At 29.4% G+C, this 112,813-nt stretch overlaps 34 protein-coding genes across 39 annotated transcripts; 17 read left to right on the forward strand and 17 right to left on the reverse strand.

Annotated features, from left to right (window-relative positions):
• Positions 1–975: 975 nt before the first annotated feature.
• Positions 976–3,414, reverse strand: OCT59_022484 (Glycylpeptide N-tetradecanoyltransferase 2). The gene is made up of 8 exons (XM_025321222.2): positions 3,000–3,414; positions 2,808–2,932; positions 2,634–2,725; positions 2,442–2,558; positions 2,192–2,362; positions 1,837–2,119; positions 1,564–1,755; positions 976–1,480 (listed from the first exon to the last, which is right to left on the reverse strand). The coding sequence occupies exons 1-8, from the start codon at positions 3,316–3,318 to the stop codon at positions 1,322–1,324; spliced, it is 1,458 nt and encodes a 485-aa protein (XP_025169463.1). The 5' UTR covers positions 3,319–3,414; the 3' UTR covers positions 976–1,321.
• Positions 3,415–5,721: 2,307 nt separating this feature from the next.
• OCT59_022485 (uncharacterized protein) lies at positions 5,722–7,109 on the forward strand (the record flags this gene model as incomplete). Its single annotated transcript, XM_025309543.2, has 7 exons — positions 5,722–5,846; positions 5,917–5,969; positions 6,031–6,195; positions 6,270–6,394; positions 6,466–6,567; positions 6,641–6,805; positions 6,885–7,109. The coding sequence occupies 7 exons, from the start codon at positions 5,722–5,724 to the stop codon at positions 7,017–7,019; spliced, it is 870 nt and encodes a 289-aa protein (XP_025169464.1). The 3' UTR covers positions 7,020–7,109.
• Positions 7,058–8,127, reverse strand: OCT59_022486 (uncharacterized protein). Its single transcript, XM_066144812.1, has 3 exons — positions 7,891–8,127; positions 7,665–7,819; positions 7,058–7,595 (listed from the first exon to the last, which is right to left on the reverse strand). Exons 1-3 carry the CDS (start codon positions 8,090–8,092, stop codon positions 7,452–7,454), a joined length of 501 nt encoding a protein of 166 aa, XP_066006237.1. The 5' UTR covers positions 8,093–8,127; the 3' UTR covers positions 7,058–7,451.
• Positions 8,128–8,316: 189 nt separating this feature from the next.
• On the forward strand, positions 8,317–9,257 carry OCT59_022487 (uncharacterized protein; the record flags this gene model as incomplete). The annotated part of the gene is made up of 8 exons (XM_066144813.1): positions 8,317–8,332; positions 8,417–8,426; positions 8,498–8,566; positions 8,642–8,664; positions 8,754–8,835; positions 8,906–8,967; positions 9,043–9,132; positions 9,211–9,257. 8 exons carry the CDS (start codon positions 8,317–8,319, stop codon positions 9,255–9,257), a joined length of 399 nt encoding a protein of 132 aa, XP_066006238.1.
• A 337-nt stretch (positions 9,258–9,594) lies between these two features.
• On the forward strand, positions 9,595–10,912 carry OCT59_022488 (uncharacterized protein; the record flags this gene model as incomplete). Its single annotated transcript, XM_025321224.2, has 4 exons — positions 9,595–9,723; positions 9,798–9,929; positions 10,025–10,387; positions 10,472–10,912. The coding sequence occupies 4 exons, from the start codon at positions 9,595–9,597 to the stop codon at positions 10,910–10,912; spliced, it is 1,065 nt and encodes a 354-aa protein (XP_025169467.2).
• Positions 10,913–11,227: 315 nt separating this feature from the next.
• On the forward strand, positions 11,228–12,342 carry OCT59_022489 (uncharacterized protein; the record flags this gene model as incomplete). The annotated part of the gene is made up of 2 exons (XM_025321225.2): positions 11,228–12,193; positions 12,259–12,342. The coding sequence occupies 2 exons, from the start codon at positions 11,228–11,230 to the stop codon at positions 12,340–12,342; spliced, it is 1,050 nt and encodes a 349-aa protein (XP_025169468.1).
• A 116-nt stretch (positions 12,343–12,458) lies between these two features.
• Positions 12,459–13,841, reverse strand: OCT59_022490. Of its 2 annotated transcripts, XM_025321226.2 has the most exons (5): positions 13,812–13,841; positions 13,625–13,693; positions 13,049–13,530; positions 12,881–12,967; positions 12,459–12,804 (listed from the first exon to the last, which is right to left on the reverse strand). In XM_025321226.2, coding segments are annotated over exons 2-5 (726 nt in total). In that variant the 5' UTR covers positions 13,626–13,693; positions 13,812–13,841; the 3' UTR covers positions 12,459–12,648. The 2 variants fall into 2 exon arrangements, with proteins under 2 accessions (XP_025169469.2, XP_066006239.1); XM_066144815.1 differs by lacking the exon at positions 13,625–13,693 and having other exon boundaries at positions 12,881–12,937.
• A 103-nt stretch (positions 13,842–13,944) lies between these two features.
• On the forward strand, positions 13,945–16,051 carry OCT59_022491 (uncharacterized protein; the record flags this gene model as incomplete). 2 transcript variants are annotated; one of them, XM_025321227.2, is made up of 8 exons in its annotated part: positions 13,984–14,076; positions 14,145–14,262; positions 14,352–14,506; positions 14,577–14,681; positions 14,753–14,875; positions 14,943–15,394; positions 15,464–15,566; positions 15,642–16,051. In XM_025321227.2, 8 exons carry the CDS (start codon positions 13,984–13,986, stop codon positions 15,792–15,794), a joined length of 1,302 nt encoding a protein of 433 aa, XP_025169470.1. In that variant the 3' UTR covers positions 15,795–16,051. The 2 variants fall into 2 exon arrangements, with proteins under 2 accessions (XP_066006240.1, XP_025169470.1); XM_066144816.1 differs by having other exon boundaries at positions 13,945–14,262; positions 14,647–14,681; positions 14,943–15,566.
• Positions 15,812–17,749, reverse strand: OCT59_022492 (uncharacterized protein). Its single transcript, XM_025323322.2, has 7 exons — positions 17,581–17,749; positions 17,227–17,432; positions 17,013–17,158; positions 16,728–16,947; positions 16,538–16,646; positions 16,289–16,460; positions 15,812–16,217 (listed from the first exon to the last, which is right to left on the reverse strand). Exons 1-7 carry the CDS (start codon positions 17,711–17,713, stop codon positions 16,043–16,045), a joined length of 1,161 nt encoding a protein of 386 aa, XP_025169471.2. The 5' UTR covers positions 17,714–17,749; the 3' UTR covers positions 15,812–16,042.
• A 142-nt stretch (positions 17,750–17,891) lies between these two features.
• Positions 17,892–20,041, forward strand: OCT59_022493 (uncharacterized protein; the record flags this gene model as incomplete). Its single annotated transcript, XM_025321228.2, has 11 exons — positions 17,892–18,050; positions 18,130–18,394; positions 18,468–18,529; positions 18,687–18,926; positions 18,992–19,063; positions 19,128–19,158; positions 19,225–19,340; positions 19,405–19,439; positions 19,518–19,570; positions 19,654–19,799; positions 19,871–20,041. The coding sequence occupies 11 exons, from the start codon at positions 17,892–17,894 to the stop codon at positions 20,039–20,041; spliced, it is 1,350 nt and encodes a 449-aa protein (XP_025169472.2).
• A 168-nt stretch (positions 20,042–20,209) lies between these two features.
• OCT59_022494 (uncharacterized protein) lies at positions 20,210–20,956 on the reverse strand. The gene has a single exon (XM_025321229.2). It carries the CDS (start codon positions 20,914–20,916, stop codon positions 20,320–20,322), a length of 597 nt encoding a protein of 198 aa, XP_025169473.1. The 5' UTR covers positions 20,917–20,956; the 3' UTR covers positions 20,210–20,319.
• A 1,599-nt stretch (positions 20,957–22,555) lies between these two features.
• On the reverse strand, positions 22,556–24,083 carry OCT59_022495 (uncharacterized protein). Of its 3 annotated transcripts, none has more exons than XM_066144818.1 (6): positions 23,973–24,083; positions 23,723–23,803; positions 23,580–23,646; positions 23,362–23,516; positions 23,153–23,296; positions 22,556–23,044 (listed from the first exon to the last, which is right to left on the reverse strand). In XM_066144818.1, the coding sequence occupies exons 1-6, from the start codon at positions 24,039–24,041 to the stop codon at positions 22,997–22,999; spliced, it is 564 nt and encodes a 187-aa protein (XP_066006242.1). In that variant the 5' UTR covers positions 24,042–24,083; the 3' UTR covers positions 22,556–22,996. The 3 variants fall into 3 exon arrangements, with proteins under 3 accessions (XP_066006242.1, XP_025169474.1, XP_066006241.1); XM_025321230.2 differs by having other exon boundaries at positions 22,556–23,056; XM_066144817.1 differs by having other exon boundaries at positions 22,621–23,060.
• A 188-nt stretch (positions 24,084–24,271) lies between these two features.
• On the forward strand, positions 24,272–25,594 carry OCT59_022496 (uncharacterized protein; the record flags this gene model as incomplete). The annotated part of the gene is made up of 2 exons (XM_025321231.2): positions 24,272–24,368; positions 24,450–25,594. 2 exons carry the CDS (start codon positions 24,272–24,274, stop codon positions 25,232–25,234), a joined length of 882 nt encoding a protein of 293 aa, XP_025169475.1. The 3' UTR covers positions 25,235–25,594.
• On the reverse strand, positions 25,460–28,495 carry OCT59_022497 (uncharacterized protein; the record flags this gene model as incomplete). Its single annotated transcript, XM_025321232.2, has 12 exons — positions 25,460–25,852; positions 25,924–26,026; positions 26,101–26,126; positions 26,223–26,410; positions 26,491–26,701; positions 26,789–26,904; positions 26,979–27,126; positions 27,193–27,283; positions 27,354–27,477; positions 27,547–27,628; positions 27,702–28,151; positions 28,352–28,495. The coding sequence occupies 12 exons, from the start codon at positions 28,493–28,495 to the stop codon at positions 25,847–25,849; spliced, it is 1,689 nt and encodes a 562-aa protein (XP_025169476.1). The 3' UTR covers positions 25,460–25,846.
• A 125-nt stretch (positions 28,496–28,620) lies between these two features.
• Positions 28,621–29,509, reverse strand: OCT59_022498 (uncharacterized protein). Its single transcript, XM_066144819.1, has one exon. It carries the CDS (start codon positions 29,240–29,242, stop codon positions 28,955–28,957), a length of 288 nt encoding a protein of 95 aa, XP_066006243.1. The 5' UTR covers positions 29,243–29,509; the 3' UTR covers positions 28,621–28,954.
• A 326-nt stretch (positions 29,510–29,835) lies between these two features.
• Positions 29,836–30,929, forward strand: OCT59_022499 (uncharacterized protein). Its single transcript, XM_066144820.1, has 4 exons — positions 29,836–29,889; positions 29,974–30,069; positions 30,151–30,374; positions 30,518–30,929. Exons 1-4 carry the CDS (start codon positions 29,861–29,863, stop codon positions 30,595–30,597), a joined length of 429 nt encoding a protein of 142 aa, XP_066006244.1. The 5' UTR covers positions 29,836–29,860; the 3' UTR covers positions 30,598–30,929.
• Positions 30,930–37,680: 6,751 nt separating this feature from the next.
• OCT59_022500 (uncharacterized protein) lies at positions 37,681–37,917 on the reverse strand (the record flags this gene model as incomplete). Its single annotated transcript, XM_025327791.2, has 1 exon — positions 37,681–37,917. One exon carries the CDS (start codon positions 37,915–37,917, stop codon positions 37,681–37,683), a length of 237 nt encoding a protein of 78 aa, XP_025169478.2.
• A 2,062-nt stretch (positions 37,918–39,979) lies between these two features.
• Positions 39,980–40,411, reverse strand: OCT59_022501 (uncharacterized protein; the record flags this gene model as incomplete). The annotated part of the gene is made up of 1 exon (XM_066144821.1): positions 39,980–40,411. The coding sequence occupies one exon, from the start codon at positions 40,409–40,411 to the stop codon at positions 39,980–39,982; it is 432 nt and encodes a 143-aa protein (XP_066006245.1).
• A 5,262-nt stretch (positions 40,412–45,673) lies between these two features.
• On the forward strand, positions 45,674–46,537 carry OCT59_022502 (uncharacterized protein; the record flags this gene model as incomplete). Its single annotated transcript, XM_066144822.1, has 5 exons — positions 45,674–45,787; positions 46,125–46,159; positions 46,235–46,269; positions 46,344–46,378; positions 46,460–46,537. The coding sequence occupies 5 exons, from the start codon at positions 45,674–45,676 to the stop codon at positions 46,535–46,537; spliced, it is 297 nt and encodes a 98-aa protein (XP_066006246.1).
• A 2,140-nt stretch (positions 46,538–48,677) lies between these two features.
• On the reverse strand, positions 48,678–49,445 carry OCT59_022503 (uncharacterized protein; the record flags this gene model as incomplete). The annotated part of the gene is made up of 1 exon (XM_025333764.2): positions 48,678–49,445. One exon carries the CDS (start codon positions 49,443–49,445, stop codon positions 48,678–48,680), a length of 768 nt encoding a protein of 255 aa, XP_025169480.1.
• Positions 49,446–50,863: 1,418 nt separating this feature from the next.
• Positions 50,864–54,347, reverse strand: OCT59_022504 (uncharacterized protein; the record flags this gene model as incomplete). The annotated part of the gene is made up of 13 exons (XM_025321234.2): positions 54,058–54,347; positions 53,850–53,955; positions 53,710–53,778; positions 53,564–53,622; positions 53,252–53,489; positions 52,646–53,166; positions 52,445–52,560; positions 52,211–52,364; positions 51,942–52,129; positions 51,464–51,771; positions 51,218–51,373; positions 51,041–51,132; positions 50,864–50,969 (listed from the first exon to the last, which is right to left on the reverse strand). The coding sequence occupies exons 1-13, from the start codon at positions 54,342–54,344 to the stop codon at positions 50,864–50,866; spliced, it is 2,400 nt and encodes a 799-aa protein (XP_025169481.2). The 5' UTR covers positions 54,345–54,347.
• Positions 54,348–55,830: 1,483 nt separating this feature from the next.
• Positions 55,831–57,651, forward strand: OCT59_022505 (uncharacterized protein; the record flags this gene model as incomplete). Its single annotated transcript, XM_025321235.2, has 6 exons — positions 55,831–56,119; positions 56,207–56,272; positions 56,352–56,365; positions 56,459–56,480; positions 56,550–57,108; positions 57,177–57,651. The coding sequence occupies 6 exons, from the start codon at positions 55,831–55,833 to the stop codon at positions 57,649–57,651; spliced, it is 1,425 nt and encodes a 474-aa protein (XP_025169482.2).
• Positions 57,652–57,655: 4 nt separating this feature from the next.
• OCT59_022506 (uncharacterized protein) lies at positions 57,656–60,229 on the reverse strand (the record flags this gene model as incomplete). 2 transcript variants are annotated; one of them, XM_025321236.2, is made up of 7 exons in its annotated part: positions 57,656–58,168; positions 58,589–58,639; positions 58,733–58,865; positions 59,022–59,194; positions 59,303–59,658; positions 59,737–59,889; positions 60,022–60,173. In XM_025321236.2, 6 exons carry the CDS (start codon positions 60,171–60,173, stop codon positions 58,617–58,619), a joined length of 990 nt encoding a protein of 329 aa, XP_025169483.1. In that variant the 3' UTR covers positions 57,656–58,168; positions 58,589–58,616. The 2 variants fall into 2 exon arrangements, with proteins under 2 accessions (XP_025169483.1, XP_066006247.1); XM_066144823.1 differs by having other exon boundaries at positions 57,656–57,925; positions 58,043–59,194; positions 60,022–60,229.
• Positions 60,230–63,426: 3,197 nt separating this feature from the next.
• OCT59_022507 (uncharacterized protein) lies at positions 63,427–64,106 on the forward strand (the record flags this gene model as incomplete). The annotated part of the gene is made up of 2 exons (XM_066144824.1): positions 63,427–63,430; positions 63,493–64,106. 2 exons carry the CDS (start codon positions 63,427–63,429, stop codon positions 64,104–64,106), a joined length of 618 nt encoding a protein of 205 aa, XP_066006248.1.
• Positions 64,107–65,919: 1,813 nt separating this feature from the next.
• OCT59_022508 (uncharacterized protein) lies at positions 65,920–66,264 on the forward strand (the record flags this gene model as incomplete). The annotated part of the gene is made up of 1 exon (XM_025327793.1): positions 65,920–66,264. One exon carries the CDS (start codon positions 65,920–65,922, stop codon positions 66,262–66,264), a length of 345 nt encoding a protein of 114 aa, XP_025169484.1.
• Positions 66,265–68,357: 2,093 nt separating this feature from the next.
• On the forward strand, positions 68,358–70,592 carry OCT59_022509 (uncharacterized protein; the record flags this gene model as incomplete). Its single annotated transcript, XM_025330758.2, has 7 exons — positions 68,358–68,525; positions 68,635–68,825; positions 69,280–69,285; positions 69,356–69,439; positions 69,511–69,536; positions 69,614–69,768; positions 70,084–70,592. The coding sequence occupies 7 exons, from the start codon at positions 68,358–68,360 to the stop codon at positions 70,318–70,320; spliced, it is 867 nt and encodes a 288-aa protein (XP_025169485.2). The 3' UTR covers positions 70,321–70,592.
• A 199-nt stretch (positions 70,593–70,791) lies between these two features.
• Positions 70,792–71,277, reverse strand: OCT59_022510 (uncharacterized protein; the record flags this gene model as incomplete). Its single annotated transcript, XM_025327794.1, has 1 exon — positions 70,792–71,277. One exon carries the CDS (start codon positions 71,275–71,277, stop codon positions 70,792–70,794), a length of 486 nt encoding a protein of 161 aa, XP_025169487.1.
• A 3,220-nt stretch (positions 71,278–74,497) lies between these two features.
• On the forward strand, positions 74,498–75,427 carry OCT59_022511 (uncharacterized protein; the record flags this gene model as incomplete). The annotated part of the gene is made up of 1 exon (XM_066144825.1): positions 74,498–75,427. The coding sequence occupies one exon, from the start codon at positions 74,498–74,500 to the stop codon at positions 75,425–75,427; it is 930 nt and encodes a 309-aa protein (XP_066006249.1).
• An 8,756-nt stretch (positions 75,428–84,183) lies between these two features.
• OCT59_022512 (uncharacterized protein) lies at positions 84,184–85,324 on the forward strand (the record flags this gene model as incomplete). The annotated part of the gene is made up of 2 exons (XM_066144826.1): positions 84,184–84,386; positions 84,928–85,324. 2 exons carry the CDS (start codon positions 84,184–84,186, stop codon positions 85,322–85,324), a joined length of 600 nt encoding a protein of 199 aa, XP_066006250.1.
• An 864-nt stretch (positions 85,325–86,188) lies between these two features.
• Positions 86,189–88,056, forward strand: OCT59_022513 (uncharacterized protein; the record flags this gene model as incomplete). Its single annotated transcript, XM_066144827.1, has 6 exons — positions 86,189–86,420; positions 86,652–87,069; positions 87,150–87,208; positions 87,315–87,461; positions 87,621–87,960; positions 88,032–88,056. The coding sequence occupies 6 exons, from the start codon at positions 86,189–86,191 to the stop codon at positions 88,054–88,056; spliced, it is 1,221 nt and encodes a 406-aa protein (XP_066006251.1).
• A 1,892-nt stretch (positions 88,057–89,948) lies between these two features.
• On the forward strand, positions 89,949–91,878 carry OCT59_022514 (uncharacterized protein; the record flags this gene model as incomplete). The annotated part of the gene is made up of 5 exons (XM_066144828.1): positions 89,949–89,974; positions 90,368–90,657; positions 90,720–90,803; positions 91,404–91,538; positions 91,697–91,878. The coding sequence occupies 5 exons, from the start codon at positions 89,949–89,951 to the stop codon at positions 91,876–91,878; spliced, it is 717 nt and encodes a 238-aa protein (XP_066006252.1).
• Positions 91,879–92,290: 412 nt separating this feature from the next.
• OCT59_022515 (uncharacterized protein) lies at positions 92,291–93,040 on the reverse strand (the record flags this gene model as incomplete). The annotated part of the gene is made up of 1 exon (XM_025330258.2): positions 92,291–93,040. The coding sequence occupies one exon, from the start codon at positions 93,038–93,040 to the stop codon at positions 92,291–92,293; it is 750 nt and encodes a 249-aa protein (XP_025181297.1).
• A 14,036-nt stretch (positions 93,041–107,076) lies between these two features.
• OCT59_022516 (uncharacterized protein) lies at positions 107,077–107,304 on the reverse strand (the record flags this gene model as incomplete). Its single annotated transcript, XM_066144830.1, has 1 exon — positions 107,077–107,304. The coding sequence occupies one exon, from the start codon at positions 107,302–107,304 to the stop codon at positions 107,077–107,079; it is 228 nt and encodes a 75-aa protein (XP_066006253.1).
• Positions 107,305–109,067: 1,763 nt separating this feature from the next.
• On the reverse strand, positions 109,068–109,702 carry OCT59_022517 (uncharacterized protein; the record flags this gene model as incomplete). Its single annotated transcript, XM_025310556.1, has 2 exons — positions 109,068–109,602; positions 109,677–109,702. 2 exons carry the CDS (start codon positions 109,700–109,702, stop codon positions 109,068–109,070), a joined length of 561 nt encoding a protein of 186 aa, XP_025181296.1.
• Between the last annotated feature and the right edge of the window lie 3,111 nt (positions 109,703–112,813).

Genomic DNA, 112,813 nt, shown 5'->3' on the forward strand with positions numbered 1-112,813 from the left:
TTAAAAAATCTGGCTAAAATTATTATTGAATTCTAATTCTAATTTAATTTATTATGACCAAATTTTTTAACTTTAATATAAAATATATATTAAATTAGATAATTTAAAAAAAAATAGATTTTATAATTGAATTGTCTAATTAGAATAAACTTTCTATACCTTATTAAATAACAGGCTTAAAATTTTTATAATAATAAAAAATTTTTTTTTTTATTCATTTTTATCTGGTTTTAAATTGTATACATTATAAATAAAATAATTAAAGTTTAATAAAAATTTAAATTTAATTAACTTTTATTTTTTAATATAAATTAATATAATTAATAACTATTTTATATATATTTATTGTTTAAAATGAAGTGAAGAATAAAGGATACATATAGAATATTAATCACTTATTAGATCATGTAATGAAATTGTAATAAAGTTTATTTATTTGCATATATTATATTACTGAAATTTGTGCTCACTATATTGATAAGTAAAAAAATATAAATAAATTAAAAATAGATGTTGTAATACAAAATTTTATCACTTTAGATCTATAATAATTTCCATTTTAGTATAAAAATAAGTAATGTTATAGTATAATTAAAATAATTAAATTAATTGACTAATTAGTATTTTAGTAAGTAATTAATTTTATAAATCCATATAAACCAAGTCATAACTTGATTTTACTAATAAAAAAGAGTAAATTTAACCAAATTTGAAAATTACAAAATCAGGTTCTTAATTTTATGTAATTATTTTTTTTTTATTTTGTAAAACTCATTATTAAAAAAAATGATTTGCTAATTGAACCACTAAATAATAAAATAATTGCAAAATAAATCAGATATAAATTGTATATTAAATATATTAAATATTTAGAGTTTTATATTACATATTATGTTATATAAATAAAATTAATATTACTATAAAGTTTTATATAGTTTACATAATTTATAATTTAAATCAATTATTAAGAATTTTAGCAATACATTTTTTTTAATATTACAATATTTTACTGTTAATATAATATAAGTTTTTTTGATAATTATATAATACCACATGAAAACTATTAATAGCTATTATAATTGAATAAGTAGAGAACTTATTTTGCATTCTAGCTAATGTATTTTAAATAATTAAAATTTGTATACTGTACATAATTAAGATCAATATTTATATATTTAATAATATGTATGTTGATATGAAAAGTATAAGATTTATCTGGTTTTTATTAAACAACTTTATCACAATTAACTCATTAGTTCAATAAATAGATTTCATACACACAAACCTTGCAATCATTTCAATAATTATGGATTGTCAGAAATCACAACATAACTACGCCTACTTTATCACTTCCCATATCCTTACAGCGCCAATTATACATATAGTAATTCAAATATCCATCTCCAGCCCCAAATTTAAGATCCTCAATGAATAATTTATTTTCCAAAAGATCAAGACAATTGAAAACATCAACATTTTTCTGAGAAATAATAAGAAAATTATTTTAATTCAAAATAGCTCAAATATAAAAAATAAATAACAATAAAATCACATAATACAAACCAATTTCGCTAATATCAATGCATCCTTTATCAAACCTTGTAGCCTTCCTTTTATCGCTTTTTCGTCAGCTTCTTTTACGGCGTAATAGAATAAATAAACCGCATTTATAGTTTTATGTACTTGGTGGCCAATAACCGAGGAAGGTAAATAATAAAACGAAAAGAAATCGGTCAGTTTCTTTGTTTCAAGGTCCTAATAAATTAAAAAAAAAATTGTTAAAGCAATCATATATTTACAAAAACGAACTTACAACGAGATCATGATAATATTTACTTCGACTACAAATGACCAAATGACTTTGTCTCTCGTTAAAATCCAATGTTTGACTTCATCATCAGTCTTAAACACAGGTACAAAATTAAATTTACTCATATATTCATTTAATAATGTTTTAACTTCGGGAACATCTTCCTCTACCATTGGTCTGAGACCAGGTGTAGATGTTTCAGCCGGTAACTTAAATTTTTTAATGAAACGTGATAATGGCATATTTTGAGGCAAACGTGAAAAATTTGTTTCGACCAGTTTTTTGGGATTGAGTGATCTGTGATAATACCTAAAATAAATAAATAAATAAATAAAGTATTTTTGTAAAAATGGGTAAATAATATATTGAATTATTGCTTACCGAGCCTTGGAAATGGGTTTTGGAAGGACAACTCCAGCTGTATATACCGCCTGAAATATCCCTTGTAAATGAGAGCGTCGTGTGATTTCTTTAATTAACACGGGTGCTAATCGTTTACTTCGAAGTTTTTTATGGACACACAAAAAATTGATTTCAACAAGATGCTGATGACTTTCGAGATTAGTGAAGCAAAATAAAGGGTATCAGTATGTTGGTTTTTATGATATAATAGTTAATTTAAATTACTTACGAATCGTAAATTCGAATATCTGCTGGAATACCACTAACGAATGCAACAAGTTTTTTATTAGAAGAGACACGAACACCTACGTGCCAAGTTTTTAAGTAACCTGGTGGTTGAAGAGCCCTTTACCACAAATAAAAAGAGTTGATCAAAAAATGGTTCACACAAGGAAGTGAATTAATGAGCGAGAAATCTTACCATTTTAGAAAATCACCAGAATAGTCAAAGCGAAACATCGCATCGTCATCTTCGACATAATTATTTGTCAAGAGAGTATAGAGTTCGTTTAGCTAAGATAATCCGACCAACAACACATCTTTAAATAATTAAAAATAAGTTGGGACATAAACAAAAGCAAAAAGAAATGATTACCTCGTTTTCATTATTCAACTCCAGAGTTACCCACTCAAATTCTTTGGGCAAAGCATACGGCTCTTTACGAATTTGATCATATGGAGTATTAGACTCTATCGGTCCATCTTCCTCAATTGTTTCACCTATTCAATTGATCAAAATTAATAATGAACTATGAGTGCAACCATTCACGAATATTTCAAAATTTACCGTGCTTTGGAACAGGCTGGGTACTCCAGAACTTATGCGAACTCATATCTTTTTGTTTCTGTGAATTACTAGCGCTAGGAGGTGGCTGTATTGCCTCACGAATTGCTAGTTGATTGACCAACATTCTCACTTTTTCTTGTAATTCTAATTGTTTTGCTGCGGTATCTTCTAAACCCGCTGTTGATCCACTAGCAGAATTTTTGGCAGCTTTCTTTTTAGCTTTTTTCATGTTCTTCTTTTCTTGCTTAGCCCGCATTTTATCAATAGCACTGCCTTCACCCTCGACGTCCAAAACATTATTATGCTCTTGCTCGTCCATTTTTGAACTTATAAATTTCTGGGCTGGACAGGTTTTGTCAAGGCAAGGACATCAGAACCTTGAAAAAAAAGCGTCAACGAGAAACTCCGCTATCATATTCTTTTTCTAGAATCACCCATCTTTTTGACCAATGATTGATCATTAATTACAGCTTTGATCGGCTTGCATAAATGATTTGTTTCACAAATTAACTCGCAAATTAACGACACGACTAGATTCGTAAACTGTAACGCTGCCGGACCATGACACGTGAACAAACGAGTACGCTTTCTTTATCTCAAGCGTATTTCATACTTTTTTACTATACGAATATTAGTAAGGTCGAATCGTTTATAAAAAAGTTAATTTTATTATTTTTCTTCTAAACTTTTCTACAACTTGGTATGATTTCACATTAAGATTACATATCATTATATTTAAGATATATCTCAAAGCAATTATAATTAGCGTAAATAAAATAAGAATTAGATGTATAGTATCTTATATAAATACAAAATCACCTTTACAAATTCACTAATTGTATTTAGAAAAGCCGAACGATTAATCTGAAATTAATGTATGAAACACTTTGTTAGATGTGAAAATAAATCGAATAAATTTTCTATAAATTAAAAAATACAAATTATAAAAAAACTCGTTTCGATGTAAGTAATAAATTAGAGATAATGACTGACTATACACAAGTCAAAATGATAATGAAATTATTCATAAAAAAAATATTTATTTTGGATGGTAACATAGTCCAAGAAAAGAAAGCAAAAAAAAAGAAATAACATAAATAGAATTCTTTTTTTTTTTGAATCATGCATAATGTCCTACTTATTGAACTTAGAATGCAAATCAATCCTTCTACTAATCTCTCAAAATTGCTCGTTTCCATGATGCTATTGACCATAAATCAACGTGAAAATCATATTGTAAAAAATACAATAATCGAAAAAATTCTCAAAAAAAAACTTCTCTCTTTTTTACCTAAACGGTTTACATTGCAAGTTTCTAATTCCCTTATCTTAAATAACCCTTTACCTCTAAATGGTTTCTGTTCTGTTACAAACATATCTCTTGTAAAGTAACGGTTAAAATTTATATAGTCAAGCTCATTGCTGTGCATTCTGAGAATTCGTTCTCGTACGTTCTTCTTTCTCTTTTATATAACTTTTTAAGAGCTCTTCCAAAGTATTATCTTGTTGATCAACTGCAATTTGGGTTGCTTTTCTAGCTAATTCCCAAATCCAAAGTTTTGCTGCGTCATTATCTAATTGCTTTATATCTGTGTCACCTTTAAACTTTTGAACTGCAGTAGCAATATCACGTGCAGGAAGTTGGTGATTTGGATATTTCGCCTTCAATAATTGTCGCTGGGTCGTGACACCAAGATTTCCGTGAAGGGTGTAAAATTCAATGTCTTCAAGCACGGCTTTTGGCAAATTACGATTCTTAGGTGCTGCTGCCTCCAGTACACTACGATACCTTGGTGAAACCGTGTGGGCAGTTGATGCATGTGTTGATGGACGAGTTTCTCGCGTTTGTTGATTAAGTACATGATTATGCTCGTTTACAAAGGTGGTAACAGTTATATGTGTACTAGTTTTGGGAAAAGAAAGATTGATATGCCACCCACATTCAATACGTTTTGATGTCCTATTACGTTGTTCAGATAAGGCCGCCTTTTTCTTTGGCGTGTATCGACCTCCATGTTCACAATCATATGTCCTTTTCCTAACCATTCCCATTTCGTCTCTCTCAACACGTTTTTTTCTAACAACAAAACCTTGCTCACGTCCATATATTTCAAGATATTCGTCAACATGTTCCCAAGTTTCAAAGGTTGTACCAACAGTCAAAACTACACCTGAACTAGTGGCTCCAACGTCAGTTGAAACAAAGGAACCGTCTCTAAATGCGTTAGGACTTACAGTGAAGCTGGAATCGTGAGAAGGTACCGGAGACACTGGAACTTCTTGGTGGCTAGATCCGTCTGGCTGAGCAACAATCGCAATTGTTGCTGAACTAAAATCTTTATCGGTTGGCCGCGGAAGAGCCAACATATTTACATCTTGTTCTCGACTTTCTTCGTAATTCATATTTAATATTTCAAGAGAGAAATTAGATAACCTTTAAAAATAACTTTCAATGGTAGGTTATAAACAATGCAGCTAGTTGTTGAACCAATGTGATTGGGTATCATTTGCTATTTATACAGGAGGATGACGAATTGAGGGCATATAATGGGGATTCCGGGAACAAAAGTCCGAGCCCCAATATCTAAATTTATTATCGCATCACATGGTTGTCTATTTTTATAAAACTCACTGTGATACGTAACACGCCAGTGATATATTAAGGTCATCTGACTTTGTTGAAATCAATTGATAGTGGCTTGTTATCTCAACTTTTTTTCTTATGGCTACGATATTTAAATTAGCCAAAGCAGTTGCTGATAACAAAGAGGAGGTTTCTGCTGAAAAGAAATCTACTAAAAATAAGCAAAGAGTCCTAGCTTTGTCTTCGAGAGGAATTAATTACCGGTATAGCTTAAAAAAGTTATCATTATCTATTAAACATACATTAATAATTAACTTACTTTGCATAAATTAGTCAGAGACATCTTTTGAATGACTTAGAGGCTCTTTTACCTCATTTTAAAAAAGGTTTGAGTTAAATTCTCTAAGTTTTACAAGTAGATTCTTTTTAATATTCTTTTTTGGCTAGATTCGAAGCTTGACACAAAATTCAAGCTTGGAGTACTTAATGAACTTGCCGAGTTAAATAATTGTAATAACTGTGTTTTTTTTGAGGTACGTAAACGTCAGGATCTTTATATGTGGACAAGTAAGACTCCAAATGGCCCAAGTATTAAATTTCACGTTCAAAATAGTGAGTTGTTATATTCGACTTTGTAAGATCGAAATGTTTAATAACTTTCATAGAGTAACGTGTTTTCTTTTAAGTTCACACAATGGATGAACTCAAAATGACAGGGAATTGCCTTAAGGGTTCACGTCATATTTTGTCTTTTGATAAAAATTTCGAGTCAGAACCTCATTTAATCTTGATTAAAGAAGTTTTCACTCATGTATGTATATTATTATTATATATTATATTAATTTAATTTTTATTAAGCATATTGACATAAATTATTCTTAGATTTTTGGAGTTCCAAAGGGCGCCCGTCGTTCAAAACCATTCATTGATCATGTCATATCATTTACTATAGCAGATAATCGAATATGGTTTCGAAACTTTCAGGTTTCTTGTTTTTTTTTTTGATCAAAGTTCAATTCACAGTAAATTTTGTCAATAATTATCTTTACATTATTAGATTGTTGAGAAAGATCCAACAGATCCCAATAAAAAGTTCAATGACAAGGACGTTTCTCTCGTAGAGATTGGGCCGAGGTTTGTCCTTAATGTCATTAGAATATTTGAAGGCAGTTTTTGTGGTGCGACTGTTTATGCAAATCCCGAATTTATAACTCCAAATCAGGTAATTGAGTATTTTCTTAATTACATATTTTGTGTTGAGAAATGGAATTAATACATTACTTTTTCTTAATTGTTATTAGATTCGACACAGTATTAATATACAGAAAGCTGCTCGATATAACAAGAGGAAGATGGCACAAAGTAAAAGACAATTAAAGATTGCAAATATAGATATGTCAGAAGATTCAGCGAATGAAAGTAATAAAGAGGATTAAAATGTCTCGTCATTTTTTTTTACTAGTTCGATTTCTTTTATTATGTTGTTTTTGTTTGTAATGAATAGAATTAATTAAATGTTATCTCGAGTACGTAAAGCTCAATAAGAACAATTCATTATTACTTTTAATATTAAATGTTAAGGGAATGACATCATTAAAGCGTGTCACTTAAAGGGGCTCTATTTGAAGAGAAGGTTCATTCAGTTCATTTAAAGGAACATTGCTTTTGAAGTAGTACTTCACTCTATATATAGATATCAATAATAAATAGTGGGATAATACATTGAAGACACCAGTCAAACCTGTTAGTCAAAGAAGCAATTCCAGTTCAATAATATGATAATTAGTCGATCACTTGACTGCTTTTGGCTTCAAATTCACAAGAACATACATGAATTCATAAAAAAATGTTTATTATATGTATCTCATTTAATATGTATCTGCATCATTTTCTGTTGTAGTGGATTCTTCCTCTTTGTCGGGATCCACATTTGCCAATAAAAATTCTATTACTTTTTCATGATTATTCTGTTGAGCTTCAAACATTGGGGTTCTTCCCGCCCTATTTTTAATCTTTAAAATAAATAATCCGAACAAATTTAGTATAAATTAAATCAGGATTAAATAAATTATTCATTATACCTTTGCGTCTGCTCCATTTTTGACTAATAGTTCGACTACTTTTTCGTGACCATTTAAAGCACTCCAATGCAACGGTGTATTCCCTGAATCATTTTGTATGTTTATAATTTTTTCTAGATATGATCCCAATGTTTGTATTATGAATTCTACGATCTCTATTTAATTGGATTTAAATTAATTAAAAGGTTTCTATGAATATCGATAGAACATCAATGATTGTATCTACCTAAATGTCCATTAGCACTTGCCATATGTAAAGCAGTATTTCCTAGGTTGTCCTTTAATTCAAGATGTGTGACAGGAAATGAGTTTATGATAGTCTTCAACTCTTCTAATTCGCCATAACGTGCACATGCTATAACTTCTTCGATGACCTCTTCTGATAATGTGGAATGTGTCGTTTGGGTGCTTGTATCAACTACCAGCATATTAAGTAATTAGTAATTCTAAATGTATTTTTAAATGAGCTACAATAAAAAAGCGATTATCGAAAAATTTATATGGCGCAGATTGCAAGATCGGAAATGATCAACTAGCCAAAATGTAATACAGTATATATCACACGAACTCACGAGGACGTACTCTAATATTTTCTAGCAAGCTTCTTGTCACTAACGATTACCATTTTGTAGTTATTATTATTTTATATAAAATGGCGGGCGTAAAAAGTATGTTTCTTTATATTGTTTATTTAGCTTATTTTTTTTTTACAATAAAGCTAACGAACTGTATTTCTCTTCGAATATTATTAGCGTACGTATTGTCGAGTTAAAAAGCTATATTTTATAATTAACGTTATTTAAACACTTGAATAAATTATTGTTCTTATAAAGCATTATAGCTTTAGCTTTTGTTCTAGCTTGCGGATTCCTACTCGTCATTTTATCTGGAGCATTATATCAGTATGTCAACTTTGTGTAAGTTTTTTCATACTTAAGAATTCGATAATAAATTATTTTTTTTCAAAATTTATTTAGAAATTGGTGGCCATTGTTTGTCGGCAAGTAAAATTTTTTCTGTTATGTAAATTCTTTCTACTTAGTATTTTATTACACTTATTAATTATATTTTTTTCTTTTTATTTGATAGTTGCAACATATGTATTAGCACCTTTACCAAATTTTATATTTTCAAGATGTGGTAGTAATGATGATTACTTAGATTATAATAAGTAAATGTTAAAATATTCTGTTTTTTGTTTCATGTATGGTATTTTTTACTAATTTATATTTTTTATAAAGTAGTAATGGATATAAAGATTTTGGACGATTCCTAACAGCAATATTAATTGTTACTGGAGTTTGTGAGTGATAATTATATAACTATCCTGGTGAAATCTATTTGATTGATATTTATAAATTCTTATATTTAATAATAGGCTTACCGATCGTTCTTGCACATTCTCATGTAATAACAATTCCGGCAATGATTATGAGTACTGGAGGCGGTGCTTTGGTTTATTCAACGAGTAAGTTACATATTAGATGTAGCTATTTGAAAACTTTTTACTAATATACGTTTGTCTTTTAAAAAAAATTTATTGCAGTTATTGCTTACGCTCACTTCTTTTCCAATGAAGGAGATGATTTCTAAAAATCTTTATATTCTTTAGGAATAGTGTTTATTTATATATATACATTTTTTCTCTTTGTATTTAATAACGGCTAATTGTATTATTATTATATACACAGAATTATTAATGAAACATATGAAAGAAAGCTTTTTTCTTTGGAATTTTGTATCCTGTATTTTTTTTATATTTCTTTATGATTGATGTGATTGGTGTCATAGAAGCTTAATAACAGATAATATAATCGAATTAATCTCGCATTTTCATGTTGCAAATTTGATTGGCTGATAATTTAATGTTCCACGTGAACGTAAAACTTTAACTGATTATCGCTGATCGAGAAATTTTATTCTTTAATAAATGACAGTACAAGACCTTTCAGAGAAAAAGCAAAACGCAAAAAATGCGGCTTCTGTTGCAGCACCAGCGGCATTTGCGAGGTCGCTTATACTACAAGGTCTTGCACTATTTTATAGAACCCCAATAAAAGTAAACATTGAAAACTTCCATTAAATACATTTCTCAATACATGAATTATTAATTTATTTTAAATTGTCTCTTAGTTGTTTAGGCCACTTAGAGTTGATTATCTAATAATGGCTCGAGCAATTATGCCACCAACTCATAATGACAGGAAATTCTCGTTTCATTCAACAAGCCTTGGCATGTTAACTAATGCAGTCAAACAACATGGTGTATGCATACTAGTCAGTCAAACTCGGCAAATAAATTTCTGAAGTACAATTAAAAAAAAAAAATAATCCGACGTTAATTATTTATTTTTTTCTAGTTTATATTTATACCACGCCATGTCTTACCTCCACTGGTAGCGAATTCAATGATAGGCGCAGTCCTATTTACAACATATATTACAGTTCTTTCACAATTTAGTGGAACTTCTTCTTTTTTTGAATCGGATTATAATCATAGTTTACATTCACCACCACCATTTTCAATTGTATTTACCTCTGGAGCTATTGCAGGAGCTGCACAATCTCTAGTTGCCGCACCATTAGACTCTTTAAAAGTTAGATTTGAAGTAAATGATTTATTAGAGGGAAAGCACAAAAGCATGTTCGATTTTGCTAAAACTACTTGGAAAGAATTGGGAGTTGCAAGTATTTATCGTGGAATTGGCTTAACGTTGGTAAAGGTTTGTGTTAATCAAATTAATTTTATTATTTATGTTTTTATACTTTTTTTGATAATCTTAATTTTTAATTTATTGATTATATAGGATTCTTTATCTTGCGGATTGTTTTTTGGAGTTTTTGAATTTGTCAAACAACAATGTTATAATGCATTCATTGAGGGAATGGGCGACTATCGCGAAACTTCAAAGAAATCTCAGTTGATAGAACCAACTTTTGTATTAGCGGCTGGTGGAATGGCAGCAATATCATATCATTTCGTTGATTATCCTTTAGACAAAATTAGAAATATATTTCTTATAGAAGAAGCTCAATCTGAATATCAACATGAACAGAAACCACGTTTATATAAAGACACGTGGGAACAATGTAAATTAAGAATTAAGAGAAAGGGATTGATTAAATTTTTTTATAGTGATTTTGGTGCTACGGTTATAAGAGCTGTCCCTGCTACTAGTGTTGGTTTCTTGGTTTTTGAACTAATGAAAAGGAAATTTGATCGAGAATTATATGATGAAAATACATAATCTTAGATTAAAACCATATTAGTTACTAATGAGTGTAATTTAGGTTAATGTTTTTTATGACAATTTAAAAGAATCCAAGTCTAGGTACACCAAACTTGGGATCAAGCTCCTTTTCGATACTAACAACAAATTTTTCCAAGGCATGCCGCCCTCTATATAAATAATGGCTCACAGTCTCATAATTAAGAAAATTTCAATTTCACGTGGTTATATTGTTTATATTGTCATTTTTGTATATCATGATAAAAGATTATCCTTTATTTGATTTTATTGTTCGAATTCAGCTTTACAATATTGTTTCGAGTAGGAGAAATTATGTGTTTTCCGCGTTTTCCGTTAAGTTATCGCAGACTTTCAGGCTTTAACGGCCAGTACTGTTCAACATTCTCTTCAATAAGGAATTATGCGCTAGACACCCGACATTATAATAATAAATTTGTATCTTATAATAATTCTTTACTTCAAAAAACGTATCGAAAACGCGTAACTCCCTCAATTTGGAAACCCGTTTTGTTTACATTAATCGCTTCTGGTTCGTCATTCGCTATAGCAACAAACATTTCTGCGGAAAAAATAAAGGCTCGTCGTAAAAATATGTATCATTTTTATAATGATAATGATCAAAACGCTGGAGATATAGTGACTTATAGAGAACCCTGGGTCAAAGGAATATTTCATCGATTAATTCAAAAGATTGAAGATTCCAAATTTTATAAAAGCTTGCACGGAGATTGGACATATATGACCAAACGATGGAACTCATTGAGCGATAGTACGAAAACTACTGCAATTTTGATTGGAATTAACACGATTATCTTTGGAATGTGGCAAATTCATCCTTTACGAGCAGTTATGAATAATTATTTTGTTCATAATCCACTTTCTGGGCGGTCATTTACATTGCTAACTTCAATGTTTAGCCATGAGGCTTTCTGGCATTATAGTTTTAATATGCTGGCTTTGTATTCTTTTGGGGATTTAGTTTATCGCATTTTTGGGAAAGAGCAATTTCTTGCGTTTTATCTTTCCTCCGGAATGGTTGCATCTTGTATTAGTCATATTGTTTCCTTAAGTTTCAAACGGTACAATATATTGCCATCTTTAGGAGCTTCTGGGGCTATTTTCGCATGCGTTGCTGCTTGCGCAATTCAATATCCTGATTCTTCTGTATATTTGATATTTTTGCCATTTTTTCCGATTAAGATCAGTTACGCACTTCCTGCTATAATGGCATTTGACTTGTGGGGAATTGTATCTGGGATGACAATGTTCGACCATTTTGTAAGTATTTAAATATGAGGCTCGGCAAATATTTATCATTACTTATACATTTTAATTCATAATAGGCACACTTGGCTGGTACTATGTTTGGTCTAATTTACACAAAATTTGGACAGGAATCATATTGGAAGGCGGTAAAACAAATATAGTTAATTCATCTTGGACATTAATATCCTATATTAATTTGATGATAGAATTGTTTACAAAACTTATGTATATATCTTATATTAACCAGAAGAGAAACCAATTTAATTACAACATTCAATTCTGTATAATAATTCATGATGTTTTCCATATTTAGAATTTATTTCCGAAATCTCTTTTAATTAATAAAAGAAAAATAATTATATAAACTTAAAATATTATAACATCATATAACTCTAGCAATAAAATAATTTTTTTTTTTTTGAAATAAATGTTATAAATGGCTACCACTCAACACGATATATGTAGAACTAAAAGCTCAAATTGTGAGGAAATTGGCCTTTACTGAGTGAAAATCTGGCTCGTAAATAATCATAAAGATCTGGGACTTTTTTCAAGCTGGCCACGAGTTGTTTATCAATTTCTTTTTGATCAGCAATTTTATGCTCCGAAACTACTTTCTTTTGCTAAACATAAAGAAAATCTCTATTTATAAATAATTTGTAGAAAACCTCAAATAATGAATGTTAAAATTATTCTTACACTTTGGTCTTTAAAGAGTTCTTCTATATCATCGTTTTTCTTAGGTTTCTTTTCTCTCTTGAAATATAAATCGTCAAATTTATCAATCTTAATTGAAAATAAACGTAAATTAAAAAATCTTTAAAATAGAGACAATCCTTTAGGTTTAAATCTATGAATTATCCTTACCGTACAAGAACTAACATCAACTTTTGTTGAGGTAGCTATAACATAAGCTTGATTGACGCGCTTCAACGGAACACCATTAACTTTGAATGGGCCGGTCACCAATAATAAACCGCTTTTGAGCTGTTTTAAAAAAACAACGCGTTTTCCACGGAATCGACCAGTCAATAAGATAAGAATTGAACCAGGAGTAATAGAGGTACGAAGTTTCGTTTGCTTGTTAACTTTTCGTGATTTTTTTGGAAGAGGAACATCTTCTGCTGGATAAAATCGTGGAGCCTTTTCTAATGGGATAACACGTTGACCACCATTGTTATTTCCGTTAATTTGTACTGTTTTTGTGGTTTCAGCCTTAGTTTCAGGCTTTGGAATAGTAGACTTCTTGCGTCTGTATAAGGCCTTTTTTGCGTAGACTTTACTACGAGAATAGCGTGGAATTCCGGGAACAAGAAATCTATTGCGTGGTGCGTGTGCCATTTTTGCCACTTCAAAAAAAAAACCAGAAATAATTAATACCTTTTTCACAAAGTGGGTTAGTTGTTATTAATATTATATTAATTAAAAATCTTTGTAAATTACTAAAATAATTCCTAAATTCGATGATTATAATTTTGATGGAACAACTTTCACTTAAGACTGTTTTAATTGCTATTTTATTACCCATTCGATTGCATGAATGTTCATAAATATCATTGAAAAAAAAAACAAAACTTAACACTTCATGAGACTTATAAACAGAATAATAAAAAACTCTTGAAACTCTTACCAAGACAAGCGAAGTCTTAGCGGATGGATCAAAGGAGGAAGAAAACTGTTGATTAAAAGATTTAAATTTATAACAAAATTTCGTATCACTGAAAACTGTAATTTAATTGGCTAGATCTAAAAATTTTCACTGCGATAAAAAATTTTCAAATCTTTCTTCGAAAGTCAACAAAATGGCAGCAACTTATGACTTGACCCCTAAATTGATCCCGTATTTGGACAGACATCTTGTCTTTCCGTTGTTGGAATTTCTTTCTATGCACAAGGTTGGACTCATTGTTCAAAAATTTTTAATAAAAATTGTATTTGCAAAGTAATATTTCTATTGCTTTAGATCTATCCGGAGATCGATTTACTGAAAGCTAAATATGAATTATTGGCCAAAACTAATATGGTTGATTTTATTTCAATGTTGTATAAAACAATACATGATACTGAAGAAGTTCCAAATGGTATTTGTTTATATTATTCATTATACGATAAATTTATTTAAATGCGTAATTTTACTGATCGAAATATAATCGAATTTACAATATGTTAGAATTTTCGACCAAAAGAGATGAAGTTCTTCAGACACTTGAAAATCTTCAATCAGAGGCTCAAAAGGTTTTAGACATTATAGAGAATCCGGAAGTTATTTCCGCTCTTCGACAAGATAAACTTCAGAATCTTAATTTTCTAAAAGAAAAGTACGGAGTAAGTGTCAATACAGTAAAATTAGTTTAATAAATTGTGTTGCTTTCTTTTCATTTTTATTATTTGATAGCTTACAGATAAAATGCTTAACACTCTTTATCAATTTGGCCAATTCCAATATAACTGTGGTAACTATGGAGGTGCTTCCGATATGTTGTACCATTTCCGTGTATTGGTTAGTAACTTTTATTTTATAGTATTGTTTAGGAAAGAGTTCGAGATTAAACTTAATTTATTATTGTACAGTCGACAGATCATGAATTAAACGTTTCAGCATTATGGGGAAAGCTAGCATCCGATATTTTGGATTCTAATTGGGACGGTGCTTTAGAAGAAGTACAAAAGCTAAAGGAAACCATTGATCAAAAGGTTCTTATCACGTTAACTTCAAAGTATTCTAGTGCTATAAATTTTAATTACCTTCTGTTAATAATAGAATTTTACTTCTCCTTTGCATCAACTGCAACAACGCACTTGGTTTATTCATTGGTCGATATTTGTTTTCTTCAATCATCCAAAAGGACGTGATAATATTATCGATGTATTTTTCACTCCCTCGTATATTAATACTATCCAAACTGCGTGCCCATGGATTCTTCGGTATCTTACAACAGCCGTCGTAACAAACAAGCGTAAAAAAAGTATTTTAAAAGATTTAGTTAAAATTATTCAACAGGAAAGTTATGAATACAGGGATCCTATAACTGAATTCATCGAAAGCTTATATGTAAAATTTGATTTTGAGGGAGCTCAGCATAAATTAAAAGAATGTGAAAAAGTCCTTTCTAATGACTTTTTCTTAGTTGCCACTTTACCAGAATTTGTAGAAAATGCTCGTTATTTAATCTCTGAAACTTATTGTCGGATACATTTAAAGATTGATATTAGGTATGATAAATATTATTCATTAATTTATTTGTTAGGTAATCGTTCATCTCCTGATTTCTTAATTTCTAGCGGGTTGTCACAAACTCTTAATTTGGATCAAGAGGCAGGTGAAAAATGGATTGTTAATTTGATTCGAGACACACGTGTCGATGCAAAGATTGATTTTAAAGAGGTCTGTTTTAGTTATTTAGTTTAACATAAGAATAAAATAGTTTTTGACTAATATGAATAAAATTCGTTCATATAGAATACTGTTATTATGAATCAAAATCATACTTCCATTTATCAACAAGTTATTGAACGTACGAGAGGTTTATCATTCCGTTCTCAAATATTATCATCTACTATTGAAAAACGTGAAGCACATCAAAGTGCTAGCACTGCAGAAGCTGTGGAATAAAATAATTATTATATAATTTATCTTCAAATTGTAAATTAAATTTATTAAACGATTTTTTTTTTCGGTAATAAGATTCTTATTGTTATATTTATTCTTATTGTTATATATATTTTGACTAATTTTATACTATAAAGTATGAGCATTTATAGACAAGTTAATAATTAATATTAATCAATAAGTGTCTAAAAGAAATATTCAATCAAAAAAAAATATCTTTTTTTTAATACTAATAAATACTTTCATTATTCTCATACATCAATAACTCTTGATAACTTTTGAACACGATTCAATAAAATATCTCCTTGCTTGATACTTTGTTGATATTGTGCGTTTTTAGCATCCGGTCTATTTGTCTCAACAATTCCATTCACTTTATCAATTACACAGTTAAGACGACCGGCGGCTATAAATTTCGACACATCGCTAATAAAAAAGGCTGTTGGTTAACAAATTATCTCTTCAAATATAAACATTCATTTATTATTATTACATACTTGTCAATGAATCCCTCCGAAACACCAAATGAGTTTGCCATACTTTCCATAGTGAGTGAACGATATGACTCCAGAAGTTGCGCGTATGCAATAATTCTCATTTCACGGACATAATACCTAAGATGTGAGAATAAGTACCTTGAAGTGCGCAAATGATCCAATTCAACATCGGCTTAAATAAAATAATTATAATTATAAACTAATTAATGAACAAAAATTCAGAAGCTCTTTTACATTTGAGAAAATTACCAAGTGCTCGGAAAAATTTTGCGTATTCACAGTTATAAAGTGAAGTAATATAATCTTCTAAGTGTGGAATTTCGTGTAAGACTTCCAATACCTCTGGTGCATCAATTACCTATAAATTCAGCGAATAATTTAATATGAATAAATTACAAGCATAAATAAGTACAGAGAATAATAAGAATTAATTACTTGCCTTCTTCTTCAAATCAACTCGATTTAAAGAAATTGCTCCAGCTAAAACGGCATATTTAACAAATTCTTTATACTCCATTAATTCAGTAGACATGAACGTTGATAAAGTATCAAGAAATAAATTTGCAGCAGTTTTAAAATCACGTATAGATAACCTGTAAATGCCTTCATATACTTTAAGACGATTACGTCGATCCCAATCACCACCTTCTTCAATTAAACTTGAAAGTAAAAGTTGAATTAGCGTTAAAGTATTTGAAATAAGACTAATTATCAAAACAAATACCTCTTTGCTCTTTCAATATTACGACTGATCAAATCATTATCATTAAAAAAGAATCCGATCCTTACAAAACAAAAAATTATATCTATTCGCGATCCTAATCCTGGTGTCTTATCTAAGGCAATACGATACGCTGCAATAGCTTTTTCCTAAAATAAAGTCAATAAAATACATCATTATATAATAATTGGAATCAAAAAAAAAAATTAAAACGTACCTTGTCACCAATTTTCGCGAAGTATTCAGCTTTGGCTAATAAAGCATCGCTGATTTCCGTTTCGCCTAAATTTTTTTCGGCATCTTCAAGTTTTTCATCCAATTTCTTTAGTTCTTCATTATTATTCTCTTGGTATTTTGCATGCAGAGATTTATCAAATGGAATCTTGAGTTCTTCAGTCATTAATTGGTAAAAAGGTGCCATGTCTATAGTTTGAGGATAAAAGAACTTATCAATTGAACGAGAACTGAAAGAATTAAGGAAAATGAAGTATATTATTATTGAAAACGCGATAAATTTTCTTATCGGGTTGTTTGAAAAATAAATTATTAGTACTTCGTCAGGAGTACTTACTATTTTCTTCAATACACTTAAATAAATTAGTTCTTGCTTCATCATAAAACTCTGGAGTTTTTGGGTTGTTCAAGATAAACCTGTAATTAGCAAGATCTAAATTAGGAATTTTCGGAATAGAGTTTTCAGACATTTTTGTAGTAGAATAAATAAAATATTGAAAGCGAACGATTGATGATTTATCTGCAAGGTATACGTAATCTACAATTTTCGTAGGTACCGCTGATGAGATCGACCAATCAGCTAACGATCTAGAAAAGAAATTTTCTGATAAAAAATTGTGATCTATGTTTTTAAAGAATAAATTCACAATGAGCCATAACGACAATACATTAAATTTCGAAGAAATTAATAAACAATTTATCCATTGGTTTTGTAGCAATGGAGGAACGATATCACCAAAAATTTCATTCAAAGATTATTCTTCGGAAAATGCAGGTCGGGGAGTTGTCTCAGTTGACGATATAGAGGTTTTCATTACTTTCGCTTTTGAATACATTCCGTAACATTATATTTAAACATTAATATTCAATTTCAAAATATGTATAGCCGTTTGAAGTGTTATTTAATATTCCGCATTCTATAGTTCTTTCAGAAAAAACATCATCACTAAAAGATTTAATATCAAGCAGCGAATTTGAAATGCTTAGTAAAATTAATTCGTGGTTTCCACTCATATTGTGCATGATGTATGAAAGCCAAAAAGAAAATTCATTATGGAAGCCTTATTTTGATATTTTACCTCGAGAATTTGATACACCAATGTTTTGGAATGAAGACGATCTTTCTGAATTAGAAGGAACAGGTGTTATCGGTAAGAAAGATGTATTTAATTGTTTCTTAAGCAATTTAATATAACGTATATAAACTTGATTTTATCATGATAGATAAAATTGGAAAAGCTGATGCGGAAAAACAATTCAATGACCATTTTCTACCAATAATCCAGGTAATAAAAGTATCAATTATTAATGAATCATTTCTTTTTTTAAATTTTATGAAGGAAATAAAGAAATTGTTGATTTGATCGTATATTATGGTTATATATATATTTTTTATAATATAACACAGTATAATCATACTAATTTTCTTTCGTATTATTTTAGTCAAATTCTTCAATTTTTGATTCAAATATACATAATCTGGAATTATTTCATTGTATGGGATCTCTTGTAATGGCAAATGCATTTCAAGATAAAATAAGGAATAAGAACATCGAAGAAAATCAAGATAAAAATGAAGAGGACGAAGAGGATGAAGAGAACGAAGATGAAGAGGATGAGAAAGAAGAAATTACAATGATGCCAATGGCTGATATGTTGAACCATAAAACTGGGTTTAATAACGTATGTCCGTTATATAAATACTTCTCATCTCCTTTCAATTTATATATATATATTTTTATCGTTAGGCTCGATTATTTCGTGATAAAGGATTATTAGAAATGACCGCAATTAAGAAAATTAAGAAGGGCGAACAAATTGTAATTATATAAAGTTGTATTATATATTAAAAATACGTTTTTCTGATACTATTTTTTCCTCAAGTATAATACTTATGGAGAGTTGTGTTCTGCAGGTAAATCATACATTTTGATTTCTTATTCTCACAATAATTTTCATACCCACTTTTTTACTTAAATAGACTTACTGCGCAAGTATGGATTTGTTGATGAGAATAATATGTATGATATAGTGGAATTAAATGGTCAATTTGTAGTTGATACATTATCAATCGATGAAGATACAAAGAATAAAAAGGTACTTAGTCCTTTATGTAACCGCCACGAATTTGTTGTTATTGTCATTACTTACGTAATATAAGATCGAAATGTTATTGGAAGAAGATATTTTAGATGAGTAGGTTCTTTGTCATTTTATGTTTGACTTTTATACACAAAATTTTTATTTTACATAACTATACACAATCTTATTCAGTATTTTCGTCTTGGATACTACGTGTGAAATACCACCTGAACTAATTATAACAGGTATATATGTACATACTGAAGAAATTATACAGCTCGTTGTGATAAAAAAAATCGTTAAATTTTTTTTTTTAACAATCAAAAAGCCAAAGTAATGAGAATGGATAAAGCCCAATTTAAGAAGCTTCAAAAATCAGAAAAATTCCCTGAACCTAAAATGAACCTTGATATTAAACAATCATTAATTCAGCTATTTGAGAAACGATTAGCAATGTATAAGACATCAATCAAGGTGAAAGGATAATATATATTTTATTATCTATTTTGTCTATTGTAGTATTACTAAAGAATAATTTTTTATAGGATGATGATGAAATTTCGAAATCAAATAATATATCGTTGAGAATAAAATATATTATCGTCATGAGATTGGGAGAAAAACGTATACTACAAAATTTATTAAACAATCTTAACGATTGGAACGGAGATGACGAAAGAGAAACAAATAGAAAGAAAAGAAAAATCAAAGATTGATTGAGGATATCTACATGAACTGGTCCTTTGGGTACGCGAAACAAAAAATTTTATAATAAAAATTACTGCGCCGCTTATTTTTATATATGGACATCACATGATCTGCTTTAAATTTTATGCACAATGCATGTAACGATAAAAAATGCACACGTGTCATCTCTTATTATTAATTAGAAACATTTAAATAAAAGAAATTAAAAATATTTCTTTTCTTTTTTAATCAATAAATAATTAAAAAAAACTAATTTACTTAATATATATTAAATAATTATTAAATGTCAAATTTTACCAGCCATCCAACCGCGATTCTTCACAGCTAATTCAACAGCACAATGTCCCCAATCAATTCCATGATTATGTTTCTTATCACTTGAACCCAAACCAGCTCTTTCCAATGCTTGATCATCATTTAAACAAGTTAAAATACCAAAAACACAAGGAATGCCAGAATCCAATCCAACTCTCATTATACCATTACTAACAGCGTCGGCAATATATTCAAAATGCATCGTAGAACCTTTGATTAATACTCCAATACAAATAGCCACATCAAAAGTTTGAGTGTTAACAGGCGGAGGTCCAGTTTGTTCTCCTGCTGGCGTTGATGAAAATAATTCTGCTGCATTTGGAGTAGCCTGAAGTCTTGATGCTGCAATAAGACGTTGAGTTGCAAATGGTAACTCATATGATCCTGAGACAGATTGAATGGTAATATTCTCGGATTTAACCGAATATTCATTGGTCATGGTGTCAATTGCTCCTTTTATTAATGCGTCCACTACTGTAATATTCCAACGTGCATGTACGATTAGAACACGCAATGAAGAACCATCATATTTTTCGATTGGTGGAGCTACTCCTTTAACAGTTGACATGTTTCAATTCTCTCGATAAAATAATGTAAAGAATTTCAAACAAAAAACACAATTACGCCTTATTTATTGAGTACTAATGTGGCACCGACCAATATTTGATGATCGAATAATTATGATAATGTCACATGATTATTTATTTATTCCTTAAAAGAAAAGTTTCCTTTTACTGCTGGACAATAGTGTTTATCACTAAGCCTAATCTGAAATATATAGAAGCCATGTGATTGTACTATGTCGGAGTTTGATATGCTTACACCTAAATCTTAAACGTGGCCATCTGACATTCTTAGGTTATAACCATTTTCTTAAGTAAAACGTACTACCATATTTTATACCAAATAAAAAGTGCACGAAAGATAATTTGATGCATTGCAAACCCTTTAGAAAAAACAAATGAAACATCATTTCTCGATAATATAATTCTCATGACACATTACTTGTTGAACATTTTTTATTATCATTATTATTATATTTTAGTCATTCGAGTTCGCTAATTGTTTGATTACTTTTTTCTTATATGCATAACAGAAATAAAAGTAGGCAAATTCATAAGAAAAGCGACAATTCACGGAGAAATTTAACGTATCCACATTGATTATATAAAATTCATGCAATGATTAAATATATAGTATTTAAATCCTTTGATACAATAAGAACAAACGAATCACTTACTTAGAGATGAGAATAAATTCTAGAGAATGAATCAGGGGTAGTTAGAATATTCTCTATTAGAGAAAGCCGTTATTAACTAACTATAGAAATAGGCTATAAAATATAAACTCGTGATTTTTAGAAGCTTTTTTATCAAAAATAGAAAGAGCATTTAACGAGAAGGCCGCTTTGGCCTGAAATTAGAGGATATGTAACTATTTGCCGACTGCCACTTGGTTCATGATCATCTTAGGCCTCTGCTGTTATTGCTGTTATTTATTATTATATAAATATATATATGCAAAATAATAATAAAAGGATATGTAGGGACACCGTTAGGTGCAGGAGATATATAAGATTTCATGGCTGTAAAATGAAAATTTTACGGTAATCATTCTCCCAAAACGCGAGTACGCGACATCATATTAGGAGATTATTATGGTTGGCATTTTGATTCATATATCTTCTCGGTCCGTTTTTTCCAATAATGCCGAATTTGGCAGTCTGTATAATCGAATATCATGTTTAGCGGATTTAGGTTACTTTATGGTATAGTATTGCGGACTTGCGGTTATAAAAATGTCCAATAATTTATGCAAAACTGAGGGGCAATCCATCATTATTATGACATCAATCAGACACAGAGATCTTCAACATGCATGTGGCTTGATTGAGGCGCTGAGGCTTTTTGATACATTGTGAAACATAATTATCGGGAAGTGCCGAGTGCCGACTCTTTTTATGAAATCTCTAGCCAATATTGCGCCGCATTTACATTCAAATCTAATAATTAAAGAAAGCATATATAGAAATTTATATAATAAAATAAAATAAATATTTACAAAATTAATTTTTTTTTAGTATCTTTGATATATTCTATATTTGGAAAATTCGTGAAAACTCCGATAAATATGTACATATATGTACTCATTTTTTCAGGAGTGAGCTCCGATCAAAACAAAAAAGGACACGCGGTCGCGAAAGATCTACAGTGTTTATTTAGCACTAATTTTTTTTATTCTTAACATTCTTAACATTCTTAACGAGATAGACATTAATTTAACTAATTTCAAAATTTATTGCACCAAAAATTTCTTGTCCGCATTTAATTAATATTATTACAATAGATATTATGAGTTTCTAAATTATTATTGTACAAAAAGAAACGATAAAATATAAACAATATAGGAAAGAATGTTTAAGGATAAGAATAGCCCTTTTTTTCTAAAAAAAAGCATTCTAATTTTCAGCCAACATTTTATGTCCGGATGTTTTCTTAATATATGTATTATATTATCCCAATAATAATTATTTAAAACTTTGATAAGTGTCAATTTCACCGGAAATTATGATGCAAATTTTTCAGAAAAGAAATCAATGTCATTATAATAATTAGTTGATAAATACCAAATAATCAATAAAATAATTACTAAAATCGAAAATATCCATGTCCAAAAATCTTTACGGTCTTCGGATGCTACGAATAGACCTGACTTATTATTGAATTTTTAAAGGATAAAAGAATAATTGTAAAAGAAACCTAAAAGAAATCATTAAATTTTCACGCGTAAAGGAATGTTTTTACCTTTTCCGTTCTATGATTAATATTAATATTATCAAATGAAGTAATGATATTATCATTATTATCAAATGGAGCTAATGAGCATTGTTCAACAACTTCGCGCATAAAAGGTTTTGTCAATGCTTTCAATGCATCGTCATAAGAAAACTAAAAATTTCATAAATTAATAATTATACTCAAACATCAAGAAAAGAAGTTGAAAAATAACATACCCATTGCCTATCTCGCTCATTCATTTCTGGCCATCTTTCTTCCAATTTTTCCACTTCCATCTCAAAGAATCTAAATTCGGCCTTTGGTAACCCTTTATTGGTGACAGGATGCTTCCAGATACCAATCGAAAACACTATTCGCCCTATTGCACCAGCTGTCCAAGTTTGAATTTTGTTAACATTGAATTAAAAAAAAAATGAAATTTTAAAATTCAAACCTTCTTCATATGTTTCTCGTAATGCTGCTTCTTCCTCTGATTCATCATTTTCCCAGCCGCCTTTAGGCTTTAATATGTGAATTGATTAAATATAATAATGTTAATATCAATCGAAATTGCTAAACAAAATGAAGCATAATTACCAGCACCCATCCTTCTTGTTTTCTTCGCGTTATCAGAAGGATTTTTCCGGTTTTCTTATTAATTGGTACACAACCGGCTACCTGTGGCAAAAAAAAATCAAAAATAAATAAGAGAAACACGAAAAAAGTTATATTTTAAAAACAAAAAAAAATAAAATAAAAAATAAAAAAAAATAAATTCAAATATAAAAATCTACAACTATATAGAGGGTAAGTTAAATACTAGATTTAAGTTTAAATTATTGCTGACCTTGCGTGTGTAGCCTTTATCGTAAACTTGATTTTCACGTCCTGTTCTAGCTTTCAAACCTTGTAACATTTTGATTAAATTTAAAAGTCACGAAAGTTTAATTGCTTATTCAATTTTTTTTTATTCTCACTTTTCATATTTATATGTACGTTTTTCTATAATTAAATTAATGTGATGCAAAATATGGAAATAAAATAAATTTGTGGCACGGTACGGAGGCTGAGTTCTAACTAAAAAATATGCAGCCGAATCTCGCATTATCCCGGGTTTTAGTTTCTGTGTCTCTCTCTCCAAATAAAATGACAAGCGTGTTACAAGAAATACCGCATTTTACAAGATTAAGTGAGAGAGTCGTCCGTATTCTCGGTTTAAATCCTGGTCACTTAACTTTGCAAGGTTTGCTTAATTTAAACCTAAATTTCTTCGGTCGAATTCGGTTAACAATTTTTTCAAGTAATAATTTGAATTTTTGAACAGGAACAAATACATATCTTATTGGAACTGGCTCAAGTAAAATTTTACTGGATACTGGAGAGGGAAAACCCGAATATATTCATTTATTAATCGATTCACTTAAAAAACTTGGAGAAAATGTTATTATCTCCGATATATTGATTTCGCACTGGCATTTTGATCATGTTGGAGGTATCGATAATATTCTACAATATGCAAGTGAAAATAATTTACCTTCACCCATAGTGCACAAGAAACTCGATCCTGAACATGATAAATCTCATCATACATTCCAGCAAGTAGAAAATAATCAAATTTTCAAAACCGATGGTGCAACTATCCGTTCTATTCTTACTCCTGGTCATTCAGAAGATCATGTAGCTTTCTATTTGGAGGAAGAGAACGCAATTTTCACTGGTGACACTGTTCTAGGGCAAGGTACAGCTAAATTTGAAAATCTTGGCGAATACATAAATTCATTACAGAAATTGAAACAATTTTCTCCTGATCGTTTATATCCTGGTCATGGCCCAGTGGTTGAAAATGGCACAGAAAAATTAGAGGAGTATATTACTCATCGTTTGAAACGAGAAGAAGAAATAATTGAAGTTTTAAAAAAGTCGGAAACTCCGTTAACACCAGGACAGATTGTAGAAATTATCTATGTTAAATATCCTAAACATTTATGGTCCGCAGCAGAACATGGTATAATACTTCATCTTATTAAATTAGAGAATGATGGACTAGTTAAGAATATAGATATTGAAAGTTCAAAAGGGAAATGGACTATTATTAATTCTAAAATTTGATTATTTAAGAGACAAATATTAAGGTTATCATTGTCATTACTCCTTATTTTAAAACCAATGCGAAAATTGTGAAAATTGTGAACTATCTCTACCTACATAATCTCAGAAAGTTATAACTATAATTTGCAAAGTTTCGTGTACGAGTTTTAATCGAACTAGAAAATAAAGTTAATTCTTTAAAGAGAAGTAAATTATTTTAAAATAAGTAATCAAAAGATTTTTCTTATAGCAAATCTTGATCTAGTGAAATTTTATTTTATTAATGAAAGAAAAAATAATTGTTTATATTATATTATAACTATTACAGTAAATGATTTACAGAATAATGGTTGTTGATATTAATGTTATCATACAATTTCATTATGGTTTAGGTTATCTTTATCATTCATATAATTATGTGAATGAATTTGTCCGTTTTAAGATGATAATCTGATATATAAGAGCTCAAGTTGTTCTTACTGGAATAACATTTTGAAGACAGCCTCAAAGAGTGAAACAAACATCCTAATATCTTTCTTTATTGACGACATTAGAAAAATAATCCGATTGTAACTGTAACATCAGCCATTACAATTATATACATGATAAAGTATATAAATCACATATATTTTCTTAATCCTAAATATAAAAAAGTAACGGAATTAATTATAAATATATTTTAATAAGCAAAATAAGTAATAATTACTTACCCAGAGCTTAATCAATCCATCCCAACTACAAGTAGCTACCTTTGAAGTTTCGTGAGGATGCCATTCACATCCAATCACAACATTATCATGCGCCTTGAATTTTCTATTCGTTATAAATAAAATGTTAAATTATTTGTACATATTTTCTAAAAACAATACCTAACATTATACACTTACTTGAGCATTTTACATGACTTCCAATCCTATAATATAATAAGAAACATCACGTATTAGTAAATTTTTTTCTTTAGAAAAAACAAGGCTTAAAAGTAATGACGTAATAATATAAACACACTTACCCAAAACCACATACTTCCTTCTGAATCACCCGACATAATAAATCTTCCATCAGGTGAAAAATTGACTTGACAAGCATAACCAGCTATTAGATGGCCAGTAAATCGTTTCTTGCGATGTATACGGAACCTATCCTTGGCACCATATATTACAATTTGGTTATCCAACGATTGACAAGCTAACCATTTTTCTGTAAATTATTAAAAAAAATTAATTAAATGAACTCTGAAGCTTTTTAAAAATTCCAAATAGTATGAGAAACTTAATTACTGTTAGGGTGCAAAGTCACAGCAGGCATACTATGCATATGAGGTTCTGCAATATATTTAATCACCACAGGGATGTCAAACTCCCATGCTCTCAACGTCTTGTCATCTGAGGTTGTAACAAAACGTCTGTTTTCATCGACAAAAGTGATAGTATTCACAGCACCTAAATGTTGATCGTATTCTTGTGTTACCTCACCAGTATTAATATCAAACTAAAACGGTGAATATCAATATAATTATGTAAATAAATAAAAATTTTAAGATCAAATATAAAATAAAAAAATTTTTAAAAAACATACTTGCACAATCTTTTTATCCGAGCAACCCGCTAAAAATACGTGTTGTTTATCTTCATCAGGATTGAATTTAACAACATAGGGTATTTTTCCTGTGGTAAATGACTTAATACACTGGCCTATAATAAAACAATAATTAAAAACCATTTTACATAAACACTTCTAATGTAAAATATTTTGAATTTAATCATACCAGTCTCGGTGTCCCACAATTTGATATACTTGTCATAACTAGCAGTCAAGAAACGCCTTCCATCATTCGTGAATGTAATATCTCGAACTGCTTTGTTATGTCCTATATAAGTTCTTAAGCATCTACGATCATTATACACATCCCAAATCTATATTCAATCATAAAAATTAATCTTTTTTTTTATTTTGAATCTACTAATAATATAATTTCTTACCTTTACTTTCGCATCCATACTTGAAGACAGAATTAAATGTGCCGATTTGGGGAAAAATCGAATTGCACTGACACCTTTATTGTGGCCAGACCTATAGATAGTTAAATAAAGATGTTAACAAAGATATAATGTTACATATGTACAAGCCAACTGACAAATACCATGTATGAATACATCGTTTTGGAATAAAACATTCTTGCGTTCCAGGCTCTCCCAGTAAATTAACGTCCAAATCCATCGGTACATGCATATAAGTTCTTCCTTGGTAATCGTATTCCGATTTTCCTAGAAAAAAAATTACGTATGTGTAAATAGCTTATCAAAACAACATGCAACACTTTGAACTAGATGTACCATGAAATATTGTTCTTTCTTGACCAGTCTCAATTTCCTTTTTAGATTTGGTCTCAGATTCGGTCCTTGTAATTATCGTGCCCTAAATAAATATCGTTCATAAATAAATGCTATGTACATCCGATTTATCCGATTATAATATAATTACACATTACCTCTGGCGGTCCAACAGGATTTCCGATATTTTCGCCTTCATAACCAGCCCAAGGACCCATGTACTTATCTTCACCTTCTAATACAGCAGAATCACCTTTAGGTAATCTCTGCGGCATATCATCTGGTTTAGGTGTCGGATCATAAATAGTAGCACCATTCATTGCTACAGCTTTCTCTATGTTGCCAACATACCCTGTTCCTGATTGTGTTATAAGTGAAGGATCTAGCGCGTACCCAAAAGAAGTAAAAGTACGTTGTTGTGTTTTGAATGCTGCTTCACTAAAAGCTTGTTCTTCAACATGACCAGTTAAAACATTCTTATTCATTACTTTTGTACTATATGGATTAGCTGGTCCGAGTACGGGTTTCATCATATCATCGTACGGTATATTCACGGAAATTTGAGTGTCGGTAGGTCTTGTTAAAATTGAATTCGAAAGTTTTGGATCCTATATGGTGAAAATCAACCATATTCACGTCAATTGATGTGCCCTTATAAATTTATTTTTTTCTTTAGATAAAAAACTGGTAAAGGGAATAAATGGTTAAGCGAGGAAGAAACAATGAGAACATTTCGAGTAACCCATGTATGGGAAACGCATCTGTTTACAACAGGTTACTTATTAGATAGAACCCAACAATCACCAACCTCTAGACTGACGTCAGGGGCCAAATCTATCTTTGAACGTTTTACAATTTGAGAATCTGCATTTTCATGATTGGTTCGTTTGGTTGAGTTCTTTGTGAATTCATCTTCACTACTAGAACCGTATTCGACGGATAATAGATCCATATCTAAACTTGGTTTATATTCTGGTTTAGCGAAGTAAATCGAGTAAATCGTCAAATTTGTGCTACAAAAAAAAAAACGGTTCTCAAATCTCAATACAATAACAATTGCGCCATTCAAATAATACAAATAATGAAAATCATGTGACAAATAAGACTTTATTTGGTTAAATTTTTTTTTGACGGAGAGGTTAATCCGATACAATTTGAATTTGAAATTTGAAAATATTCTAAATAATTCTAAAATGATTTATGATTTCTCATTTTCCACCACAAAAACTATGAAAAGATATATTATTAATATATATTATTAATATTGAAAAAATTTTATGATTTTGTGAGGGGAGAATTATGTCTAAATTTTTTTTTGATTAAAGAATTTTATATTTTTTTTTTTTTAAAAAAAAGAATTAATAAATGAAATAAATAAAAATAATTGTTCGATATAAAGTCCACCGTTTTATTATGGCATCATAAGGATAAATGTAACCAATTTGTCCGTCCAATATTTTCGATCGTATAGAATTTGCTCTGCAGATAGAGCAGACCTTGAAGAAAAACTTGTTGCCATTGTTTTTGTTATTAAAGATATACCGTTTGCTTTTTTGATTTCTTGTGTCGTTATAGATGAAATCGAAGAGATAGTTGAAGGATTAGAAATAACCTTCTCGGAAGGTTTATAAGTGTGTTGTTGTTGACGATCAAAAGGTGAGTGAATAAGAGCTGGTTCAAAATCTGCGAGGAATGACATATTTTGTATCAAAAAATTTTAACTGATCAAAAAAGTAGATATTTAATGAAAGATATATTTGATGGAAGAAAGAGAAAAAAAGAGCGTGTATTTATAAATATTTTTAATATTTTTAAAATAAACAGGAAAAGAAATAAACGAAAAGTTTCAGGTTACTTGTACTTTTTAATAAAGAAAAAATTTTTAATGTGTAACAATTTGAACCTGCATAATCAAGTTATCTAACAGGTATGTTATTCTAATATATATTCTGTCTAATTTACCCCCGCTGCCCCCGCCAAATTTTACCCAATCTAGAAAAGTAATCAGTTATTGTCGTTTTATTAAGTCTATTAATTCTGCAAATAGCCCCAATTTTTATTCCTGTAAAAAGAAGAATTGCGGACAATACAATAATCGCATTGATTTTCCATAAAAAAAAAAGTCATTGTGACTAACAAGTAAACAGTAAACAAAGTAAACGTCGGAGTTTTAGAGAATAGAGAGTTTTATTAAAAATTTATTTTGATGTATAAATAAAATGTTTTCATTTGATTGGTTATTAATCACATGATAAATAAATTTCACAGATGCACCAAAATTTAAAAAAAAACAAATCCCTTCTTTTTATCATTAGCTATGACAGACGCTGAAGGTATTTTTTTTTGGCAAGTAATTTTATTTTATAATGAGTATTTGAAAAATAAACTTTTAATTGAATTGTTTTTGTTTTAAGACTTTATACCACTTAGTCAAGCACAAATTGAAACTATAGACGCCATAAATGAACCAAAAATTTCTGAACCACGAAAGCTGACTTTATCAGCATTAAAATGTAAAAAATGCAGGTTGTTATATATATTCATTTAGTCTAATTTAGTCTAAAGTTTACTTTATTCTTTATTTATATTTATTAATAAAAATTGTAGACAAACGATAGTATCAACTAAAGATTTCGTTAATCATGATCAAGGAAAAGGGCAAACAGCATTTGCATATAAAAAACGTGACTCATCATTTTCACAAATTGTATGCTCTTCATATTTCATTGAACCAATGGATTGGATATTTGACAGAGTACAAGAAGGTGAATTGGAAGGAAAAATAAAATGTCCAACGTGTCAAGTTAAATTAGGCAATTTCAGTTGGGCTGGTAAGTCCTTTTTAAATTGTTTTATGATCTTTTAAGTATTATTTGGTCAACCTTTAATCCATTAAATCATCAATCCAAGCCAATATTTATTCTGCTAATTGTTTTAAAAAAAATTTCGGAAATACTCAATCATCTTAATATAGGAATGCAATGTTCTTGTGGTTCATGGATAACACCTTCATTTGCTATTCATCGTGAAAAGGTTGATGAAGTTTTAACATGAAAGAATTTCAGATATTTAATTTCATTTATTTTAGCTTAATTCATTATTATTTACCTAAAAATCTAATTATATGAGATCGAAAAAATTAATAATAATAGCGCGAATTAAAGTTCAACGACATGTAATTACTGTTATCATGTACTGTTAGTCTGTTACATACACCATAATACTACGAAAACTCTGTTTTTTTATTAATTTAATATTAATGGTCGTTACCTTCAATGGTGTGATTTAAAACTTAATCAACCATCACAATTGATCGCAAAATTTCATCTATCATTTAATTTGATGATCATAAATAAATATCTTGATGTTTAACAATTTAATGATTTTTTTTACTGGGCGTAAATGAATTGATGAGTACCGTATTTTTTGATACATGATTTACATTTATGTTTATATCAAAAAAAAACAGTCATGAAGAAAAGCATACATTATTTTTGATGTAAATACTCTAGATATCAAGCTTATTGATATAAACAGCCATTGTAACAATGCTTGGAATATAATCGGAACAGAAGTCACAGAACTTTTATACAAATGGAAGGATCGAAAAGCAAGACATTAAGCTCAGATAATCAAATAACCTCAACCAGAATATAAATTTATAGAATTATTTATTTTATTTCTTAAAGGATGGTTATCGGGATCCATCCCAAAAACTATCTTATGTACAAAAAAAAAGACAAAGAGGATTCTGAAGATGGAAAATCGATATTCATTCCAACGCCAGGACCTCACGATAGAGAGATGTGTGTATAATGATATATATCCCGTGACGTTATGATAGATAAGTACGTGACTGGCGATCTTTTTTATTCTCCTATTCATCACCTCTTGTAACCACGGAGTTAATGAATAAAATTTTTTATAATGAAAATGCGCAAATTTTCATAGATTATTTATTAATATGCTATATATTTTATTTTGCATTAATTGGATTTCATAAAAAACAATTGATTTTGGATTTACTTACTTACCTGCAGATGTAAATACTGTATTGTATATATTAAATAAATATTTATATATTTTTTAATATTATATATTATATTTTACTTTATATTTTTTAAATAAAAATAAAAATATAGCTGTATACTGCATATAGTACCCCGGTACTATTCAAGAAAGTCCGCTTAGAATGAATAGTACTCGGGTGGGACTATAGGAGGGGACGGGTACATTGGAAGAGGGGTACTAATCATGTGATAATAGAATTAAAGTAGCTATGATTTTATTACAATTAAATAAATTAAATAAAGTATATGATTAGTACCGGGTACGTATCTGGGTTCTGGGGTACTATCCAAAATCGAATTTTGATTAGTAATACCCCGGTAGGCCGGTACTATTTGAAGAAATGACGATTTACTGAAAATTAATTTCTATAAATAACTCGAAAAAAATTTTATTAACAAGCCACATCTCAAATTTTTTTTTTCAGTTGGCTAATTCAACTGAGTAATGATTCTACATTACGTTCTGAAATTCGGGTATTTTAAAGCAATAATAACAAACCTAATATAATACTACTATATTAATTTATAAAGAGAAATCAAAACATGAGATGGTAGCAAATTTTCTCACCAATGGATTAGGGAAACTATACGGTATATATTGCAATATATATAAGAAAATTATATTTAATTAAGAATCAGTAAGTAGAATAAGTAGAATTACATAATTTCTAATTATGTAATTATTAGAATTAATATTAATTATTTACTAATAATCTTATTTTAAATTAAAATTAACAACATTTTAATTTAAAATATAAATATAATATATAACTTGTAATTTCACTGTAATGTTTTTAGTCTACTTTTATTAGTCTACTTTCATAGCCTTTTTTATAAAATATTGGATAATAATTAATCTATAATAAAATTAATACTTTTTACTCTTTTAGTTTTTTGCAATTATTTTAAATTCTAGTAATTAGATTTAATAAACTTTTTTAAAAAAACTGATTTTCAAATTTTCAAATTTAGCTAAATTTGTTCTTTTTTTTTTTTATTAATATTAAATATAGTACAGTAAATTTATAATGTAATTTTAATTAATTTTAGCTGATATTATAGTCTAATTTTAATTAAAACTTTAAAGAGTAATAATTCTACTTTTAATAATTGGTCTTATACAATTTTAAGTTTATTTAAAAAAAGTCTTTAAATTTCTCTTTCCAATTATATTAAAATTGTATAAATTAAATATTTAGATACTAAGTTTAATATTTGAATTTTGATTAGGAATTTAATTTAGATTTAATTCAAATTTTTTTAATTTGTATTTAAATTTAAACTGAATTTGAAATTTGATTTTGATTATTTAATTTAGGTTAATATAATACTTCAAATAATTAATCTAAATACTATTTATAACTTTATATAATTTAAGAAAAATCCTACTATTATTTGTAATAAAAATCTAAATATAAAATATAAATAATTATATAAAATATACTAAATAAAATAAAAATAATGAAAAAATTGAATTACAATAACTGCATACTGTACCATATTTCTTCTTTAATATACAAAGATCCAACTAGTTATAATAGTTAGATGATGTTGAAAAAACAATATGGTTATCTACCAATAACTCAAATTGATTGAATTTTTTGCAAAAAAAAAAATGTTCATTTTAACCTTGCTTACATGAATTTTAAAGGCTTTTAAATACACATGATGTATGCATTTTGGTTTTTAAAAGTTACAAAATCAATAAAATCAATATATTAAGTGTAACCTAAAGGTATTTCTCAAGTAAAACTTAAAACATAGAGACCAGTTTGTTAGGACCCTGAACAATACTGATACAACTTATATTTGAGGATATATTATTATACTCTGGAATGAATGGTCATCCTAAGAAGGACCTTATCGCACATGTTACTACACCCATGAGTGATCAGCACCATATAGAATACTGAGATCGGCAGGAGTCGTATAGCACGTTCTGAAACTATCTTGGGTCAAGACCCAACCCCATGTAGCCTTCCCTACTAACCATTCACTCACTGTAAGGTAGCCTCTAGCCAGTATATTTTTGTTAGAGTTTCCCAACTAATGGTACAGTCAGTAGTGGCTTTCATGATATCAGGTAACTATCTAGAACTCTTTTATACCACCATCTTAGGTACTAGGTTTCACTCAAAAGCCACTACAGCCTGCGATTACCTACTACCGATGGTACAGTTATGAACTCCTAGTAGTAGCTGTGATAGGGATCAGAAAAGATTCGATTAAAATCGAAACTATCGAAAATTGATAAGAATCGATTTTAAATCGAATCTCGAATAAAAATTGAATCTACTTATTGTGGCGCAGTTTTGTTAATTTGACCGTAAATTATTATTTGTTCATAATAGTTAATTTTGGCCAAATTCATAATTCTGCCCGCTAATCACGTGATGGAACACAAACTTCCTAAAAAGGAAATTTTATCTCCCAATAAAATTCAAGTTGATATCACACAAGGTTGTACAAATTTCCAAAAAAGGAAATTTATTCGTCGATTACTGTAATTTTTTGTAATCACGTAATATGTGTTTAAACACACCTATTATAAATAGTATAAAAAAAAATCGGTATTTGTGAAATGATTAATCGTAATTAATCGATTTTAGAATCGATTCTAATAATGGGAATCGATTCCAATCCCTAAGCTGTGAAGGTTCTCCTACACAGACCATGACTACCAAAACAGAAAACCTCAAGGAATCTCCAGGATCACCTTTTTATAGTGGTTACCATACCACAAGAATCACCAACTAGAACGAAAGACGTAGGAAATCAACCCTTTACCTTATCCCAATACCATCAGTTCAGGAATGTACAAGGTTGGTCTAAACCTAACAGAAGGTAAACTATTATAAAGACATTGCAACCTAACTTTACCATCTATGGTACCTATCTAGCATGACAAACCTCACGCATTAAAGCTTGCCACACCCTTAGTGGTATATTTCTTACCAGTGACCACTAAGACAAGACACCACCCCCAAATTATGCAAGCAGTGACCTCAAAGACAGGATTCCAAACCTACCAATGACCTCTTAGGAAACGTGGAAAGGATATTGAGGCTCTTTATTGAAATATGCGACTGTTACCGTACATACTAATACACCAAGATGCAATCTAATCCAACACTGGTAAAAAGATGATTTATCCTACACATATCTTACACATATTGGGTACTCAAAATGTAAAAAATCATACACAAATAATACACATATCATATACATATCAGGTACTAATATATATATCATACATATATCAGATACCTGATAGGTATACTATATATATAAGTATCCGATATGTGTATGATATGTGTATTATTTGTATATGATTTTCTACATTTTGAGTACCCGATATATGTAAGATATGTGTAGGATATGTGTAGGATAGACCATTTTTTACCAAATAAGAACTAATCCCCGTACCTTCACGCTATTAACAGGTAAATTGCCGTGCAGTACAACTTACATTTAATATTCTAACAGTAATTTTATTAAGATTTATTCGCATATTACAAAAAGAAGTAAAAATTAAAATAAATATCTAACTAAAAACAAATAGTCGCACAAATTTGTATATATAAAGAAGAAACTAAACTATAAAACCTAAATTTGTATATTCCAACTTTAAACCTAAAAAAGCAAAGTTTCAGATCAACTACCCATGTCCAATCCATCCTACCCTACAATCCAGTAAGCCAAGACCTTAAATCAGATGAGAACTGTTCAACTCTTCAGAAAATCCGAAAGGTTATTAAGCCAATTTGTTCCTCGGATTATAGCAGAATGTGTCCAAAAAATTCCAAGAGAGGACCATTTAGAAGCCTGAAGCAGGGAAAGAGACTCATTGGTCAAGGAGAAATTAACTGGAGAGGTGTCAAAGTGAAAGTTCATATAATCAGAACTCTTAGTCATGCGAAGTAAAGCAGGCGTAATATGCATCACCTTATTCTTGAGAGATTTCATCTTACATCTAGGTCGCCAAAATTGATGGTAAATTTCACGATAGAGTTTGAAAAAATTTCTTGTAATAATATTGGAAGAGGACCCCAGATATCTAATATAAAGGTCATAATGGACTTTTGGCCAAAAACACCCCTTTTTGCTGAAACTCAAAAAATCGTTTTTTGTAAATATCTCAGCATCCAGTAATTCAATTTTAATGAACTTTTTTTTATTTTGTAGCCCTCATTTAGCTCTACAATTTAAAAAAACGTTCATCAAAATTGGACCACTGGATGCCGAGATATTTACAAAAAACGATTTTTTGAGCCCTGAAAAATGGGCCAATCTGCCGAAAGTGTGACTTATGACCTGTTTTGGAGATATCCGGGGTCCTATTGGAAGCATCATGCCGAGATAAGCCAGAGCTTGAAATAATTAAAGAAGAGAAATCTCACGAAATAAAGCCTCGAAGAAACTAAAGACTAGTAAAGGTTAAATAGTCAGAATAATTCTGAAGAAAAAAAAGTTCAAGGAAAGAAAGAGTCTTTAATTGTAAAAGTAGTGCGTCAAAGTTCAAATGGACTTTAGGAGAGGCAGAAGCTTTCTGGGCTAGATTAGGGATTGGAATCGAAAATCGAATCTTTTCAAGATTTTTCTTATAGACGACCAACCTGACTTTGAATCAGTTTCTAATTTCAGCAAAAATAATCAGCACTTGGCCGGCATGAAGAATTACTTTGGAGTCAGGTTAACTTATATGTAAAAAATTGCTGAGAATCGATTCTCAAGAATCGATTTTACTATATTTTGTCGATTTTCGATTAATCGATTCCAATCCCTAGGCTAGATGAGTTATAAAACATTTCAGGAGTTCTGTTAACTTATTTCAATGTGATAAATAAGCAGAAGTATTACTATTAGACGGAAGGATATCTGGTGAACAGGTGAAAAAGTGCTTAAGAGTTTCCATAAATATTCCACAATTGAGATAAAATAAATCATCTGCGTATAAATCTGGGTACTGGAACAGCAGGCGGGACATAAGAGGAAGTTCGTCAAACTATAATTGCAAGCAGAATCTGTAAGAAGTAGAAATACGTGAAACATCCAATCGATAATCATAAAGCGTGTCTTTCAAGATGTCAAAGGTTAATTTCTAATCAATGAAGGAGTAAGAGGATTGTAAAGTGGTAAATCTGGATAAGCTCAAAATTTTGAAGAAAACTCGCATATCTGAGAGGTTTGCCAAAAAATGACTGAATCAATAATAAGAGGGATTTCAGTACATAAAGAAGTAACAAGTAGACGTTGAAAGGAAAAAGAATCTATCAACAAATTAAAAGGAAGAGAAAGGTCATCATAAGACAAAGGTTCAGCAAGAACCAGACATCGAAAAAGATACAAATCAGTAGAAACATCTATGATAGTTTGGAAGTTGCAGTCAAGACGTAATTCTTGTATTTGACTATAAATGGCCATCTATAGAATATAATAAGGAAGGTAGACGCGTTGTTTCAAAGAGGAGCATCAGAAAGTGGAAAATAGGTAATCATAGGCCGTGAAGAATAAAAGGTGATAGAACTCCTTTGAGGTAACATTCGAAGAACCCGAAGAATAAATCCCAGTTCAGAGGCTTGTGGTGAAATGGGTCCATTAGACCATGAAAAAATTCCTGAAGTAAAAATAAGAGTATCATCTCGTTGTACCTATCTGCAAGGTATTTCATTAGAGGATATAGGATTGGATTTAGAGCATTTCGCATGGAGATAAATGTAATGTTCTATGCCAAGACATAGCTTGGGATTAATGTCAAAAGAAATAGCGGGTAGTTGATGAGAAACAATTGTACTTTTAGATAAAGAAGGAAAAGAAGAATCCATCAGGAATAACTCAGGAATGCGGACATAAGAATATCCTAATAAAATTTTAAAAAAGGAACATAATAAAAAAGGAGAAAGAAATAAATTAATATTATTACAAGTAGAATCTATACATGAAGACATATGAAATAATTGTAAACATCTATAAGAAAGAAGAAAAGTTAAACAAGATCAGTGAAACAATTTAGATCCAACAGATCGCACTTGAAGAGGATTATCCACTATTGTAAGGAACAACCTTGTCAGGGAGTGATAATAGACCGATTAGAAGAAGAAATAATCCAATGTGAGAAATATACAATTTGAGTGCCATAGACATCAACAGTATAAAAAACACATTTAAAGATCATAGAATCAGATTCACCTAATCCAGCAATCCAGTAATACCGATTACGGGCTTTAATATAGGAGTGCTCATCAATAGTAACAAGGGCAGAATCTTGTAATTTCAATAAATAAGAAGGATATTGTAAAGGCATAACAGGAGCTGATAAATGGAAACATAAATCGGGTATATTAATAAAATGAATAAACTGGAAAGGAGTTTTGCCAGTTTTAGACCAAATTCATTCTTTTTAAATCCATCCAAGTATATATAAATTGGTGAAAAGGATCAATAAGTTGCATGAGACACCAAAGTGGAGAAAATAACTAAGTAGCTTTTTCAAAATTCGCAAGTTCAGAAGATAAAGTGACTAATAGAACAAAATGAGTAGACATCAAATCCAGACAAAGGGCAGCAGGAAGCTTAATAGTCAAACTACTCTTATAAAGAATATGTAAAGTCTGAAAAATCCAATTATGATGAATTGACCTTCGACTAGAATTCTATTTAGAAAAATCCAAAATTATATCTAAAGAAAAGGGCCATTTCAGAGCTCATTGAAGAGTACGAAAAGTAATAACAATCCAATTGGAGTATATAGAACCTGAAGAATAAAGGGAGACCCAAGCCATAAAACGGGAAATAAGTTGTTGACACAAATAAGTATAAGGGTTGGTATCTTCATTAAAAAATTTTGATGATAAAGCCAAAGAAGGAAAAATATGGGAAAGAGAAAGCAATTTCTTATGGATCCCATAATATGATCCAATAGTTCGTGTAAGCGTTGCTTCTGGAATATAAGTGACTTGAGATCGAAAATAAACCTTTGGAAGGATAACAGCAGAATGTAGGTATGCCAATTGTGCAGAGGTTAGTTTCTTAAAACGCAGTGCAAAATAAATATCCTTGATTTGAGAAATCACAAAGGAAAGAGAGCCTTGCAGATTAAACCATATGCTTAAGAAGCGAAAAAAAGATGAAAGCTTCAAGGGATTAATTGGAGATCCATTGTTTCCATTAAAGACAAAAATTCAGAAGAAAGGAAAAATGTTATCGGGAATTAACTAGACAAAGAGCAAACTAGTTCATATTTGGAAAAATTTGCAGTGATATTATTAAGAAAATAAAAGTCCCTAGCAATAGATAAAAGATGTTGAAGACCATCCAATGAGGCAAAAATAAGCGTGGAATCGTCCATGTAGGTGAGTTGAGTAATCGGGATAATAGGATCCAAGTGCTTATTGTTATTTTAAGAAAGGATATCTTTGGGTATATGAGAAGACCAAAGGTATGGGGAGATAGCAGAGTCAGATAATTCTGTAAGCAATGGGTTAAAATAAATGGTTCATAAAAGAGGAGAAATAACTTCTCCTTGATCAATGCCTATCAGAATGTTATAAGGTGAAGTGAGACCATAAGGCATGAAAATGCGATTTTTCCTATTGGTAAAAAGACTAATAATAAAATTAGACAAATTTGCAGGAAACCGTAAATGGTTAAAAACTAATCGCAACATTCAGAGATCAATGGAGTCAAACGCCTTGGAAATATCTTGACTTAAAATCCAAAGTTCTTGTGAGGACTGGGAGAGTCGATGACTTTTGATGATACCATCTAAAACATTAATTGGAGTATTCACAGAGGAACCAGGTAAACCAGCAAAATTGTTGCCTTGAAGTACATGGTGCGAGGAAAAGATGCTGAAAAGTCGATTATTAATAATCTTGACAAGTAATTTCCAAGCTGTTTCCAACAAAGTAATAGGCCGAGTATTTTTCAATAAGGCATCAAATTCGTGGAATTTTAGAATGGAAGCAATAGCCAGTCTTCAGGAATATCTGAATAGTCGAGGTAACGATTCATAAGTTTACATAAGAACTGGAGAGAAGTATCTGAAAGCAATTTGAACCATTCATAAGAAATGGAGGAGGGACCAGGAGCTTTGTGTATAGGGGAGGCTGAAATGACTTCACGTAGTTCTAAAATAGAAATATGTGACATTACAGAATCATATAAGGATTCATGGAACTGCTCTAACAGAGAATATTGTTTCTGTTATCGCGGGGAAGAAAAGAAAGAAAATCAAATAGAAAAATAGAAGGACCAACAATATTTTGGAAATGTGAAATGGCTGCATCTTTGATTTCCTCAGGAGCAACTAAAAGTTTAGGACAATCAGGAGTATCTACAACCAGAACTCGATCAAGAACAATACATCACCTTTCTCGATTTAAAGAACTGGAAATAAATTTGCCTTTATTTTCATAGAAATTAATATTTCTTTCTGAAATAGCTGATTTTATAGAAGCAATCTTGAATTTGTCAAATTCCAAAGTGTTACTAGTTGAGAGGAACCGCTTTAACTTCCACAAAGATTTTTGAAATTGAATTAAAAATTCAATATAAGAAAAGTTCGAAGACTTGAAAATCACCAGGAGTTGTGAAGAATGTGTAAGACCATTAAGGAGTCCAGAGTGATTAGGAAATAATTCTTTAAAAGCAGGTTCAAAATTATTGAAAAAATGGGACCACAAAGTAGTCAATCGGGAAATAGATGTCAGTTTTCGCAAGAACATTGTAAAATGGTCTAGACTATGTCTCAAATGAATAAAAGGTTGCAACTCATGAGGAATAGCCTTAAGTTTCATCAACGAAATTATTTTTTTTGGAAAATAAGAGCGACCAGCAGATAACAAAGCAGATTTGAATCAGTGCCAAATTTGATTTAGAGTTAAAACGAAGAGAAAGGAGGACGTATTAGATAATAAAGAAGAAACTTCTTTAATAAAAGCTTCCTTCTGTTTAGAGATGGCAGAGTAAAAATCAAAACAAGTACGACCACGTTGACGTTGTTTGATATAACTGGATGCATGTTATTTTCTAGTAAGCGTAAAGAAATCAAAATGAGCTGTAACTAGAAAATTATCAGTAGGAAAAACATTCGTCAAATCTGAAACTGAAGACCAAAGATAAGGAATAGGAAAGGAAGGAGAAATCCAAATATAATCAAGTCAGAACAAAGAACCAAAACTCGTGGATCAAAAAGTAGGAGATAGATGAAGTGAATCACTATCAATTTCACATAAATCATCAAAATGTTGTTCGTGAAGCATTTTGAATAGAGAGTTCAAAGGGATGATTAGCAGAAATCTGTGTCAAGAAATGTTCATAAACCGCATTAAAATCACCACCAAGAAGAACATTGTGATTCAAAAGCCTAGCGGAATGAATCCATGAGATAAGAGTGGAATGGCAATCAGCGATAATTGAGCGATTCGAGTTACTAACGGGAGGAATATAACCGCCAATAAGAACCACATTACATTTTCCTGAAAGTTGCAGAGTTAAACCAATTAATCTATCGTTAAAAAACTTCTTTTTAATTACATACATAGCCAAGGAAGAGTGTAAAATAATGCCAACACTAGAATGACGATTGGCAGTAGAGGAATGTATAAACCAAGAATGAAAATTATAAAAAGTCAAATAAGGGTTACAAATGTAACGATGAGCAGGAGAACATAAATTGGTTTCTGTTAAAATAATACCATGTAAAACATAGGATATAAGAATGGAAAAAGATTTAACTGTTTAGTTGGGCTAACTAAGAAACGAACATTAAGAGAGCCTAACCGCAAAATATTAGATGAAGATAAATCAGAAGAATGAACAGAAGAAGAAATATGAAATGGAAAATAAGAATTATTATGAAAATTAATATGATCTGAACTATCAGCAGAAAGAAGGTCCTGCTGTACCCTGTTATGAGTGTTGTCACTCATTAAAATAATTGTAAAGGATCAGGAATTAGTTTCAACCACCCAACTGTTGAGCAGCGGGAATGAAGTGGTGGTATTATTATCAGGCAATGCTGTAGTTACTGGGAAAGGAGATAATCCATCAAGCCTAGTTAGAATGTTACTTAAGTTGCTATCGCTGGTCGAAAACCAATATATCGGGTAGCAGATATGTATCAGATATGTACCCGATATGTGTAGTATTAATGCAGAAAATCGGGTACCCGATATGTATAAGATATGTGTAAATATATATATCATATACATATTGGGTACCGATATGTATATGATATGTAAATGATATGTATATGATATATATATTTACACATATCTTACACATATCGGGTACCCGATTTTCTGCATTAATACTACACATATCGGGTACATATCTGATATATATCTGCTACCCGATATATTGGTTTTTGACTAGTGATGAATGGTTTGTTGAGTAGAAGTAATGTTATTCAATTCTTTATTATAATCAAAAGCCTAGGAAAGAATAGGATCACGTCTGGGTTGTAAAGTAGTAGTCGAGAGGAGAGGTGCATGTCTAGAGGAAAGGACATTTGCAGCATCATTATGAGAGAAAGATGTATTAGGGAACAGATGTACTAGCATATTCGGCGAGGATAATTGTTGGTATTCAAACTGGGAAATTGGGCCAGTTTCGTCCCAATTGTTCATTTAATCATGAGAGTCATATCATGAATCACGATTTTCCAAAAATGTCTCATAATCTGGCTGTGCATAGAAGTGTCATGTAGGAAGATAGAACTTTCCAGTTCAGCAATTCGGAGTTCATGGCTTTTAAGCTGAGCAAAAAACCAATCAACTCGTTCATTCAAGGAACGGACGGTTGCAGATAAATCCAAGATTTGTTACCGAAGAGCAGCTATCTCTTCTGGAGTTATACTTGGGTAAGTTTGGGTAGGTGGAGTGACTAATGGCCTACCTATAGGCTGTGATTGTTGAGTGCGGGAAGATGAAGGACCGGTAGAGAAGGGAGTATTAGAAAGGTGTCCTTGTCCAGATTGACGAGAATTATTTGACCTGTTCCCAGTATTATGGGCAGAACAGGAGGGACAAGAACAGGAACGCGAGCGTGAAGAAGAATGACGGAAGAATTGATTCGGATTACGACCTCTTTGAGGGCCAGTTTTAAATCGAGAGTATAATTTGTCTAGCTGTGCAGAGGATTTGTTGGCAAGGCAGGGAGAACACTAGAATAGCGAGCAGCCTATACGGCCGTATACATGGCAGGTTCTTGACTTGATCAGGTAAATGCCAAGTGAGACCTTGATTCTTGAATGAGACAGTCAATTTCAAGGCTGAATCGAGAGTTTCTTGTGAGAAAAAATTTATATACACATAGGGCTTGAGTTTGTAAAAAGTGTAGGAAAGCGGGATATTGATCGCTTTAGCAGAGACTTGGTTGGCGATATCAGTTAAGTCAGCTTCTTTAATATTTTTTGGAATACCAGCCAGAACTGCTACATATTGTCTTCGTGCATCACGTTGGGCTTTTGAATATGTAGCTAGACAAATATGTAGGGAGTTATCGAGACAGAGGATCGCCCATATGTCATCAAATTGGCGATTGGATCGGCAGTGCTAAATTGTACCATGGCAGTATAATAATGATTTTGAAGGGAAAATTTACAATGCACAACAGAACCATAACAGGAGAAAGCTAAGTGGACTTGTGTTTCAGTAAGGAACAAAGGAATATTGGTAATAAACAAAGATTTGGTATCGACATTTCATTTTGCGTCTGCAGAGGAGTATTGTACAAAGACCAAATCGAGAAAATCAGCATATGAACCAGAGGTAGAAGAGGTAAGATCAGCCTGTGCAAAAAAGGAGACGAGGATTCTCTTTTTGTCACCAGATCCTTCACAACGAGCACGGGAATTATAAGAGGAAAGTTTGGAGAAGGCACGATCGACTTTGTCGCATATAGCACGGTTGGTAGTAAATTTAGATTTGAATGCATCAGGCATGTCACATAAATATGCAGCAGCATGATAATAAGAGGAGGTAGACTGCACTAAAGCCTTTGAAGTATCAGAGGAAGGAGCGCGGGCCAGATTAGAAAAGTTAACAGCTTTGCGGTATTAGAGGAAGCATGAATAGAGGCGTCAACAGTTTCAACGGGAGTGGTAGTATTGTCGGGAGAAGTGATCACTTGGACTTTATTGATGGGAAGACCTGAAGGAACACTGGATATAAGGTTGGAGACAGGAGTAACAGGCGAAGTTATATCAACATTCATAGCGTCATCGGAGACAGTACGCGAACATTTGTTAGGCGCGCCAGCGGTATTATTGGGAGACAGAAGCCAGTCTCCAGAAGGAGATGAGGTATCAGGATGCGGCAGTGATGAAATATCTGGATTAATAACAGAAGGAGCTGAAGGTGTAGTCATAGTAAAAGTTCAGTAAAGAGGAAAGCAACTGGAGAAATATTAGTATATTGAACGAGCACTTAGAAATTTTTGAACGAAAATTTCAAAAATAAATTTTGTTAGTAATTTCAAAAATCAGGGAAAGAGTTATGTAAATCCTCTCACAACTTGCATTTGAAATTCTAACAGTGATGATTTTTATTAAGATTTATTCGCACATTACAAAAAGAAGTAAAAATTAAAATAAATATTTAACTAAAAACAAATAGTCGCACAAATTTATACATATAGAAAAGAAACTAAACTTTAAAATCTAAATTTGTATATCCCAACTTTAAACCTACAAAAGCAAAGTTTCAGATTAACTACCCAAGTCCAATCCATCCTACCCTACAATCCAGTAAGCCAAGACACTAAATCGGACGAGAACTGTTCACAACTTACATTTGAAATTCTAACAGTGAATTTATTAAGATTTATTCGCATATTACAAAAAGAAGTAAAAATAAAATAAATATCTAACTAAAAACAAATAGCCGCACAAATTTATACATATAGAGAAGAAACTAAACTATAAAACCTAAATTTGTATATCCCAACTTTAAACCTAAAAAAGCAAAGTTTCAGATCAACTACCCAAGTCCAATCCATCCTACCCTACAATCCAGTAGGCCAAGACACTAAATCGGACGAGGACTGTTTGACTCTTCAGAAAATCTGAGAGGTTGTTAAGCCAATTTATTCCTCGGATTATAGCAGAATGCGTCCAAAAATACCAAGTGAGGACCATTCTGAAGCCTGAAGCGGAGAAAAAGACTTGTTGGTCAGGAAAAAGTCACTGGAGAGGTGTCATAATGGAAATTGGCACTGGTCGAAATTAAAAAAATTGGACATATGGAAAATCGGCCAAAAATCAGACCAAAATTGACTAACATTATAAATCGGCATATCTGATTGATGCCAATCAGACAATTTGATAAAAATTCAGCAAAAAATCATTATATTTGATTGACGGCTGATTGATGCTAGTTGAAATCAAAAAAAAAATGGACAAATGGCAAATCAACCTAAAATTTGCCCAATATTCAAATATGCACTTCTGATTTATGGAAAATTGACAATTCAATAAATATTCAATAAAAATTCAATAAAAATTCAGCAAAAAATCATTATATTTGATTGACGGCTGATTGATGCTGGTTGAAATTAAAAAAAAAAATGGACAAAATAGCAAATCAACCTAAAATTTGCCCAATATTCAAATATGCACTTCCGATTTATGGAAAATTGACAATTCAATAAATATTCAATAAAAATTCAATAAAAATTCAGCAAAAAATCATTATATTTGATTGACGGCTGATTGATGCTGGTTGAAATTAAAAAAAAAATGGACAAAATAGCAAATCAACCTAAATTTGCCCAATATTCAAATATGTACTTCAGATTTATGGAAAATTGACAATTCAATAAATATTCAATAAAAATTCAATAAAAATTCAGCAAAAAATCATTATATTTGATTGACGGCTGATTGATATCAAAAAAAAAATCTGACAAATTTGTAAATCAACCTAAAATTTACAATATTCAAATATGTACTTCAGATTTATGGAAAATTAACAATTCAATAAAAATTCAATAAAAATTTAGCAAAAAATTATCATATTTGATTAACAGCTTAAAATTTGCCTAATATTGTCTGATTTATGGCACTTTTATATCAAATTGCACTGGTCAAAATCAAAACTTTTGGGCATGGAAAAATTGTCTCAATTTCAGAAGTTATTCGAATAAACGATTTTTCAAAATCAACTTATGATGTACTAAGCCGCAGCCACAGTAAAATTAATCTGGCAATTAGTTGATCTATTACCGAATTTAGACTTTATTTAAACTAAAGTTTCGAAACTTTATCTTCATCTAACTTCATTCCTAAACAAAACGGTTTTAAACGTTTTGGGATTTTTTTTTAATTTTTTATCGGAAATAATGTTCCAATTTTTAACATTTTTATTTTTTATGAAACGTTTTTTAACTTTTCATTTAATATTTTCAATCGGAACATTAGTTAACGTTCTGATTTTATTAATTTTTTTTTGCAAAAACTATTACTTTAAAAAACGTTTTCTAACATTTTTTTTTTATACTTTTAAATAGGAAATCGGCTCCTACTTGGATACCGAATTCCAAAGGTAAGTTTCGAAGAATTTCTTTGAAACTTTATAAAAAAAAACGTTTTCTAACATTTTTTTTATACTTTTATATAGGAAATCGTCTCCTACTTGGATACCGAATTCCAAAGGTAAGTTTTGAAGAATTTCTTTGAAACTTTATAAAAAAAAACGTTTTCTAACATTTTTTTATACTTTTATATAGGAAATCAGCTCCTACTTGGATATCGATTTCCAAAGGTAAGTTTCGAAACAAAAGTTTCGAACTTTAAAAAACGTTTTTTAATATTACTAAAAACGTTTTTTTTTACTTTTGTATAGGAAATCGGCTCCAACGTGGACGCCGATATTCCAGATAAGTTTCGCATTTTCGAAACTTCTTTTGAAAAAAACGTTTAACGTTTTTTTTTTAATATTATTGTAGGAATACCGTAAAGTTTCGATTTTTCGAAACTTTTTGACAAAAATTAATAAAAAACGTTTAATTTAACGTTTTTTATTATATTTTATTATTTTTTTTTGCAGGGAAATCGGCTCCAATATGGATACCAGAATCCCGCAGGTAAAGTTTCGATTTTTTGAAACTTTTTGAAAAAAATTAATAAAAAACGTTTAATATAACGTTTTTTATTATATTTTATTATTTTTTTTTGCAGGGAAATCGGCTCCAATATGGATACCGGAATCCCACATGCAAAGTTTCGATTTTTCGAAACTTTTTGAAAAAAATTAATAAAAAAACGTTTAAATTTAACGTTTTTTTATTATTTTTATTAATTTTTTTTGCAGGAAATCAGCTCCAAATTGGATATCGGAATCCTGCAAGTAGTTTCGATTTTCGAAACTTTTTGACGCAAATTAATAAAAAAACGTTTAAATTAACGTTTTATTATTATTTTTATTATTTTTTTTTTTGCAGGAAATCGGCTCCAAATTGGATACCGGAATCCTGCAAGTAAAGTTTCGAAGTTTCGAAACTTTACGAAACTTAATAAAAAAACGTTTAAATTTAACGTTTTTTTATTATTTTTATTAATTTCTTTTGCAGGAAATCAGCTCCAAATTGGATACCGAAATCCCGCAAGTAAAGTTTCGATTTTCGAAACTTTTTGACGCAAATTAATAAAAAAAACGTTTAATTTAACGTTTTTTTTATTATTTTTTATTATTTTTTTTTGCAGGAAATCGGCTCCAAATTGGATACCGGAATCCCGCAAGTAAAGTTTTGAAGTTTCGAAACTTTATGAAACTTCGAAACTTTATGAAACTTAATAAAAAAACGTTTAAATTAACGTTTTTTTATTAGATTTTATTATTTTTTTTGCAGGGAAATCGGCTCCAAATTGTACCAGAATCCCGCAGGTAAAGTTTCGTCGAAACTTTTTGACGCAAATTAATAAAAAAAACGTTTAATTTAACGTTTTTTTTATTATTTTTTATTATTTTTTTTTGCAGGAAATCAGCTCCAAATTGTACCGGAATCCCGCAGGTAAAGTTTTGATTTTTCGAAACTTTTTGATGAAACTTAATAAAAATGTTTAATTTAACATTTTTTATTATATTTTATTAATTTTTTTGTATGGAAATTGGCTTCGATTTGCCATCCTACAGGTAACGTTTTGATTTTTGAAACTTGAAACTTAAAAAAAAACGTTATTTTAATGTTTTTTCTTTTTTTTTTTGTAGGAAAATCATCTCCAATTTGTAGAAACAAATGGGAATTAAGGAATTTAACGTATACCGGATTTGTTAGAAAGTTGGGATGATTTTTGGTGAAATTGTTTTATATGTATATGTAATATTTTAAATTTCAGAATAAAATTTACTGTAATTTGCGATACAATTCAGAATACAAATCAGAATAAATTTTTTACTACAAATCGGAATAAATTTTACTACAAATCAGAATAAATTTTACTACAAATTGGAATAAATTTTACTACAAATCAGAATAAATTTTACTACAAATTGGAATAAATTTTACTACAAATTGGAATAAATTTTACTACAAATTGGAATAAATTTTACTACAAATTGGAATAAATTTTACTACAATTCAGAAAATTTTGTCACAAATTTACCATAATTCAGAATAAATTCACTGCAATTCGGTAAATTTATGAATAATATTTTTTAAACAATTCGGATTAAAAATACTAAGCAATTCAGATACAATTCAGACATTCTGATCGGCATCGATCGGCCTGCCAATCAGAACTTTGCCTAAATTAATAAATCGGCCATATTTATCACCAAATTCAGCCTAAAATCAGAAATCCGATTTCTAGCCGATTTGGACTATTTCGACCAGTGTGGTAAAATCAGAACTTCTGGTCATGCGAAGAAGAGCGGGCGTGATATCCAACACCTTATCTTTAAGGGATTTTATCTTACATCTTGAACGCCAAAGTTGGTGATAAATTTCACGTTGTAATTTAAGAAAATTTCTTGAAATAATATTGCAGGCAGAACGCTGAGGTAGTTTGGAGTTAGAAGTAATTAAGGAAGAAAGATCACGTGGAATAAAACCTTGGAGAAACTAAAGTCCAGTAAATGAAGAGGACTCAGAGTATGTTTGAAGAGACGAAAAGCCAACAGAAGGAAGAGCTTTTAATTGGAAAAGGAGAGAATCCAAGTCTTGTCGGGCTTTAGGAGAAGATGAAGCTTTTTGAGCAAGGCGATTTAAAAATCGATCCATTAGTTCCAATAAAATGCGTTGAGAAGGCAATGAAGGAGAATTATTATCGATCAGACTGGAGTCGGCATCCGGGAAGCATGTAAAGAAATGTTCAAGGGTTTCCATAAAGATACCGCAATTTGGACACAAAGAGTCATCCGCATATAAATCCAGGTAACGATGTCGTAAGCGAAACATCAAGAGAAGTTCATCAAACCAGAGCTGGAGCTGGAATCGAAAAGAGGCAGAAATATGTGAAATATCTAAACAATGGTACAGAGTGTCTTTGAGAAGGCCAAAAGTAAGAGTCCAATCAATTACAAAGTAAGAGGACCGCAATGGAGTGAATCTAAAAAAACTTAATAATTCAAAGAAGACTTTCATGTCCGAGATAGTATGCCAATAGGCGACTGGATCATTAATGAGAGGAACATCGTTGCATAAAAAGGCGACAAGTAATCCATGGGAGGGAGTGGGAATATCAAACAAAGGTTCAAAAGGAAACAAGGGAACATTGAGGGAATCCGTAAGCGAAGAACAACAGGAGAAATATTCATCATTAGAGACATCCGTAATTTGTAAAAAGGTGCAGTTGAGACTGGAGTTGGAGGTGCAGCAATAAATGGCCATCCAAAGGATGTATAAGGGAGACCGAACATGTCATTCAGGAGAGGAGTAGCAAAAGTTTGAAAAAGGGATGTATTGATGCTTGGTGTAAAATGTAATAGAATTATTACAAGGCAGAAGACGAAGAATGTAAACTGTGAAGAATAAGGCCTAGTTCAGAAGCTTGCGTGGAAAGCGGACAATTAATCCACGAAAGTACACCAGAGGCAAGGATAAGGTCATCATCCCTTTGAAGCCATCGCAGACATCGTATAAATCATGTGTAGAGTTAAATTTCCTTTTGGCATATAGATAAATATGATGTTCCAGACTTCCAGTCCAATGCGTAAGTCTAAATCAGGATTAGAAAGGACATTGGGTAGGTGAGAAGATACCAAAGCATTTGTAGGCAAATTAACAGGAGAATTATTCACTAGAAATAATTCAGGAATATGTATACGGGAATATCCTAATAAAATTTTAAAAAATGAACATATCAAAAAAGGAGACAAAAATAAATTAATATTATTACAGGTAGAATCAATATGCGAAGACATATGAAATAATTGTAAACACAACTTACATTTGAAGTTTGCTTAGAGTTTATATTAAAATTTTTCAAAAGTTGCGTATTACAGGGGTATTTTCAAAATTTCGTTATCCTACATACCCATGTTTTTAACACAACTAGTGATTCGATGAGAGGATTCTAATGATAGTAAAATCGCATTTCTAGCTTCAATATTGACAGAGTTATGCCATAAAATGTATTTTTACTTCAGTATTTAAGTTTATTTGTGAGTTGTATTAGTGTCCAAGAACGCTCTGGATTGCAAATTATATATGATCAAAAAATGATGATAATAACTTTGACGATAGACAATCAATATCGATTCTGTTAAAAGAATCGGCAATATTTTCTCCAAGTTGTTAGTAAAGAAAGTACTGGACATGCTAATTATTCAATTAAGGCTTATGAGATCTTATCTGCTTTTGGAGGTGTACTTAGTAGCCATGGTTTATGAATTATTTTGCCAAAAATGCTGTAAGAGTTGTATAATTTCGAATGATAATTGCATGATAAAAAATTTTCTCCCTGCTTAGTCTACATTATAAATAAACAGTACGGATCTTAAAAGAGTTGATAACAAGTCCAGCAATTTTTTTAAAATCAGGAGTAATTTGATTTGTAATTAACCCGTCATCCATCATAAAATTCTCTTATATTCATATTAATAACTCATAACACAATAGTCTCCATTAGATTAAATCATTTATCGCTTTTAATTATTAAAATTAGTTATAATATTCAAAATTTTACAACAAAAATGAGTATAAAAATTACTACTAATGTTTACATAATCTTATGTAGCGTTCCTTAAAATAATATTATTAATCAAAATTTCCATTTTTTTTTATTGAATTAAATTATATTGATTATTCTAAAAGCCCTTTGATCCTACTTTGCACAAATTTCCTCCAATTTTAAAAATACTGATCCAAGTAACATGAAGTAAAAATAAGGCAAAGCTAAAAGTTACTCGCTTACTATTTAAATAAATTATAATGGTTAGTCATATAATAAATAAATAACATTATTATTATTATAAAATACTTACGTGTAAAGGTCTATAATTGCAAAAATAATAACTGGATATAATACCCAAGGTGTAGGTGAATAAGGTGAACAAGGTGTCACGCAGGTTGCAATCTATAATTATAAAATGGGATCAGAGTTCAAGTTCTCGTTAGTAAATTGTGAAATATCAAAATAAAGATTCATTACAAGTAAATACCTTTATTATAACTATAATAAGCTTTAGAAATTTCCACCATCCACCTTCAAATATTCGAGAAGATATTAATTCCAAATAGTATGTAACGTGATATAATGAATCTCTGGGAGGTATTGCACGAACAATTGCTGCTTGATTATCGTGGATTTGCCCATTCTTTAAAGAACAACAAATAATTTCAAAATTAATAAATTAACCATTAATTGACAAATATGTTACAAACAACAAGGTAACTTCTTTTTCCACCTTAAATATTGATGAAATCTGTTCAACATCTTCAATACCAGATGTTGAAGAACCTTCGCTCTCTCGAGCGATATGAACTTTTTCAGCAACTTTCTTACGTTTACGTAAATTTGTTGTTTCATCATTATTTCCGATAGATTCGATAGATTCGGAAGAAGAAACGTCTGACGATATAACAGATTCTGATATTATGTGATGTGTATTTAAACCGACTTTACTAGATGTCATTCTTGTGGTAGTAGTAGAATTGTTGGTTGAAATTGGAGCTGATGATGAACTTGTCACATATTCTTCATTTGGTAATGAGACTATCGTATCATATTAATGGATATAAACAAGATAAGATTTTCATTCTTCGTAATAGAATTATGGTGTAATAAATGATAGTTTCTAGAAATAATTTAAAATTGTTAGAAAATGGTAAAATCACAAAAAATTTCGATTAAATTGCATGATAGTTAATTAATTATACATACACCTGGAGTTTCATTATAAACGTTTTTTGCAAAAGTCGGCCTAATATCTTCAACTGATTTCAATATCTCATCACAAGAAGGTCTACTTTTTTTATTCCATGATAACAATCGTTTAATCAAATTTCTAAGTTGTTGAGGAATTTTACGTGAAGAACTTGTAAAAAAATTGTTATTTTCCGGAAACGACACACTAAATAAAAGAAAAAAAATTTTTTTCCATTGTTAAAATAGTGATGGGTACACTATAAATAATATTTCGTGAGTAACTAACCTTTTGAAATGTAAAATTTCTTGTTTCAATAAATCAACATCATCCACTTGATAATAAGGAAGTCTTGAATAACAAAGATAATAAAGAACCATTCCCAAAGACCACATATCAGATTTTTGAGAATAATCTTTATAATATTTTCCATTCTCATCAACTATTAAAAAATTTTAAGTAAAATAAGTAAAGTAAATTAATTATAAAAAAAAAATAGTATTTATATAGTAAATAAATTACCAGTTAATAATTCAGGTGCCATAAACTCAAGAGTTCCAGTTGCGCCAGTTCGATCACGTTCTGAAAGTTGATCTAATATTTCACATTCTCCAAAATCTGATATCAAAACTCTTGGTCTAAAATAATCAATTTACAAATTTACTAAATGCTGAAAAAAATGAATGGTAATTAATCTATATATTAATATATTAAAATACTAACATACTATTTTCCTCCTCGTCATATTGTAATAGCAAATTTGAAGGTTTTAAATCCCTATGCACAATACCGTGTCGATGTAAGTGAGCCAAACCTTCACAAATATCTATAAACAACGACCAAATCTCTGGCAATTCTAAATAACGTTTTTTTGGTACATTATTAGGATTTGTTGTTGATTGTTCATGTGCTTGTCTCATTCTTCTTGTACGCAATAAACGTTCTTTTGCGCTTAAATTTACTTCCTCTGAATCATGTTGTGTTGATGATTGCTCTTTAATATATTCTTCTAAATTTCCTCCATTAGCGCATTCCATTAAAATAAATAAACATGGAACTTGTGGACCAAAATTTGTTAATTGATGATATTCTAACCAAGCATGCTTATAATCCACAATATTTGGATGATGTAACTTTTCTAATAAATGAACTTCTCTTAACATCCTAACCAACCATGAATGATTATCACCAACGGCAACTTTCTTAATAGCATATTCTCCCAAATGTACGTTATCCAGAATATGCTATTGAATATTTTTTTTTGTTTTTTTTTAAAAAAATAATCGGAACAATATTTTATAGAAAGTCCAATTAATATTTGCAACATACCTTACAGAGATAAACAGATCCACGAAATCCTCGTCCCAGTTTTTTTTCTTCAATAAAAAATCTCTCATAATATCCTTGATTAAATGAATTTTGTGAAAGGTTAGAATGTGTTTCAAAATCTGAATTTATGGATGATGATGATGTTGTTGTTGTTGAAGATTCTGCAAAGGAGTGTGATGAAACAGTGTGCGTAGAAAATGTGGATTGCCCAATTATAGGTGATACTTCGGGTTGAATGCTTGAATTAAACAATGAAAATTTAAATTCAATACATTTAATTGAAAATACAAAATTAACAGTTATAAAACAAACCTTTCAGAATTCCCTAATAAACGAAAATAATTTCTATGCATAAAATCTGGATTTAAAGTCTTTTAATATTACATTAAAAAATTAATAATATTATTTAAGTTCAACATCTATGTACATATATATAAACTAAATAAATTTAAACATACGCTAGACATATGATTAGCTGTTTCATAAGGTCTTCCGCATATAAAACACGCAGGTGATGTAGTCAACACCTTAATTTTTATTTTAAGATTAATTAAATGTAAAGTTGAAACCAAACACATTCAAACTTAAAGAATTAAACCTGAGACTGGGATGATAACGGATCATTTCTTGGTGGTAAACGTCTAACCGAAACGCGTCGGTTAGTAGTATTATAAAGGACTAATTGACCAGCGTTTTCATTACGCCTAAAAATTTACGTATTTATTTGAAAAAATATATATATATATATAAATACATACGAAATAAAAACATTTATTAACTTTATTTAATTTAAAAAACAAACACACAGAATGACCGTCCACTCTTTAGAGTAAGGGACAAGTTCATTATGACTATCAATACCACTATCATATATTGTAGAGGAATGAGAAGTGCTCCCTTCACCAACTTGACCATAAGTAAAAGTATTTCTTCTAGATCTTATAATTTTTCCCGGTGGTGGTTCAAAAGGTTCAATAGTGCAAGGTTGAGCACTCGGAAAGATCATTGTAATTTTATCAGAATTTTCAGAATCAACTTCATCATGAGTTAATAATACATTTTGTAAATTTTTAGAATTTTTTCGTGATTTCATTTCTAAGAAATTCGGATAAATAGAAAATATCAAGAGAAGAAAAAAAAGACTAAAAAATACTGATTAGAATTCATAATTAAAATATTTCGTGGGGAAATTTTAGGATTGCAGATCCAAAATATGAAAAATATGATCATTTGTGTAACATTAGTTACACCATGTAGAGTTAGGTACGTAAATTAATCATAAAATATTAAAATACAGTTTTTCATTTAATAAATTAAGGAATTAAGGAATTTTTTTAGCGTAAATAATGTAATCATTATAGATGAATAAAAAATAAATATAATTAATATAAATAAAATTAAAAATTATTATATTCGACGGATCTAGACTTAAGAGATTTAAGATTCGAAATATTGGAAAGACAAGGGATCAAAATGAGATACGAGAGAAATAATTTCAAAAGGGCTCTTCAAAAATCTCATGAAAATTTTCTTATTGAGAAAAAAAATTTTAAATTTGATTAACTTTTATTTCAAAAATTCGCTTGCTATATAGAGTAAGATCATATTCATTAGATCATTTGGTAAATAAAATATTATAGGCCCTATGCATGCCACCCTGCGTAATATGTTTCAAGAAACATTTTTTTAATATTTTAAATATTGTACAGTATTTACGGAAAACATAATTACCGTAATTGCAAAGCTTCTTTTTAATTAAACTTTCGTAAATTTCTCTCAAAAAATTCGTTCTAATTAAGCACGTTGTGATGTAAATCAATAAACATTGACATACAACAAACAAACAAAATCAATTAACTTGTTGCTGACAAATAATTAATTTTCGGAATTTCAGAATATTTGGCTTAAAAGTCATTCTTTCTTTAGAAAATAGTAATATTTTTATTGTTTTTTAAATTAATTAATTATTTAATTAACAAACAATAAAATATTCATTCGAATAAATCAGTTTCAGTTTCTAAACGGGACATATATAGAAATTTAATCTATTGTTATATATAAATTTCTTTCTTTCCACCGGGCACGTTTCAGAATTTGAATTATAAGCCGAAATAAAACATTTCTCATGCAATTATATTTAATTCGAAATTTGAACGATCAAAGCAGAATTGGGTTAAGGGTAAAGGATAAAGCTTGATCAAGTTAGTTTGATTGTACGTATGCACGTGATATGTCTATCATTTTGTCCCGCTTTTAGCTATGCTTTTCCGAAATAGTTTCAAATTAATATATAATCCCCAATTAAAATGCTTAATCCAATTGAACACAATTTAAGCAAATCATGTATAAAGTAAGTTAAATCATTTGGTTTATTCGAATACATATATAAAATATCATTAAAATTTCTCTTCCCTTTTTATTATTCCCCCCCCTCCTTTTTTTCGGTATACATGCACACACACGCACACATATATACATGTAAATATTTTCTATACTTATAATAATTATTAGATTCTTTCGTATGTTTTTTAAAAAATATATATACATATATAATATAATTAAGAAGGGAATAATAAATAATGGCCACTGAACCCTCCAATGAAGATTCTATGGTCTACTTATATCGTAATCATTCATATTGCGATTGGAGAGTAACATTATCTTGCGATGATGGCCAATTATATAAATTATTATACACAATAAATCTCTCTTTATCAGGTTTTATCGCAATGACTTGCATAATTTTACTTTGGTTTAGAATTAGTCGTCAAGGATGTACTTTATTCTCTCCTAAAGTACCTGGGACTGGTTTTATTAGACCGAATCCTGTTGAAGGATTTCTGGTTTGGGCGATACTATGGTTGATTGGTATGCAGATTGAACGCGTAAAAATTTGATACTGCGCCTCATAATTGATCACTGCGCCAATATTCATTTGGTATTTTTAATCCCTAGGTCGAATATCATTCATTCTTATTTTGTGGTCTGGTAAATTGAAAGGCAATTATTTTGCATTAGAAAGTAAGTATAAATAATTATTAAAAAAACAAAATAATAAATTCAATACTAATATACATTATATCTCTCTCTCTAAAATTAGTATTTCAAGAATTGGTGAATATAATTAATTTATTATCATAAAAATTCATAAAATTTAAAGTTTAATTATAAAAAAAATACTAATTAATTATTATATTCTTTTATTAGTATTGGACATGTGCTTCAACAGGTTATTATTGCAAATTATTACTTTTGTTTTTAATTTTTTTCTATATTAACACTTCTCTCCTTAACTTAGGTTGTGCGTGGTTTGTTATTGGAACATATTTACAAATTGGGAATCATTTAAATTCGAAACAAAGACCGTGGCGTCCAAATAATAAATTATCTGATGGATATCTTTTAATAATGACAATAATTGTACCTATGACAGTATGGCCAGTCACAGCTATAAGCGGATATTTTAGAGATAAAAATAATGCGAAAATAGCAGATACATTAATAACAATAAGATATTTATTATGGAGTTTATGGTTTGGATTTGGTGCTATGGGATCATTCTATTTTGGTAAAGAGTTATGTAATATATTAAGTTATCATATTACTGTTGCAAAGGAAAGTAATCATATTACTGTTGGAAGGGTAGAAAGAATGCAATCAGGTTTAAAAAAGATTAGATTCACTTTATATATAATAATGTTAACTTATTTATATTATTTTACATATTGTACTACTGCTTCAATATTTCGTAAATGGTTGGTTACTCATTCTAAATCATTGAATATTGTCATGTTTGTAACCTACGCTTTTTTTAATCCTCTTTGCATTTTGTTCGTTGTAGCAACGATAAGTATAAGGTATTGTCCTTTTTTTTCCTTAAAATTATCATTTTACATTGAAAAATAACTTATTCTTTGCATATTAGGATAATACAAAGTTGTAGAAGAGAATCATCAACTACTATATTAATTAATAATAATAATATTATTAATAATATCAACGCTAATAATAATTCCCCTCATATAAAGCGAATAAGTAATACTAGTACACATTTAGTACCAATTAATGATAATTCACGTAAATTTCGTCCAGTTTCTGGATTTGCACAAGAAATACCGGAATTAGATTCAATCACTTCAGCGATTGCTCACATGGACCAACACCAATTTGATGATCTAGTTGCTTACACTCAATTTAATACTAATAATAATGCTAAACGGGACGTTGAAGAAATTGAAAAAAATGAATCCGGATCCGGATCCGGATCCGGATCTGAATCTGAATCTGAATATGAATATGAATATGAATTAATTGAAGAAAAGTCAATAGGGCAACTTGAACGAGTTGTTGTTAGACCTGCTTCTCCTACTATTCCTATTTTTTCAACTAGTCCAAAATAAGATTATAATAAAAATATATAAATATATTATCTTTATTGCATTTGTACTTTAAAAAAAAGTAATTTTTTTCATTTGTATATTTAGATTATTTAGATTATTTAGATTATTTAGTATATTTTACACTTTCACATCATCGAGAATATAAAAAAAAATCGATTAAGAATTAATAATATATAAATAAAATTTCTTCTTAATATACAAAAAAAAAAATTTGTTACTAAAAGAAAAAAAATATTTCTAAATTTTCGAAAGTAAAAAGATCACTGAGAAAATCCTAATACATCGATATTGGATATCATATAATAGGAATTTTTTTTAAAACTTTATGATCTCAGTAATAATATTAATTATATTGAGAAAAGAAATATTTCAACTTATGAAACAGTATTACCGTCAAATATTTCGAAATCGAATCGAGGAAATTCTTGTTTACTCAAATATTTGAATATTTGATTCAGATTGGTCAAAATGAAAGAACAATAACTCCAAATAATGTAATTCAATACGATAATGGTTCCTAAAAATATATATAAAGGGAAAAAAATAAAATAAAATAAAGAAAAAAAATAATAACGAAATATAAAAAAAATTCAAATGTCGTGGGTGGGTTGACTATTTAAATATAAAAATAATATATATGTATAATAATCATGGAAGTACATATAATACACGTAATTGCAAACAACAATAATAAAATGAATAGAATAATAAAAACAATAATAAATGGTGAAATCGAAAATGTTCAGGCTAACGTGTTATAAAATAATAATAATAATAATAATAATAATAATAAAATATGTATATGTATATATACTACAAAAAAACCCAACCGCCAATGAAACCTTTTTTTTGTAGGATTTTTTATGATGGAATAAAATCTATCAAAATTTTTCCTCTAAAATAAAGAAAAGATGAATAAGACTGAATAACAACATACATTGAAATGATCCATATTTAGTCCCTCTTTACCATGTTAAGTTATCCATACCTATACCATAAGTCCATAAAGTAAATAAAATAATCGTGGAAAAAAACGGGATTAAGAAGGGACTCTACACTGTATTATTAAACATTTCTTCACCATATTCTGATCCAGCATGACTGCCACCAGGACTTGTACAATAAAGCGAACTGCTGCCATCCATATCGTCATCTGATAGATGTGCCATTGGTGAACCCGGAGAAGGACTTGGTGGTAAAGGTGTGTTTACAGCCTGGTTAAAAGAAAATGAATTAGGAGAGAGTGGTGGCACTGTACTAGATAATATTGAGTTTCCCAAAAAGGGACTCGTAGGAAGCTGAATGTTCAATGGGCTTTGCCCATGTGGACTGTTTTGACTAGATGATTGACTTGCTATATTAGTGTTTACCGTCAACGGCGTCGACGGACGCTGTGGCATCTGATGCACTCCTTGTTGTGTTGATAATTGGTTTAGAAGAAAACTCATATTGGTATGGTTATTCTCCGGTGATGTGATATATATCGGTGGCCGTTCAGGTTCAGGTTTGATTTCAAAATTATCAAAATTCAATTCAAATGGAACTTAAAATTAAATAAATAAATTTATTATTATTATTAATTTATTATTAATATATATTTCCCTCAAATAATTTTATTATTGGCACTCTATATCATACACCATAAACTCACGTGTTGCCGTCGACCCTTGACTCTGCATAAATTCCCACATTCCTTTCATCCAATGTTGCTGCAAATTTTGTTTTCGTTTCGTATCCGCCAAATCCCTCATAACCTCGGCAAAATTTTCCTGTAATTGTCTAATTTGCTGAATTAATTCATTTTGTGCAACTTGCATCATAGCGAGATGTGCATGTAAATCCCCTGTTTCTCGTCGTAAAGTTTCTGATTCCATAGCTTTTCTTTTAATATCATCTAATAAATCCGGACGACCGCGCAAAAACTTCGGGTGAGAAAATTCCCAAATTTGATTTTCCGCTAGTGTACGATGTCCACGAGGTGATTTATTCACTTTGTGAAAACCATACCTAAATTAAAACGATAATAAAATTAATAAATTATATTTTAAGCCCAAGTAAAAAAAAATAAATTAGTAACTAACTTACATATTTAGTTGACGAACAAAACTAGAAAAATTATTGTGTTTAAAATGCTTTGGTAAGACGTCGCGAGAAAATTCCATAATATTACATACTATAAAGGAGGACCCGGTATAATTCCAAGCGATAAGATGTTGATATTGCTTGTCAACAACCATACTTAAAGATCGGAAATATGTATTGTTAATATTTATTAAGGAAAAAGAATAAACCAGTAATTAAAACACGATTAGCTTGTTGCAAACCAATTACCTTGTCGCAACAGCTTTAGTTTTTAAAATTTAAACTTACTTGTACAGCTTGTGAACAAAGGTGTTGCTACTCATCTTAACAGGTTGTGTGGAAGGCGGCTGAAGGGACATGAGATTCTGATTTTGGAAGTGCGATTGTGGTGTAGTAGGTGTTGTGGGTGATGAGGGTGAAGATAGTTGATACGCGCTCATCTGTATAATCGTAAATTTACCAATTTACTAAACTTAATAACCGATAAATAAATTTCAAAAAAAAAAATTTCCCTCCTTAATAACAAACGGAAATTAGTCTTTTATACTAGCACTGCGTGTTGTACTATCATCATATCCTGTTGCAACTCTGCAAAAAAAACATGTTCATAACTGTGACCTGGTACCTACCAATTTGAGAGTTTTGTAGGACAAATTTCTTTTAGAGTTGGTAACACTAAAAAATCAAGTCTTAGTCCTACTATTAGCACTTTGTGTTCTGACACAATTTTGTGACACATATTTAATGTTTAACGAAAGGGAATTACCAGGTTTTTTATATGATGAAGCTAAACACCGATATATATGTTGTGGTTTATAAATAAAATCATCCATTGTTGTAATTGATTGTAATTTAGCTATTTCAATTATTATTTGAAATATTCACTTATACCCAAATAAGCTTTATTTTTTTCCTTAATCAGCTTCTCTCACTACTTCTTTACCAAGATTTAATATTCGTGCGTTTATACCATAAATGGATAATTAAGTAACTTCACCGTGTATGTCATTTTTCTAATTAATTTCCGAACCAATAAGAATAATTTGTATTTCAAATATATTGTCTCACCTTTATATTAAGCGAATCTAAATCTTTAGATGTGAAACAACAAGCACCTATAAAACGGTTTGAGATTTGGATCAAAAGAATTCTTTTCTGCACATTTACGTTATAGAATAGGTAACAAAGGAACTGTATAATGAAAGTTATTATTCAGGTTCTTTGAAAGAGCCTGGTTTAAAAATTAAATTGTACCTGGTACGACAAACTGTATGCTCGATTAGCCTAATTCTAACAGAATTAAGATTTTTAGGTCGCCCGAGTCTTTTAAAGTGGGAGTACAAGTAACAAACTTATTTAATCTTGCAAAATGTTTCATAATATTCAATGATTTTTAATTGCAGATATTAATTAACGAAAAAGAAAATTTAAGAGAAAATAGAGATTTACATATAACCTTTAATTATTTTGGTTAATTAAGCTAACCTTTGAAATCTTTAAACATATTTGAGAAGCATATAAGTGGTTATAAAGGTGTAACAATATATAAAATACTTCTCAAGGTTTATTTCGTACATGTTAGTTATTACTTGTGTCCACTTCACTTATACCTCAATATCTAACTTGTTCATTATAATGAACCAATATATAGAAAAAAGTTGAAGCCAATCTAATGCTAATTATAGTAGCTATAAAAGTTGCTACTTTAAATTTACATTATTAAATTATAATTAATAAAAATTAATAAATGCATAAGTAGTTTTTATTTTATTAAATAAAATTGATAACTAACCACATCATACAAAAATGCTTATTCGTTTTTTACTTTCAAAACTATCAGTTTACAACACTTTTTTTATATAAAGTATTGTAAAGTATAATTTGTAGTAATTAGAGCATACAGAATTACAGACATCTGTATTAATAAAAAACATGACTGAATTTTACTGTGCAAATTTTACAGCTGCAAAAAAAGTAAATTTTTCCAGTTTTTAGCTAACAGGTACTTTAGTTAAATTTACTTTATATGCAAAAAAAATTATTAGTATTTAAAGAGCAAATGTATAAAGTAAGAAAAGAATTATCAAAGAATCTGAAATCTTATTTAATAAAGTATTAAAAGCATATTTTAAGAATACAATTCTATTTTTTGGAGTTATACTCTTAAATTTCCAGATAAAAATATAGAAATCTATAATATATTTAAAAGTATTATAATAATAAATTTTATAATACAAGGTATTGTAAAAATTGTAAATAATGTAAAATAAAAAAGAATACCATATATAGTACTGCCTAAAATATCTGAGTCTATATCAATTTAAAATTGAATTATATTTGAATATATACATTCATCCTATCAGTATAAAACAAATTTAATATATGAAAATTTTAAATTTGATTTATAATATCGGTTATATATATGTTATGCTTTAATAAAATTCTGGCAATTTGAAATATGTGTAAATAATGTGTTTAACAAAATAAATTTGAAAATTATTAAATACTCATGAAAGTACCAAAAATTAGTATTCGAAATCACGTGTAACCCAGCAGATTAGAATCCGGCTACCATTAGACGTCCACCTATTATAGTAGTGATCGATACTAACCTGGCACAGTCGCCAATAATACCAAATACTTATTCTTGTGCTTCTCTTTCCTGCTTCTTATCGTCAAAGCCTGCCAAAAAAATACATTACGTTATCGTAGAGCAACCCAGTGCTGGTGAGTCAGCTATACAAACTCATTGCTTCATTTTTTATCAATAATACCGAATATCGCGTTATCTCACATCTTTTTTATTCGATTAGGGAAAAGGAAGGTGGAAAATTCGAATGAGGAACTTGTCAATAAAAAAGTGAGACAAATAGGTGGGTAAATTGCGATGAAAATAGAATCATATACATATCACTCCTTCTAGTTTTAAATATTTCTGTTTGGAACTAACATTTCTTTGTATTCATAAATCCAAAAGTGCCTATCACTCCCGAATCCATAGCAGAGTTTCTAGAAGGACAAGGTGATTTCACAAAGCCACATCAACTATGTAAAAATGAATTTAACTTTCAAAGAAAAGGTAGAGATGAAACGCTACGTGGAATATATGATCATATTGTTGAGCGTTATTTTAGAATTAAGAAAGCCTTGGATAATGGAAAATGTTTTAGTTGTAAAACTTGTCACTGTGTTCTCGTAATTCAAGCCACACCAGGAGGAGGAAATCTTTCCTGCTTGATGAATTGGCCGCCTTGAAAAATGAAGATTTCGATAATTATTTGAGAAGCAAAGATAGTCAATGCACTTGTATTGTAAAAGACAAAGAGGACCTTCGTTACGATGAGGCAGTTACTAATGTCGTAAATATGCTTCGTAATACGGTTGCAGTTTGCATAACATACAATGAACATTCAGCGTACTATGATTTTGATGAATTCGTAGATGATGTTGAAAGGGGATTAGTAATGCGTATTTTGTGGAGTTATTTTTTCGATGATAGAAAACTAAGCTGGAAGAATTTTTGCAAGAAATTTTAAACAAAATTTGAGTCATTGGACATTTATACTGCTGTTCAAAGCATCTTGAAGAAACGAGTACTTCTATGCATTGATGAGACTATGAAAATTTTGTCAGGCACTGATACAATCAAAAAAAGCTAAAGTTAATAAATTCTTAAATCATATAATCCCTACAATGGGTTTGCGAAAAATAAAGAAGAGTTGTTCAAATTTAATTGTATCCTGACCACGCTTGATGTAGATTATGTGCAAGGTAATACGACTGATTCAGGTAGAGCAATCGAATGGATACCATTAAGAAGACTGGAGGTTTCAGAATCAGCAGAATTATTTAGTGAAGTTATAAGAAGTTTAAACTTAGAGCATAGGTTGTTTATCATTAAAAAATGCCTTGCCGATTGCAATGGACATCCGAGGACCCTAGAAAATTTTTATCAAGTTTTTAATAGCAACGAAGAAGCCAAGAAAATTCACAATTACAGTTCTCTTATCGCAATCTTGACAAATCATATTGGAGAATGGTATAAGCATATATCTTTTCCTGTAGTTAAAATGGCTTTACTAGAAAAATCAGTAAGATTGAGTGATATTATAAATACTAATGGTGAACAATTAAGCATTTCAGCCCTCATTTCTTCCAGAACTTACATTAATTTGCTTACTGAAAAAAGTGAAGCTCAGTTTGTCATTCCCACCTTATTACCAATTAGCCTACAGTATTTTTGTTTAAACAATAAAGATGATGGTGATGCACAAACTGCCACTATTATACTACAAAAGCTACTTACTATGGAATCATCTTTTGATGATGAAGTGATGGATGGAAAACCCTTTGAAAGATTCCATGCAAACTGAAAATTACTATACCATGTGTTTCGTGAAAAAAGAAAGAAGACAAATCTTTGTGAGATCTGACAAAGGCCAAGAAAAATTGAGATACAGCTACAAAGAAAGAGAGGAGTTGTATACTGTCATAAGGAAGTAGAATTTCCTCTGAATGGTACAATATACAATTCATCCAGAAAAAATTTTGAGAATCCTATTGATTATTTATTCGTTCCCAAAAAATCAAATAATATAGAGTTTGACATGGTTATATCTGAAAGAAAAGTATATGAATCTGGTTATATTGCAATTAACATTGAATGCAGATTTACTTATCGAGACCATCAAACAACATTAGAAAGTAAGGAAATATTGGATGCATGGGATTATGGGAAAGTGGATCATTTTAGATAAATCTTCTGTGAGAAAACTCAGAATGACCGAAAATGATATTTATCTGGTTCTCAAGACTTAGGAAAGCTCAGTAATGAAGTATTAAATAATAAAAATATAATTATTGTTGAAAGAGAAAATTTGAAAAAAATTTACACTCTGTCACTTATACACGACCACAATTTTATAGTCAAATATATGCACAAATCAATGATATCAAATATAAAGACTAAAACCTTCTAATAACGTATTTTAAAATGTATAATCACATATGTTAGCAAATCTGAATAAAAAATAATCATTAGTTAATAACATAATTGATACATATATTTTATTTTTTTGATGAGCAAATCCATATATATGTAACATAGCAAATAATATAATGTTTTACTTTTTAGCAAATCAAAAAGTGTAGATTATTAGCAAGTGAAATATTTAATGAAAGAGGAAGGGTGTGAATCCTAAACCATTAATGGAGTTCTGCATCATGTTACTCAAATAATTTCTAAAACTAATTAATTGTTTGTTTCTATCACTATTAAAAGATATATGATAATAAAAGTATTATGCCAGAATATCAATAAAAATTTCGCTTATCTATATCATTCTATTAATACTAATAATACAAAGTATTAAGTTTCACAAGAGAATTTTTTCATGATGATAGAATTTTTTTTTTTACGCCAAAGAGACTTCAATTGAAGCACACATTATTTATTAAACTTTATTAAATTCTATATACTAATTATAAATAAAAAGTGATATATGATGAATTTAAAGTAAAGACTATCTAAAACTATTCCAGACTAACCCTGTATCAAGTGCTTGCTACAAGGCCACTTTTAGAAAAAGAACACAGTTTCATGTAAAATCCATGTTTACCTTTTATCTCAGAGGAATACTACCTATCAATACTGTCATGAATAAAATAATGACAATTTTAAATTGTCTCACAAGAACAGGACGAATATGCTTATTATTACCTAACAATCATTAATTAATTTAGTAATATATCTGCCAATCATTTAATGCTTAATATTATACTACTTATAAACTTGGCCAATAATGCTTTAATATAAAAATTAAAATAAGATAAATTTATAAATAAATTGAATAACCGCATTAAAATAAAATTGATGGCAAATGATAAATATGCATAGCAGAAGTTTAAAACTTTGTATAAATATTCTTTACATCATATATAATCTATGAAAAAAATAATACAATATTTGCTCTCATAATACAGGTTTTTTACTTATAAAGAATTCAGCTAATTATAATATTTGCTTATTAAAAATTAAAAGATTATTACTTATAAAAGTTAGCCAGTAATGATTTGATTTAGATAAAAATCTATTTAATTAAAATTTGATATAAAATAAGATTTTCTGTAAATTTTGGTATTATTTCTGATATATGAAATTTTTCAATAAAGTAAAAAGAAAATATAATGGCACTAGGCCGATCTTCACCTAATGAAAAAGAAATCAAGATAAATGCTCCACCAGAAATGATTTTATCAGCCACACCTCAAGCAAGTAGAACTAATCCAACTTATGACCAATCCTATTTTCACAAAAAAATATTGGATCAATATTCTAATCTATATAAAGAATGTAGTAGTAAAAATTTCAGTTATTATGGGATTACTGATGAAACATTATGTGGGATCTCAAGAGAGACCATCTGCCTATTATGCAAATTAGAGCATAATAATGAAGAAATAGAAGATAAGTATAAAGCTGGATCTTACTTTATTAAGTGTAAACAGCATGAAATTGAGATAACTGCATAGTTCTCCCTGCTCTATGAGCACGGAAGATGTTCTAACTATTTTTTGAAAGTATGATAAGAAATATTAGACAGCTTTCTATCTGAAAATTTTTAATATTTTTTTTGAATTGATAAGAAAAAAAGGATTTAAATTGTTTGCAGTCATATAAAAAGGAAAATGACTGAGTCTGATAAAGTACTAACCCCAAATATCTGGATTAGTATGCCAAATTAAGTGGCTTACCAAGCATTTTGACAGATAAGATTCATTCCAATTTATAACAAGTATATCAGAAAAACCTCATTTCAAGCCTATCACTTTTGAAGCTAAACCCGATCCAGAATTAATTATCAAGTCTGTCTTAAAGCATTTCACATACCTGAAATTCCAAAATAGTTTTAGGAGATTTAATTTTGCATCACTTCAGCCGTGGAGCTCACCATGCCCTATTTGCAATGGAAAACATGGAAATTATGGATTACATAGCGAATAGTATAAAAATGGAACAGAATATTATCTTACTTGCAACAGTTCAAGTAATAAATTAAAGTTCGCGATTGTGGTGTAGTCTGGTCATGTGATATCAATGATATTGGTAAACTTACCTAACGTCACCTAGAAAAAATGGTAGCCGGATAGGTTTGCTGGCTACACGTGATTCAGAAACTGATTTCCGGTTACATTAATTGATTATAAATCAATTTTTACCTTTTTACCTTTTCATCAATATCTTTCTGTAATAATACTTACTTCAGAAGGTGATGGCTATTCATGGGTTTATCGGAATAAAAATCAAAAAAAGACTCTCTTCATATATTATATTATTGCAATTGTCGAATTGAACTTGGAAAACGGCAAGTAAAGCATCCTATATTAGATAAACAAAGAGACACATCTACCTATTTATAACGGTACCATTGTGAAGGAACAATAAATATAGAAATCTTATCAAAACTGGACTTAATCAAAGTTTAAAAATATTCTCATAAAATGTTACATCCACGACCAAGACATGTTAATACTATGTATAAATTTTATATACAGATGCATTTTTAATCTTTACTAATGTCAAAATAATTTTTTTAGGCTAAAGAATTGTTAAAAGAATCATATAACAAACCAAAACGACATCTATGGTTAAAAAATGTTTGCAAAATTTCAGATTGTTGAAAAAGGTGAATAATTAAAAAACGTGGCAAAATCGTTAATAAAACGATAATTTTATGGCAAAAATACCCTTGTCTACGCCTCCTTTACTTCGCCTTTCATTGGTAATATTGGTAATAATATGAAACAATGTAATCATGAAATAATTTGAAATACGTGTTACTATAGAAAAAGTTTTTTATTATAAACACTTGAGGAAGAGGAGAAAGAGGAGAGAAATTTCTGATCAAACAAAATAACAAACAACAAATTAAATAGATATTAAAGCACTAGAAAACTGTTGAACAATGCCAAAAACATGGAAAAACTTTAACAAAATTACAATGTAATGGGAATAAATAAAATAAATAATATCATAGCAATAAATAAAATAAATATTTACTATATTAATTTATTCAGTTATTTATCGAAGTTTATGTTATAATAAAAATTAACAAGCTAACCCAGAAATCAGTTTCCGAATCACGTGTAACCCGGAAAACCTATCCGGCTACCATTTTTTCTAGGCGACGCTAGGGTGGTTGATATTGGTAACCGAAATAATAGAGTAAGATTCTTGATCGTCGGCAGAAAAGTTTTTATTTTATTTTAGTTTATTTTATTTTTTTTAGTTGTTTTTATTTTATCAGTTTAGCCGACCCCGGCTCACAATTAAAATAAGCGGGTAATAAAATAAATTTACTCCTTGAATAGACAAACAATTAGAGAACAATAAGTTTATATTTGTTAAAACAATTGATTAATTGATAATTTACGCAGTACACGTATAATTCAGGGCAGACGATAAAATTAATTATGATCCTGCGTAGTATTCGTTTCACATCATTTGACTTTCTGATTGTATTTATACATCATCTCTAAACTCTAAACTCATCAATTCTATTCATCTCTAAACTCTTATCAATTTTATTCACTTATCGATTCTATTCAACTCTTCAACAACTAAAATGGATGGCACCCCCGCCCGACTTGGTCTCAATCCTGTCGAAACAGAAGTATATAATAATATGATCGCACGAGAAAGAATAACATTTAACGCATTGCCGGATGACAATGCAAGAATTGGTTATGTTCGAGCTCTCGTGGACAGAGATAGAACTTGGCGCGAAAGATCGGTATGTTTAGCTATGTGACACATATTTTGTTAGAATATTTTACTAAAACTATTTTAGCTCTTTCGGCTCTTTTGTCGTTTCTTAACATACCCTTTTCGTCGGTTTCTAGGACATTAGTCAAAAACTAATTTATTGTGGTCTCTACGTGAGCGCCCTTATTGTACTTGCTGTTCTTGGCTCGACTAAATTTAAAAACAATGAAGAAACCCTAAAATATTTTTCATTAGCGTTAAACTCGATGATTTTTATCACAGAGATTATAATGTTATTTAATAAATTGCGATGGAATAACATCGTTTGGTATAATAATATTATTATTTGTATTTTAATAGTCGTAGGGGTATTATTATCAATACTTTTACCGTTATTTATCGAAATTTTACCAGCAACGATCTCTATATTTTTCACCAAAGTTGCTGTAATTTTTAGTGATATTTTTTTTCAATGGCTCAAATTTAGAAGTTATTGATTTTTTTTTCGTGTAACAATTTGTACTGTAACTAAACCAGATATTTGTACAATAAATGCAATGTTTTTTCTAACGAAAGATTTCAAAACCAAAATAAATTAGAAAATAAGCGCATGTATACTGCGTACTGCAGTATGAAAAGGCACTGGCGAAAAATATTGGAGACGAAAGTTCTGGACGCAATTAAGGTGGAATATTTCATTTCGACTTGCAAACTAACATCATTTTTCGTACAGATTTTCCGAGGGTTTGTTAGCATCACTGACAGTATAATTTCCTGTGAAGTTTAATGTCAGTTGTTATTATTGTATAATTAGAATAATTAGAATTAACGTCTGATGACCATTTTTATTCTTTCCAGAATATTGATGATTGGGACAAATAAAACCGGACGTGGAATGTGGTCCTTAAGCATTAGTATATGTAAAACAGTATTCGAATATAGGTATTTTTTATTTCGCATATGGGATTTGGGGATGCATACGCTAATCCTTCGTCATTTTTATCGATTTGCAGGGGGATTAATGGAATGACGAAATGCAGTGCGTAATTACTGGTGAAAATCCGGGGAATGTTTTCTCCTACGAAATTTACAAGTGATATAAAAACCCGTCTTTAGCTTTAGCCATGAAACACCTCCCAGAGGATATTCTTCGTGAAGAGTTAGATATTTCGTCGATTAAATCTAATGAAGCTATCCCAGATTATGGGCCATGTATGGAATGTGATATCCCCATTTTGACAGAAGACCCGCCTAAATCGCTCGTTTTAAATGTTTGTGGTGATATGATCCATCGGACTTGTGCGAAAAAATCCATAAAGATGGAACATTACTTTGCTCATGTGGGAAGGCAGATAATAGTTACCTTTCCAATACAGCATAGTCGATTATGACGGTAGAGAAAAGAGCAGTATTTCGGAATCTGAGAGACCCTCTCTTGTTAATATTAAAAACCTTGGATATAATATCCTCAAAAGTCTCGATGATGAAACTGTTGGAGATATCGATTTCCCATCATGTGGCAATGACATTTTAATGTCTCCTCTCAAAGCATTCTCATATCTCACGTGCGGACATATTTTTCACAGACTCTGTATCGAAAAAAAACTTTTTCTCGGCACTCCGATCAAGCTGATGCCCTTGGTATCATTTCCAATCCGCCAATACCTGATCCCAGAAAGACATCTCAATCAAGTGGAATTTCACCTTTATCCAACTTAATGGGAACGTTTGCACTATCTTCACCACCTATACGGATGGGAGGGATCGAGGGTACAGCAACTCAGCAAGTCAAAAGTACTTTGAGCATCCCATTCACCTCATAAAAGTTTTGTTACACGTCAATTATTATAGTATTGCGAAACTAATATAATTTTTCATTACAAAAATTACCATGCAATGAATATGCAATTTTTTATTACACGTGTCAATTTGCAATAAAAATTTTATTATATTTTTATTATGGTAATATAAAATAGTTTGATAAATGATGATTTTGCAATTTTTTAGATAATATGTAAATTATAATTAATTATCAAAATTGAACTGTACACTTATTATATTAGAATTAATAAAATATATCATTATATTAATATAAAATTATAATTGACTTGTAATTGTATATAATTTATAAAATATTATTGAACTAGTTTATTAATTCCAAATTAGTGTTAAGTTTATATTTAATTATCAAATATATTTAAATATAATTAGTAATCATATTGTGATTTTTTATGTATTAGAAAAATATTAATTTAATAAATATGATAATAATGTATTAAAAATAATTTTATTGATTAATTCTTAATAAAATCATAATAACTTTTTAATATATTTGCTAACAAATACATATTATTATAATATTTACTTAAAATATATTTATTAATAAAATAATCATTATCAACATTAAAATCTGGTATAATATGAACTACATTTGATATAAAACTAATAGGAATTAAATCATAATGGTTTTCTAATTTTAAGTATGGACATCCAAATTTTGAGTTTTCAGGTATATTTTCAAAATAATCATACCATTGTATTAAGGTAAATTTAAGACTTAAAAGTTTTACTAAACATAAAACTTTATCCCAATATGTTTCTTCATAATTTCCTTGATAATCTACATCCATAGTTATTTCAATATCTGAAAACCATGGTTTTTGGTGAAATTCTGATGCTGCATATATTTTTACTTCACTAGAAAGATTTGCTGAATTATAAATATATATCCTTATATTTGAATAAGAAAGTTGATCAAAAATATTATTAACATTATACATATTTTTAAAGTTATTTAAATACAAATCCAGCTATTGCATTGCTAAAATATATTCTTTACAATTAAAATTTGGTTTATTAGACATTGTAAATGAATATAAAGGTTTGTAATAAGTGTATTATAATTATATTGTGTATTTTTAGTAATATCTTTGATTTTTTTCAAATACTTCTTCTTATCTATTAGTAACATATTAAATTTTAAAAAATTAATTATTAAGTAAAAATAAATAATATTAGAATAAAATAGTATTAAACTTACCAACTTTATCATTTAAATATTAAGATTTCTATTATTAGAAGATCTATATAGTTGTTTTACAAATTTCTTGTGTAATGATTCATAGGTTTTAGTAGAAAACTAGTTGGTGCACCATACTTTTTAATAGAAGGACTAATTGTTAAATATTTTAGGCCACCGTAAATTTATGAGTTTAATAATGGATTTTGATTACTATACCTTCAAAATTTCATTTACTACTATTATTAAATCAAGCTGCCATGTAAGCCATGAAAGGCTCATTTTACAGGAATTTTTACAGAAATAATGGATAAAATGTTTGGGAAGGGCAGAACAGAGGAATAAAAAGGAAAAGGAAAAGAAAATAGGAAGAATAGAACGAAAAGTGAAGAGAGAATGAAATGAGAGAGAAAGGGAAAAATGAAATAAAAGAGAAAAGAGAAAATAGAAAAAGAAAATGGGACGAAATGAAAGGGAAACAGGACGAAAGTGAAAGGAAAAGGGAAAAGAAAGAAAAATGGGACAAAGTGAAAGGGAATAGTGAAAGGGGAAGGGAAAAACACAAAAAAAAATTAAAAGCTTTCGCCAAAAAAAGCTTAATTTTTTTTCATACATTAATTTACAGCAGTAATCATTAATCCAAGTATATGTTAAGAGGTACGTTTTGCCGAAACTTATAAGAAAGTAAAGATACGTTTTCTCGCCAAAAAGTGAAATTCTGCCAAAACTATATTAAAGTTATATTAAAAAACTGGTGAAACTTTGGAGAAAGGCGAAACTGCCGAAACTTATTATAAATGCCGAAACTGCCAAAACTCTGCCAAAACTCTGCCAAAACTATAATAAATCTATAGTAAAATTTTGACGAAACTAATCGTAGAATCTTTTGAAGAGTGCTAGACAAGCCAACCCAACGCGATATACGCGATATAAAATACTGCCAGTATTTGCCAAAATAATTTTTTTTTAAATATTAATTTAATATATATATATATATATATTCAAACAGTATTTAGATTGTGTTTGGTTCAGTTTCTAAGGTGAATAAAAATAAATATAATTTAATTTAATTAAAATATATAATAATATATATATATAATATATATTAATATACGGCATTGAACAACAACACATAATGTGTTGAACTACACATTAGAGTTAAACAACACGTATATTAACATTATGCATTGGTATACTCCAGTATATAGATGTTGATTAATATTGTAAATCACATTGAACAACTAGCTAGTGTTGATTAACATATATACTGGTGTAAATCAACACTTTTAAAACTTGCTGATAGAATTATGTAATGCAATAATAAGTGTAACTGATTTGTAATTTAAATAAAAAAAAAAGTTTGCCCATTCATATATTTTTTGAAATAAATTATTTAAGCAATTTTCAGTAAATCCTGAAGATTGTAATAATAAATAGAATTTATTCCATTTTTAAAAATATTTTATAATAAGATTATTTATTTGTTTATTTTTAATAAGCCCATTAATAGTAAATATAAATACTTTCATTATATTTCTCCAATCATTTACTGTAAAATTAGTTCTATTAATATTTAATAATTCCTTTTAAAGGTAATGATAATTTGTAATATTTGGAAATTGATGATAATCGATTGTTTAAGATTTTGATTTTTTATTCCTAAACTATATATAGTTACTTTTTTATAAATTATTTTTTTTTTTTTTTAATGATTTATATATGCTTTATTAATATGTAGTTTATATACCGATACAAACAAATTATCATAAGCTATATCCACTCAGTAGGATGCAATCATTAAAATAACTTTTTTATAAATTAAAAATTGGTAAAATCAAATTATAATTAATGAATTCTTTGTATTACTAATCTATCATTATGTTACCAATAAATTTTACTGTGGTTGATTAAGCCATTAACTGATTAAAAAATTTATTATATCTAAAAAAAACTTAATTCTCTAGTTTCTTTATTTTATTTCTTTAGTTTTTATTAAATAAGCAAACAAGTTAAAGTCTTTGTATTCAATAATTTATTCTATCTACTTCTATATAATTAAAAAAATTTGTAACGTTTAGATTACCTGTATAAATAATTATACAGTTGTGTTACCCCCTTTGTTGACGCCATTTTCTTTGTTTCGTCATCGCGCTTTTGGTCACGTTTTTTAACTACTTTCGCGTCTTTTTTTTAATAAACCTGATTAGTTGAGTTTTGTTTGTATGTATATTCATTTTGTATTAATTCGCGTTGCTTTTGTAAAAAATAAACGTTCCTTTTGTAAAAAATAAACATTTTAAAAGTAATTTTTTATTTTATTTTATTTTTTTTTATTTCTAGAAGAGTAGTTAACGTTATCTGTTCCTTAAACATATTTTAAGTAATAACGTTGATAAATTAATTATTTCTTATTTATAAGTGTATAACATTGTATAAATTGTTGATTTACCGGTTTTGTAGTTAATGATTATTTTAATGTTTTTCAAATCTTATTATAATAGAGTTGTTTAAAAAAGATGATTTTTTAAATAAATTTTAATTTGATTATAATAAAGTTGTTTGAAAAAAAATACTTTTTCCAATGTAATCCGAAAAAAAATATTGCTTTAATTATCTAATCCTTCGTTTTGTTGTATTCTTCCCCCATGCCGTTGTGCTGATACCCTGATTTCCTTTTTCTTCGCGTGTTCATATGCTAATTTATGCGCGTTGCTGCCCAATTTGCACGATGTCATCTTATCTTTTGTCCTTGACGCTAATCTTTCTTTAACTGCTCCAATATGCCTTCTACAAGCGAGACTCCTGTATCACGTAAAAGAAGACTGCAAAGAGAGAGAGTTGAACGTCACCGACAAAGGAGATTTGATGGAGGGCGTCTTGATCTGGGAATCATCGATCAAACGTGTTTACACTGTGGCGCGAGATTTTGGTTATGTGAGAAGGATCGGAACAGCCAAGCTATCTTCTCCTAGGTTTGCGCTATGTGTTGTGCGGGTGGCAAGGTCCGTTTAGCTCCCGTGCTTGATCCTCCTCCTTATCTACTTGATTTATATACTTCCTCCTGTTCCGAAGCAATAAGTTTTCGTAAAAACATCAGAACTTATAACGGAATTTTGGCATGCACCTCTTTTGGTGCTAATATTGACGAAAGCTTTCAAGGTCAAGGTGTCTCGAATTTTAAAATCCATGGGCAAATTTATCATCGCGTAGGATCTTTGATGCCGGATGAAGGACAGAAACCGGTATTTGCTCAGCTCTATATCTATGACACCGATCATGAAAATAGCAATCGCCTTCACGTTATGCGTGATCTGAATGCCGAAATGTTGCAGAATTTGCAGAATATGTTGGATACTTCTAACCCTTATATCCAGAATTTTCGTCAAGTAAGAGATTTGCTTCAAAATGATGCTGATTCAGCTGAAATTTCGATGCGAATTTTTTGTGATCGTTCTAATGATGCCCGCCGCTATAACGCTCCCGCTGCTTCTAATGTTGCTGCGATCATGGTTGGTGATGGTTATGAAGTTGAACCTTCTAATCGAGATATTGTTCTTAACCTCCGTGATGGGACTTTACAAAGAATATCCGAATTGCATCCTTCCTATGATCCTCTTCAATACGTGCTGCTGTTCCCAAACGGTGATGATGGATGGCATCTTGATATACCGCTTGCAGATAACACTCGAATAAATACTCAAAGAGATATGGTGACTCCTATGCAATTCTATTCTTATAGGTTACAGATTAGACCCGGTAATTGCTTGCAACGTGCTGGCCGTTTGTATCAGCAGTATGTTGTAGACCAGTATTCAAAGATAGAACAGCATCGTTTGAATTATCTCAGATTTAATCAATCATCCCTTCGCTTGGATTTGTATAAAGGAATTGCTGATGCCTGCACATGCTGATGACAGAGATGCGATGATAGAGATGCTGACATTGGACAGAATATTGGACGTCGGATAATTCTTCCTTCAACGTTTATTGGTGGTCGCGTCAGATGTACCAACTCTATCGCATGCTATGGCCATCGTGAGTCACTTTGGAAAGCCTGACCTTTTTGTCACCTTCACATGTAATCCCAAGTGGCAAGAGGTTACAAGAGAATTGTTGCCACATCAAACTGCCGTGGATAGACCTGACTTGACGGTACGTGTTTTTCATATGAAACTACGAGAATTGTTAAAGGATTTATGTGAAAAACACTGCCTCGGAAAGTTGCCGCGTTTGTTTACGTAATCGAATTTCAGAAACGCGGCTTACCGCATGCTCATATTCTCCTAATTCTTTCGCAAGATTCAAAGCTTCATTCTGCGGAAGATTATGATGCAATTGTTTCTGCAGAAATCCCTGATCCTAATGTTCATCCTCTTGCTTACGAGACCGTTATATCGTCTATGATGCATGGTCCGTGTGGTGTGCTTAATCCTTCAGCTCCGTGTATGAAGGATGGTTTCTGCCAGAAGCATTATCCGAAATCTTTTCAATCCTCCACACAGAACAATTATGACGGATATCCTCTTTACCGTAGGCGTGACAATGGTTCTTTTGTTGAAGTTAGGCGTGGCGTCCGTTTAGATAACCGATGGGTGGTTCCTCACAATGTTGAATTGGTAGAAAAATATGACGCCCATATCAACGTTAAAATCTGTAATTCAGTTTTGGCTATTAAATACCTATATAAATACGTATACAAAGGTCACGATCGAGCTACTGTTGCGCTTTCACAACCTGACAGTGCTAGCGAACTGCGATCACCTGTTAAAGAACCCATTGATGAGATAAAGATGTATCTTGACGCGAGATACATTTCGTCTTCGGAGGCGATTTGGAGAATTTTTCATTACAGGATGCATGGCCGTTCTCCAAGTGTTCAAAGGTTGGCGATTCATCTTCCTGAGAAACAGCTTATTACTTTCCGTGATAATGATAAATTGCAGCAAGTTTTAGATCATGCTGACTCTCATGTAACTACCTTAGTTGCTTGGTTTCAAGAAAATGCTAAGAATCCTGCTGCTCATAATTACAGATATGTTGATTTTCCACTTTATTATACTTGGAATTCAACCGATCATAAGTGGAATATACGAAAAACTGCTACGAGTGCGATTGGGAGACTGTACATGGTGCAACCTTCGGAAGGTGAACGTTATTATTTGCGAATGTTGCTTACTCATGTAAGAGGTGCTTCCAGTTTTGATGACTTGAAGACAGTTGAAGGTCATGTATGTGGAAGTTTTAAGGAAGCCTGTATTCGTTTGGGCCTTCTTCAAGATGATACCGAATGGGATGTCTGTTTGAGAGAAGCATGTTGTATAAGAATGGGTCAACAATTACGTCTCCTTTTTGCGACCATTCTTATCTTTTGTCAGCCCGCTGCACCTGAAATTCTGTGGAATAATCATAAAGTTGCTCTTTGTGAAGACATTTTATATCAAAATCGTGATCTTTATAGTGATGTAAATGATGCAGTTGAACAGGAAGCGTTGAGACAATTGGAATCTTACTTGCAGTTGAATGCGAAATCTCTAAAAGATTTTCCTGATATGCCTCTTTTTTTGGGAGGATCTGCATTTCTTGATGGTCCTGATGCGTTAAATCAACTGATTCGAGAAGAAATGTCATATGATGTTACACTATTGCAAAGTGCATTAAATCAGAATGTTCCTTTGCTGAATAAAGACCAGCGAGCTATTTATGATGCTGTTTTGTCTTCTATTAATGATACGTGTAACTGCTTCTTTGTTGATGGTCCTGGTGGTACCGGTAAGACTTTTTTGTATAATACGTTGCTGGCAACTGTTAGATCCCGTGGAGAAATCGCATTGGCTGTAGCTTCTTCAGGGATTTCGGCACTTTTGATTGATGGTGGGAGAACCGCCTATTCACGCTTTAGAATTCCTCTAAAATTAGATGAACTTTCAACCTGCAACATTTCCCGTGGAAGTAGAAAAGCCCGTTAATTAATGCAGCTAAGCTTTTCATCTGGGATGAAGCTCCAATGCTACATAAGTTCGCGTTTGAAGCTGTGGATAGGACTTTACGTGATATCACTTGCGTTGATAAGCCTTTTGGTGGAAAAGTTTTCGTATTTGGTGGTGATTTTAGGCAGGTTTTACCAGTCATACCACGTTCCCTTCGAGCTGATGTTGTCTCATCATGCTTGACTCGCTCTTTTTTATGGAAACACTTGAAAGTTATGAAATTATCTATTAATATGAGACTTAGTCAAGATCTTGATCCACAGGAGACCATAAAGCAAAAGAAATTTGCCAAATTTCTTTTGGATATTGGAGATGGTAATTATTCCATTGTTCCTGGTACAGAAGATAGTATAAATCTCCCTTTGGACTTGGTGATGACTAAAGGAGGTTTACCAGCGCTTATCGATTTTGTTTATCCACACTTGATTGAGAATTATGAAAATGTGGATTATATGGTCGGAAAAGCCATCTTGACACCTAAAAATGTTGATGTTGAAAAAATTTCAGAACTGGTGTTAGATCGATTACCTGGTGATTTTACTATCTATCCCAGTGCTGACTCTGTAGATTTATCTGAAGATGGCAATACATCCCAACCTCAAGTATATTCACCTGAGTTTTTAAGATCCTTAAAAATTCCTGATATTCCTCCTGGTGAATTGAAGTTGAAGGTGGGTGCACCAATTATTCTATTACGAAACCTTGCCCCTTACGAAGGTCTGTGTAATGGAACTAGGATGATATGTCGAGCTCTTCAGAACAAAGTAATTGAGGCCGAAATTATCTCTGGCTCTCATGTTGGCAGCCGTGTTTTTATCCCTCAAATGACACTAAGCCCTTCTGACAGCAACTTGCCTTTTATTCTGAACCGACGTCAGTTTCCCATTCGTGTGGCTTTTTCTCTAACTATTAACAAAGCTCAGGGTCAAACCTTAAGCCGTGTTGGTCTTTATTTGCCGCAACCGGTTTTTTCTCATGGCCAACTGTATGTTGCTTTGTCGAGAATTACTTCATATCAGAACATTAAAGTTCTTATAGACAACGGTTGTGTGAAATCTCAGAAAAGACGGACAAGTAATGTGGTTTATAAGGAAGTTTTTGCTTAGAATTTTGTATGTGTTTGCATAATATTGTAATATAAACTTTTTACTCTTCTCTTTTACGATAATTTGCAAAGAAATAAATTATTTATTGTGTAAAAAGTGAGCCCATGTATGAATTTGTACAAGTTAAAACGAATTTTTTTTTTCGTTCTTTGATTATCTTTGTCATGTGTATGTATGAAGATTATCGTTGTCGTAATGTATACTATGTATACGAATTTTTTTTTAGTTACGTTTATTGTTTCAATTTATTGATTTTTGTACCACCCGAATCGAATCACCCGATGCGAAGCAGCGGGCTACAACTAGTATTCTTTAATAAAATGGTTTAATATTTCAGTTTTTTTTACATTTTTAGCTATCAATATTATAACTTTTCTTTAAATTATACTTAAACAAAAAGAAGTGGAGTTAATGAAGTTGAACAGCGATCAAAGAAGTTTAGAAATATTATAATTATACAAAAAGAAGATAATAATAATTTGAATATTAAAAATAATAACTGAAAGAAATTGGAGAAAATAAAGAAAGTAAAGAAGACCTTTCTAGATATTTTAGTGATGAAAATGTTGAAGAAGTTGTTAATTAAACTTGAAATGTTTTACAAATATTAGTGAAAATGATATTAATCAGCTTAAAATTAAAGAAGGTCACTGGTAAAAAAATGATTTATCCTACACATATCTTACACATATTGGGTACTCAAAATGTAGAAAATCATACACAAATAATACACATATCATACACATATCGGGTACTAATATATATATCATACATATATCAGGTACCTGATAGGTATACTATATATATAAGTACCCGATATGTGTATGATATGTGTATTATTTGTGTATGATTTTCTACATTTTGAGTACCCGATATATGTAAGATATGTGTAGGATATGTGTAGGATAGACCATTTTTTTACCAGTGGGTATAATCATATTTAACCATTAAAATTCATTGCTAATATAGAAATTAGAAGGTTATCAGAAGTTTACATAAAAAGTTTTTAATTTTTAGGTGAAAAACTTGATTTAAATCAATGGAATGCTTTTATTAAACTCTGGACAATTATATTGCAAAATCAATATGTAATTTATCAATAACTATTAAATATTCAACATAAAAATAAAGAATTTAATACAAGACTAACAGATGTTATTGAAAAAGATAATTGGTATAAAGTGAGTAGAATATGTGTAATTATGTAACTTGTTTATTAATATAATTATAATAATGTTTTTCTATTATATAAACCAATATTGCAAAGTATTATGTTTAGTATTTGTATCTATAGTAGGTATTTAAGCTTAAAAGAATTTAAAGAGGATGTACTAAATGGATTTCACAATGAATCAAGAGTAAAAATAAAAATGCATTCTGGTTATAAATACGAAGTAAAGTACTGTATATAGTAAGGTTACCTGCCTAAACCTCTCCAAAATTCTATGATTAGTTTCTCCAAAATTTTACTATAGTTTTATTATAGTTTTGGCAAGATTTTGGCAGTTTTGGCATTTATAATAAGTTTTGTCAGGTTTCGCTTTTCTCCAGAGTTTCGCCAACTTTTTAATAAGACTTTCATTTATTTTCAGCAAAGTTTTGCCATTTCTGCATTTTGCTAACTTGCCAAAACCCCCTAGTTTCTCCAGCAACCTTAGTATATAGTAACATTATATTATTATTTATGTAATTTATTAACTAATTAATTAATTATTATAATGATCTATAGTTATTAATAAAGCTCTAAATGGTCCAGATTGGTCTGAATTGAGAAGTAACCTAGAATTAGACTAAAATAATTGGTTTATTTTAGTCCAGTTCTGAATTATCTTTAAATGAACTAATTATTTTGGTTTGGTCTAGTCCGGTCTTATAATAAAAAAATGTTGCATATTTTTTTTATAATAATATATTAAAAAAAACATTTTTGCAACATTTTTTTCATTAAATTATTATAGAAATATTGCAAAAACATTTTTTTTATAATAATATATTTAAAAAAACGTTTTTACAATGTTTTTTCATTAAATTATTATAGAAACATTGCGAAAATATTTTTTCTATAATAATATATTTAAAAAAAACGTTTTTGCAACATTTTTTTATTAAATCAATTAAAAAAATGTTATGTAAACATTTTTTTAATTAAAATTACTTTAAAATAACATTTCGCACCATTTTTTTGTTAAATTATTATAGAAACGTTACAAAAATGTTTTTTCTATAATCTAAATATTTAAAAACACTGCAATCACGTGGGCGTTATGTTTAGACTACCCACATAAATTAACCATTTACAATTGTGTGACCACATCATGCGCAAAAGTACCGATTTTGATATTTATGTATATATAACGCGTCAAAAATAATTACGCGTTTAGTCATTTTCTTTCTCCTTTTTCTTAAAAAAAAAATAAAAAAAGCGCAGTGAAAAAAACAAAAAAGAAACGAAAAGAAAGAAGAACCGAAAGAAGTAAACAAAAAAAAAGAAGAAAAGAAAAAGAAGTTAGAAATAATTTAGAAAATGAAAAAGAAAACAAAAAAAAAAGAAAAGGACCCACCTGTGTGTAAAACCGAAATGCCAAAGTGCCGAAGTAGCCGAAGAAAGAACTGGGACCTAAGAGGAAATAAGTTAGAACGAAGCGAAAACGAAAAAGAAAACAAATATAAACAAAAAAGAACCCACCTTAGAACCGAAATATGGAACTGAATTGCCAAAGTGCCGAAGTTGTTGAAGAAAGAACCAGGGACCAAGAGGAAAAAAGAGTTTGTTAGAACGAAAAGAACAAAAACGAAACAACAAAGAAACGAAAAAAAAGGACATACCTTCGAACCGAAGAGCCAAAATGCCAAAGAACCGGGACCTAAGAACAGAGAAAAGTTAGAACGAAAAGAACGAAAACAAAGAAACGAAACAACAAAGAAACGAAAAAAAAGGACATACCTTCGAACTGAAGAGCCGAAATGCCAAAGAACCAGGACCTAAGAACAGAGAAAAGTTAGAATGAAAAGAACGAAAACAAAGAAATGAAAACAACAAAGAAACGAAATAATAAAGAAATGAAAAAAAAGGACATACCTTCGAACCGAAGAGCTCTCTTACTACGTTTTATTTACAGGTATACATGTGGTTGATAATATTATGAGAGTAGTAAACTTACTTTATTAATTTAATTAATCACATGTATAAGTGGGTGAATCCGGATGGTGAGGTAGAGCTTTATCCTTCGAAGAAGTTTATTCCTGGTGATAAAGGTATGTATATTTTATCGAATGCATTGGTCTGGAGAATAGATAATCCCAGCTATCCGGTGGTATCTGTCAAAGAACCGGGACCTAAGAACAGAGAAAAGTTAGAATGAAACAAGATTGAAACAAGATCAAAAAAAATGAAACAAGATCGAAAAGAACGAAACAAGACCGAAAAGAACGAAGAAACCAAACAAAAAAAAGACGTACCTTCATTCTATGAAAGGTGGACTGAAACGCTTAATCATGTTGATGGTGTTTATTATATGGTATTTGATCTTTTAATCAGCCTATTCTAAAGACGTTCAGAATTTTTTAATTTTCTTTCTCCAACATTTTCAACATTGCAGTTTGATTATCCCGATTCTCCGCGGTTAGTTCATAGATTAGATAATTAACCGAAGAGCCGAAATGCTAAGAACCAGGACCTAAAAAGAAACAAAATTAGAACGAAGTGAAAATGAAAAAAAAGAGAACGAAAAACAAGAACTCACCTTAAATTCCAAAGCGCCGAAATTATCGAAGAGCCGAGAATGGAAACAATATTAAACTATTTCGTTAATATTAGGGAGTCTTTGTTAACCCGTAAAACAAAGAAAATTTTGGCGTATATTGTGTATTTGGTGCGGGATATTAAAGTAAGTACTTATTTTTAATCACTTCAAATAGCTCAATTAAATCAGATTTTTTTTTCCGTTTATGAAAAATTAACTTCCCCCCCCTTTCGTTTTTTTTTTAAAAAAAAACACATTTTTTTTTCTCCCTCATCGGTCATTCATTTCGTTTAAAAAAAAATCCTTTTTTTTTTTAATTTTTTGTTTTTTTTTCGGTCCTTTCATTTTAACTTCCCCCCCCTTTCATTTTTTTTTTAAAAAAAAACACATTTTTTTCCTCCCTCATCGGTCATTCATTTCGTTTAAAAAAAAATCCTTTTTTTTTTATTTTTTTATTTTTTTCAGTCCTTTCATTTTAACTTCCCCCCCTTTCGTTTTTTTTAAAAAAAAATCCTTTTTTTTTTTAATTTTTTGTTTTTTTTTCGGTCCTTTCATTTTAACTTCCCCCCTTTTCGTTTTTTTTAAAAAAAAACACATTTTTTTTCTCCCTCATCGGTCATTCATTTCGTTTAAAAAAAAATCCTTTTTTTTTTAATTTTTTGTTTTTTTTCGGTCCTTTCATTTAAAAAAAATTATTATTTTGTTTTTGTCCCCTCATCGGCCATTCCTTTTTGTTTAAAAAAAAAAACATTTTTTTTCCTCCCTTATCGGCTGTTCTTTTCGTTTTACAAAAAAAAATTTCCTTTTTTTTTAACTCCGTTTCTTTTTTATTTCATTTTTTCTTTAACAAATAAAAAAAAGAAACAATGAAAATGAAAAAAGACTCACCCGTGGGAACCGACCAAAACGGAAACTATATGCAGATTACAAGGTACTACTGTAATTGGGGGATCATTCGAGGGATTTTTTGGCCCGCTGATGAAATGCACCATTAAGACCTCTATATGGTAGGCCGTATCATGGAGGCAGGATATGCACATAGCGAAAGCGCCGTGCTCCTATGTAATACTTGGGATCTTGTGGTATCAGAAGGTAGTGGTGATGCATCATTGGGTCATAGGCAGTTGGGTGCTAATGGCTGACGACCTAAGGGACACTCTAATGAGGTAGACCCCGCCGGAAGAGCTCAACCCACTTATTGCATTTTTGATTCTTAAGGTTGAAAATCTTGGTAACCTAAGTGTTTTGAGGCCAATTTTTATTTTAACAAAAATTGTTTGATTTCTATAAATGCAGTACTTACTTTAATTTATGTATCTTTTTTAGGATTATAAAGAAAAAAAGACCATTTATGCATTTTTTTTAGGATTATAAAGAAAAAAAAAACCATTTTAAATTCTAAATATGTAAAACAAAAAAATTAAGTTTATTAGTTATATTAATAAAGTTTAATTTTAAAATTTTTTTTATTTAATTATTAAATTTAAATATAAATAAAGTGGAATTTAAAAAAATCAAATTTTTAATATCATATATATATTATATATTAAATTTATTTAAATAAACCAAAAAAAATTACAATTTATATTAATTTAAACTTTAAAATATAAATAACATGAATAGTGAAATGCTTAGAGAACGTCAAAAAATACTTCAGGCTGATCGTCAATGAACTTATCGTGAGCGAAAAAGGAGAATTGAAAAAGAAAATACAGCATCATCAAAAAGAACAAAAGAAGTTACTGATGAAATTATTGAATTATTACCAATTCCAAAAGCACGTATTTATCCATGGATTTCTCTTGGATTACATCGTCATACATTAGGTAATATGACTTATAAATGTAATGAGTGTGGAGCTATGATGTGGTTAGATGAAAGAATTAATAAATCAGTAAAATTACCAGTATTTAGTACTTGCTGTGCAAAAGGCAAAGTAATACTTCCTTTTCTTCAAGAATTACCATCACCTCTTAATACACTTCTTACTGGAACTGATCCACGCTCATGTACATTTAGACAAAATATTAGAATGTATAATTCTGCTTTATCTTTTACATCAATAGGAGCAAAAATTGACCAACAGATTACTGGTACCAGTGGTATTTATACTTTTCGTATTCATGGAGAAATGTATCATAGAATTGGTTCTTTATTACCCAATTCTGAAACCCAACCTCAATTTGCTCAAATATATATTTATGATACTGATCATGAAATACAAAATAGATTAAATATAATGCCTGGAACTTGATCCTATGATTCTTGGAGAATTACAACAAATGTTACATGATATTAATCCATATGTTAATCAATTTCGTCAAGCTGGAAATTTGTTAAAACATAATCCTTCATTAGATTTAAAATTAGTAATTACTAATAATAGAACAAAGGATCCTCGACGTTATAATACTCCAAATGCATCAGAAGTTGCAGCTATTATGATAGGTAATGGACAAGAAATAGAATACCAAAATCGAGATATTGTATTGCAACCACATGAAGGTAATATAAAGCGAATTTCAGAACTACATTGTGCTTATACACCACTTCATTATGTTCTTATGTTTCCTAGAGGTGAAGATGGATGGCATCCTAAAATACCTATATATAATAAAAATGATAATATTTCTATACATGATAATAATAATGAAGTATTAGAAATTTATAGTGATAATGATGAAACAGATGAAAAATATGTTACTGCAATGAATTATTTTGCCTATCGACTTCAAATTGGTCGTTCTAATGAAGCAACAACTTTACATTATTTTGGTCGACTTTTTCAACAATGGATTGTTGATATGTATACAATAGTAGAACATACACGTCTTAATTATTTAAGATTTAATCAAAAACGAATACGTGCAGAATTATATAATGGAATTCAAGATGCAATGATTTCAGGTGATAGAACAACAAATGTAGGACAACGAATTATATTACCATCAAGTTTTACTGGAGGTCCTTGACAAATGCATAAATTATATCAAGATGCAATGGCTATTGTACGAGTATTTGGAAAACCTGATTTATTTATTACAATAACTTGCAATCCAAAATGGCCTGAAATTCAAAATGCTCTTCTTTTGGGTCAAACTGCACAAGATCGTCCTGATTTAATTAGTCGTATATTTAATATGAAATTAAAAGCAATATTTAATGATATTTTAAAAGAAGATATTTTTGGAAAAGTATTAGCTTATTTATATACAATAGAATTTCAAAAACGTGGATTACCACATGCTCACGTTCTTCTTATTCTTGCTCAAACTTATAAACCCAAAACTGTTGCAGATTATGATACAATTATATCAGCTGAAATTCCTAATAAAAATAGTAATCCTGATACATTTAACACTGTTAAGCAAACAATGATGCATGGACCATGTGGTATACTTAATTTAAATGCTCCATGTATGAAAGATGGAAAATGCTCCAAAAGATATCCACGAAATTTTCAGGAAAATACTATAGAAAATGAAGATGGTTATCCTATTTATAGACGAAGAAATGACAATCAAACTATAGAAGTAAATAAAATTAAGTTAGATAATCGTTGGGTAGTACCATATAATCCTTATCTTACAACCAAATATAATTGTCATATTAATGTGGAAATTTGTTCATCAATTACTGCTATAAAATATCTTTTTAAATATGTATACAAAGGTCATGATCGTGCTACTGTAGAAATTGTGAATGATGAAATAAATTTATATCTTGATGCTCGCTATATTTCAGCATCAGAAGCTTCATGGAGAATATTTCATTATCGTTTACATAATGAAAAACCTGATGTTATACAATTATGTGTTCATCTTCCAGGTCAACATATGGTATTATTTCAAGATGATGAACGGTTAGAAGATATAATTAGACGTTCTACTATAGAAAAATCTACTCTTACTGCATGGTTTGATGCTAACACTAAATATCCAAATGCAAAACAAACTACATATGCAGATTTTCCTATTCAATGGGTTTATAATAATCAAACTAAAATTTGGAAACCAAGACAAAGAGGTGATTCTATTGGTCGTATGAATTTTGTTCATCCTGCAGCAGGTGAACAATATTATTTAAGAATGTTACTTAATATTATTTGTGGTGCTACTTCTTTTGAAAATCTTCGTACAGTAAATGGAATTATTTATTCTTCTTTTAAAGAAGCATGTATTGCTTTAGACTTATTGCAAAATGATGAAGAATGGGATCAATGTTTAAAGGAAACTGAACAAATACAAACTGGAATACAATTACGTAAATTATTTGCTATTTTACTTTTATTTTGTGAAGTAACAAGACCTGAAGTACTTTGGGAGACACATATTTCTACTCTTAGTGATGATATTCTTTTCCAAGTTCGTCAAAATACTGGAAATATGACTCTAGAACTTACAGATGATATACGTAATAGAGCTCTTTATCATTTGCAATCTATTTTAAGTAAATATGGAAGAAATCTTAGTGAATTTCCAAATATGCCTATTCCAACTATTTCTCCTAATAATGAACAAAATACTAATCGTTTAATTAGAGACGAACAACAATATGAAATTGAAGAACTTGCAAAATCTACTGAAGATAATTTTTTCCGTTTAAATATAGATCAGCAAGCTGCATTTAAAAAAATTATTACAGCTGTAGAAAATAATACTTCTGATATTTTTTTTGTGGATGGTCCAGGTGGAACTGGAAAGACCTTTTTATATAAGTAAGCATTTTTTATTTTAATTTACTAATTATTAATAATACAATACAATATATATATATACTAATAATAATATAATATAGTACTTTACTTGGAAAAGTTCGTTCAAATGGAGATATTGCTCTTGCTGTAGCTTCTTCAGGTATTGCTGCACTTCTTTTACCAGGTGGTCGAACAGCTCATTCCTGTTTTAAAATTCCTATTAATATCCATGAAGATTCTACTCTGTTCTATAAAACATAATTCAGATTTAGCTTCACTTTTACAAATTGCAAAACTTATTATATGGGATGAAGCTCCAATGACACATAGATATGCATTTGAAGCTGTTGATAGAACATTAAAAGATCTTATGAAAGCTATAGATCCATTATTAGAAGAAAAACCATTTGGAGGTAAAGTTATAGTATTTGGAGGTGATTTTCGTCAAATACTTCCAGTAGTAATAAAAGGAAATCGGGAAGATATTGTAGGATCTTGCTTACGAAGATCAACTTTATGGACTCATGTAAAATTAATAACATTGAAGATTAATATGCGTTTATTTCGTACAGAAAATCAACCTGATGCTGCTGAACAAAAGGAATTTGCTGAATGGTTACTTAAAGTTGGAGAGGGACGTATCCCTACTATTAGAGGATTAGAAAATAATATTATTCGACTTCCTAATGATATTATTTTACCATCACAAAATATTAATGATCTTATTAATTTTATTTATTCTAATTTTACAACTCATTTTAATCCTCAATATTTGGTTGAACGTGCTATACTTACTCCAAAAAATGTTGATGTTAATAATGTTAATACTATTATTATGGATCAGTTTCCTGGAGAAGCAGTTGAATATTATAGTGCTGATATAATTGAAGAACAAACAAATCCAGAACATCAGTATCCAATAGAATTTCTTAATTCTTTAACTATTGGAGGACTTCCTCCTCATAAATTATCATTAAAAATAGGATCTCCAATTATATTATTACGTAATCTTAATCCATCTGATGGTCTTTGTAATGGAACTAGATTAATTTGTCGTTCTTTTCAAAAGCATGTTATTGAAGCAGAAATTATTACTGGAAAACATGCTGGATTATATACTTTTATTCCACGTATTACTTTATCACCTTCAAATACTAATTTTCCTTTTACTCTTAAACGTCATCAATTTCCAGTACAACCAGCATTTGCAATGACTATTAATAAATCCCAGGGACAATCATTAAATTGGGTTGGTTTGTATCTTCCAACTCCTGTATTTTCTCATGGGCAATTATATGTTGCATGTTCAAGAATAACATCAAGAAAAAATTTAAAAATTCTTATTATTAAACAATTAGGAGATAATGCAAATTTAATTAATTATACTTATAATGTTGTTTATCCAGAAATTTTTCAATAAAAATTTTTTATTATAATTTAATATAAATATATTTAAACATTAACTGTTAACGTAGTTAACAGGTGAATCCTAGTAATATATTAAAAAAATAATTTCGCAATAGTTTTAATATAATGGATATGAAATACCAATTGCCTGGAATATAACATGGAACTTAATTCATAGATATAAAGAGTTTAATTGTATTTCAGTTAAAAAACACTGGCATCTAATATTTATTATTAAACTATTTACTAAACTTCTTCCTATAGGTACTATTAAGGTTGCTTGCCAAAACCTCTCCAAAATTTTGCGATAAATTTCGGCAAGATTTTACTATATGTTTACTATAGTTTCGGCAGGGTTTCGGCAGTTTCGGCAAATGGGGGTTTTGGCATTTCGGCAAAGTTTCGGCAGGATTTTTAATATGATTTAATATAGTTTCGGCATTTTCCGTATAGGTTTCAGCAGTTATTAAGAAGGTTTCAGCAAGCAACCTTAGGTACTATCCTGTTACAGCGAAAACCAAATATATACAAAGATTTTGTTTGCCCCAGGTGCAATGCTAACAAAGAAGAAAACAAATATTATTTTATTGAATATGATGCCAACAAGGATTTATGGCCTATAATTAAAAGTAGAATGCAAGATGATGTGATTTCTATAATTCAAAAATGGAGTAATATACCAGAAAATACACTTAAAGCCATAAGTGAGAAATTAAACCAGATACTAGGATTACAACATGACAACAACAAAAAATTTATTGATTTTAGCTCATTGGCCTTGGAAGCTAAAATTAACACCAATATTTCCAAAATTTCAAAACAAACATTTGGATTCTCAGAAACAAAAAACATTTTATTCTTGGCTTCACTACTTTTGGACTCCTTTATTATTTACTTTAAAGAACTAATTTGGATACCAAGATGTAATGCTATTATTGCATAGGAAAAGACTGGAAATATTGGAAGAAAAGAAAAATTAAATGAATCTGAAAATATGGATCATTATTTCAAATCCTCTCACCAACAGGCTAAACACTTAAAATAGGATAAATAAACTTTAAAAAAGAACAATTGTTTAGATTTACAGGAAGATCAAATTGTAGTACTTGATGATATTTCAATTGAGTTGGATTCAGTACAGTCTGAAAATTCATTAAATGAAAATCACATTTTATCAAAGTGTTATAGAGTGGAAAAAAAAGCTCAAGATCAGATGTGTTTACTATACTTTCCAGCAAAATTAATTTAATTACGTCATTATACCTGACGTAATAAGCTGTAATAATTACGGTTTTAAATTTTAAAATGCTGATATGCCGTAATTAAATTAACCTGTCAAATTAATTACGGCAGTAAAATTTAAATTATATTAAAATAGGAAATAGATCAACTAATAAACACATGATTTAACATGAGTATATTAAATAAACATAGTATATAATCATGTGTTATATTTCTTAAATTTTTTTAAAAATATTTCTTTGTCTTAAAAAATGCCAAATTCAAAACATTTTCTAACGTATGTACCAATTAAACATTCTGATATAAAATAATCCATTTTTTTATATATATTTTATACACTAATTATAATATCTACTCAAGAAGCAAATGGTGAAAGTTCAAGTGGCGTATTATTAAACACAAATAAAGAAAAAGAAAAAGCAGGAAGAAAAAGAGGACATGTTTGGATTCATTTTAATGATATTGGTACTAAAAAAGAAGGTCATATTGGTTGTATATGCATATATTGTGGCTGGACTCAAAACTGAGAAGAACCAGCCCAAATGCAAGCACATTTAGCTTTATCCTGTTCAAAAGTTCCTTCTACAATTAAAATAGAATATTTACTTCTTATTAAACAAAATGCTGAAGAATGAGTTACTAACTCTACTTTAACTGTCTCAAAAAAAAGATGTGTTAATTTATCTCAAACAAGAATAGATAAATTTTATGAATCTGATCAGATTGATAATACCAAACAAGTATTATGTGATAAAGCTGTTGCAAAATTCTTTATTTGTTGTGGTGTGGCATTTTATTTAATTTCTCATCCTTTTTTTATTGATATGGTTAAAAGTTTATGTAATGGATATGAGTTATCGTGTTCTACTACTTTATCCAATACACTTATGTATAATAAACTTACTAAAATAACTGTTGATCAGCAACTTACGTTAGATAAAGAATCAGATTTAACATTAGGTAAAAAAATAAATTTTATTTTTAGATTTTTTAATTATTTAATAAAATTTTGAATTTTTTAGGATTTGATGGCTGGACGAGCCTACAAGGTCAATCATTATATGTTTTTATACTTATTACACATGAACAAAAGGAAATTATACATAGTTTAAAAAATCTATCATCAGAATCTCATACAGCAAAATTTTTAGCTGAAAAAATTAATGAAGTAATTACAAATATTGGGCCTGAAAAATTTTCTGCAGTTGTTTCTGATCATGCTGCTGCTTGTGCATCTGCTAAACGAATCATTGCTGATACACATAAACATATTATTCCAATTAGATGTATTGCGCATCACATTAATCTCATTACAACTGATATTTGTAAAACTTCATTTGCCAAAGAGGTTATTGCGAAGTGTACAAAGTTAGTAAAATTTTTTAAAACATCACATCAAGCTGGTGAAAAGCTTAAAATGAGTATAATTGATGATTCAGTTAAAGGTGGAAATCTCAAAACTTATGTCAAAACTAGATGGACAACAGCTTGGGATTGTACGAATTCTATTTTACGTCTTGAAAATCAGTTAAAAAATGTAAGTTTATTAATTATTAATTATAAAATGAATTAAAATGTGAAATTTATTTTATTTTATTTATTTTTAGTTATTAAATGAATGCCCGGAAATATGAATAATGAAATTAAAAGTTTATTGCGAAGTAGATTATTTTTCAATAATATTGATGCCATTAATACTTTATTAGACCCAGTCAAATTAGCAGTAAAGGCTCTTGAATTCAAATCAACTACGTTTGCTGATTGTTTTGTTGAATTAATCAAGTTATCACAAAGGATTAATTTCCTTCCACCAATATCAGATCAAAATTTTAAATCTATCTGTATTGAATTATTTAATAAAAGATGGAAACAATTCAATTTTGATCTTTATATTTTAAGTTATATGCTTCATCCATACTACTGAGGTAAATTGTGAATTTTTTTTTGAATTATTTATTTTTACACTAATCTTAATTAAATTATTATATTTATACTTTAGGTAAAGGTTTACATCCAATGGTCTTTCATGATGTTTGTCTTAATGCAATGAAATTGCTAAAAAATATGGGTGGTGGTGAAAATTCTTGTAGCGAATTAGTTGCTCAAATTCGTGCATTTACACAATATGAAAAACCTTATGATTTAGAATATGTATTAGGAATAGATAATGTTTTTTTATGATGGCGATTATGCAATCCAGTACGTTCTGAAGAACATTATATTCAACAACTTGCTATAAAGATTTTATCAATTACTCCACATAATGCAGAATGTGATCGTATTTTCTCTATAATTGGTTAGATGGCTAATAAACGGAGAACACGGTAAGTTAATATTTAATTTTTTTTTTTTATCGCAGCACATTTATAAATTTATTAAAATAATTAAAGTAATATATAATAAAATTACTAAACTACCTAATTAAACTAATATTATTAATTTATAAACCGCTCGTCATATTATTAAAATACCTCACGCGTGCACTGTCGAATGATCTATTATGCTATACAGGTAAACATATGTGGAATATGTTTTCTTAGCCAAGGGCCCTGTAGTCAGTGCAAGGGTGATCATGGGACCTACTATACTGCGACTATGTTTTCCATGATTGTGAAGAGCCTTTTGTTATAAGTGAGTGGATATAGTTCTTGCAACGTGTCAAAGTTTTACGCAAAAGTTCATTTTTATCCAGTGTTCCTTGTGTCTGTTGTATGTCAAGTTGTTGAGATATAGAACACGAATGGCTTCTAACAGTATTCATCTTGTCTTTTTTAGTGATGTCCAATTTAGCTTCAAGTATATTCAATTCATAGCATCGTGGATTCCATATGTACTTCCTGAAAGCCTTGTGGAAATGTTTTATAATTCTACTGACAACCTCATTGGTTACTTTTTTAGACAAGAAGCGTCGAAGTTTTGTTATAATTGTATCTGAGATAAGCCCTCTAGTAAGTTCAATACAGTTACGTTCTTTAATAAGAGGGAAAGCTTCGTCCTTATATTCAAAGATAATACGTTCTAACTGTTCCTGTACTATCTTTGTTGAGGACGTGGATTTCTTAATAAATTTCATAATCTTGGATGTTACTTCTAACTCAACCTGCTGAAAACCATCTTCATGACCTGGACATATAACAATATGCCAGATATCTTCATCATCATGTAAGCACATTGGACATTTGACTTGATTATACAATTCGTTCCGTTTCCTAAGATTGTCTATGGTAGGTAATAAATTATTTGAACATTTTATAAAATGTATGAATTTATCATTAGTGGAGAATGATAAGCAATGTCCTTTGTTAAAGCTATTAACGTATTGCCAAAATAACCCTAATGCCATCGTGAAGTTGTGAATGTTTCTTCAAAGTAAGAACTCCAGTATTTATTAAAAGACCATTGTACTTCTTCTAATGAATCAGCCACTAATCTAGTAAATGATCTAATATGCCTATCTATGCTAATATTATACCAAACTGGGAGAAAGGTTAAAGGGAAGCTAAAGCTACAGAGAAGTCTAATATCTATAATTCTATCATTATTGCAGCTTGCTGCATCCTTCCCTTGTTTCACAATTTTGTCTGCCATGTCGTTCCATCTGTTGCCAGAATGTCCGCGGACTTTATGTAAGTTGAAAGTTAGTGATTTTGTTTTAATGAGATCATAAATGGTGAAAAGGATAATATAATTATTCATTTTTAAAAATTTCCTTCGATTGATCCTATACGAAGCATCAAGCATACGATTAATTCCTTCAATAGCTGCTTAACTATCTGTGTATATCTCCACTTCAGCATTGTTTGGAACTGCCAGCAAGGCAGTCATAATAGCCAAAAGCTCTGGTCGCGTAGAAGATGGGTGATAGTTAACCCCACAAGAAAATGATAAATTGTGATCTTTAATAATCCATCTGGCATCCATGACTACTTCTCTTCCAGAATTTCTACAATTAAGATTCAGCAAATCATCGGTGTAAATTTGAAAGATATTATTATTTTCTCTCTGCAACGTGCTATTGATATCGCACAATTCATGAACAAGTAACGGTGAAGTGATAAAACGTGAGATTATGTTATGATCTATCAAAGGAATATCTACTGTGATTAACTTTTGTTCATTGTGGAAGGCCGCTGTTGAAGTGATTGTGCGTCTTTTGATCAGGTTGGTTGGTGTGATAATCCTAAAAGAGGCTTCTTCGATCTTCTTAGTAAGTACTTCTACTTTAATTACCGTAGCTTTGCTAAAGTGACCTTGTCTAATGCATGTTCCTGTCGACGTTTGTCCATTCATGGATGAAGTACTACATCCTGTGCATTTTATGAGTAAGTCTGAACCTTCACGGATGATCTAATGTTGGTACAGGAAAGTCGTTATCGAATTCTTTTCCACAATTTTTCCCACTTTGGAGAATCAGTTTGTATTTACTATGACTCATTCTTTCCTTCGTCTATCGAGAGATGGATATTGCGGGATGATAGGTTTATATCTAGGTGATGGAGTAAGGTCTACAGTGATTCTTGATGTTTGGTCTTGATGTTGTATATTTAAGTTTAATGCGTTCGATAGCTGTTCGATAATATATTTAGCAAAATATGGTAGTGGTTAGTGTTCCGAACGGGTCGGGTCGGGTCGGGTAATCCGTCTTACCCGACCCGACAAAAAAAATCGGGTCGGGTCAGGTCAGGTAACCCGTCTTACCCGACCCAACCCATTTGACCCGTTTGACCCATATATCAAAAATGATTAAAAAATTAAAAAAACCCCTGTTTTTTAATTGAAAATGTCAACCCGACGTTTTTTAGTTAAAAAAAAAACAAAAAACGCCAAACTTGACGTTTTTCTGTTAAAAAAGTAACTTTTCGGCGTTTTTTTAATATTTATTATATGAAAAAACGCCGAAACATTTTTTCTTAATAATTAATACAAAAAAAAAAAACGTTTCGACGTTTTTTTTATAATTTTATATGAAAAAAATGCCGAAACGTTTTTTTTAACAACTAATACAAAAAAAAACGTTTTTGGCGTTTTTTAATATAATTACGTGAAAAAACGCTGAAACGTTTTTTCTTAATAATAATGCAAAAAAAACGTTTTGGCGTTTTTTTTTAATAATTTTATATGAAAAAACGCCGAAACGTTTTTTCTTAATAATCATGCAAAAAAAAAACGTTTCGCATTTTTTTCTAATAATTTTATATGAAAAAAAACGCCGAAACGTTTTTTCTATAATAATTAATATAAAAAAAAACGTTTTGGCATTTTTTTTTAATAATTTTATATGAAAAAACGCCGAAACGTTTTTTCTTAACAACTAATACAAAAAAAATGTTTCGCATTTTTTTCTAATAATTTTATATGAAAAAACGCCGAAACGTTTTTTCTTAACAACTAATACAAAAAAAAACGTTTTCGGCATTTTTTTAAATATAATTTACATGAAAAAACGCCGAAACGTTTTTTCTTAATAATAATGCAAAAAAAACGTTTCGGCGTTTTTTTTTAATAATTTTATATGAAAAATGCCGAAACGTTTTTTCTATAATAATTAATACAAAAAAAACGTTTCAGCGTTTTTTTTCTAATGATTTTATATGAAAAAACGCCGAAACATTTTTTCTTAATAATCATGCAAAAAAAACGTTTTGGCGTTTTTTTCTAATAATTTTATATGAAAAAACGCCGAAACATTTTTTCTATAATAATTAATATAAAAAAAATGTTTTGGCGTTTTTTTTTAATAATTTTATATAAAAAAACGCCAAAACGTTTTTTCTTAATAATAATACAAAAAAAAAAACATTTCGGCGTTTTTTTTACATATTTGACACATCTAACCAGAAATATTATGTCGGATCAAACGGGTCAACGGGTCAGGTCAAACTGTGACCCAACCCGAAGTCGGATCATAAATTTGATGACCCGACCCGAAATTTTCGGGTAAACCCGATGGGTCACCCGAATTGACCCGACCCGTTCAGAACACTAGTAGTGGTCCAGCGGCGGATATTCCTAATGTCATTTTAATTTGATTAGGACGTAAGATAGCTTGACCTTGGCCTCCTAAAAATTGTTTTATGGAATTCAATAAAATATAATGGTTGGATCTTTTAATAAAATTGTCAAATACCTTTAGTCGATTTCTTTCGACAAATCGTAGGTCCAACCGTGTGTTATTGTGATTGCAGTTAGGTTGTAATAAGAAATCTAAAATTGTTGTATCAAGTATATCCAAATGCCAATCTTCCACGTTTATTGCGTCAAAATTGAATAGTTGATCTTTTATATCTTTTAATATATTGAAATTAAAGTTGTTCGGTATGTTGACTTGTAATAATTTAGACAGCTCTATTGTGAGTATGCATCCTGCTTAGTGCTCTGAACGAGTCGAGCCAAACCGGGTCTAATTTCGAGTCGAGTCAAGTCAAGTCAAATAATTTTTATACTCGTGATATCGAGTCGAGCCAAATCTGAGCCCCTATTAAACTCGACTGACCTGGTTTGGAATCGATGATCAATACTTTTTTTTTATTTTAACCATAAGCCCGAACTCCAAAATGAGTGAGAGTTCATCAAGAACTTATAGTTCAGTATGGGCACACTTTACAATAGTTGAGGAAAAGGCACAATGTAATTACTGTTTGTAAGTATATTATTTAAAAATTATTATTATTAAGTTTTATAGGTAAATTTATTAATAAATAATTTAAAATAAAAAGTAAAGCGTATAAACAAACTGGTGGTAGTGTTCAGACCCATAAACCGTTAATAACGGATATCCGTTATCAATCCAGATTATCAGATATCCGGTTTGAAATTTGAACATCGGATTGCAATCCAGATTTCAAAATAGTTAATTGGATTCAACCGGTTAGATCCGATAAAGTATTGATCTGCCAAAATGCCAAATGCCGATTTATAGTAATTTAGCGACAAGATCATACCTATTTCTCGTTTACATTACGCAAATATTCAAGTAACATGATTTATTCTTTCTACGCGGTTTATTCTTTCTATCATTTTTGTTTTATGTTACACGATTTATTATTTTTGTCATTTTTGTTTTACGTTATACGATTATATCATTATGACTGAGATTGATATAAAACAAGAACATATTATTGATATTATTGACATAGAACAAGACCAACCTAGCCCTGGTGGTCACCTGAAAACGAAAGCAAAAAGCAGCAGAAAAAAGAGAAGCTGAACATGGGATTATTTTGAAGAAGTAGACATTAAAGAGCAAGCAAGTGATAAAGGAGAAGTACTTAAAATGTGTAAACTTACTGATGCTAAAGGAAATAAGTGCAGAACTCTTTATATTAATGATGGTTCAACAGGAAATGCTATAAACCATTTGTTAAATGAACATGAAATATTAAAGGAAGGTAAAATAAATAAGGTGCGTCTCTTTCATAAATTTTAATTTTTCATTGTTCTTTGTAAAAACTTTAGTAATATATCACTTTTTATACAAAATCAAACGACTCTTCCTGCTGTTATTCAAGCTCATAAACACAAAGAAAGTCGCCAATGTGAACTTCGTCAATTTTTAACCGATTGGATCATTGAAGATCTCCAGCCATTATACGTAGTTTAAAGTCCTTCATTCTGGCAATTGATTAGTGAATTGGATCCGGCTTTCATAATGCCAGATGAAAAAGGCATTAAAAAAGTCATTTATAAGGCTTATAAATTTACAATGCTTGCATTGATCGAAAAAATTAAGGTTGACGCGAAAAGTGTGTCAATAACTACGAATATGTGGACCGCACGTAACGGACAAGGATACATTGGTGTAACTTGTTTTTACATCGATACTAAATTCAATCTTAATGAAATTACCTTAACAGTCAATTACGTTAGATACTCACATACCGCTCAACATGTTGCAGAAAGTCTGGAAGAAGTATTCAATGAATGGAATTTACGTGATAAAGTTTTTACAATTACCACGGACAATGCTGCTAATATGAAAAAAGTGATCGCAAGTATGAGTAATATTAGATGACAAGGATGCAGTGCCCACACTCTTCAACTTATAGTTGGAAAAGCATTAGTTCCAGTTAAAGCATTAATTATGCGAGTAAAAAGGTTAATCGAGTTTTTTATGCGCCCTAAGCAATCTGAACGTTTGGAGGATATACAAAAAAAATATCCAAATGCAAATTTAGAAAATGATGAACTGTTATACAAAGCTGAAAAGGAAACAATCATAGATATACTTTTTTCATAATATTTTTATTCTATGTTTCCTAATACTTCTATATAAAATATTACCCTTATCAATATAATACAATACCAGGATGTAAAAGATACAGCCAAATATCTCTAATTGATTAATGACGTATCTACACGCTGGAATTCCAGCTACTTCGCTTGGGTCCGTTTGCTGTATTTAAAAGGATGGATAAAAATTTTATTCAATGTTCTGTCATGTAATATGGACTTGGATTCAAAAAAAGATGCCAAACGATTAAAACAAATAATGATTACTGATGATGAATGGGATCTCATTGCCGACTTAACGGAGGTACTATCGACGTTTGCTGATGCGACTGAGGACTTAGGGGGAAGTAAATATGTAACAAATAGTATGCGTACGCTGATGTTAATGGAGATTATTAAAACGGTAACAACCGATTTGGCAAACAATCAAGATTCTGATGAAGAAGAGGATGATGCATTCGAAAATAATGATGCAGAAGAAGGGCAAGATTCTACACAAAATAGTAAAATAAATGAACCAATTAATACTTTTGGTTTGCTAGATAAAGTTAAATCAAAATTATATAAAAATATAAAGAAATATTATCCAACTCTTTTCACTGAAAGCCTAATCCCTTCTATACTTGATCCTAGATTTAAAAAACTCGATTTTGCTCCAGAAGCTCAAAAAAATTGAAACTAAACGTCATTTACAAGAATTATTTAACAATGAGAAGATGAATTATCAAAATAATCAAGCCGCTAGTTCAACTCAATCAACAACACAATCAAAATCTTCAAAAAAAAGGAAGACTTTAATGGCACGACTCTCCAAAGCTAATGTAGTGGTTATTAATGAAATTGAAGAATATCTCCAACTACCGGAAATTGCCTTAGATTCGAATCCTCTCATGTGGTGGAGAGAAAAAAAAGAGAGTTTTCCTATCTTAAGTGGCTTTGCTCAAAAACACTTGGCAGTTTCGGCAACTTCGACTGCCAGTGAACGTCTTTTTTCTGATGCGGGGAACTTACTAACTAATAAAAGAACGAGAATGAAACTGAAATTATTCAAAAAAATCATGTTTCTGGAGAGAAACTCGACCAATTTTAACACAATTCACCCTGTTAATTAATACTGGGTCGGTTAAAAGAATAAAGATACATTTTAAATAATTTTCATTTTATAACTATGAAATATGAATTTTTTTTTAATTTTTTATTTAAGAAATAATAGATTTTATCGATACGTGGCTTTTGATAATTAATTGTGTTATATGAACTATTACATACCCGCTATCTACCCGCTATTTATCCGTTAAGTAACCTTTTATAATAACAGTTGAACCGGTTTGGACTCGATTTAGAAACTGGATAGAAAATTCTTTAAAATTTTTAATCCAGTTTTGGATTTTACTATTGGATAGATCCAGTTTACCCATTATCAATCCGGGTCTGAACACTAACTGGTGGAAATACTTCTAACCTTCATAAACACTTAAAAAATAAGCATCCTAATAAAGTTGAGTCAGACATAGAAAATACTGGTGAGATTGATAAGTTTGTCATAAAAGAATTTCCCGTAAGTTTTTAATTTTTTTTTTTGTATTAATATATTTAATATTTAACAATAAAACTAATATATTTGAGTTTTAATAAATATATTTAGCGGTTTACTGCAGATTTATTTCGAGAATTTATTTTTAAATGGGTCATTTGTGACGACCAACCTTTTGTAGTTGTAGAATGTGATCAACTTCGAAAATTATTTTGTTTACTTAATCCTAATGCTAAAGTACCATCTGCAGATACAGTCCGCAATGATATCATGAATGCATTTAAAGAGGAAAGAAATAAAATACGGGATACTTTACAGGTAAATTTTTTTATTACTTTTATTTATTTAACTAATAATATTATTATTAATTAATAATTATATTGATTATTAGAATACTCCGGGATGTCTTTCATTCACGCTTGATGCATGGACCTCACCAAGTTGCATTCCGTTTCTTGGGATCACTGTACATTGGATATCCCAAGATTGGAAACTAAAAGAACTTTTACTCGATTTTGTTAAATTATCTGGACCACATTCTGGTGAAAACCTATACGAATCTTTTGTACGATGTGTTTGTGATGACATGAAAATACTCACAAAGGTAGAGTAATTTGTTCATTATTAGTTGGCATAAATTATAATTTATTAATTATTTTTTATTATATGAAATTTAGATTATAGCGTGTACTACAGACAATGCTACAAATAATGATACCCTAATGAGTGCATTAGAAACAACTTGTCAGGAAAAAGGTATCAATTTTACTGCGTACAATAATCATATTAGGTGCATGGCCCATATAATCAATCTTGCTGCACAAGATGCACTATCTAGTTTGAAAGTTGGATATGTTGAGAGTGAGGATGAGATTTTAAACCAAAATAAAGAAATAGTTGATGTCATTCCTAAGCTCCGTAAACTTGTTGTAAAAATTCTCGCATCTTCACAAAGATGAGAAAAATTTGCACGCCAATGTGAAGCAGCTAACTTACCCAATAAAGAACTTGTCCTTGATGTAAGGACGAGATGGAACTTGACCTACAGCATGATCAAACGAAGCTGTGAATTGCGTGAGGTAATATTTGCCATCATTAATAAATTTTATTTATAATTGTTTATTAATTAATTAATCACTTTAGGCTTTAGATAATACCGCAACAGCAGATAAAGATTTACAGGACCCCGAATAATACTGATATAACTCACAAATGGGTTTGCGTAGAGTTTATATGAAATTACTTTTTAAACCCATAAATTGAGTTTGTGTAGATCGGTCAATTTTGGGATAACTCACATATCACGTTTGCGTAGAGTTTATAAATATATTGCATTATATGTTGATCAATTGTATAATATTGATAAAAATTAAGTTGCGCAAAACCATTAAGGATGGGTCCGTAATATATTTATGAAATTTGCAATATTACGGATTTTGGTAATTAATTGTATATAGTAACAAAAAGTAATGCATTTCGCATTATTTTAATATTTTTTAATAAAAAAAAAGTGCGAAATGCACTACTTTAACAAAAAATGGTGAATTTCGCACCATTTTATTAACATTTTAATAGAAAAAAGTGCGAAACGCACAATTTTAATAAATAATTGGTGAGTTTCGCACCATTTAATTAATATTTTAATATAAAAAAGTGCGAAACGTACCATTTTATTAATATTTTAATAGAAAAAGTGCGAAATGCACCATTTTATTAATAATTTAATAGAAAAGTGCGAAACACACCATTTTAACAAAAAAATCGGGAGTTTCGCACATTTTATTAATATTTTAATATAAAAAAGTGCGAAACGCACCATTTTAACAAAAAAATGGAGAGTTTCGCACCATTTTATTAATATTTTAATATAAAAAAGTGCGAAACGCACCATTTTGACAAATAAATGGAGAGTTTCGCACCATTTTATTAACATTTTATTATAAAAAAGTGCGAAACACACCATTTTGACAAATAAATGGAGAGTTTCGCACCATTTTATTAATATTTTATTATAAAAAAGTGCGAAACGCACTATTTTAACAAATAAATGGTGAGTTTCGCATGATATTATTAATATTTTAATAGAAAAAGTGCGAAACGCACCATTTTAACAAATAAATGGTGATTTTCGCACCATTTTATTAATATTTTAATAGAAAAAAGTGCGAAACACACTATTTTAATATAAAATGGTGAGGTTTGCATGATTTTATTAATATTTTAATAGAAAAAATGTGAAATGAATTATATTAGTAACAAAAATTTTTTTGAACTAAGATTTGGATTTGCGTAGCATTACTATGAAAAAAAAGTTGCGTAGAGTTAATAGTAAATGCATGCCGATCATTTGTGAGTTATATTAGTATTATTCGGGGTCCTAGATTTACGCCGATGGGAGTTAGAAGATGCTGAATGGGAACTACTTGACGAAATAAATCAGTTATTACATGTAAGAATATTATGATTTATGAATTATATAAAATAATTATTTTTTATTAATTTACAAATTAGTGAAATTACAATATTTTTTATATTATAGATATTTGATCATGCTACAAAACATGTTTTTCATAATCGTTTTCCAACAATTGAAAATTCCATTCCTGTTTTTAATTGGTTAATGGACAAAATTGAGGATTTTCAAAATAGTGATATAAAAGATGTTATAAAGACAGCGGCAATAAAGGCTATAAACAAACTTAAAAAATACTATCAGTATACAGATGCTTTGGTATATAGCATTTCTACCAGTATGTTTTTTTTTGTTATTTTAATTTTGTTTACTTATTTTTAAGTTTTAACATTTATATTTTAATTTTATTTACTTATTTTTAACGTTTATATTTTTTTTTAGTTCTTGATCCCCGGTTGAAACTTACCTACTATAAGGATAATAATTGGGAGGATGAATATATATTAGAGGCATGACAACATATTTACAATTTATATGAAACACAGTATGCGTCAACACTAGATCTAAATGTAGTTCAAGACAATGATATATCATTTTCCGATGATGATCTCTTTCAACATATATACAAAAAATGACAATCATCGAATGAAAATAAATTGAATTTATATCTTGGATGTCCAATTGTAGCTGGAGGCATAAATGGAACAAATTTACTGGAATGGTGGAAGGTATGGCTAATAAAATATAATTTTATTGGAAAATTTATAATTTATTAAATCTAAATTATTTATTTATAGTTGAATGAACCCCAATATCCTCACTTGGCGGCAATGGCGTGTGATTATCTCACCATTCCTGGTAAATTCTTTAAAAATATATTATTGATCAAAACTTTAATTTACTGATTTAATGTTTAATTGTTTGAATTAGCAACCAGTGTACCAATCGAAAGAGCTTTTTCTGGAGGTACCGATCTTGTGACACAAAAAAGATGCAGCCTTTCACCTGAAACTATAAGAGCATGCATGTGTCTAAAATCGTGGTGGAAAAATTAGGATTGAATAATTAATGTAATTTTTTAAAAATATGATTTACTGAATAATAGGTGTTGCGTATGTGATTAACTGTTTAAATTTTATAATCGAAAAATATATTAATGTAATTGGGTTAAGTATTCCATTATTATTTTTATGTTGATACTCGATAAATAATAATTATCTAACTAATCTACATAACGTATCCATAAACCAAACAATTAAACTAGTCTCTTTTCTATAAATAAAAAATACCACGTTAATTTGAGTATTGTTGAACGTTGAACGAAGTTCTAATACGTTGACTTTCTTGTTATTCTTTACCTGGTACGTTGTTAACGCGCATTTTCCTCAATTTATGGTTTGTTAACTTCGTTTAAACAGTTTGTCAATATCTGACAATTTAAGAATTAAGCTGTTCGTAGTCCTTTCCGCATTTATTATTCGTTTATTATCATCTACCAGACTACCACTAATTTCTTTATGTGTATAATGCGCTATAATTCAAAGTATACACCTTGAGTATTATCAAAACGTTAATATTAATAAAGAATATATTAGGTCAAATAAAAGTGTAAAACAATACATTTTCAATACGTGTACAGTGTACTTACTGAGTATTTCTATAATTCTATTAAATTTTATAACTTATAAGTTATAACTGAACTTTGAGTTTTCAATTAAAAGAGAATTGTTTTGACACATTTCTCTCAGGAAAAACCAGACATTATAAAATACAATATATTACCCGGTTAAATTCGATTCAGGTACTTAACTCGATTTGACTTGACCGATTCGAGTCAAGTACGAGCCAATACATTTTCCGAGTCGATCTGAATCGATTTGATAATTTTTTATAATTAAAACTCGACTCGGATCAACTCGTTTTTTCTGAGTCAAACCAAGTTTAATTTTAATTCGACTCGAATCGACTCGTTTGGAGCACTATAATAACGCATACTTTAATTGAAGTATTCAAATGTAATATAAAATTGAATTTAAATAAATAACTAAATAAATAAAGTTCTTTCAAATTGCTAATCATATAACAATATCAATTTTCTATTGGCTATTTCTTAAATGCACACCCTCTCTAAGTGCACATGCATGGCCAGTCCCCAGGTGCGTGTACTTATGGAGGTGTGACTGTATTATTCAATTAAATTGTATATTTTATATTTGCAAACAGAATTTAAAATGCATTTATAATCAATAAAATTTTTATTAAATAATATTAAATATACAAATATTTTTTATAAATAATATAAATAAAAAACTAGTATAAAATAATATACTATTTGTAAAAAAAATAATATTAGCAAAATATAAACAAAAAAAAAGAAATTTAATTAGTAATATTATCATTATTTTAAATATAAAAAAGGAATAATAAAAGTTTAGTAAAAAAAAGAAATTTAATTAGTAATATTATCATTATTTTAAATATAAAAAAGAAATAATAAAAAGTTAGTAATATTATTAATATATTAGTTAGATATAAAAAAGTAATAAAACGATAGTAGTAATGTTAGTTTTTTTTTTTTCTGCAATGCATTTGATAGTTTATTAAACAGAAAACAAGATTCAGAGAATACAATTACGACAAAAACTAAATCTACACCATCTAATATTATTAACTACCAAACCACTCGTCATGCATAAAAGCATCCCACATGTGCACTGTCAGGTGAAATTTTTGCTCAGAGGATATGATTCATTTTGAAACGGTCATTCTTAGCATAAGTGCCCCTCTTTCTTCACAAGGCATTCACAGGATTCACTACATTGCGAATAAAAAGAAAAAAAAAAAAAACCTTTTAAATGTAAGTAAGAGAAAGTAAAAAATAAAAAATATCCTCCAGATCATTCCTCCCAAAAGTGGCCCGAAGAAATTGAAAATGAGTGGCATCTATTATCCAAGCCATAGGGTTCAAGGTACGCACGATTAAACCAGGACTGGCCAGCTGTAGTGAAAACAACACATTTCCAATTCTTTAGTTCGACTAGTGTGAGGCCCCATTTACTGATAGAAAGTTGCTTGTCGTAATAAAGGTGGACTCTAACATCAGATGTCCATTATCACGGTATGCCTGTATCACTCGTTATCTGCCAACTAAGATTAACTCTAATCAACCATCCCAAGTAAGCTCTATCCAAATTAAATTTGTTCAAATGAAAACTAAAACTAATACTAATTCTAAAAAGTAAAAAAAATGAAAAAAATGAAAAAAGAAAATGAGTCTGGGATTCGTCTAGCCAAGTTTTGTCTCTATTCTTCTTCCTTTGAGGTGTGTAAGCACAGTTGAAGGTGAAGTCCAAAGCTTTTATCAAGGTTTGTTTATTAAAGAGAAACCATATTTGGTTAGTTCCACAATATCGGTAAAAGGATAGACCGCGTTACACTGAAAAAGCTGGTAAAATTCTGAAAGTGGTTATCCGTTTCGTAAGTATTCCCAAAATAGTTTTCTTCTGAGTCATTTGTTGTTATTCGTAGAGTGAGCTGGCAAATTGCGGAATATATCCAGAAACGCATTTAGTTTATGATGCGATCTAATCCAAAATTCATTTGAGGGCGTCCTAATCAGAAGTCTTGTGACTTGACGAATAGGAAAAGCTGGCGGGTATTTGTAAACAATAGGTGTTGAAAGAGGTGTAGAAGAAGGTAAAGATGTATATTGGTCATATCGTTCGAGTAGGCTAGTTAAAGTCTTCCAGAGATAGTCTTGTATGGTGTCTGAGTTGTTGTGGAACCGTCTAGTGCTTCTTGATAGCTTGTTCTAATATCTTGAAGAAGGAGGGCCTATTGGTATATAGAAAGTTGTTGTGGAAAAAATCCACAAAGTCTTTGTTGTTAAGGAGTTCGTTAGTCGCTCTTTTCATGTCCAAAGTTTCATTATTCCGCTTAAAAAAGGTAGCTTAAAACTGTCCACATCTTGCTGTTATCCCAATCTTGCTTATTCTGGGTGATACACCTCTCCAGACCGTCTTTAGTCCAGGAACACCACAAAGAGAGGAAAAACGTGTAAAAAATAGGAAAAAATAAAAAAAACAAAAGAAAATTTCTAATACTAAAATAAACCACGGTGAGTTTTTTGCTGTCAAGTATTTACTTGAAGTATATGAAATAAAATAAAAGTGTATTAACTAGAGCTCCAAAAATGACTCGCATAAACTCGCATTTTGACTCGCATAATTGTAAATTTTCGTTTAATTATATTCTAACTTAATAAAAAGTACTTTAAAATTAAGGTTTTTGACTCGTGACTCGACTCAACTCGACTCATTAGAAGTTTCTAGTATTAACTATAAGCGAAGTAAAGAAAAAATAAAAAAAATAAAATTTTTGTTATCAAAAAAATATGGTCCAGACATTTAGCAGAAAGAGTTCCAGTAGTAATATTAGTAATATATTAAAAAATTAAATAAAATACATAAAAGTAAAAAAAAAAATATAATTAATATATGTTAAATGTTAACATATAATATTAATATAAAAATAAAAACATAAAACGGTGTACATATAGTTGTTTAATTAATATTATTAAAATTCACCATTAGGCCATGCAAACTTATATTTTCGGTTCACTTCACCCGGTCGGATCACTTTTTCAAAATTTGACCAAAAAATTTTTATATGTAAAATTTTTTTTCACGTGATTTCAAGTAATTTTTATTGGTTAAATCTTATTATGAATAGTAATTTAAACATTTTTACATCTACTTGACTTTACAAATTTATTTTCCTTGCTCCTTCTCTTTTTATTTTTAACTGACGCACTACAATCTTCACAATATGGAAAATACTCTCCATAATTATTTTCCTCTTCACATTCTGCCCCACAGTTAAAACAAAGTGATTCTTTAAATAATTTACTTGAATAATATAGAATTTCTATAGGACTATTACATGTTAAGGTATTATTAACTTTAACAATAGAAAATAATTTTTTTAAGGAGTCATCTGTGCTATGAGGACTTTGTATATTTATACCTTTAGAACTAGATATATCATAAAAAGTATCACTACATGTATATTGAATTTCATCTAAAAATCTCGTTAACTCATCATTTTCATGTGAAGATAACTTTGATTTTGAATAGATTACATCATTTACATGCCATTTGTCACATTCACCACATTGAATTAGTGTACCTACATTTTTACAGTGCTATGCACTAGGTCTAAAACCCATTTCATTATTATTTTCATTTGATTTTTTTTTCTCCTTTAAAGAAGGTCTATATTCTTCTGTAGTTTCTTTGCCATATAATTCTTCAAAACTTTTATATTTTTTACCATCTAATGTTGGAATTGGATCAGGAAAATTATGAATTTTAAGCCATGTTTCAGTATCACATCTTACAGGATTACATATGTGACAATCTGATATCCACATTTTTTAATTTCAAAAAAATAATGTCGGGACCTACAACAATGATTGTAAAATTCCAGAAATTTAAATTTATTTTGAATACTTTTTTTTGAATTATCTTCAATTGTTAAAGAATCATCAATCAAAAGAAGTGAATTCCATAGCACAGTCATTTCCTCTTCAGAAGCTGGTTTAAAGGTTTCAAATGGTTCTTCTTTTAATTCAAGTCTTTTGATTAAATTTTCCATCAATTCAATAGTAGGAAATAAACTATTTAAAAATTGTTCTTTTAAATGTGGTTCTTCTTTAGCCTTATTTCGAATATCTTCCATTGAGTTGCAACATTTAATTAATTCTTCAAATTCCTTGTCCATTTCTGTTCTCATTAATCCAATACACTGTAATCCTAAATTTAAAATGGACATTATACGTTCAACAGGGTTTTTCCAAGAATGTCCTGAAGGTGTACGTACTGCTACTAATAAATCCAAATCTAATGACATGAATAATGAAATTAAAGAAAGTTGAACCTGTAAATAATTAACACGATGGTCTGGACCACCATCTGTATAAATGAATAAAAATGGATTTTGTATATCATCATTTTTAAGTAAATTATATAATTCTGTATTATGTCTCATTGGATTAGATGGTTGGAATATTGAATCTTTTAACCTTGCATAAACTTTTCCTTGATAAAATGATTCTTCAATAGATGTTGGTATATCACAAAACATTATAACACTAGGAATAATTTCACATTTTGTAAAGTCATGGTCACTAACAATAAAAGACTTACTGCATGAAACTATTACTTGTTTTCCCCTTTCAACAGCAGCAACTGGGTAACCTGGTTCTCCAACTTTACATCTATGCTTGTCATCCATAAAAATTAACCATGAATAATCTTTAAAAGTAATGGCTAATTCTTTTAAGTATTGAAACAATGCAGAAGCATAATGATTATCAATGTGATTATTTCTTAATTGTCTACTTTGTACCATAAATTTAGCATCTAAAATTTCAGTATACTTTAAACTAGATAAATAAGTTGGATTTCGTGGCCAAAATTGAAGTCTTAACCATTGTTCTGATGGTATTTCTGTATTTGGTGGACATAAATTTGCTACTTGTTGACGTAAATCTCGTATTGAAATTACTTGTGCCAAATGCTGAATCATATCATGTCTTCTTTCATCTACAGTTAATACAGTTTCATTTATGGTACTTTCAAAATATTTTTTCCCATAGTTCCAAAAAGTATCATACTTACAATTAGTTGGACCACTGTTAAGATGTCTAAGATCTGTAATAAATTCTGAATCACCTAGTTCAATCATTATATCAACTCTTTCATCAACTTTATGAGAAGTTGAATTTTCAGATGCAGAAAAATCACCAAGCAAATCAGAAATGATATGTCGAAGCCTTGCTTTTTCACACTTTCCTACTTGTAACTCAAAATTTTCAATTAATTCTTTTTTCATTGCCCGTATATGAAATATTTGCAATTGAGCTTTCAATTTTGTCCGAACCTCATAATTTTTATTAATTATTTCTGTTTCATTGGCTTCTAGATTAATCTGCCATATATATATTACATTTTGTGCTGTCCCATGATAATATTTGTATACACCAACTTTAAATAAAAAAGCTGAATCTAATCCTTCAATAAATCTATGCCTTTTCATTCTTTCTTCAGGACAAAATTCATTTACATTAAGTGGTTTCCAAAATTCTGCTTTTACCAATTCATTAGTTAATGAGCAATATTTATTTATATTTGTTTAATTACGCCAAATATTTGCTGAAAAAATTTCAATTGATCCTACTTCTATTTCATTAACTATGGGAGTTAATGAATTTTTGATTTCTTTACTTCGAATTTGCTGATGATCTAAATATTCTGAGTATTTAGCTAGAATTTCACCAAATTTATATAATGATTCTTTTAGCCAATTAAACCTATTTTGCAACATCCAACTTAATTTAACATAATTAAGTATTTTCTTGTTTTGCTGAATTAATTCATCAGAATTAAACTTTGGCCTTGCACTTTTATAACTTTCTGGTTGTGATCTTCCAAAAAATTCATCAAAGATTACAGGAATTTTAAATTTTTGATTTAAAGTTTCTACAGATCTACTATCAATGTACCATAAAGCACTTGTTAAATCAGTTACAAATTTTTTTCCAATACTCTGTGCAGCATCCCTTCCTTTCCATCCACCACCATTATTTTTAATCCAATTAGATAAATCAAGTCGCAACTTTTCTAATGCATTTCTTGGAGAATTGCCAAATTCTAGAACAAATAGATTACTTGAATTGGCATTTAAAATATCAAAAGCATTAATAATAGGAGTCCTACTATGTATCACTGTTTCTTGCAATACCAGATAAAAATTTGCGTAAATTCCATATTGACATATAGCTTCCACTGGTAAAAAAATGGTCTATCCTACACATATCCTACACATATCTTACATATATCGGGTACTCAAAATGTAGAAAATCATACACAAATAATACACATATCATACACATATCGGGTACTTATATATATAGTATACCTATCAGGTACCTGATATATGTATGATATATATATTAGTACCTGATATGTGTATGATATGTGTATTATTTGTGTATGATTTTCTACATTTTGAGTACCCAATATGTGTAAGATATGTGTAGGATAAATCATTTTTTTACCAGTGTTCCCAAGCAATACAGTTTGGTGAAACTTTTTTCCCAGCTAATGTTTTCGATGAACTAAATTTTACTTCAAAATCTGCTCCCAGAAATTAGATGACAAACATGAAATTGATATATCATTAAAAAAATCCTTTATTTTTGTCTCTTTTTCAAGTAAACCTTCCCAATCTTTAAAGTTACAGAGTTGTAACTTATTTGTACATGTATGATAGGCATTTTTAGTAACAAACTGGAATGAAAAAAAATTGATTATCTTTATTTTTATTTTTATGATGCAGAAGAAAAAATTTGATTATCTTTGAAACCCCTTAAATTCATCTAATTATAAACTAATCGGTCACGTGACTTATAATAAAAATTTTTTATTAATAAAAAATAAAACCCGGGTCCCCAAGTCAATTTTAAATTTCAATGTTACGTGAACCGAAAATATTAGTTTGCGTGGCCTTACAATTCCAGAGAGATATTAGTGAAAGTAATTGTTAATTTGTATAATTAGTAGTTTGGTACAAATATATATATTATATATTATCAAAATAAGTTTTTTATTTAATTTTTATTATTATATGTTAAAATAATTTTGGTATTCATTTTTATTATCTTTTTTTTCTAAAAAAAAAAGAAAAAAAAAAAAAAAAAAAAAAAAAAAAAAAAAAAAAAAAAAAAAAAGAAGAGAAAAGAATATTTTTGAAAAAATAAACAAAAAATAAACAATAACGTGTTATTAATGCATGTGATCAGCGATCAGCTGAATTTTAATTGGTTAAATATAGAAATGCAAAAATTAAAAAGCAGAAGTATTTTTTTAAAATTTAAATCATACAGATTGTTTAATTAGTAATTTAAAAGTTCTTTTTTTTTAATAAGAAAATTTGGAAAAATTTTACTTAATACTGCTTAATTTTTAAATTAATGCCTTAATACTAAATTAGCTAAATTAGAATTAAGAAAAATTTGTGAGAATTTTCTTTGATACTGCTTAATTTTTAAATTAAAGCCTTAATATTAAATTAGTTAAATTAGAATTAAGCAGTATTAAGAAAAATTCGCAAGAATTTTCCTTGATACTGCTTAATTTTTAAATTAAAGCCTTAATACTACTAAATTAGTTAAATTAGAATTAAGCAGTATTAAGAAAAATTCTCAAGAATTTTCCTTAATACTGCTTAATTTTTAAATTAAAGTCTTAATACTAAATTAGTTAAATTAGAATTAAGCAGTATTAAGAAAAATTCACAAGAATTTTCCTTGATACTGCTTAATTTTTAAATTAAAACCTTAATACTAAATTAGTTAAATTAGAATTAAGTAGTATTAAGAAAAATTCATGAGAATTTTCCTTGATACTGCTTAAAAATTAAACAGTATTAACAAAAATTCTTGCGAATTTTTTAATAATTGTGATTTTACAACAGTGAGTTTTTGGGTAGTATATATTAGCAGATACTAGTATTTAGTGTTCTGAATGGGTCGGGTCAGGTCAGGTAATCCGTCTTATCCAACCCGACAAAAAAAACTGGGTCAGGTCGGGTAATCCGTCTTACCCGACTCGACCTATTGACCCGTTTGACCTGTATATCAAAAATGACTAAAAAAATAAAAAAATACAGGTTTTTTAATTGAAAACGTCAAACTCAACGTTTTTAGTTAAAGAAAAGTTTTTTTATGAAAAATGTTGAATCTGACGTTTTTTAGTTAAAAAAAAACAAAACCCGCTAAACTTGACGTTTTTCTGTTAAAAAAGTAACGTTTTGGCATTTTTTTTAATATTTATTATATGAAAAAATGCCGAAATGTTTTTTTTAATAGTATTGCAATAAAAAAACATTTTCAGCATTTTTTTTGATATTATTATTTGAAAAAACGCTGAAATGTTTTTTCTTAATAATAATGCAAAAAAAAACGTTTCGCATTTTTTTTTAATAATTTTATATGAAAAAATGCTGAAACGTTTTTTCTGTAATAATTAATACAAAAAAAACATTTCAGCATTTTTTTTTAATAATTTTATATGAAAAAACGCCAAAACGTTTTTTCTTAATAATAATGCAAAAAAAACATTTTGGCATTTTTTTCTAATAATTTTATATGAAAAACGCTGAAATGTTTTTCTATAATAATTAATACAAAAAAAAACATTTCAGCGTTTTTTTCTAATAATTTTATATGAAAAAACGTCAAAACGTTTTTTCTTAATAATAATGCAAAAAAAAACGTTTTTAGTATTTTTTTTACATATTTGACCAGAAATATTATGTCGGGTCAAATAGGTCAATGGGTCAGGTCAAACTGAGGTCAGGTCATGAATTTGATGACCTAACCCAAAATTTTTGGGTCAACCCGACGGGTCACCCGAATTGACCCGACCTGTTCAGTACACTACTAGTATTGTTTGATGCTTTAAAGTGTAGAAAAACTTACCCTATCACACGTCAAATAAATAAAAATTGGCAAAAAATCAGATAGTCAATTTTTAGCTATATTTGTCTGATTTATAGCTTTTTGTAGCCGATTTTTTAGCATGAATTGACAAAAATTGGATATGCCAATTTTTAAATTGCATATTCAAATCGGACTGCTAATTTTAGCTATATTTGTCTGATTTGTGACTTTTTACAGCTGTATTACCAATTTTTAACCACATTTTTCAGTTTTTTCACTATACAAAAAAATTGTATATACATTATAAAATATATATTTTTATAAAAAATTATATTGTAATATTGAATTAAATTTTAAAAAATATTTTATTAAGCAATATTAAATAAAAAACTAATCTTAAATAATTAAATTTTAAACAAAATACATTTAAGAATAT

Source organism: Rhizophagus irregularis, chromosome 31 (assembly GCF_026210795.1).
Source record: "Rhizophagus irregularis chromosome 31, complete sequence".
Classification (NCBI taxonomy): domain Eukaryota; kingdom Fungi; phylum Glomeromycota; class Glomeromycetes; order Glomerales; family Glomeraceae; genus Rhizophagus; species Rhizophagus irregularis.

Coding starts and splice junctions, on each gene's coding strand:
- OCT59_022484 (XM_025321222.2), bottom strand. CDS start 3,318: ATGGACGAGCAAGAGCATAATAATGTTTTGGACGTCGAGGGTGAAGGC. Junction 2,559..2,633: donor TCTGGTGATTTTCTAAAATG/GTAAGATTTCTC, acceptor TTTGTGGTAAAG/GGCTCTTCAACCACCAGGTT. Junction 1,481..1,563: donor CATTGATATTAGCGAAATTG/GTTTGTATTATG, acceptor ATTATTTCTCAG/AAAAATGTTGATGTTTTCAA.
- OCT59_022486 (XM_066144812.1), bottom strand. CDS start 8,092: ATGCTGGTAGTTGATACAAGCACCCAAACGACACATTCCACATTATCA. Junction 7,820..7,890: donor AAGTGCTAATGGACATTTAG/GTAGATACAATC, acceptor CCAATTAAATAG/AGATCGTAGAATTCATAATA. Junction 7,596..7,664: donor AAAATGGAGCAGACGCAAAG/GTATAATGAATA, acceptor TTTATTTTAAAG/ATTAAAAATAGGGCGGGAAG.
- OCT59_022490 (XM_025321226.2), bottom strand. Junction 12,968..13,048: donor TTGATGTTAGTTCTTGTACG/GTAAGGATAATT, acceptor TTTTCAATTAAG/ATTGATAAATTTGACGATTT. Junction 12,805..12,880: donor AACTCTTTAAAGACCAAAGT/GTAAGAATAATT, acceptor CTTTATGTTTAG/CAAAAGAAAGTAGTTTCGGA.
- OCT59_022492 (XM_025323322.2), bottom strand. CDS start 17,713: ATGTCTGAAAACTCTATTCCGAAAATTCCTAATTTAGATCTTGCTAAT. Junction 17,433..17,580: donor TAAGTGTATTGAAGAAAATA/GTAAGTACTCCT, acceptor CTCAAACTATAG/ACATGGCACCTTTTTACCAA. Junction 17,159..17,226: donor TCGCGAAAATTGGTGACAAG/GTACGTTTTAAT, acceptor ACTTTATTTTAG/GAAAAAGCTATTGCAGCGTA.
- OCT59_022494 (XM_025321229.2), bottom strand. CDS start 20,916: ATGTCAACTGTTAAAGGAGTAGCTCCACCAATCGAAAAATATGATGGT.
- OCT59_022495 (XM_066144817.1), bottom strand. CDS start 24,041: ATGTTACAAGGTTTGAAAGCTAGAACAGGACGTGAAAATCAAGTTTAC. Junction 23,804..23,972: donor ATAAAGGCTACACACGCAAG/GTCAGCAATAAT, acceptor TTTTTGCCACAG/GTAGCCGGTTGTGTACCAAT. Junction 23,647..23,722: donor AACAAGAAGGATGGGTGCTG/GTAATTATGCTT, acceptor CACATATTAAAG/CCTAAAGGCGGCTGGGAAAA.
- OCT59_022498 (XM_066144819.1), bottom strand. CDS start 29,242: ATGTCATTCCTCGCAGATTTTGAACCAGCTCTTATTCACTCACCTTTT.
- OCT59_022499 (XM_066144820.1), top strand. CDS start 29,861: ATGACAGACGCTGAAGGTATTTTTTTTTG. Junction 29,890..29,973: donor GCTGAAGGTATTTTTTTTTG/GCAAGTAATTTT, acceptor TATACCACTTAG/TCAAGCACAAATTGAAACTA. Junction 30,070..30,150: donor TTAAAATGTAAAAAATGCAG/GTTGTTATATAT, acceptor TAAAAATTGTAG/ACAAACGATAGTATCAACTA.